General features: G+C 41.5%; 2 protein-coding genes across 5 annotated transcripts in view; both read left to right on the top strand.

Moving 5' to 3' along the window:
• The window catches only part of LOC311527843 (uncharacterized protein), a 13,063-nt gene extending 2,869 nt beyond the window's left edge, over window positions 1–10,194 (top strand). Inside the window, exons 2-7 of the mRNA XM_084642231.1 lie at window positions 663–1,016; window positions 3,497–3,919; window positions 7,106–7,210; window positions 7,297–7,321; window positions 7,430–7,464; window positions 8,587–10,194. Coding sequence (XP_084498357.1) covers window positions 663–1,016; window positions 3,497–3,919; window positions 7,106–7,210; window positions 7,297–7,321; window positions 7,430–7,464; window positions 8,587–8,765 — 1,121 coding nt within the window. The 3' untranslated portion in view covers window positions 8,766–10,194. The remainder of the gene's footprint in view (window positions 1–662; window positions 1,017–3,496; window positions 3,920–7,105; window positions 7,211–7,296; window positions 7,322–7,429; window positions 7,465–8,586) is intronic.
• A 30,456-nt stretch (window positions 10,195–40,650) lies between these two features.
• LOC311527952 (neuronal acetylcholine receptor subunit alpha-7) lies at window positions 40,651–138,950 on the top strand. 4 transcript variants are annotated; one of them, XM_084642453.1, is made up of 11 exons: window positions 40,651–40,722; window positions 41,282–41,422; window positions 45,743–45,882; window positions 94,913–94,957; window positions 102,994–103,103; window positions 127,891–127,970; window positions 130,389–130,556; window positions 131,182–131,376; window positions 132,959–133,045; window positions 134,410–134,519; window positions 136,926–138,950. In XM_084642453.1, the coding sequence occupies exons 2-11, from the start codon at window positions 41,368–41,370 to the stop codon at window positions 137,442–137,444; spliced, it is 1,509 nt and encodes a 502-aa protein (XP_084498579.1). In that variant the 5' UTR covers window positions 40,651–40,722; window positions 41,282–41,367; the 3' UTR covers window positions 137,445–138,950. The 4 variants fall into 4 exon arrangements, with proteins under 4 accessions (XP_084498579.1, XP_084498580.1, XP_084498578.1 ...); XM_084642454.1 differs by lacking the exon at window positions 40,651–40,722 and adding an exon at window positions 42,510–42,694 and having other exon boundaries at window positions 40,729–41,422; XM_084642452.1 differs by lacking the exon at window positions 40,651–40,722 and having other exon boundaries at window positions 40,729–41,422.
• Window positions 138,951–144,179: the final 5,229 nt, after the last annotated feature.

The following is a 144,179-nucleotide window of genomic DNA, read 5'->3' as shown; positions in this document are numbered from 1 at the left end:
CATGTGAGTAACTTTATGCATGCGAATAGTCCCATTGAATTTTGGAACTGTTCATGTGCACAAACGTTCTCAGGATCAGGGACTTAATCTTTATGTAGTTTACTAAAAATTAACTACCAAGGGCTGGATTTTCTAAGTTAAAACTGCAGTTTTGTGCCATGGCTGCTTGTGATTGGCCATTGGCCAAGGGAATTAATAAATATGGCAATCATTAGTACAAAAATACATATTTGTACACTCTTTTTTCTTCTTTTGAACTCTTTGGTGTCATTCTCATGGTCAGAAATGGCCAAAAAACATCCTTTAAAACAAAGCCAATGTCAAGTCTTAAACTATGTAATTTGATCTGCATTTACTATGATCTGTGCAATATTCTTCTCATTCCCCAAGGTCCAAGTATAAAATTCCAGATCTGTGTTCTTAGTGCTAGATCCTACAAAGTTCTGTGGGTGTCATAGGAAGTACTTAGAGCACTGAGCTTCTGCTAATGGCAAAGGGAGGATGTTGAGCATGACCCACGAGGAACACAGCAGCATCCCAGAAGCACACAAGCTCGCAGGATTGGGCCCTTAATAATGCTTATAATACTGTAAAGAAAGTGCTGCAGGTTATTTGTAAAATAATTTCTGAATCATTTTGCATCATTTACATATTTTTAACAGGTGAGACTTTCTTTCATCATTATGAAAACGGAAATTTCACACTTATATGCAATGAAACAGTGGCTAATGGGAAGAAGGAAACAGTTTGGTACAAAACTGGAGAAACTCTGGAACAATTCAAAGAAATCAACTGCAGTAATCAATGGGCAGAAGAAATGAACAGCCCAAAAAAAGGCTATGGTAACACAAAGTGTACAAACCAATTACCAAATTCTGCTTCCAAAGGTGGTGGGGTATTTGCATGTGAACAATTTACAAATACTGGCACATCACAGACTTGCCCACTTTTTACCAATGTGACTCACTGCAGACATTATAACTTTTTTATTGTGGTGATAATAAACATGACTGCAGGTGAGTGCATTTCTTGGGGGGATGGAGGAGGGAAGGGTTTATTTTTAATCTATACATTCTAGAGCTGAGAGGTCAGAAAGGGAGTTAATGAGTTTAAAAGGAGCTTATTTAGAGAATTCAGGACTGAGGACCAGATTCTGCCCCTTTTACTTAGAGTGAATAATACAATTCCCCACCAGTGTTCCCTTGACTTAAATAAGGAACACCTATGGAGGAGGTGTTATGAGTGAGGGTGACTGAATTTGGCTTTGAATGAATTAGGCATTTGAACTAGGCTGAGTAAAGTAGTGAACAAAAGTGGAAATTGTTAAAAAAGAAAATAAAACAAATATCTGGCGAGTGGTCATTGAAAATCCGCACTTTTTGCCATACTAAGTCTACTTACCCTGTTGTTTAGATGCATTCCAACTCAAAGGCCTACTCATGATGTCTTTATTCAGTTTTTGCTCAGCCCTTTTTTGGGTAAATCCCCACCGATTTTAGCGGAATAAGTTGCTCTTCACTTTCCCTTAGAAACACACTTTTTGTAGTGAATCTGGTACAGTTTATCTGCCACCTTTCTACTTTAAAGTTGGTAGGGGAAGGGATCCTTGTACATGGAAGGCCGTGGGACTACACTGATTCATGCAAGCTGAGGATCTGGCTCACAAATTATAAAACATTAATACCCAGGTTTCTGCCTTGCTCTTTGAATTTCTGCCCCTAGAGTGAGATTCTCAACTATGCTCTGGCTGGGTAAACTGGCTAAAGGGTCTCTAAAATGAGCATCTGGTCTGGGTAGAATTCCCCCTTGGCACAGAAACTGAGGAAGACAGCAGCAGACTGTCCTTTTTAGCAACACTCTTGCAACTCCTGACATAGCAGGTATGGGCTTGGGTGCAGGCTGCAGAATGCAGCACTGCTTAAATTCACGGCAGTTGTTCCTCAGGGCTGCCTAAATTGTACTGGGGGCTGTTTAAAGTCACCTTAGCCCCCCTCTGCCTGGGTTGTGAATTTTGTTCTGTGTGTCTAGAGGCACAGCACAGAATCTTACCTCTAGTGTTTTAAGCTTTCAATTGATTGTACTCACAAAATTGGTTTTGTTCCTATTTGTGCAGAGAAGGCACCTAAGAACCAAATTTGTGTATGCAAATATTTGTTGAGCACCCATAACAGGTATATGCTAAATATTGTGTCTGCAATTTGGAGCCTGGTCTGAGGATAATTGAAAATTTTACCTTGTAAACGCTGCAGAATCTCACTCTACAGGCCATTGTTGTTTTTAAATATGTTCATATTAAAAACCACTGTTCTCTGAATGTCCTGTTTAATATTTAATCTTTAATAGCTGTTTCACAATTTCACATTTTTTTCAGCTATTTGTCTAATAATGTATCTTGTGATACTATCAGCACTTAGGCCAGGGAAGACGCTGAACCAGGCAGCAGAAATGACAATGTATGTTTATTGCAGCTTGAGAATGTGGTTTCCCAGATGTTATCATAAAATTATAGATGTGTAGGACTGAAGGGCCCTCAATAGAGCATCTAGTTCAGTCCCCTGCTCTCAAGGCACGATTAAGTAATAACTAGACCATTCCTGACAGGTGTTTGTCTAGCCTGTTCTTAAAAACCTCCAATGATGGAGATACCACAACCTCCCTTGGCAATTTGTTCCAGTGCTGAACTACCCAGACAATTAAGAAGTTTTTCCTAATGTCCAACCTAAACCACCCTTGCTTTTTGTGTTATCCTCAGAGGTTAAGGAGAAAAACTTTTCAGCCTCCTCCTTGTAATAACCTTTTATGTACTTGAAAACAGTTATGTCCCCTCTTAGTCTTCTCTTCTTCAGAATAAACAAACCCAATTTTTTCAATCTTCCCTCACAGATCATGTTTTCTAGACCTTTAATCATTTTGTTGCTCTTCTCTGGACTTTCTCCAATTTGTCCATATCTTTCCTGAAATGTGGCACCCAGAACTGGACACAATATTTCAGTTGAGGCCTTATCAGTGCAGAGTAGAGTGGAAGAATTACTTCATGTGTTCCTAAGTCCCAGAGGTTTTCTCAGTGAAACTGGACATATATCTGTAGGAGGAGTAGCATAGTTAGTATCTCTAAGAAGGTGCCCCACTTTTTTGGTGCCAGTAGACAGCTGGTCCAGCCGATGAATTATTATTTTGATAACCACTGATGGACTGAACATGCTGATAACCTTCTGTGCGAAGCTGAGCACCTTCATCTTCAGTGGAATGGGCGGGTACTGGCAACTTTGCAGAAGGTACTCAGACCTCACAGGATTGGGCCCCAAATGGCTATTTAAAATAGCTGACTTCTAGCCATAGTACAGTAGGTATTTGCGCCTGGTAATGTAAAAATGCCCTGTAAAGTGTTCATTAAAATAAAATACCCTCCCCCCCCTTTTCAAAGACAAAGCATGTTATAACAGGTTGCAGTGCAGGTTTATCACATCTTTTGTGTTTGTTTCATTCTGTATTGCAGATAACGAGAGTTTTGAGAGCATTCATGCAAAATCACACAATAATCGTTCAGCAGAAGAAGAAGAAAGTAACATCACTCTGTCTTGTGAATTTAAAATGAAGCGCTCAGGAGAACCATTTGTTATATATTGGATCAAATATACAGAAACAAGCAAATGCCTGTCTTCTGTTCAGACAGAGCAAGTTACTTCTAATTTCTCGTATAATACACTTTGCTGTATTGATGAGATGATCAAAGGGCGACTATTGCACAATACAAGCTTAGATACAACCAAGTTACGTGTAGTCCATAATATTACCATCTTGAATGTTATTTACTCTGACAGTGGAACTTATTTATGTGTTGTAAATGCCTGGTCAAATGGTAAACATGTGTGGAAGATTGCAAATCTTTCTATAGAAGTGAGGACTCAAGCCATTCCTTGTAAGTTAGAAGTTTTATAGTTGGGGTTGGTACCAAAGTTGCTTATAATTTTGCCAAACTTTTGCTATTTGGGATAAAATTTTCCATGCTGGGAAAACTTCAGCGAAAATGGTTCAGCCATTTTGAGAACAACCCATGGAAAAATGTGCTATTTTGCCCAAGTTTAAAATTCTGGTGACATTTTCTTTGAACAGATCTTTGGAATAGGGACTTGACATTTGGCAGGAGAGCAGCCTTTGTGTTAGCAGTGTAACTTTTACCATTCCCATGAAAGTCTGCCTAAATTTGGCCAAGTTATAAGCCTCTAAAAATCGCAGTGCACAGATGCTCAGTAAAGACTTCTTAGATTTCAGCCACTAAATTCCCCAATGCTCCAGCCCAGTGCTGAGTGGGCTTTCCCTGCAATTGCAGGTCTGGGCTGCTGTGAGCTATGCAGTATCCAGTTCCAAGCAATTGAACTGAGACTGAACTTCTGTGCTGTCAGTGACATCCATGCTGGGCCCAGGCTTCAATGGAGGAGAAGGAATGAAGAGATGATAGAAGCTAAACAGCCAGTTGGGGGAGGGTGGAAAGATCAGAGTGTGAGAAGGAGCTTGGTGGGGGAGACTGAATGCATGAGGCTAGTGGATGGGGCAGCAGAAGAAGGAAACTGGGACTGGGAGCTGGGGTGCGGGAGACTGGGACTGAGAGCTGGAGACAGAAATGTGTGTGTGGTTGGGGGAGAAGGACACTAGAAGCCAGTAGGTGGGGGAGACTGAAATCAGATAAGGAACTGGGAAGAGACTGGGATTGGCTGGGCAAAGTGCCTGGGACTGAGAAACAGTGAGATGGAGGAGGAGGAAAGGGGAGGGGCAGAGATCTGATGAGCCAGGATGTGTGTGTGTGGCAGGGGGGAGAAGTCGGAATGGCTGAGCAAAAAATAGTGGGCTAAGGAGCCGGGATGGGGTGGGGAAAGTGCTGCGATTAGACAAGGAGCCCAGCGAGGGAGAATGGGACTGGGAACCAGTGGGGATGGAGAAGATGAGTGCAGGAGGGGGAGACTGGAGGGAAGCATTGGGAAGAGAGACAGGTTGGATGAGAAGCTGGAAGAGGGAGGAAAAGGGAATTGCTTGGCAAAAAGGCTGGACCTGGGAGTGAAGGGGAGATTGGGACTGGGATTGGAAGTTTGGAGGGGGTGAGACAAGGAGACTGGGACTGGGATGAGAAGCCTGAGGACTGGTGACTGCAATTAGGGTAGGCAAGGAGAACAGGACTGGGATGGGGAAGAGACAGGACTGGGACAAGGACAGGTTTGAGAGGATGGGGCAAAAGGGGTCATGCTGGGAGGGGATTGGTCAGAAGAGTCCATGCCTGCTAGAGCCACCCCCTCCAGAGCCTGGCATGGAAGTCAAGATTCCTGAGTCTCACCATTCCTCTGCTGTTAGCAAATATCTGTGAAACTCACAGGGAAAGTGTCATGTCCCCCTCTAGCGCTGATCCACATGACAACCTACTACTACTGCTATTGGTGACAAAGTTAGCTTACGTGGCATAGGTCTTTGTGGTGGATCTAAATGTCCCAACCTGCCGATGACTCAGTGGGTATCAATATGATGTCAAATAATAGAATTTCTGTTTTTTCAGTTTGCTTTCGTAAGAAAGCAGTAAATTACCCCCTGCCCCCAACACATTAAAAGAGCATTAAGGTTCAAAACCAAGCACTCCAAAGTTGGGAGATGCCAGTACTAAGGTTGCTGACTTGAGACCCTGGGATCTGATTTGCAGAAGTGCTGAGCACTAGCAGCTGCAGCTTCAGTCAGTGGGAGTGAACATATAAAGTGCCATAGAATGCTAAGTTCTATGAAATAGCAGATCCTAGGTATCTCAAATGGGGGATGGAAAATTAGTGGATTTTTAGACCCTAATCTCTCTGACCACAGTTCCCCATTTGTCCAAAGGAGTTTACAGTCTAGGTTTCATTTTTTTAAATAACTTGGTTTGAGGGATTAATCTGATTAACTGTAGGAACAAATGACAGTATTTCAAGGTCTTACCACCGGCTTGTGCCAGCATAACACATAGCCAGAGATCATGAAATCTTAGCCCCATTAAAGCTAAAGTTAATGGCAAACATCCCATTGACTTCAATGGAAACAGGATGTCACCCCTAATTGCTATAGGGCAAAATCAAGGTTAGGTTGTACAGCAGTAAAGAGATGTAAGGCATACCATGGATTGCAGTGTGGGGAAGACAGAAGGCTCTGTGGAGCATCTACACTCACCCCACCCCCGCCCCGGTCGCCTCTCCATAAGCAGGTGAATGAAAATGGGCAGGGAATGGAGAGATTCTTGGCTTTGCCTCCCCAACACGTTGGCTAGCTATACTAGACAGTGAACTGTAAGAAATACACTGCACCAGGTGTACACTAAGTGCAGGGGTGGGGGAAGACCTGGAGGCAGACTGTTTCTTTTTCAGGGCTCATGGCAAAACACAGTTGAGTCCAACATTTGTACCTGCAAATGCATGTGGACACAAAAATGGAGGACAGTTTTAAGCTCCTTTAAAAATGTGAACCTCAATATTTATGCTTTACAGTTGTGCTGCATTAACCCACTAAAATACTACAGTATTCTTCAGTAATGTCACAAGACACTGCAGTATTGCTACTGTAACATATTGTGTTGCATCATTACAGTAGAATATTGAAAAAGTTTCTCATAAGAAAACTTGATTTCTATAAGCTAATTTATCTGCTGTTTTTATTACCAATCATAGAATCATAGAATATCAGGGTTGGAAGGGACCCCAGAAGGTCATCTAGTCCAACCCCCTGCTCAAAGCAGGACCAATTCCCAGTTAAATCATCCCAGCCAGGGCTTTGTCAAGCCTCACCTTAAAAACCTCTAAGGAAGGAGATTCTACCACCTCCCTAGGTAACGCATTCCAGTGTTTCACCACCCTCTTAGTGAAAAAGTTTTTCCTAATATCCAATCTAAACCTCCCCCACTGCAACTTGCAATCCTAGCATGCTGTATCCTGGAACCGTGCACATTAATGGGTTGCTGAATGTGTATTATCCACATAGTAGTTAAACATTTTTTGATCACTTGAAAAGCACTATCCGTATAATGGAGGTGATGGTAAAGTGTGTTTCTGACTATCTAGTTAAATTTTTAAAGATTAACTAACCCTGGTCCTCTCTTTAGCCTTTGCTTCCGTGCCGTTGTATGCCACCACTGGATTGATCATAGGGATTATCATCATCAGTGGGATAGCATGGTTGATCTATAAAAAGAAAATCAAATCAAAAGGTAGGAAAAGTAAAATTAGTAAGTAAGATCTGCAGGAGTATTTTAACCGTTGAAACTTTACAGTGTGTTTTATTTATCTGTTACAGGAAAGCCATCTGCACAACTTCCCAGGTATGGCTTTGAATGGACATTAAAAATGATACTAATATTTCATTAGTTAAGTGTTTTTTTCCAACTGATAATGACTAAATAGATTCTTCCCTTATCTTCTTATTTTAGAGCTCAGGCTGCTCTTGAAATTCCAGGAGATGAATGTGAGCATTAAGTTTTTGATAAACCTTTTTGAAGTGATTGTCTACTTAGCATATTTTGAGAATTGTGTACTATAGATTTCTTAGAGCAGGGGTGGCCAACCTGAGCCTGAGAAGGAGCCAGAATTTACCAATGTACATTGCCAAAGAGCCACAGTATACGTCAGCAGCCCCCCATAAGCTCCCCCACCCTGCTCCCAGCGCCTCCCGCCCACCAGCAGCCCTGCTGATCAGCGCCTCCCACTGTCTCCCCGCACCACAATCAGCTGTTTCGTGGCATGCAGGAGGTTCGGGGGAGGGCAGGAGGAGCGAGGTCATGGCAGGCTCAGGGGTGGAGGGGGGGCAGGGCCTGTGGCAGAGCCAGGGGTTGAGCAGGGAGCACCCCCCGGCACACTGGAAAGTTGGCGCCTGTAGCTCCAGCCCTGGAGTCGGTGCCTGTACAGGGCGCCGCAGAGTAACTTCTGAAGAGCCGCATGGGGCTCCGGAGCCACAGTTTGGCCACCCCTGTCTTAGACTGTCTGGGCACAGTTTTACATTTTTAAACTTCAAATAATGCCAATGCTTTTTTGACAAGTAACTTTTTGTTAATCAAATTAGTTTTGGTTAAGTAGACAGTTGTTCTTTAGGGAGGATGGTCTTGCAGTTAAGGCACTGGAATAGGATATGGGTCATCTGAGTTAAATTCTTGGCTCTCTTACATACATCCTGTCCCTATGACTTTGGGCAAGTTACAGAATCTCTCTATGCCTCAGTTTCTCCTCAGTAAAATGAATATAACAATGCTTCTTGCTCTCTCTGGGGTGCAAAGATAGAGTCATGTGTTCTCAGTGTTTGTGTGTTCTGACAGAATAGTGCTGGGTCCATAGAAGAATCTAGCAGCTGGGTGATTCTGAATCGTTTTCCTAGCTACTAGAGGTGGGGTACAGTAGACAGTAACCAACACAGGTCTTAATTCTGGGCTGAATAGAATGGAGTCAAATTCCATTATTTGGAGGTAGGAGAGAAGAATTTATTTAACGTCCTTTTCAAAGGGAGATAGTTACTACTTTATTTAGTTGATGTTGATGTTGTATTTTAATTCTGTGAGATTCATAAACTCTTTGATGCAGAGTACTTGTTTTACAGGTTCCCCGTACGCAATAAGCAGCAGCAAAGACTTACAAAGTAATGAAGTGTTGTATTCACTTGCAACAAGCCCATATGAGGACCCAAATGCAGCCAATTGTACGGTGGATAACACTGCAGCATCTGGCAAGGGGTCAGGAGATGAAATACATACAGTCTATGCAGTGGTGCAACAATAGCTGTTCCTGTAAGTGACTTGTAAGAGGAAGTGTTATTTTTGATAAATGACATTGCAAATACTACCACCCAGATTAGTCACACTAGTATAACTAATAGGAGGCTATATGAGTACAGTAACTCCTCACTTAACATTGTAGTTATGTTCCTGAAAAATGTTACTTTAAGTGAAAAGATGTTAAGCGAATCCAATTTCTGCAGAAGAATTAATGTAAATGGGGGAGGGGATTAGGTTCCAGGGAATTTTTTTTCACCAGACAAGAGACACTCACTCACTCACTCACTCTCTTCCCCCCCCCAGTATAAGTTTTAAACAAACAATTTAATACTGTACACAGCAATGATGATTGTGAAGCTTGGTTGAGGTGGTGGAGTCAGAGGATAGAAGGGGGCAGGATATTTCCTAAGGAATGCCTTACTGCTAAATGATGAACTAGCACTTGGCTGAGCCCTCACACTCTACAAGGGAACACGAATGGAGGGAGGAGACACAGCATGGCAGAGAGAGACAGAGACACACACCGTGTGTGTGTGTGTGTGTGTGAGAGAGAGAGAGAGATGTGCACTGCCCCTTTAAGTATGCTGATCCCACTCTAAGTACACTGCCTTTTTAAGTAGATCAGCAAGTTGAGACAGTAGCTGCTGCCTGCAAGTTCCCTCCGTCCTGAGACTTGTTGTGTGTCCCCCCTGCTCTGTGGAGATGGGGTACAGGAGCAGGAAGCAGGAGCGGGGGAAGGGGGACACCCTGACATTAGCCCCCCTCTTCCCCCTCCCCTGCACAGCAAGCAGGAGGCTCCCAGGAGCAGCTCCAAGGCAGAGGGCTGGAGCAGCACATGGCAGTGTGGGGAGGGATACCTGAACTGCCCGGCAATTGATAGCCTGCTAGATGACTGCTGCACAGGGAACTTAGGGGAGCTAATAGGGAGGCTGCCAGCCCACCCTGGTTCCAAGCCCCGACTAGCTAGCTCCGACAGGCTGCTCTTTCTGCAAACAGTGGACAAAGCAGGCGGCTGCCAAATAACGTTATAAGGCAGCATTGCACATCTTTAAACGAGCATGTCATAAAAATAAAGGAAAGGGTAACCACCTTTCTGAATACAGTGCTGTAAAATCCCTCCTGGTCAGAGGCAAAATCCTTTCACTTGTAAAGGGTTAAGAAGCTAAGGTAACCTCGCTGGCACCTGACCCAAAATGACCAATGAGGGGACAAGATTCTTTCAAATCTGGAGGCGGGGGAACAAAGGGTTTGGTCTGTCTGTGTGATGCCTTTGCCGGGAACAGATCAGGATGCAAGTTTTCCAACTCCTGTAAAGTTAGTAAGTAATCTAGCTAGAAAATGCGTTAGGTTTTCTTTGTTTAATGGCTTGTAAAATTCACTGTGCTGAATGGAATGTATATTCCTGTTTTTGTGTCTTTTTGTAACTTAAGGTTTTGCCTAGAGGGATTCTCTATGTTTTGAATCTGATTACCCTGTAAGGTATTTACCATTCTGATTTTACAGAGGTGATTCTTTTACCTTTTCTTTAATTAAAATTCTTCTTTTAAGAACCTGATTGATTTTTTTCATTGTTCTTAAGATCCAAAGGTTTGGGTCTGTGTTCACCTGTACTAATTGGTGAGGATTATTATCAAGACTTCCCCAGGAAAGGGGGTGTAGGGCTTGGGGGGATATTTTGGGGGAAGACATCTCCAAGTGGTCTCTTTCCCTGTTCTTTGTTTAAAACGCTTGGTGGTGGCAGCATACTGTTCAAGGACAAGGCAAAGCTTGTACCTTGGGGAAGTTTTTAACCTAAGTTGGTAAGAATAAGCTTAGGGGATCTTTCATGCAGGTCCTCACATCTGTACCCTAGAGCTCAGAGTGGGGAAGGAACCTTGACAGAGCATGTTCTCTAATTGATCAGCAATGTAACAACGAAACAACATTTAACCAGGACAGTGTTAAGTAAGGAGCTACTGTATGCACTAATAATAGGAAATATGCTTCCAGTTGTATGAATCTGCTCAGGGGTCTGTTTCTCACTACAGCAGTATGGAACTTTAGTTATCTCCTGTATCTTCCCCTTTTTGCACTGTGTAAGCTGTAGATTCGGCATTTCAGATTTGTGTCAAAAGGAACAGGCTAATCAGGGAATTGTTCAGCTCGAGCTAACCTTAAATTGATCATATACACTGAACAGCTGTGACCTTTGAGCTAGTGCAAAACGTGCAGGAGGGAGAAGGCACAAGGAGCAGTACATTGGTTTGCCATAACTGCAATCTCTGTGCTCTCCTGAGTGCAGGAACTGCTTCCTGGGACACAAGCTGCCCAAAAAGTGGAATAGAAGGTACAGGGAGATGGTATGGTCATGGCCCAACCCGCTCCACCTTACACTTTCCTTTGGGGATGCACGGCATCTGTTCTTGCCCAGCAATGCAGAGTAGTTCCAGGAGATGGTGGGTAAATTGCTTTCCTGTCACATATGGCTTTGAATACACATAGAAAGGCCTTTTATGGTTCATTTAAGGTCAGAATGCTCAAAGTTGTATTCTTGAGTATTGGTACCATTGTTTGGGCCTGTATTTCTCTTGAGCACTAATTTGCCTTTGTAAAACAGCCACGAAATCCCCACTACTACTCCTTTTTTACAGTAAAATAAATAAATAAATAGAAATCACTTTGAGAGTAATGGGCCATAGTATCCTGTCACATGCAATTGCTTTGATATCAATGTAATTGCCACCTGAGAGGAAAATTAGTGAGAGATTGTTATTCAGAAGGTATAATGAATGCTGAAATATGACTTTCTCTAAAACCATATTTAAAAGTTCTCTACTGACCATGAAATTGTTTTTCTTTTAAAAGAGCTGGAGAATGGAAGTTGGTTTGAAAATGACTATCAACTTTTGGCTGATTTTCGGGGAAAAAACCCAGCATAGTAGCCTTGACTACCCAATTTTGACTATTCAGTGAGCTATCTTACAAAATATAATGGGGCAGATCCTCTGCTGATATAAATTCTCATAGCTCCGTTATGAAGCTATGACAGTTTGCACCAGATGATCATAAGAATTGTCACACTCAGACCATTGGTTCATTTAGTTCAGAATCCTGTCTCCAGCAGTGGCCTTCACCAGATGTGTCAGAAGTAGATGCAAGAATCCCCATAATGGACAGTTATGGCACAACTTGCTCACAGGGGAAGTTTCTTCTCAACACCTATCAGCTAGAGGTTGGCTATGCCCTGAAGCAAGAGTGTTTTATAGCCCTCATACATATTATGCTATCTAATGTAACGTTATCCTTCGTGTATCAAAACCTATATAAATGAATGATTGCTTTAGGAACAAAGATCTTTATTTTCCTCCAGTTTTACATTGGTGTAATTCTGTTGGCCCCACTGAAGATACTCCTGCTTTACATTGGTGTAAGTGAGCGGAGGATCAGGAGCTTTACTGGTAATCCACCTCCACGAATGGACTAGCTCCGAGTGTTGGGAGCAGCCTGTTTACACGAGGGCTTTAAAGTGCTCTGACTTGCTGCGTACACCCCTGAGCCAGCAAATTAGAGCGCTATAAAATGTAAGTGTAGCCAAGCCCTGAGACACTCAGGTGTGATTACTAGAGCAGGCAGAATCAATTAAGGACACTATTAGCCCCTACATAAGTTTTTCTTCTTTAAAACAGCCACATTGGCTGTAATGTTGCGAAGGGAGACTGGGGCCCTTTATGTAGTCTGAGAAAAGGTACAGGACAAACCATGTTCCAGGAACTAGCAGAGCCACTCTCCTAGTAACCTAACAAAAACAGCTGGCTTGTAGTTGGCTGCCTGATTGACTGCACTGCCTGATTGGTTTGAGCAGTGCAGCAGGCCAGCACTTAAGCCCAGCAGCAGTTCAGTGTCTCTTCAAAGCATTTACTCATGGCTGAGCTAGCTCCTATGTGTGCTTGTTCTAGCCCTGCCCCACTTCAGGTAACCTGTTTCTGACCCTTGGACCTGATTCCTAATTTCAGTTCTGGCACCTAGCCTCTGATTGTGGCTCTGACCCTGGGCTCTGGTGCCTGTGTCAACCGCTCGGCATGACTGCCCATGTCCTGGCCACTGACACCATGGCAGTGCCAGTGTCCTCACGTAAGCCTTTTTAGCCATCACAAAGGTGAGAGGAACCCTTGCTAGGATGAGAGAATAGTTGTATCTCTGTGCCTATTTAAATATTCAGTCCACTGGAATTTCCATATTCTCCATTTACTTTCCCCTGCCCACCTTACAAGCTTGACACTGAGTGAAGTGATCCTCTTTCAAGAGTCTGTTGGCTCCATTCTGGATGCTCAAGTGGGATCACTCCAAGGGGTTGAGTGTGATGTCTTTGTAGGGGCGCTGGAACAACTTATATAGTGGAGGTGCTGAGAGCCATTTAACCAAACTGTAAACCCTGCATATAACAGAAACTACTTCAAGCCAGGTGGTGTGGCAGCACCCCTAGTTCCAGTGTTCCAGGTCCAGGTAGGGGGACCAGATAGCAAGTGTGAAAAATTGGGACACTTTTATGGGGAGGGGGGCGTATAGTTGCCTGTATAAGAAAAATCCCATAATATCGGGATGTCTGGTCACCCTAGGTATAGGGAACTTGAGGCCTGAACTTGGACATGGTACATTGCATTGCTACAAGCTCACCCTGGTCCCAGGAGCAGCAGGATGGAGCAATGTTGGGGGGAGGGGCATGTGAATCTCTCCTGCCTGCTCTCCTCCCTTGGGCCGGCTGAAAGAACTTTTTAAAAGTTTCCGCGGGCCGCAGTGGGGAGGTTCTCGGGCCACAGATGATCCACAGGCCGGGACTTTGAGACCCCTGGTCTATAGCTCCAATCCTGCTTATACTTAAGCACATGCTTAACTTTAAGCATGTTAGCTTCATTGAAGGGAAAGGGACTATTTATAAGGTGTCAAATTCAGCATATTCTTAAGTGTTCACAGGATCAGGGTTTATGTAGGTGCATTTATTATAATATAAAATAAAAGGGAATGTAGGGACCTACAAGACCTCACAAGCAGCATAGCCCTACTAGTTACACTGCATCCTGGGCTGTCCATGTCCATGGAGGAGTGGGAGAGAATTTCAAAATGTGCTAATTTCAGTCATATATAGTAATGGACTTCCCCTCTCCTGTTGGCTGGGTGGCAGGTGGGTGTGGTTTGAGAAAGGGTGGGAGATTGGTAATTTAAACAAAGTAGTTTTTTGGGGAGGGAGGAGAGGCTGCCTCTTGTCAGCTCCAGGCAGGCAGTAGATGCAATGTAAGGGCTCTAGCTGCGTTAAAGTTTGGAGTTTTAGAAAGCATGATCCTACTTCATTCCTTCAGCTATTCCTGCTGCTACAGTGTTATGAGTCAGAATTTCTCAATAGACCAAAGGAACCAATTCTTCTCTCTCAAATATTTTTTAGAATTATGATTTTGATATGAATGAAAATTCAAAGTTAAGACTGAAGCATCATCCTTGAACTTCTCTGTGCTCACATATTGTGCAGCTGCCAGAGAGTGAATTCTTGGGTCAACTGAATTTACTTGTTTTGCCAAGGAAGTTTTTCCATCAGTGGAGCTAGGATTTCACCTACAGCTTTTGTAAAATTGCCCACTGGTACTTCAGATCTTTGAATACTTTGGTATAATAAGTGAAGGGCAAATTGACGTATTCTAGTCAAATGTCCTTGCTGTGTTTGGTTACAACATTAAGGTAATGTAACAATTTTTGTACTTAGTTATTAAAATAACTATGTACCCTGGCCTAATGGCACAAGATCCATTTTATAACCTCACTAATGTTGCCAAAACCACACTGTGCTTACAGCAGAGGACCATGTTCTACATCAATTGATGTGTTCAAGTCCAATAATCTGGATGAACCCTACTGGGTGACAGAATTTCATTTTGCATTTCCAAATAATTTGTGGTGATCTTCTGACAAAGTCCTAAAGCAAAAGCAACATCAAGTAATGTGAAATGCCTGGATTAAAACTACATTATGAACATATTCAACAAACAAAACTGATATCATCTATGTATGTAGTAGAACGGAACAAAGATAGGAGGATTTCCAGAGTACGCAGTAAAAATATCTAACTATTGGAACAGTCAAATAATTATTAGCTGTAGGCAAATTGTTGTGGTTATAATGCGCCGGATATAAGAACTGGGTATCTGGCCCTATTTCTTTCTCTTTACTCCAAGCTCTTACTAATGATGTGCCATCTGGAAGAGATTAAGAATTTTTTTGTTAAATATTTTTAACAACCCATGTTTCTTTGAAAGCCTAAAGTAGATTTATCTCATCACCAGAAAATATGTATCATGTTTACCAGTGGCTAGAGGTTATGGCAAAGTATGTTATACATGGTGTACTGAATTTTAAAATCATATAGTAATTGTAAGGAATATTATCTGTTCGGAAAATTAAAGCAAATTTGATTTAATGCCAATGAAAATGTCCTATATTTATAAAAGGAAAAAGCATAAAAACACAAAAGAAAAATCAAATGTTTAATTTGGCCTATAAAGTAAATCTTGTATGCAGTGGTGTTGTAGCTGTGATGGTCCTAGGATATTAGAGAGACAAGATGGGTGAAGTAATGTCTTTATCATTGGACCAACCTCTGGTCCAATGAGATATTACCTTACTTACTCACCTTGTCTCTCTAAAGTAAATCTTGGGTTTTTTTACAAGAAATATGGGCATAGCTCTGTGAAAATGAAGAATTATACCTGAATTAAATGACATACAAACAAGAAGAAATGTGTTGCCCATAATTCTGATCCTAATCCTGTAAAGTACTGAGTACCCTGAAGTTCTCTTGAAGTATATGAGCAAACTCTTATGACATTAGGTACGGTCACAATGCTCTGCAATATGGTGCTAGCAAACTAACGAGTTCATAGGCTCTTAAGAAGCATTGTGACAAACCACTGTGAGGCACTGTCACTCTTCACCTTAAAAAGTGAAATTAACTTCCCCTGTCCTGGTGTCACAATTACTTTCTTATTTTTACATTTCTTTCCTTTGGCTGGTGGACAGACCCACACAAACAGGATGATACTGGCTATGCCAGAGAAACAGTGAAATTGACTATCCACAAGTTCTCCTCAGTGCATGACCCCTATGCTCATGTCTTTCTCCCTGTTCGATCGCCCTTGAACAGTCCACATTGCATGATACTCCATAGTCTGTCTGGTTCTTGAATAAACACTGGCTTCCCCAGCATCATCTTGCTCTGCTGTTTTCTGGGGCCAATATATTTTGGGGTCTGCTAGCAGCAACTGGCCATGAGTTGGTGATGTGACAGCCTTGTTGCAACTTCTCCTGTGATGAGTATGTCTGGGTGGGCTGCCCAACCCGCCCCCTCTGAAATCCCAGGTCACCTCACAGATTAATGGATTCAGAGAAATGGAAGAATCAAAAGCAATGGGGTTGTGCAGAGGCCTGGGAGTCAGAACAACTGGGTTCTCCTTGTGGCTTTGCTGCTACTGCACAGTTTAGTTTTATAAATCAATTCCCTCCATGTCTTGCTTTTCCTGTCTGAACATGAAGCTAATGCTTGGCTTCCTGCATTAAACTGTTTTGAGCTCCAGTGATGGGCTGAGGTTCTAGAACATGCTGAAGTGTTAGTAACTGGCTGCTTTCTGCTGGCTTTGAAACAGTTCTCATTTTTTCAATATATCATCTGGGGTCTGACTCACTCCACAGAGATGAGAATAGGATGAAGCTTCTTTTCAACAGAATTTGAAGACTCTTTTGCATTGAACTGCACCTTATCTGGCTGGTCTACGTGTATGGGTGACTCACTGAACTGGGCCCAAACTTTCCTTTGCCCTTCCTTTGAAGCTACTTTTTAAGATCCATTGTTGGAAATGAATTCAGAATATGGTCTTTTTCTCTCTAGGTGGGGGCCCCTCGGTATTCCCCATCAAAATACCATTCCCTCCCCAGATGACTCCATTCTGGCTCCATCACAATCCATGGTATAACCCTCATGACAGCCATATCCCTTCCACAGATGTGCAGTGATTGATAGACTTGGCCATGCAAAAATGCAGTATTAATATCTTAAGAACATAAGAATGGCCATACTGGGTCAGACCAAACGTCCATCCAGCCCAGTATCCTGTCTACCGACAGTGGCTAATGCCTGGTGCCCCAGAGGGAGTGAACCTAACAGGTAATAATTTTGTGATCTCTCTCCTGCCATCCATCTCCACCCTCTGACAAACAGCGGCTAGGGACACCGTTCCATACCCACCCTGGCTAATAGTCATTAATGGACTTAACCTCCATGAATTTATCCAGTTCTCTTTTAAACCCTGTTATAGTCTGAGCCTTCACAACCTCCTCAGGAAAGGAGGTTGCATTGCACAGACCCCTTTCCCCCTCCATGGATGGGAATAGGGGGAGTGTTGCAGGACAATTGTCATAAGGGAGGCCATTCCCTTTACAGAGTTCAGTTATGCAGGCATCATATTAGGGATCTTTCATTATTCACCTCTCTTTGTTGTTGGGGCAGCATCTCCCTCTCTCTCCAGGGTAGAAAGGGCAGAATGTTCAGTCAGCAATGGTATCTACTTTATGATAGACATATGATTGAAAGGTGCCTTAAATTCAAATGACTAGAGCAGAGGTGGGCAAACTACAGCCTGCGGGCCACATCCGGCCCACGCGACCGTCCTGCCTGGTCCCTGAGCTCCCAGCCAGGGAGGCTAGCCCCCTCTCCTTCCCCTGCTCTCCCTCCTCCCCCACAGTTATGCTGCCATGCAGGCAGTGCAGCTTGTGCCAGCCCACCTCCCAGGATTTTTAATAAGCCTGTCCTGCCACTCTGAGTGGCCTGGTAAGGGGAAGGGGATTGGGGGGGGGGGTTTGGATAAGGGGCAGGAGATCTTGGGGGGCAGTCAGGGGACAGGGGGTGGTTAGATGGGGTGGAGGTTGGGAGAAGGCGGTCAGGAGATGGAGCGGTTGGATAGAGGGTGGGGTCCCGGGAGGGGGGGACAGGGAGCGGGGTTGGATGGGTCAGCTGTTCTAAGGGGGGCAGTCAGGGGGCGGGAAGTGGGAGGGGGCGGAGGCCTGGCTGTTTGCTGAGGCACAGCCTTCCCTACCCGGCCCTCCATACCGTTTTGCAACCCTGATATGGCCCTCGGGCCAAAAAGTTTGCCCACCCCTGGACTAGAGTTTGAAAGAGGAGAGGTATAGAAATACTGTACTAGTCCTGCTGAATGAAAGTGACCACCAGATGTCACTGTTGCCCTAGACGAACGAAAGAAAGTTAAATTACATATATGACATCTTCGCTAAGACAGAGTTGATACAACTCTGGAAATTGTTTAGGCCGGTAACACATGCTCAGGCAAATCATGGAAGTTATCTTACAAAATCAAATTATGATGTTCCAGAGACCAGTTATTAAATCAACAAGGGTCAAACTTGGAGATTCTCACTCAAGGAAAATTCTTCTTGTATCTGCATAAGGCCTGCTGGGTTTGGCCTACTCCTGCATAACCTCTGTGCATAGAACTGCCATTGAAGTAAATGGGAATTATGTGTATGCCTGACTCACTGAATTGGCACCAAACCTTCCTTTGCCCTCACCACCAGTGGAGACAGGGTTACTATAAAATATAACAAAACAAGGTAAAAACAGTAGAAATAGTAAAGTTAGCAAAGCAGCCTCCTAAATGACAAGTTCTAAAACAAAGCAAAGGTGTAAAGGAATAACATACAGCTGATTGCTAATGTCTTTAAATGCTTCCAGGAGCTGCTGCTGATGTACAGACCTTTCCCTCCCCACCATCACATCCCAATACAGACTGTGATTCAAATGTCCCAGCAAAATCCAAAATGTTTACCCCCTAATATGTCAACTGTATCCCTAGTTTTAGAAGGAAAGGCTGCTCTCAGGCCATATAGAGCCCTGATTAGGTGAAGCATTATAGTGGAATGGCATAAAACACTGGAATGTAAGCAGTAGGAACAAGTGTAATCCTCAGATGATGTAAATCAGTGAAGTTCCATTAACTTCAATAGAACTATGCTGATTTAGACTAGGTGAGAAGCTTGCCCTGAATCTTTTATATTAGTTGCAAAGATTGCTATTTACATTTCTTCTATTAATATCTAGGAAGCAGAGGTAACAAAGAAAAATATATGGATTAGGATGTATGTTTGATTACAGAAGTAAAGGACAAATTTTTGGCTATGCCAAAAATGCTGAAGATTGTGGATTTGACTAGGCTGTGAGAACCAAAGTCAGACACTGATCCATTGGGAGTGACCGGACACATGAAAATATATATACAGTGACAGAAGCCAAAACATACATACTTTCTACAGCTCTAAAATTCTTTGGCCTCTGCCCATTGATGAACACAGAACTGAGCTAATGCTGAGCTCTGGCTTTGCAAATGTGAAATAAAAGAAATAACTAAGACTGAAAAAGCAAGATAAATGTCACATACCGGAGAGCCTCTCAGCACATGCTGCAAGACTTAACTACTGGACACATGGCATAGAAAAAGTTCTTAGCAAGCTGATAAGTATCCACCGACGAATTAAAGACAGAATATAAACAGAGAACATGTGAATTAATCTATATTATATTAAGATAGTATGCTTTTATACAAATCTGTCAAGAATGATGGCGTATTAAGATGTCAAAGATGAAATTGCAGGATTTACTTCAAAAAAGTGTTTTAGGAGTTGAGATATAAGAGGGAAGATATAAAATGGCAAGATAGTATTCATTGACTGACTGATGAATAATATCACCAGGGAGAACCACAAACAATCGTGCCAATTTCCGTTGTTGTAGTGATCCTCAGAGCAGCTACTGAAAATGTTCCAAGGAATCAATGCAAAAGTCCTGGTTTGCAGGAGTCTTTGTGGCCAGACTCCCAGTGGTGGCAATGGTAAGCCTTGAAACGTCCCTATATTCTTCTTGTGTTTGGGTTTGATGCTTAAACCTGTGTGTGACACTCCTTTTTTTATGTGTGACGGGTTTGATTGCATGAGAGTATAAGTCACTGACCAAATAATTAGTGCCTGAAAGGTGTCAAGGCCTGTTCAGGGATTCATTCTCAGTTCATGTTGTAAGTCCCTGAATATCATCTGTAAAGGTAACCAGGTTCATAACAGGGAGATTTCTCTTTAAGACATCTATAGAGAGGTGGGAGGAATGAGTTGTCTGTATCATTGTTGCTAAGCAGATACAGATTTAGCATTCCACACCCAGAAGTTTCTGGAATTGGGTGTGGTAGTCTTGAGCATGCTCAGTAGGTTCCCTGTTGCTGGACTCAGACTCCATTGAGGGCAAGAGGTCAGGACAGCTGTTTTGCAAAAGGGTGTCTGCCTGGGTTAGGAGAAGATGAGTCCCAGGAACAGAAGGGAGGCTATTTCCCCCCCCTTACTCAGAAGCATTTACAGCAGGTTAGTGATATTGGCAATGTTAATTACAGAAAGGGGAAATTGGGAGAGAATAGTTATAAAAATGTGCTTAGTATTTAGGCTTTATTGAATGCTTGTAAGTTGCTGCCTGCATTAATCTCGTGTATAACATCTATAGCACATACAGTAAGGTAGTGTTTGAACATTTGCACTATAAGCCTCTGTAACTGTAAATCACTAGACAGGAAAGAAGCATTAACTGGTGGGAAACTGTAGTCTCCAACAGGTGTTATGTCCTGCCTGACAAGGCTAATCAATGCCAGACAAACTAGAATGGAACATCAGAAAACAAGACTTTGTTGATTGCTCTCTTCCTCCCACTGTGAAAAGATGTGCAACTGAATTCCTCTTTTTGACTAAGTTCGTACCTTGAAGCAGAAGGGTGGAAGAAATAAGAAGCCCTAACAAGAAAAAACTATCTATTATGCTGCTTAGACTCTGAGGGGCAAGGATTACGAAGTATAAAGAAAACATCCCCATTGTTTAGTCTGGGTTAGCCTTAATGGGCACACAGAGCTTTCTTATTATAGAAGCTTCTATTACTTTTTGAAACTTAAAACTGGAACTTGTGTGTGTGTGTGGCTTTAACCTTGTAAATAACTAATTTCCTTTTCTTATATAACAGATCTCTAGATATTTTATTATGGGATTGGCCAAAAGCATTCTTTGGTTTGAGATCTATGGTGCAATTGACTGGTCCTTTGGGACCAGAAGTACTCTGAATGTTACTGTGATCTTTGCTGTAAGAAAGGTTAGCTTACCTGGGTGGTAAGACTGACTGGAATAGCCAAGGGGGCTGTCTCTGACTCCATGTTCAGGCTGTTAGTGCCTAAGCAGTTTATACTTGATAATTGGTTGGTGAAAGAAATTTAACTTCTGAACTCTCAGCCAATTTGGGGTTTGTGCCCTGCTTACAGTCAGTCCTGAGGTTGGTACTCATGCTCTTGAGCCACTGTAGGACAACTTGACAACAAGTGTTAAATTCTACCATGTCAGGAGAATATCTTATTTATAGGGAATTCTCCTGCTAAAATATTTTTTATGAAAAAGTATTTCATTAGTTAATATTTAAATAACTGCTCCCTCAGAATATTGCCAAGTCTCATTGCAGATATTTATAAAGTATTTCCGGTGATTCATTTCAAGGATTTCTATAAAGGCCATGCATTTTCTCAGTTAAAAAACTGAGAAGAAAATCTTGTAGCTCCCAAAGGAAAGTGTTTTCCCTGAAGATAGTAATATTCTCTACCTCCAGGAATCGGTGGATCCTTTGGTTTCTTTTGTAAACAGCAACAGAGCATTCAGGAAGGGAAATGTCTGTTTCCTAAACCTTACAAAAGTCTTTATAAATGTCAGTGAAATGACGCTGTGCACAGGCAACTGTAGTTTGAAACAATGTAGAAAATTTGATCAATTTAAAAACAAAGAACAGAGTTTCTGACTCTCCATTATTACTAGAGGTGGGTCCAAGCTTCACAGTTCGGTTCTAGATCTGTTTGTGGATTTGGATTCACCCTAAAATTCAAAGCTGTGTGGATCTGGGTTTTTGGAGTGATTCATTGCAGAGCTATTGGACCAGATCCTCAGCTGGGTTATACCCACAGATGAGGAGCTGGCCTAAGGCCATGATATTCAGATCCAGGGCCTGGTTTGAATTCTGAATCTCCCACAAGGTTGTTTGGGGTGTATAAAAGTCCATTTCTAGTTACCATACATGGGGAAAGAAAAGGGCTTCTCTTATAGTCAGATGAGGTGCTTGAAACTGTATTCACAAAATGTCAACTACAGCTGAACTTGTATGGCGTTATTCTGTGGTTCTTTAAGGCCCTCAATCCTGCAGTACCCTTAAGCATGTGTGTAACTTCAAGCAAGTGAGTAGTCCCAGTGGCTTTCAATGGGACTACCTATGTGCTTAGAGTTAAACTCAAACATAAATGTTCGCATGATCAGGGCCTAACTGAGCCAAACTCTCACTGACAGTAGTGATAGTTTTGCTCCATGAGACATTCAGAATGTGGAAAACAGCCTCTTGCTATCTTAAAAATGTAAAGATCTTAATATTAGAAGATAAATAACTACAAACCTCCTATCTCCTACACCCATTGACTTGACAGGACTTTCTTGTAAGTATATACAGTACAAGGTTACACTGGAAAGGTGGGGTGGAGCTTACTTTGCAGCCTAGGAGACAGGATCTTCAGAAACAGTGTTCTGTGGAATATTTTATCGTATTTTCTTTTAAGCCTCCTTCATTTGAATTCAGCTGACTTTCCCCAAAGGCAAACTCTCCAGGAGCATCTGGCGTAAAAAAGATGCTCAAAGAGGAGAAAAATTAAAAATCTAGTTGGCTCTTTTTCCCCAACCTGATTTGGGACTCTATCTATCTTGGGTATTTATCTGACCCCCCCCTTACTGTCGCATTTGAGTGCCTCACAGTCTTTTTAATGTACTTATCTTCACAATATCCTTGTACCAAAAAGATTATTAGCAAGCTGGCTGATATTTGGGATTTCTGGTTCATGAGAAATTCAGACATTTTATAGTTTTTCATTCTGAATTGGAACAAACCATTTTTTTTTGACCCCCCAAGAATTTTTTGAAAATCTCAAATTTATTTTGGAAACATCAGCACATACTGTTTCTAAAATGGCTGTTTCTGAAATGCAATATGCTCATGGAACCTGCAGCTGCTGACTGAAATTGAAATTCTTGTCAGTTTCATCACTGCTCATACCCTCAGTCTAGGTGCCTAGCTGTGTCTACATGCCAAGCAGAAACCTGCAGCAGCATGTCTCAGAGCTTGGATATAAGATCTGGGCTTGTGCTATGGTGCTAGGAATAGCTATGTAGACATTCGGGCTCTGGCTCTGAACCCTAGTGTGGGGTGGGCTTCAGATCATGGCAGTGTGATACATAAATCATAACCAAACTGCTACAAACAAGAAAAGGAGTGAGAACAAACCTACAACAATTCAGAAGATGCTAGAGATACGGATGTCTCAACAGAATGGTTCAACTCCAAACCAGTTTGCCAGTGATCAAAATGTGCTACTGCACCACTGCTGTCCAGTGACCTATTTGAATGCAGCTAAAGCTGCCAAATTATGTGAGTTCCACATTTAACCCCCCCCCCCGCACACCCCCGCAATCCTAATGGAATTGGAACTAATTTAACATCCTTCTCGGCTAGTTAAGTCCAAAGCAGACTCTGCAGACTTACAATGGGATTTCACAAAACTGGGTGACTGGGCACCAAAATGGCAGATGAAATTCAGTGTTGATAAATGCAAAATAATGCACATTAGAAAACACAGTTCCCACTAGACATACAAAATGATGAGGTCCAAATTAGCTGTTACCACTCAAGAAAGATAGTTTGTGGACAGTTCTCTGAGCAGATATTTTCAGTGTGCAGCAACACTCAAAAAAGCTAACACGTTGTTAGGAACCATTAAGAAAGAGATAGATAGATATAGTTGCATTATTTTGTCCGTCTATGATATGCTCCTCCCTTGAACACTGCGTGTGATTCTGGTCACCCTGTCTCATAAGAAGATATATTAGAACTGGAAAAGATAAAGAGAAGGGCAACAAAAATGATTAAGGGTATGGAACAGCTCCCATATGAGGAGAGGACTTGGGACTGCTTGGGACTTTTCACTTAGAAAAAGAGACGCCTAAGGGGAGGGATATAATAGAGGTCTCTAAAATGAATGGTGTGGCAAAAGTGAATAGGAAAGTGTTATGTGGAGGGGGTAAATGACATAAGAACAGAGGTTACCCAATGAAATTAATAGGCATCAGGTTAAAAACAAACAAAGGAAGTTCTACATCATACAGTGCACGGGCAATCTGTGGAATTTGTTGCCAGGGGTATTTTGAAGGCAAAAACTATAACTGGGCTAAAAAAAATTAGATATGTTCATGAAGGACAGGTCTATCCGTGGCTATTAGCCAAGATGACCAGGGATGCAACCCCATGCTCTGGGGTTGTCATAAGCCTCTAACTGCCAGAAGCTGGGAGTGGATGATGGGATGGATCACTTTATAATTATTCTGTTTTGTTCGTTCCTCTAAAGCAGCTGGCATTGGCCATTGTTGAAAGACAGGATCCTGGGCTAGATGGACCACTGGTCTGACCCAGCATAGCCATTCTTATGTCTTAACTGAAGCCATATTTACAATGGACCTGCATATCAGAAAACTTGTGCTATCATTGCTTTATGACCTACTGTGGGTATGTCTACATTGCAGTCAAAGGCATGACTGCACCTGGGGTAGACTTACCTGTGCCAGCTTTAATCTAGCTCGTGTGGCTAAAAATAGCAGTGAAGCCATGGTAACATAGGCTTCAGCCGGGTCTAGGAATGTGAGTACATACCTAGGGGGACTGGGTGGGCTCATACAACCTGCACTGAAACTTGTGTGCTGTGGCTTCACTTCTATTTTTAGCTGTGCCTGCTAGATTAAAGCTAATGCAGGCATGTCTGTTTTGAGCTGCAATCACACCTTTTGATTGCAGGATAGATACAACCAGCCTCTTTGGTTTGAGGTCTCCAGATTCCAGGGCGCGCTCTCAAGTACACTTCACAAGTACTAAATCACTTTAAACACTAAAAATTAAGATAAATACACACATGATAAAGCCTTAGTGTAAAATTTTCAAAACCACCCAAATAACTTAAGAGCCTAAGTCCCATTTTAAAAACTAATTTAAACACGAAGGGGAAGATTTCAAAGGCACTAAAGTGTTCAAATTACTTCTGAAAATGGGACTTAGGCTCTTAAGTGTTTTGACTGCTTTTGAAAATTTTACCCTAACTCCCATTGAAAATCAATGGGAGTTTGGTGCCTCCTGCTTGCACCTTTGAAAAACATTCCCTTTAGGCACCTAAAACCCATAGACATTCAATAATACTTAGGATACTAAATGCCTAAGTCACGTTTGGCTCCTACGTTATTTTGATCTAGTCTCAACCTTAAACTTTAGGTCAACATAGGTATGTTTTTCACACCCCTGAGCAATGCAGCTATGCCGACCTAACCCCCAGTGTAGATGGAACTTGTTTGATGGAAGAAGCATTCTTCTGTTTACCTAGATACCATCACTTGGGGAAGTGTTGCTTCTGCAGCAACAGAAAAACTCCTTCCATCTCTGTAGGTTGTCTCTATGATGTAGGATTATGTTGGCATAGCTACAAGGCTATAGCTATTCGGGTATAGTCCCTGTACCATAGACAAGCCCTTAGTCACCTCTGAAATATTTACCTTTAGTAACTATATTTAATCTACTGTTCAACAAGTAAAAAATAAAATAAAATGCTATCAGTGTCAGTACCACAGAGGATGAATAAGGAAATTAATTGACTTAAATGTCCAAAGCCATCGGAGCTACTCACACACTACAATCATAGTCTGATATTAGAGATGTTACTGTTGCCATTGATCTGCCATATCATCTTCTTAATTAAATGGGAATTCAGAATAGGAGTTCTAAAAAGAATTTCCATCATAAAAAGATAGCTTAGCATTAAAACTATTAAAGAAGTCAATGGCATTTTTTATTTAGGCATTCCCAGAGGATTCATTAGGAACAATAGCTTCAATTATGAATTAAGATTTTATTTTTGTGAATCAGTAAATGTAGGAACATTATTTTAATAAGGTGACAGATTCTGTGTATTTTCCAGTTGCATATAAGGAGGTAGTGATAAACAAATCTCTGTAAGTTCAGCTTCATTCACATAAGCCTATGTATTCAAACTTTTATGGTTGAAAAATCAACCTTGGAACTCTTACGAGAACAGGCTTTCTAGTGAGTTGCTTTCTCTTGCTTTCAGCCAGTCTGGGAACATCATGATATTTCCCATGTTCTTTCAATATTTTTAATGAAACTCTATTGATATTGAATTACAAAATGGATAAATCTGGCTTGTTGTGTCTCTGCTGTCAAGAAATGCAGAGCAGACACAAATTCAAACAAACCGTGTGAATCAAGCTTCTCTCTGAATTCACAAGAGGTTGCAGGTTACACTGATCTGAGTTTGAGGCAAATGTTTTCATCAGTTTTTATTTTATTTTAACCAGATCATCTGTCCTTGATCTCATGTCTAGTAATTAAAATGGCAAGAGCTCTGAAATTCCTCCTGCTGAAGAAACTCTAAAATAAACAACCCATAAGCACCTTCAAGCCTGAAAATCTACACTGAATTAAATTTAAAACTCAGAGTAAAAATATGCTCTCCAGGATCCCTGCCTCTTTCCCTAATTCTCCCTTCCTTTCCCTGTTTCAATTAACTTCTCTCCCACAGAAAAAGGGAAGTTCTAGCATTAATCTGTCCATAGTAACTATACAAAGTTACCTTGTTTTTTTTGAATAAACCGTTTGAAGAAACTCTCCTTGAGGGACATAGGATTCAGTCATGAGTAACAAAATCTTTCAGTAGGAATTAAAAAAACAAGAGCACTTTTGCTAGGGTAGCCACCATTTTTTAAAGCAAAGCCCCATGTGTTGTTGAGCAGCCTTTCCTTTGGGAACACCTATGTAATTTCATTGCGCCCTACCAGATGGCCCATAAACGTACTTGCTCACATCCTTATGTTGGGATTATCATTATTGTTATATTTGTATTATTCTAGGTTCTAGGAGCCCCACTCATGGATCGGGCCCCATTGTGATAGATTCTGTATAAACACAGAACAAATCGCCAGTCCCTTCCTCAAGGAGCTTACACTCTTTGTATAAGACAAGAGACAACCGGGCAGGGGGAGTCGGGTAAGGGATTCAAAAGGAGGGGTGACATAGTCAGAATGGTGGGCTACATAAATGATCTTTGCAGCAGCGGTACTTTGAATGGATATAAGTAGGGCCTGGTTGCATATGTCAAGGCTGGAGACAAGGATGTTGCAGTATTTGAGTTGCAAGTTGATGAGCACCTTACTCCACTAGTGGTTCCATTGACTTCAATGGGACTACTTGTGCACTAAAATCCCAATTCAGTAAAGCATTTGTCCAGGGGCGGGCAAATTTTTTGGCCTGAAGGCCGCATCGGGTTTTGGAAATTGTATGGAAGGCTGGTTAGGGGAGGCTGTGCCTGTCGGTCCCCCGGAATCCCTGCCCACATTCAACCCCCCTGTTCCCCACCCCCTATCCATGCCCCCCGCTCCGCACCCTGCCCCCTGACCACCACCCCAAACCCTCCTGCCCCTTTACTGCCAGCCACACCACCATGCAGCACAGAGCACCGGGTCAGGCCGGGCTCTGCAGCTGCGCTGCTCCACGAGCTCGCAGCCCTGCCGCCTAGAGCACTGTGCTGGCGGTGCAGTGAGTTGAGGCTGCGGGGGGGCTGGGGGCTAGCCTCCTGGGCCAGGAGCTCAGGGGCTGGATAGGAGGGTCCCGCAGGCTGGATGTGGCCCAAGAGCCTTAGTTTGCCCACCTCTGATTTAGGCACATGCATAATTTTAAGTGTCTGCTTGCGTCCCATTAAAGTCAAAGGGACTTAAGAACATGCTTAAATGTTTTTAGGAAAAGGGATGCTTTGCTGAATTGGAACCTGAAGTATTACTCACTTTAAGTAAGAGGAATAGGATTGGGCCTATCTGTAAATTAGCCTTTTGCATATGGGAAAGAGAGAAGATAGTAGAACAGGGAAAAATGAAATATTGCTTAACTGTGCAGTAGACCTTTCCTCTTTCTTTCTTGGATTCTAAGATGGGGTAGGGGATGTGGGAGGAGCAAAAGAGTTCCAGTTTAAGATACACCTGAAGTTTACTGAACCAGCTCATCCAAGAACTAGTGACTACAAAGTACACTGTCATATTCTATACAAGCCTCTCACTAGCTCAGAAGGTATTAACTCTTGGTACTTACATTTAATCACTGTGCATACGCTACTACATATAATTATTTCTCAGGAATCAATACCTCTCAGAGCCTATCCTGATTTGGTTTTCCTCTGGCATGTTAATAAACAATATTTACTGCCTGTGAGTCAGAACCTCAGCAACACTTCCTGTAAAGGGAGCCACACATGGCTCTTCTCCCTAGGAAAAGAAATGATAAACTAAAAAATGAATAGTTTTATTGGAAGCGGAGACATGTTGCCATATATATATATATATTTGCTTTACCATAATTAGCAGAGCTACTTGCACTCTTCCGCTTCGTGATTCATGCAGTTGACACCTGCCACAGGCAACCCCCCACATGTTGCCTAGCTCAGTCAAGGTCAAAGACAGCCTGCCTATCTTTACTAAGAAGAATCAGGGTAAAATCAAATCCCTGTCACTTCAACACATGTAGCAATATCAGAAGTCGAGTTGGGAGAGGACCACCTCCTCCTAATGTGGTTGGACATTTCTGGATGGTGCTCGGAGACAGTCGATGCTTTCTATTGGCTACATTTGACATTGTTTTTCGAGTGTCAAAATAAAATCTCACTAATCTAATACATGTAGAGAAATCTATCCTTCCTTGCAAGAGTAAAAAGAGTGGGCCAAATCTTGCTCTTATTACTCCGACAACCAACAACAGAATTTGCCTGAATACATACACGATAGCTGCTTTTTATTTTACTATCAAACTAATTAACTACATGTGGTCAAAAAGATGCAGAGAAATGAATGAGCGGGGAGCAAAAATGAGAGAAAAGCTGAACCAACTAACTGAACAGGACAAGAGACAACTGCAGGTGTTGATATTCCTGTTTTTGGCTTTTTGATTAAAGCAAACTGCTTAAACACCAATTGTTTACCTCTAACATCAAAGGACCTTTTGAATATACTTTTAAAAATTAAAAATTCCAAATACAGAATGCATTATAAAATACTAGTGGGCCTAGACAGCTTTGATGTGAGTCACAGATCACCTGACAGTGTTGTTATGATTTAAAATTAAAGTACTTGAATTCATTTCCAACAACAGACTGGCCACAGTAGGTTAATTTTCTCTGCTGCATTTTGTCATATTGTAATGACTACTGAACCTGTATTTCATGTATGTATGTGACATTTTATTGCTACAGTAGCTTTGGGTTTGGTTTTCCAAGGCCAAAAACAGATGTGATTAACCACCAATTCCTGTTTTAATAGTAAACTAAATCTCTGTTTCAATTCAGTAGTTTCATTATGGCCGATTACTGACATGCTAAATTGCAGATACTATCCTACTGAAATGCTATGAGCTGTCAGGCCTGATCCTGTTTCCACTGAAGTCAAGGAGAATGTTGCTATATTAGTCAACGGAAACTGGATCAGGCCTGTGGTGTTTTACATCTTCACTTTTTACTGAGTATCATCTATCCCTGTAACTTTGGAGAAAATTTGCTTTAAAATATCATATTTTGCATATTAAGTTAATTAGGGGAGTTGTATTTCATTGTCCGTGACCCTAGTTTGAACATACCATGGAAAACACCTCTATCACAAACTTCTTATTTTTAGGAAAGAATTTTCAGACTGAAAACTTAAGGTGACAGGAGAAAACAGCTTGCGAGCTAGAATCCTTACAGGTATTTTGACAGCTAAAACGTTCTGACAGCTAGCTAAAATGAGTTAACTACTTTTATATTTCAAATGTTCCAAGAGACAGTCTGCTAGTCAAAACTTACTATAATCACTTTTGATACTTAAAAGGCTGTAATTGCTTAGATTCCCGTGGCTGCTTCGAGAAACGGAACATGCTGAGATATTTTACTAGCCACTTTCATAGCTGCAAGTCCATAAGTGTTTATCAAAGAGACAATCTCATAGTTCTCTGAGAGTTCCTTTAATGTGACATGCTATTGGGGAATCTCCTTTTCAAAGTTTTCCCTTCTCTGAAGGACCCATGGCCTTTGAAGATGATGCATTCCCACTACAAAAATGACTTAGTTTTGTTCTTCATTTCTCTAAAGAAATGCTCAAAGTTGGTGAGACATCCCTTGAAGAACTTATCGCCAACATGCTTGGAGACAATCAGCAAGAAAACCGTTGTTTCATTGAGACATGACTGGCATCTATTCTAAGATACTGATGGTGATGAATTTCTTATTCTATCTTCATAGTAACACCACCCCATTTGCTCTTTCTTGTAGTGAGAGCGATTCAGGATGGTGGTAGGAAGGAGATAATTATACACACATAATTTTAAAAGCAGCAGATGATACACAGTATTTGAGTTAGTTCCAAATGCTTGAAATACCCATCACTTCTGGATTAATTAAAAATATCACACGCAGACTTGCCTGACTTTCTGTCCTTTCATGATTGATGGAAGTTGGCAATGAGACTGAGAACATGGGAGTGAGAGGTTGGGAGGGGAGGCTGTACAGTGTAACAATGTGTTGCTTTCATGCAAGATAGAAAATATCCCTGTAAGTTTTCCAACGCCTGCATCTCAAGACCAAACAGAGACACCTTTAACATTTAAAACCCTTCTTTTTCATATCATCCTTATGGCAGATGTATTTAATTGAAGAAATTAAACAATCATAAAAATGCCACATGGACCAAAAATATGGTGCTGTTTAAGATGTGGAGATCAAAACCAAGGTGCTTTTGTGTTTGCCAAACTTCATTGCTCAAGGTTTGGCTTTGCAAAACTGGGATATTTCAAATCTGGGTCCTACTTTGTTTGGATTGCCAAAGTTTGAGTGAATTTGGACAAATGGTTTCCATTTTAACCCACCTTTATGAAGGGCTGCCAGTAAAAGATCAAATTTCAAACAATCCTTTCTTTGAAAGGATTAGAGTTAAGCTTCATTTTCAGAGGCCCTTATTAACATTAGCCTCCGTGCACAAAACTGTCATTTTGGACAGGAATTCATTTAGCTATTTAAAATGTAGGAGATGGTTAAAGAGGAGACTGTCTAGTGTTTTGCTCCAGCAGGAAAAAAAAATTGATTTTTCAGATTCTTATAGATCAGGATCTGTTAGAACTGCAGGCCTAATATGCAGATTTTGTGTAAAAATTAATGGTCTTCTAAGGCACTGAAATTTATGTTCAGTCATATAAAATTAACTGGGGTAAAGAAAAGAGTTTTGCCAAGTTTCTAGATTGATGCAGTGAGATGGCAAAGTGACAGTGTTATGATGTGATTGCAGTGTCAGTCAGAAGCGACGGCAGTGCCCTGCAACCACAAAATGCCTCACCAGGACTTGACAGAAGCTGAAATGACAGCACCAAGTAATTACTTCTCTAGAAGTCAAAATGGAAATGTGCCTGGTGTGATATGAATGAAAATTCAGGACAGCTCTCAACAGGGGAAAGCACCTGTGGGGTATTTGTTGGGAAATCTCTGATACTTACATGCGTGACACCCAGTGACTAGGCTCCAGCTGTCAGAAGCAGGGAAACCCACTTTTATTTAATTGGACCTACCGTTATAAGAGATACAAAAGTTCATCTCTGGCATAATTGGTGAAGACAATATATATAAAGGCCAAAAGGATGGAACTTTAAAAGATATAGTTATGTCGGGATTGACCAGATGGCACTGTTACCCATGATTTTACATGTTTTTATTCTTACCATGTGAGCACTGTTAAGTCTTAAGAAATACTGCATTGTTGTTTGATGATTATGGGTTCTTTTTTTAGAAAGTTGTTGCAAACAGCAAAAGAATTTACTCTCTGCCTTCATCTCTCTACCTAGAGTCAATTTTGGGGGGCAGAGTTGCTTTCTGGGATTTAGTTCTGGGTCTGGTGTTTAACATCTTTATTAACGACCTGGATGTAGGAATAGAGAGCATATTGAACAAATCTGCTTATGACTCAAAGCTGGGGGGGAGGGGGCAGAAGAGGTTGCCAACACTTTGGAAGATAGAGCCCTCTGAATTTTAGCTCTTGATAAATCGGAGATCTGGGCTACAGCCAACAAAATGAAATTCAACAAAGACAAATGTAAGGTGCTTGTGGGTGGGGGGAGAACAAACACACAAATACAGAATGTGGGATAACTGGCTTGGCAGCAGCACTGCCAAAAAGGATGTGGGAGTTGTGGTGCATCACAACCTCAACGTGATGCTGCTGCAAAAAAATCAAATGCAATTATAGATCACATTAACAGAGGCATAGCATGCAAGTCACAAGAGTTGATAGTACAGCTCTACTCTGGTTAGGCCTCAGCTGGAGTACTACGTCCAGTTTTGATCACTAGTATATAGAAAGGATGTAGAGAAGCGGGAAAAGACCCAGAAGCGAGTGACAAAGATGATCAAAGGGGTTGAATGCAATCTATATGAACAAAGGCTGAAGGAATTGGGTATTTTTGCTTAGAAAAGAGGAGATTAAGAGGGGACATGATATTGGTCTTCAAATACTTGAAAGGCTGCCATAAAAAAGGAGAAAAGTTGTTCTCTCTTGCCACAGAGGGCAGGACAAGAGGCAATGGGTTCAAACTACTGTATAGCAGATTTAGATTCAATCTCAGGAAAAACTTACTAACTGTAGAACAGTAGGACAATGGAACAGACTGCCTAGGGAGATTGTGGAAGCTCCTTCACTAAAGGTTTTCAAAAGGAGGCTGGAGGGCCATCTGTCTTGGATGGTTTAGACACAACAAATCCTGCATCTTGGCTGATGGTTAGACTAGATGACCCTTGTGATCCCTTGTACCCTATGATTCTCTGACATCGGTGTTGGAGCTGAGATTTCAAAAAAGGACAGACTGCCTGTGCAGTGTTTGTGTCCACCTCTGTTCAAGAACTGGTGTGTGTATATATATTATAGAATCATAGGACTGCAAGAGACTTCGAGAGGTCTTCTAGCACTCAAGGCAGACTGAATATTATCTAGACCTCCCCTGACAAGTGTTCTAAATATTGTAAATAAACCAGTTGCATTAAGGAAATAGCTAGACTCCAACTCACTGACGTTTTCTCCAGTTGGAACCTGACCTGTAAGACTCTAAGATCTGCAACCTCTTGATAAGGGGATGACAATACTTTTATAATGTCAGAGTAGCCCAGAAAGAAAAAGAAAGTCCAAGAAGTACAATACATGGTTACATTTTCAGAGGGCTGATGCCACTGTTTGAATAAATTAGACCACTGTAAATACAACACCAAGCGCTTGCTAGGACTCACCTTAAAATCTGAATGTATGGGAAGTAACTAAACAGTTACATAAAATATTATTTGAATAATTAGAAAATTTAAATATTCAGGAATGAGTTCTCTTTTGTAGGGCAAGCAACTAAACTGCTCACATATATTGTAATTTACTTTTTTTAACTGAAAGGCATATTCTTCTAGCCTATTCTACATCTATTGTATCTGCTCTACATGACTTGCAATATCAGATCTCTTATGACAAGGCAAGTCCTGGGTCACTGCAGTCATACAATAATTAGATCAAAGTCAGAAACCACTACAGTCCCTTTCTAGTTGCATCTAAATCACAGTCACTTTTGCAATGGTATAATCTCAGGACTGTTGTATCATTTTTCTGTCATGTTAATTGCTTTGCATGGCCTAGGTCTTTGCAGAGAGAAAAAGATCTTCACTCACACTCACAGATATGAACCAGTCACTGCACAATCCTAATAATTTTGCAGTCCACTAGCAAATCACTTTGAATTGTCTTCAGTCCTTGTCCCCTGTGCATTGACAACTATGCTAAGCTTCCTTATACTGTATATGAAACTAGAAGAGCTCTCAGGTATAAATGAGCTATGGTTTATGTAACAATGGGGGGGGGGGTTCACATAAGCTTTAATGCAGGATTTTGCAGCTTTTTCAACAGTAGTTTTCTGTGCTATTTGGGTGGAATATACCCCTGTGCAGAAGGCCAATAGAGACCCTTGCACCATTAAAATTTCATGTAAGCTCTCAAAATAGGGTTTAAGTGAGATCTATGCAATGCCTAGATGTGCTGCACAGGAATACATTTCTCTTTTTGCATAAGAGAGAGAGAAACAGGCCACATTTTCAAGTTAGACAAATAAATTTGTGCAGATATTTGCTTGCACCCAATCTTACTCTTCAAATGCACGGCTTTCCTAATTTTACTGAGTATGACTCAATCACAGATGTGTATGGATACAACTGTATTTTCTAATTTTGAAAAACTGGATCAATATGTTGGAAAAACAAAATAATTTATATTCAGTAGTGGTTTTTTGGTATGTTAATAGTTCTGCATTCTACATGCTACCCAGAAGTGGGTGCTCAAGATTTTCTGCAGATATTTGTTTGCATTTTTAAATGAGTTTGCTTTGACCGTTGTGACAAGATGAAGCAGCTCTCTGGGAAGGGCTAATGGATCCCTGCCTATCACATGGCTGGATGACATCTGTAAGAAAGAGGAAGCTGGACCTACAGGGTGGACTGGAACTGAGTGGATTTTTCTCCCTGAGTGTTGGAGGCAAGGGAAAAACCTTGGGGGACTGAGATAGCATTTGTCAGCAAATTTGTTTTCTTTTGTGTTATTTATGTCCTCTGTTTACAAATTATAAAGGGAGCCCTGAGTCAAGGGTATATGAGGTTTCTTATCTGCCCAGGCTGCTGAAACAGCCCAGGAATGTACAGCGATGCTTGCACCCTTTTCGGTTTGCTTCATATGTCTTTTCACTCTCTATGAATATTCATGATAATATTTTAAACTTGAGCCACTTCCTGTGAGCAGTCACACCAGAAATCTCATAAGAGTTAAACTCCAGTGAGGGAACAGAAATAATACCACAAGATTTATGTGCCCACTCCCAGCTAAGCATCAGAGTTCACATTATGGATTTTTAATTTAATAGCAAACTATGGAGTATATAAAATGGATTTAATAACTTCAAATAACAAATGTGAGCTATTCCACAAACAGAAAAATAAGATTTATCAAGGAAATTATTTGCTATGAATTATTCTCTCAGCTCTTCTATTACTGGAGGTTGGGCTTCCATACAATCCATGAAGAACAGACTTTTCTTTTTAACCTTTCCTAATAAACAATTAAGTCACTGATTTATTCTGAGTTTCTACAGGTAAGTGTTAATTAGTTTATTTTTACAGCAAGTTTATTCTTTATTAATGTTAATGAGCTCATCGTTGGTAACAGCAGAATTTTTATAACTGAGTTTGCTTTTAATTACTAAGAAGGAAAGATGTTGAGGACCCTAAATGGTTCTAAATAACAGGGTTGTGTTTGTCTTTAACTGGCATATGTTGAGGTGATAGAGCAATGCTCAAACATGGAAGCTCAGGCTAGAGCAGTGCTACTCAAAGTGGTGGTCCGTGGACCGGTGGCGGTCCGTGAGCCATTGGCTGCCAGTCTGCTCGCACATTGGAAAAAAAAACTGCTGGTTCCCCACATCAGATAGCTTGAGAAGCACTGGTGTAGACTGCATAGGGCAAAATTCACAAAGGGTCTTAGGTGTTGCAACACCTAAGGGTGCCCTGTCACCTAGTGGAATTCATAGCTCGGAGTTAGGTGTCCAGGCACCCCATCCATTGTAGGGCTTCACAGAAGCCAGCAAGCTGAGCAGGGAATTGCCTAAGCTACTCACTACTGAAGAAGCACTTAGGGCCTGTATCTACAAAGGGACATATGTGCCTCTTTGTTAAGGATTCATGGCTGTGAACCCTCTTCTGGAGTTAAGTGGCCTGAGCCCTTATAGCCAATAGCCCTGGGGGTAGGGCACTCACCGGGGATGCAGGCGATCTGCTTTTAAATTTCTTCTTTTTGATTTGCAATTTGGAGGTAAGTCTCCCAGATCCCAGGCGCTCACCCAAACGGGGGGGGGGGGGCTGCAATCCCGCACCTGGGTGGGGGTTAGACTCAAGGACCCGCGCGGTCCCTCTCGCTGCTCCTGGGATTCTATACAGGGCGCTGCGTGAGCCGCTCCTTTGCTGCTGGGGCAGCAATTGCGACAGTTACAAATGCAAACTTCAACATGGTGCTGACGCCGCGGGGGAAGGGGCCTTTGGGTGCACCCAGGCCTGGCTGGAACTGCCCTGCCCCCTCGTCAGGCTGCGGGGAACAGCAGGGGTCTCCCGCGCCCCACCCTCGCTTGCAGGGGCGGCCTGAGGCTATGGCCCCGGGTCAGCGCACCGCAGCTGGGCCCCAGGACCAGCTCTGGCCGGCCGGCTGCGCTGGCACGTGGAAACCTGCCCTGCAGCCTCTGCCGCGCGGGCTGCTGAGCCCCACCCGGCGCCGGCCGGCTGTGCGCAGCCGCAGCAGGTGGAGAGGCTGGGGCTGGGCTAGTGGGGGCCGGCTCCTCCAGCCTCCGCGCGGCAGGCAGAGCCGCGGGGGAGGGCCCGAGGAGTGGGGGGGGCAGGGCCGTTCGGCGGCCAAGTCGCGGGGGGGGGGGGGGGGCCAGAGCGGCGGGATCGCAGCCCGCCAGCAGAGGGCAGCGCTGAGCCGTGGACGCGGTCCCCGGGCGGTGGGTCGCGTGCGCAGGTGGCTCCCTCAGGCGGCCTGTGGCAGAACCAGAGCGGGCGCGGGCAGCCTCTGGAGCCGGGCGCTGCGAGCAGCTACGGCCCGCGGGGAGGGCTGGTTGCAAAGGGATGATGGCAGGGGGAGGAGAAATGCTACCGAGCGCTGGCTGGAGCGAAGCCGCGGGCAGCTGGGGGTTTGTCCCCGATTCCCAGCTCTTCAGTGCTGCCGAGGATCTGATTCCAGCCCAAAAATCAGTCACAGTCTCAGCCTCAGGCAGAGCATTTAAAAGGAAGCCACTGAGGCGTTACCCTGTCAGAAAAGTATATCCCCTGGGGGGAGAGTATCCTGTGGGGGCGGAGGGGATTGGTCTTGATGACTGGACACGCCTTGTGTATTGTGTGGTTTCAAATGAGCATGGCCTTTCCGTTGCCTCAGCTTGCACCTCATTGGCCAGTGTGCCAGAGAGGCTGCAGGAAATACACCACCTTATATGTGAAAAAGCAGAAATGTTCTGCTCTGCTCAGGCTGTGCACACTTAGCTGTTGCTTTTCCTTCTTGGGCCTGAGGGCAGGCACCTAGGTACCAAGTGACAGGCCCTTTAGAGATAACCAAACAGATGGTAGGTAACTTAGGTGAGTAAGTGGCTCTTCAGAGTTCAAAACTAACAGTGACTGATAAACTACAGTTTTCTCTATTATTCGATGAACGCTCACTGTCTTCTATCACAGATAAGCAAAACAATAGCAAATATCTGCTAAGATGCAGTTGTCCAGGACGTTGAACTATTGTAGCAAAAGCACAGAATCTGAGGTCAGGGATTTGAACCGAAAGTAATAACCCACTTATTGGCTTAAAATACTTTAAACATTGTAAATGGGAAACACAGTCAAATATTTTAAAATACATAATAAATGTTGCATTTATCACGATTATTTTCCAAATTTTGTACATTAGAACTGCATCAGGATCTTTTCTATTCAATCATGTGTTTGTCATGAAGTCATCCTTTATGTTTCTCAGAAATACAATGTGACAGCTATTTATGGGGTGGCTAAACTTACCAAAAGCCATTTTAACAACTAAAAGTAATCAGAAATTGATCCTACACGAGTCAGCTAGTCACCAGCTCAGTCCATTGACCCCCCCGCCCCCCCCGGGACTGCTATTAACTTTCCATCTGACATTGCACAGTATAACCCATGTCATGGAGCTCCTGACCACAGAAAGTCTGCATGGAGAAGGGTTGATTTGTACCAGTAAATCTTGCATTATGGTGTTGGAGAGGAGAGAACACAACAAGCCAGCACAACCTAAAATGTGGTCAGGGTTGGCTAGCGGGAGTGGTGAGCTCCATGCAATGCCTGCTGTTGGAGATCCAATGGAGTCTCAACTACAATCGATCTTCATCATCGTATCCACTCATTATACTCCACACCTGAACATAGCCATTATATGAACAATATACCCCCATATCTCAATGTCCGTACTTTGACCTGTTAAACTTTTACTCCCAATCGGGGAGATTGCAGATTATGTACTCCTTACGCCATCCGTTCCTAAACCGAATTTCGCACCCCTTGATAATATGTACCTTATTCCCTGATAACCAGAAACTTCTATGCTTAAACTCTACTGTTTTCTTTTTACTTCCACATCACGAGCAAGGGTAGTGCAAACATTGCCACCCTCCATGAGACTGAATCCTTGGTCTGAAATGCACTGATATCTGCTCATGCAGGGAGTTGCAGTTTGTACTTTGTTGCCCCAGCAGGATTCAGTCAATCCCTAAGAGTGAAATTCACTGGCTCCCTTAATGTGGCTACAGAAAGGCCCAAGTGCAACTGAAGCACCCTGGCTGTGCTGTGTGGAAGGAGGCTGGGAAGAGAGGCTATGCATGATGGACTCTGCATCTTTCTACGTACTGTGGGACTGAGGACTTGTCTACACACACATTGCACCGTGTATAGTTAGTGATACAGCCCCTCTACTGCACATGCAGTTAAATTAGTATAGTTTCTTCTTATAAGGTAAGGGGAATAAAGTCTAACAGTATAGCTACATCCACAGGAGGGATTAAATAATTTCAGTAGGAAAACAAGTCCCTAACTGAAATAATTGAATTGGTACAAAACAGTATGTAGACCAGACCTAAATATCATGGTGTCACTCCTCCACATCAGTATCTGTGTTTGTGTAGGGACTAGGGATGTGTGCTTAAGCTGAGAGAGAGCGTGAGGAGGTGGAGGCAGAATCAGTATATCCATGAACTGCAGGGATCCACTGTGTGTTCTGCTGTTAGGAGAAAAATTTCATCTACATATTCCCAAGCTTCTCCCCACCCATTTACTCAGGTTCTGCACATGGGCTATGGATTTCAGGCTAAGTGAAAGTTTCTGGCAAAATAGGTACATTAAAAAAACCCTCTTCATAAATTTGTATTTTGACTATTTCTAGCCAGTTCCAATCAAAAGTACAGAGTTGCGGCAAATTTTTTTCTCCTAAGCGCTGATTACTTAGGATTTATGGTTTTAAGGCAGTAGCCTAAGTGTTTGTTTCCCTGGAAATGTGCTTTTACTATAAGTTACGGTTTAGTGAACTGTAAATGCCACACAGATGCTGATCTACGAATTAGCAATTAGTAAACCTCTCCACCAAAATGGAGATGTCTCTTTGCAAATCTGTGCTTCACAGAAGGTTTAAGCAAGGGTGTGTATGATGGGGTGAGGTGAGGTGGGGTGGGGGAGAAGGGTGGCTGTTATGACTACATTTTACTGGTTGATGAAGTGATCCCTTTATGGGATTTGTGTATAAATTTAGGTTTGTTAAAGTGCTTCAGTATCCTTTGGTTGAAAGACAAGCAAATATAGAAACACTACTGGGTATAAAGTAATCCGATATTTTAATACACTCCTGAACAGCTTTAGAAGCCTGATCCTGATGAGTAGCTTCAATGCCCGTTGAAGTCCATGGATGTGAAGGATGCTGAACATCCAGCATTTGGCACCCAGGAGGACTGAAACCCTTAAGGAAGAACATAAAAATATTAATAGCATGTAAAGGCAATTTTTTTTGAAGGAAAGGAAACCAGACCTTGGAAAACTAAGATTTTTGTTGCTTCAGTGTAAGAGCAAATGGACCTGAATCTCATTGGGTGAGTAGCATGGCGAGGGTTTGAGGCTGTGGGCTCCGTACCAGATCTGGCTGAGTTTCTGGTGTCCTTTAAAAAAATGTGTTTAGTGTCATCAATAAATCAGGGGCCATGGATTTCTCCTGCAACTCTTTTTAAATTACATGGTATTCTAGACACTGGGGAAAAAAATAACCATCTCACACTTGAGCTCCCAGCTCTGTGCGGCAGCTGGGATCTAAAGGGCACAGAATGGTTCATGCATATACGACATTATCTGATTCCACTTGCCCCCCAAAACAAATGTGACTAGGGGTCAGATCCTTGGCTATGGCTGCACTGCACACAGTGCAAGTCAGGGTTGGGGTGGGGGGCAACAGTGACTTAAAGCTCTCCTCTGCAGTCCTTTATCCTGCTGCAGCTATGGATAGACCAGTACCCTTCTTTGTTAGAGCAGCAAGTTCATGCCAGGGCCAGTCTGCAATGGCACCTGAAGCTGAAGGCACTGCTGAGGAGCAGCATGGCATAGGGGGTCCCAGACATGCTCTTTTTCCTTGCTACCCCAGCAGCCTGGAGTGAGAGAGGCAGAAAGCCACCTCTGCACGAGCAGAGCATCTTACGTGGGGTTATCCTCCCCGGGGCCAGTTAAGACCAGTGTGCAAGGGGTTGAGCAAGGTAGGAGTGGGGGCTCTTATTTTTAGCTTTAAGTGCAATTAAAGGTCCAATCACTAGAAAACTGATCAGGTTCCAATAAGGTGCTCTCACTTAAAGGACCACCAGAATGTATATTCCTGTCTTATTAATAAATGCAAGTTTGGCACAAGTTTTGCTTTTCCCTTATTTGTCCCAGGAGAGGAGCCCCTATACTGCTGAGTCAGCTCCATTTACTAGGAATTGCTGGATTTGTGGCCGCCCCAGCGTCTGACGACTGTGCATAGAGAAGTGTCTCAGCAGGCAGGGATGAGCCAGAGCTCCTGCCCCCCCTGTGCTTCGTACCCTAAAGGAGAAGGCTGCAGCTCAGCTTGGTTGTTAAAATGTGAGCAAGAGTAGCTTGATCCTGCGGTAGCAAAGTGCCCCTCTTGGAGTGAACTGCAGAGACTGGCAGTGGGATGGGGCCAGAGGGGAGTTGTGCCTGAGTGACTGTCACAGGGCTGAGTAGCCATGGAGGGAGGGAAGGGTGGAGAGTGAGATCCGCTCTTAGCTCACACACACAGCCCTATAAAGCTAGGGCTGCTCCGTTGAACGGGCTGCATTTCTCCAGCTGCTGCAACGTCTCTGCCTCCCCTCTGCCCTTGCCTGAGGGTCTACAAGGATTAAGGAAAGTAGGGAAAGCCATTACGTGCAGGAGGAGGTGGAGGGAGGGGGGCAGTCATTAGCATTCCTGTGCTGTGCCTGAGCTGGCAGCATCTCAAGGAGAGATCCGGGGCCAGCCCAGGAAGGGAGCTGGGACCAGGAAGAGGAGCTGGAGCCCTGTTCCTGACACCCCGTCCCCCAGAACCTCTCAGCCCTGTGTGCCACCAAGCACTTGCCTTCTAGTTTCTGCTCTGCGTCTCTTTCCCTTTCTTTATCCTGCTCTGAGTGCCTGTTTTCGGCAGCTGCCTGGCTGATTTGGGGCTCAAGCTGAACTTTGCTTCTGGGTCTGGGGCTCTGCAGCTGCTGCACTTCCCTAGCGAGGCTGGGGATGGGACTCCGGGAGCTGACTGTCTGGCTGATCGTGGCTGTGGGGCTCGTACATGGTGAGTGGACTTTTGTGCTTCGCTTTCCCTTTCTGCCCCTTGTGGCTGTGTATCTGAGGGCTCTGCTTGCCCACACATCCTTTGCTTAGCCCCTTCTCTCCACAGGGTTCGGGCTGGAGTTTACTGTCCTGGTTCTTAGTCATCAGATGTAGCCTGGGTGATGAGGCCACTGTGCAGATGCTCTGCAAACTGCCCCTAGCCCAACAGGTAGCCATGAGCAGTGTTTGGCAAGCTGAGAGGAGGGGATGTGATCCCTAATGTGCTGGCATGTAAGGGATACCCATGTGGGTTAGGAAGAAAGACAATTGCCTTTAAATCCTTTTGGAGAGTCTTCTGCAGGACTCTTCTGCAGTGGTGGGTGGACTGATGCCCACCCCCAGATTGTTCCCTCTCCCCACATCCTGCTGTTGCATTGGTGCTCAGACCAGTGGCATGAAAACTGTTCCCTAGCCCAGATCACTGTCTGGGATCAGCCTCAATGGTTTTTACCCCCTTGGCAGGAGTAGGGGCTAAAAGATGAGCGGGAGGGGAAACATACTCCTGGCTTTTAAACAGTAAGCTCCTCAGGGTAGGGACCTGGGAGTCCTTTGTGTGGGGAACAAAAGGTTGGTGATCAGGAAATAAGCAGGGAGGTGGGGGACAGATGACAACATTGGTTTGGGCTGGGGACAGACACACAGGTCAAACACAAAAAGGACTGATTCCTACAGTGTTGTGGATTTCCATTTTCTCTAATTCTCTCCTGTATTGGCTCTTCCATACTTCCATCTCAGGGGTATGATTTCTCTCTCACCAAAAGTAAATGACAGAATCAGTGTCTTCTCTAGAATGATATGGAGCTTTGAGGTGCACAAAGATGATAAAATTTCCCCGGTGGTGTGATTTAGTATTTGTATTACTGTAAAGCCTTGGAATCCTAGTCATGGACCAGGACCCCAATGTCCTAGGCGCAGTTCAAGCACAGGGCAAGAAAACTGTCCCTGCCCCAGAGAGTTTACAGTCCAATGATATGGGTACTTTGATTGTCCTTGTAATCTCCTGGTTATTCCGTCATTTTCAGGTATATCACATTCTTCTGTTTTTCTAGTTACAGCAATGCTACAGCAAGTATCAAATTATGAGCAGTGTATTTCATCCATTAAAAACTGCTACATCTCACTAGTTCTCATCCCTGATCCAAAGGATGCAAATGTTGACACATTGATCTTAACGTTTGGAAATTGCTCTCCCTGGCTAAAGAGGGGAACTGGTCAGAGTGGCAGATTCTGAAAGGTGAGACACATCAACCAGAAGTTCTACCTACTGAGAGTCAGGGAAGAGAAGAGAAAAGGAGTACTTGTGGCACCTTAGAGACTAACCAATTTATTTGAGCATAAGCTTTCGTGAGCTACAGCTCACTTCATCGGATGCATACTGTGGAAAGTGTAGAAGATCTTTTTATATACACACAAAGCATGAAAAAATACCTCCTCCCACCCCACTCTCCTGCTCGTAATAGCTTATCTAAAGTGATCACTCTCCTTACAATGTGTATGATAATCAAGTTGGGCCATTTCCAGCACAAATCCAGGTTTTCTCACCCCCCCCAACCCCCCCACCACACACACAAACCCACTCTCCTGCTGGTAATAGCTTATCTAAAGTGACCACTCTCCTTACAATGTGTATGATAATCAAGGTGGGCCATTTCCAGCACAAATCCAGGGTTTAACGAGAATGTCTGGGGGGGTAGGAAAAAACAAGGGGAAATAGGTTACCTTGCATAATGACTTAGCCACTCCCAGTCTCTATTCAAGCCTAAGTTAATTGTATCAAATTTGCAAATGAATTCCAATTCAACAGTTTCTCGCTGGAGTCTGGATTTGAAGTTTTTTTGTTTTAATATCACAACTTTCATGTCTGTAATCGCGTGACCAGAGAGACTGAAGTGTTCTCTGACTGGTTTATGAATGTTATAATTCTTGACATCTGATTTGTGTCCATTTATTCTTTTACGTAGAGACTGTCCAGTTTGACCAATGTACATGGCAGAGGGGCATTGCTGGCACATATCACATTGGTGGATGTGCAGGTGAACGAGCCTCTGATAGTGTGGCTGATGTTATTAGGCCCTGTGATGGTGTCCCCTGAATAAATATGTGGGCACAGTTGGCAATGGGCTTTGTTGCAAGGATAGGTTCCTGGGTTAGTGGTTCTGTTGTGTGGTATGTGGTTGCTGGTGAGTATTTGCTTCAGGTTGGGGGGCTGTCTGTAGGCAAGGACCGGCCTGTCTCCCAAGATTTGTGAGAGTATTGGGTCATCCTTCAGGATAGGTTGTAGATCCTTAATAATGCGTTGGAGGGGTTTTAATTGGGGGCTGAAGGTGACGGCTAGTGGCGTTCTGTTATTTTCTTTGTTAGGCCTGTCCTGTAGTAGGTGACTTCTGGGAACTCTTCTGGCTCTATCAATCTGTTTCTTCACTTCCGCAGGTGGGTATTGTAGTTGTAAGAATGCTTGATAGAGATCTTGTAGGTGTTTGTCTCTGTCTGAGGGGTTGGAGCAAATGTGGTTGTATCGCAGAGCTTGGCGGTAGATGATGGATCGTGTGGTGTGGTCAGGGTGAAAGCTGGAGGCATGTAGGTAGGAATAGCGGTCAGTAGGTTTCCGGTATACGGTGATGTTTATGTGACCATCGTTTATTAGCATTGTAGTGTCCAGGAAGTGGATCTTTTGTGTGGACTGGACCAGGCTGAGATTGATGGTGGGATAGAAATTGTTGAAATCATGGTGGAATTCCTCAAAGGCTTCTTTTCCATGGGTCCAGATGATGAAGATGTCATCAATATAGTGCAAGTAGAGTAGGGGCATTAGGGGACGAGAGCTGAGGAAGCATTGTTCTAAGTCAGCCATAAAAATGTTGGCATACTGTGGGGCCATGCGGGTACCCATAGCAGTGCCGCTGATCTGAAGGTATACATTGTCCCCAAATGTAAAATAGTTATGGGTAAGGACAAAGTCACAAAGTTCAGCCACCAGGTTAGCCGTGACGTTATCGGGGATAGTGTTCTTGACGGCTTGTAGTCCATCTTTGTGTGGAATGTTGGTGTAGAGGGCTTCTACATCCATAGTGGCCAGGATGGTGTTATCAGGATGGATTGTAGTTTCCTTAGGAAGTCAGTGGTGTCTCGAAGGTGGCTGGGAGTGCTGGTAGCGTAGGGCCTGAGGAGGGAGTCTACATAGCCAGACAATCCTGCTGTCAGGGTGCCAATGTCTGAGATGATGGGGCGCCCAGGATTTCCAGGTTTATGGATCTTGGGTAGTAGGTAGAATATCCCAGGTCGGGGTTCCAGGGATGTGTCTGTGCGGATTTGATCTTGTGCTTTTTCAGGGAGTTTCTTGAGCAAATGCTGTAGTTTCTTTTGGTAACTCTCAGTGGGATCAGAGGGTAATGGCTTGTAGAAAGTGGTGTTGGAGAGCTGCCGAGCAGCCTCTTGTTTATATTCCGACCTATTCATGATGACAACAGCACCTCCTTTGTCAGCCTTTTTGATTATGATGTCAGAATTGTTTCTGAGGCTGTGGATGGCATTGTGTTCCGCACGGCTGAGGTTATGGGGTAAGTAATGCTGCTTTTCCACAATTTCAGCCCGTGCACGTCAGCGGAAGCACTCTATGTAGAAGTCCAGTCCAGTTCGATGTTCAGGAGGAGTCCACCTAGAATCCTTTTTTTTTGTAGTGTTGGTAGGGAGGTCTCTGTGGATTAGTATGTTGTTCAGAGGTATGTTGGAAATATTCCTTGAGTCGGAGACGTCGAAAATAGGATTCTAGGTCACCACAGAACTGTATCATGTTCGTGGGGGTGGAGGGGCAGAAGGAGAGGCCCCAAGATAGGACAGCTGCTTCTGCTGGGCTGAGAGTATAGTTGGATAGGTTAACAATATTGCTGGGTGGGTTGAGGGAACCATTGCGGTGGCCCCTTGTGGCATGTAGTAGTTTAGACAGTTTAGTGTCCTTTTTCTTTTGTAGAGAAGCAAAGTGTGTGTTGTAAATGGCTTGTCTAGTTTTAGTAAAGTCCAGCCATGAGGAAGTTTATGTGGAAGGTTTTGGGATAAGAGTTTGGTATGGTAATTAATGGAACAGATGTAATACATAGATTATGGTAGAATTTCTTGGAAGGAGGAAGTATAAACTAAAAGGTAACATAATGCCTGATTTGGCTAATGGGAGCAGATTCTGAGTGGAAAGCATCTCTGAATGCTGCATTCTTTTACATCATAATGCTGACAGTAGATTCCTAAGTATTTATCAGTTTACTTATTCAAATAATTTACTTGTTCAAAGTGTCCCTGCAAGGAGAGTTCCAGAGGAAGCTCTATAAGGAGTTGCTGAAGAATTACAATCCTCTGGAGAGGCCTGTGGCCAATGATTCCCAGCCGCTTACTGTCTACTTCACTCTTAGCCTCATGCAGATCATGGATGTGGTAAGTCTTTAATATTACAGGATGCTACTTCTTTAAGAGGCTAAGTATTACTGCACCCAATTGACTTAGCCATGGAAATATGGCGGTGATGAATGGATGGTGGAACTTCTTTGGGAAAGCACGGGTAACTCAGACAGTCCAAAGCCAAGTTTTGATGGATTCATTTTAAAAAAAATAAATCAAGATTTTAGCTATGTCAAATTTAAGTCTCTTTCTGAGATGTACTCAACCTCCTAGATAGTCACAAACCTACCAATTCTCAGAACAGATCGCTTTCAAAGAAAGAGTCAAGGTTTCTTCTTTGCTTTATTCTAATCCTTAATTATACTTTGATCCAGTGTGAAAGTGCTGTCTTTTGAAAGAGATGTAAAGCAAAGATCCTGATTACAGTGGCTGTTAAAGAACTCATGGCACTTTTTGCTGGTGGTGGGGTATCTGGCAAAATCTCATCTTGGGTAATTGCATTTTACATTGCTCCTGTATCTTAATTTAGATCAGCTATTCTTCATATCCTGTCCTAAACTTTTATGTAACTGTGTGCTGTTAATTAGCGGCTGTGTTCCATGCCACAACTGGTTGCATATCAATGGTGAATGAAGTGATTCCTGTGCAGAGTTTGTTATATTTGCATTTGTGAAATGACAAAACTGCTGGGAAAAATCCCATGAATAGCTAGAATGTACCACATGAGGTCACTGATATGTGATATCAAGGTGGTTATACTTTACTGTTCACCACATCATTCCTTTTTATTAGATTTAAAGTCATTTAGTAAAGAGATTAGTTATTTAAAAACTAATAGTTAACCTCTAAATGCCATAATGTCTCCAGCAGATGTTCAAAGTAAAAAACATTAGGAGCAGCAGAATTAAATAAACTGATGGGATTATATATGACAGATAGCTTGTTATTTTTTTATTTCCTTACAAGCTGCCGATTGGCAAAAGCTGGTCATTGTTGATTTACTATCAAAAGGTCAGTACACTGTGCAGGCTTAAATGTTCCTAGTCTCTAATAAATATAACTTTTAGGGTGTAAGTTTTAGATTTCCAAGACCTAAATGGGAATCATGGTAGGTATTTCCAGCGTGAGATTTATTATTCACTGACATGAGTGTAGCTAGTAATAGGCAACTGTTTGTGTCTGTGCAATTAAAGCCAACAAGTAAACCTGTCACTTATATTCTAGTTGTGGCTGTTTTAAATTTATTTATTTATTTATTTAAATTTATTTAAAAAAAAAAAAAGAGTTTTAATACATGGCACATGAGAACATAACAATGGCCATACTGGGTCAGACCAATGGTCCTTCTAGCTCAGTATCTGGTCTTCCAACAGTGGCTGGTGTCTGGTGCTTCAGAAGGAATGAACAGAATAGGGCAATTTATCCATTGATGCTTCCCCCCCTGTTCTCCAGTCCCAGCTTCTAGCAATCAAGTTTAGGGACAAAGTGTAGGGTTGCATCCCTGACCATCTTGGCTAATGGCCATTGATGGACCTATCCTCCATGAACTTATCTAATTCTTTTTTTAACCCATTTATACTTTTGGCCTTCACAGCATCCCCTGGCAATGAGTTCTGTGGGTTGATGATGCATCAACCTGTGGAACTGGTGGGACACTGGATAGGAGGACAGAAATTACAGACAGCGTGTCTCTAGGTGCATTAGGGAGGGAAGGATGGGTGTTTTATGTAGGCTGGAATAGGGAATTTGAAGAGGCACTGGCAGGTTAAATTTGATGCATAATTTAATCACAGACTGTGGCTGCACCTGCATGGGCACATACTATCGGGAGAGGTCAACTGTGATGTGGTTAGACGCACAGGCACAGCAGTAGACTAGTACTGTAGATGGTACTAGTTTCCCTTTTGGACAGTATACAGAGCGATGGTGGTAATTGTAATAACTGTTTGTTATGGTAGTGCCTAAGAACCGACCAAGAATGGGGCCCCATGGTGCTAGGTGCTCTACAAATCCAGAGTTACAGACTGCCCCTCCCCAAAGAGCTTACAATCTAAATGGACAAGACAAGCACTGGCTGGGGGAAGGAGTGTTAAACAGAAGCATAATGAACAATAGGATGACAGCAAACATGTTAGTTCCACATATTTTTGGGGAGTAGGGTGGGCTTAATTAGGAGGTGATCAGCTAAATGGAAAGAAAAACGAAGGGAGAGAGCACCCTGAAGGAAAGGGGGACAGGGCAGGGGACAAGAGAGTAATAGGGGCAGATGTAGATGGAAACTGAGTTGAAGGGAGTGGGAAGGAGAGGGTTGGAGCAAACAGCCAATCAGTGCAGGCAGAGGAAGTCCACTCAACTGTAGAAAGTTCCCTGAATGTCCGAAGGCCCCTGCTTTGGCTGCTTCTGCAGCCTTTCCTACCAGATGGAGTGTGTCATAAATATAAAGGGAAGGGTAAACCCCTTTGAAATCCCTCCTGGCCAGGGGAAAGCTCCTCTCACCTGTAAAGGGTTAAGAAGCTAAAGGTAACCTCGCTGGCACCTGACCAAAATGACCAATGAGGAGACAAGATACTTTCAAAAGCTGGGAGGAGGGAGAGAAACCAAGGGTTTGTGTGTCTGTCTGTAGTCGTCTTGGCCGGGGACAGAACAGGAATGGAGTCTTAGAACTTTTAGTAAGTAATCTAGCTAGGTATGTGTTAGATTATGATTTCTTTAAATGGCTGAGAAAAGAATTGTGCTGAATAGAATAACTATTTCTGTCTGTGTATCTTTTTTGTAACTTAAGGTTTTGCCTAGAGGGGTTCTCTATGTTTTTGAATCTAATTACCCTGTAAGATATCTACCATCCTGATTTTACAGGGGGGATTTCTTTATTTCTATTTACTTCTATTTTTTATTAAAAGTCTTCTTGTAAAACACTGAATGCTTTTTCATTGTTCTCAGATCCAAGGGTTTGGGTTTGTGGTCACCTATGCAAATTGGTGAGGCTTTTTATCCAACATTTCCCAGGAAAGGGGGGGTACAAGTGTTGGGAGGATTGTTCATTGTTCTTAAGATCCAAGGGTCTGGGTCTGTAGTCACCTAGGCAAATTGGTGAGGCTTTTTACCAAACCTTGTCCAGGAAGTGGGGTGCAGGGTTTTGGGAAGTATTTTGGGGGGAAGGACGCGTCCAAACAGCTCTTCCCCAGTAACCAGTATTAGTTTGGTGGTGGTAGCGGCCTGTCCAAGGGGTAATATTTTATACCTTGGGGAAGTTTTGACCTAAGCTGGTAAAGATAAGCTTAGGAGGTTTTTCATGCAGGTCCCCACATCTGTACCCTAGAGTTCAGAGTGGGGGAGGAACCTTGACAGAGTGTCTGGCTGGTTCCTCTCAGCAGTTCTTCTCTAAGGACACATAGGGGGGAGGAAGAAGAGGGGAAAGGAGGAGAGGCATCACTTGGGTCCTAGTGCCTCCAGATTAGAGGAGGTTTCAGGTTAGAGGAGGCTTCTCAGCTCAGTTCTGGGTCCAGAGAGGTGCTGGGGAGGAAGAGTGGCCCCGACTGGATTCTCTGGCTCTCCGTGTGTGCTTTCTGCACCTACTTACTTACTTTAGATTTTATCTTTTTGTGCCTTCCTGTCTTGATAGTGCCAGAATTATCAGAAGAGCTCAGCACTCCTTATTGGGGCCAGACTTTCAAAAGAGTTCAGCACTCTGGGTGATGAGCACTTGAAAATCTGGCTGCCACCTCTTCTGGTCTAATATGTAAGTATGTACAGTTACAAATGCAGACTTCAACATGGTGCAAAGTATCTTAGCTGAACTCCAAATAGACTTCAAAAAAGCTTTCTACACTATTGATCTCATTTCCAACCTGGCCTCCAGCTGCAGAGTTCCTGCTTGAGTATGTGCCTTCCCCTGCAGGAATTCTGACAGTGCAGTGTGATCGCCTCCATAGGCTGTGCCTCTTGTACAAATACGTTTAAAACCTAAGACCAATCAGAGTATTTCCATATTGATTTAATTCCAAAAGTAAGTTTCATTTAAAAAAAAAAAAGGCAAATCAGTGCTCCCTTTGCAGTGCATTTAACCCATTTCAGCATTATGAGAACCTGAAAGTGAAATTGACAGGGAACTGGTTAGCTAGACAATAAGAAAACTAATTAGTCTATATTTGTTTGAGCTGAAATATAGAAAGCAAACAAATAGCATGAAAAGATGAAAGACGTTTAAAATTATTTATTTTAATAATTAAAGGTGCTGTTTATAACAAAACTAATTACATTTAAGGGCTTTAAAAATATAGACATATGTGATGTAGCCTTACTGAAGTCAATGCAGTTATTCCTGGAATTAATTTGGACCATATATGTTAATCTGTGTCTACACCAGAAAGGGTTTGCCAGTATAGCTGTACTGGCAAATCCTCCTAATGGGGATGTAATTTATATCAACAAAAGAGTTCCTTTACTGCTATACTTATACCAGTTCTCTGAATGAAATAAACTATGCTGGGAGGCTTTGCCACTGATATAACTGCATATAGGCTGGAGCTTTTGCCAGCATAGCTATGATGATGAGGGGCAAGATTTTTTTCCCCCACACTCCTAACCAACAGCAATGCAGGCAAAACTGTTAAGTGTAGACCAAACCCAAATGAACATTAACCAGCGTGCAAATAGTTGGATACCCAAATGACTAAAGGCCAACAGCCAGTGAACTTTACAGAACTGTCATTTCTTCTGGAGTTATCGAGTATAATTAAAAATAATAGAGGAAAAGGCAAATATCCATTTATCATTAGCCTGAAAACTCCTTTCTGTACATTGTTTTTTTTTTTTAAATTCAAACAACAACAAGCCAGTGATACTGTAGTTGCTGTAAAATTGATTGCATCTCTGCCTCAAAGTGATGGGATTGACAGGCATGGGGAGAAACCAACCAGGCTTCACAGTATAAAATAAATGAGTATTGTGGATTTTCAACTAGAATCAAATACTGAAGGGGATGATGAGTACTTGTCACAACAATTACTTAATGAGCTAGTAACAAAATGTGCCACCAACATACTTCCTGGTGACTGATGCATTCTCTTTACTTGACTGATGCATTCTCTTTACTTGACTCATTTAATGGTGGATTAAGGGTGCATCTCTAGTGCACCAGACTGGACACCACCTCTGCAGGAGGCCCTTTAATTTCCCCTGGTGAATAGAATGTGCAAGCCCACAGCCCAGCTGCTGTTACTTGCTCATCTCTCTCCTGCACAGGAAAAGGGGCAGAAAGTACTTCCAGCACCTCTGCCACAGTGGGGGTTACCTCCTCACAGGTTTTAATGTTCCCTGAAAGACCCAATGAATGCTCCCCCCCGCAACCTCCTGAGGCTACTGAGTCCTCTTTACTGCTGTGCTTATTACTCTAGAGGCTGGCATCAGCATTAGATAGAGAGGGAGCTACTCCGGTCTCGTGGTGATGGTGGTGAATTGAGAGATGGCGTTAGCATCAGGCCTTACGGGAAGAGTGGTCACTGAGAGACTGCAAGAAGGGGGAGGGGAAACAAGGGAAGCATGCCAAGAGAGAAACTGGGGCATAGAAGGAAGAACAGGCGCTGGGAACTGGGAGGTCTGTTAAGAAGAGGAGAAACTGGGAAGACCTGGAGGGGATCAAGAGGAGAGACTGGGGAGGATTCTTCAGAGGAAAGATGGGATTTGGAATGGGAGGATGAGTGGGGGATGAGATGGGAAGAGTCAGTCCTGTGGTTGAGTGGAGGTGGGTGTGGAAGGAGATTTGTGACAATTTATTTCTAACAGTGTGGGTGGATTCTATGTACCATTTGGTCTTCATATCTGTGCTCGCCAATAGAAAATCATTGCGTGCACCTCTATGCACTGAAATCTTTATCCTGTGTGTCCAACTTATCTTTTTTTCCATATTGTACCATCCTCAAGTTTTAAGGGGAGGTGGTGACAGTCAACCGGAACTGGTTTTTAAGGGCAGTTTATTATGATGATCTAGATACAGATTAACATTTTCCCATAGTCTTTATTTTTGTTTCACCTTTTTTGAAATGAGAACTGCCAACCACTTTGATAAATGGAATGAAAAATAACCTGCTTTCTCTGTGACATGTCATTTGCTGAAACTTCTTGTGGCAAAGCAATTTAGGATGAGCAAATAGGCTGATATTCAAATTCAGGGGGCCTGTTGTTTAGAAAACATTTGGTAATTTTGGGATCAAGACAAACAAACTGGAAATAAAAGGAGTAAGAAATGAACCAAGACTTACAGGAATAGGGAGCAATGGGAACATTTCAAGAGCAGAGAGAGAGGAGAATTAACTCTCCCCTTTATTATTCTGGTATCTGTACCCTTTAGTGGCAGTAGTAGAGGAGGGATTCCTAGGTGGGTAGGATATAGCAGCATCAGCAATGAACATGTATAAAAGATGTGGAGCATGCCTCTAAAAACACAGTCCTTTATGTAGACTGTTCTTATTCTCCCTATCCCCAGTGATAGAAACATACTGCTGTCATAAACGGCTATACTTCTAGTCCCTCCATACTCCCTAGTACTACTCTGCAGTGTCAGCATTGGATGTGAACCCAGATAATCCTGTATAACATGAAAAAGCTGCCAGTGTATAAAATCTCACATAAGATATTTTATGAAATCTATTGAAAATATATATTTTCCCCATAGGATAAATCAGGGTGTTTTTTAAACATGACTTGGTTAAATTATTTTTTCCTAACTTCTCATACTTTTCACACTATTGTAAGTCTGAGCCTGGAGCCACGTAGGAATGTGATATGAAATTGCTGCCTAAGAATTTAGGGGCAGCAATTTCATATCACATTCCTTGCCCTTCCTCTTTAGTGTTCAATTAAAGCGGGTAGCAAAATGAATGCAGTTCCACGTCTATAAAGGACACTCAGAAAGGAAAGATGGTAGCTGAACAACATACAGTGATGATGGCAGGAGTTTTTTATTCCTTTTATGAAATTTCTCAATGGATATATTTAGGTTTCCTGTGAGATAACATGATCTAGAGAAGCTTTTCCAAAAGATCTCAGGGACACCACAAAATGTCATGAGACATAATGTGAAAACTCTAATCAATGAATGCAAAATCAGCGTAAGTCCCCACTGTAGACTTCTCAAGAGAGTCAGGGAGAAAGAGTCAGAACATCTGAGATGCTATACTGTTCAAGTACTGTCTTTTATATTTTGTTTTTTTTGCATTTGTAGAGGTTGCAGAAACAACATTTAAAAACCTTTGCCCTCTCCAACAGGACTGTCTGATACAAGAAAAAATACTTTAGATGAAGTTTAACAGAATTATTGGCTATTTGCTTCAAAGCATTTCCTCTTCCACGCTGTACTTGTCTCCTTTTTTCCAGCTCAAACAGAGTGAAGCGTTGAACTCATTTAACTGAATGTTTTTGCTTGTTCTGTTTTCTTTCAAAAATGACATTTTGTGTCTGGGAGCTTGTTGCTTCAAGGCATTAGCGGTCTCCTTCCTTGTTGGTGTAAATATATCCTAATGGCACCCATTGATGTACTTTTAGGTCCCAGATCAGCAGAGTATTTGGAGATATGCTTGTTGTCATCGGGACTTAATCTGGTACTTAAGTGCTTTTCTGAATTGGAGCTATAATAAGGTTTTGTCAATATTTTCATTTTAAACCGTGAAGTGGGAGCATTTGGAGTCTGAGTGTAAGCAGGCAAGATATCTTGTCTCTCTTATTTTACATTGGACTGGAATTTTGTATACAAGTTATCCTTGTTCATGCAGACTTTTTTTAACCAGGTGAGATGTTTGAAAGTTAGGAATAAAAGAATTGCTGTACTGTACCAGACCCTGGCTTTTAAAGCTAGGTATATGCTTTCTGGTAGGGTCCAGTAATAAGAGCTTCAGTAGAAACTCGGACGTTTTAGTTTGCAGATGTTTGTGTGTATACTTCATTCTCTTTTGAGATGCATGGGTTTAAACCCCTTACGTTTTGCTTTAAATCTAGAGTTTGTACACAGTATCTCAATGTAAAACTCAAGAGTTTCTCCTGATTTCACATAAAATTCATGTACCTCTTACAATTTCCAAGCAAAACCAAATTAACTCGGTTGGTCTCAAAACTGAGCCAGATTCATAACCTTGGAGAGTCTCTAGACAAAAATGGTCTCTCTTTTCGATTCTATAGCAAAACCTGCAACCAAGTGAGTTGTGTAGTTTGTGGTTTTAATTGCAACCATTTCACACAAACATAGTATTGCTGTTGGGCACAAACATCTATATTTTGGAAATTTGTTTGATTTTTCCCTTTTTTGGATGAATAAATTTATTTTCAAAATCTCGCTTCTTTCGATGTGAAACCAACTATTTTCTGTGGAATTTTTTCTCAACTATTAAATAGCTTGTTAACTAGGTACTGTTGAATTGTTCTAATTAATCTGAGAGATGACTCAAATTTTTGGCAATATTTGCGCTAAATTGAATTAAACCTCCCCATCTGCCAAATATTTCAGATAAATGCCTCACGCATTATTTTTCATTTTCTCCTGCTTCTGGTCTGTTTCGTTTTTTCTCAGCACAGAAAACAAAAATGCTGAGATATTGTTTGTGAATAGGATCTCATGCAAATGTGTTCTTATTGGCTTTTCAGTTCAGTTTTGCAGACAAAATATATAAAAGGATCCAGACTTCTGGCAGCTTATCTCAGATGAACTGCGGTTTGCTTATCATACTTTCACCTCTGGAAACCTGGCTATACAAAGCGAAGTCCCTGGTCATGTGAAGGTTTGCACATGCTAAATTTTACACACTGTGAGTAACGCCATTCATTTTAACAGGGATACACACCATGCTTAGTTACGCCTGCATATATGTCTTTGCAAGATCAAGGCCTAAGTTAGATAACAAATCATTTGGATCCAACAAACAAATACCAGTGTGAAATATTATGAAATGTTAAAAGAAAATCACACTCTTATTCAGAGAGAACAATGAATTCTATAAAACCAATCACCCATCGAAGAAAAGAGGGAAAAAAAATAAATCTGGAAGAAATTAATAAAATGGAGCTGAATCAACAGGCACATTGAAAAGGAGTGCTAAGGACATGGATAAGCTGCTTATCAAGTCTCAACAGCTTCTTTTGCAAACAGTAGCTCTGGGAGAAGCTCATCAAATCTGCATTGTTCTTCGTAATTGTTAGCATTCATTTGTGGACTTTAGAAAAAGTCTCTCTGAGTCTGTCTCTGCTCTCTTTCCCTGCTCTGTCTTCCTGTCTCCATTCTGCAGAGAAAATGTGCAACCCTTTAATCTCCATAGATTACGTTTTTTCCTTGGATTGTGGAAAAATGGAGCAGTGCTGGAATATATTTTCCAATAGTTTTAAATTAATTTGGTGCTCTTGAAAGTTACTGGATTGACAGAGGAAATGTATACACTGCAATTAAAAACCTGCAGCTGGCCCATGTCAGCTGACTTGGACTTGTGGGGCTCAGGCAAAGAGCTAAGGAGCTGTTGAATTATGGTGTAGACATGCAGGCTCAGTCTGGAGCCTGGGCTCTAGGACCCTGCGAGATGGGAGAGTCTGTATGTGCTTCTTAATGATTTTACTTTCTAACTTATGGCTTGGCTAATAATTTTGCCTCTGTTAGTTTCCTGTTCCCACCTATTCTTCTCAAGCTGTGCTGTCTCTTGAAAGAGACCTCAGATAAATTCAGTCTGCTATAGGATGCACACTGGTGAAGAACAAAAGACTATTTAAACTACTGGCCTAAAGAAAAATAAAGGTCATGATTTTTCTTCTTTTTAAAACTGTTTCTGTATTCATTGGACTTCGGATCAGGCCCTTGTCTATGAACATCAAGACTTGTGAACTCTCCTCTCAATGTCCAGGAGCGTGGCTATTTTGTAATGGATAATTTCTGTAGAGAATTGCCTCAGAATTACTGTACCAAGAAGAAAAATGTTTTCATTAGTTATCAGTAAAGCAATTCATACATCTAACATTTCTCTCATATCCTTTGTAAGGCCGTGCTGTTATTACGAATTGAGGGGCACACGACTTCCTATGTCTTAAAAAGATTTATTGAATACTTATTATTACAGTAGGGTAAATGGTCTGCTCTGTTCAGTAACTTGAGATCATTTGCAGAACTTCCTGTTAACAGGACAGTAGGTTCATGATTGGCATGAGCGTTCAGTTCTTAAAGAAACAGTACAAATGTATATATTAACTGTTTTACCTAGACCAATAAATCCTCACGAGATACAACATACAGATTTTGAGGGGCCTAGGGAACACCATTGTATTAAACCATAACGATATCACAATAACACATCAGCTCTTCGAAGCAAGGGCCATTTCTTTAAGTGTTTGTAAGTACAGTGGGGCCCTGCCCTCTAGCTACTACCACAACAGAAATAATAAATAATAATGAACACATTAAACAAGGAAATAAGAAGAGTTCCTAAGATTTTGTGCAGGACTTTAGTCATGTAATTAATAATAATGAGAGCTACCTAATTAAATCCCTTCATAGTACTTTGAAAATGTGGAGTTAATGCATTATGGGCCAGACTCTGCAACCCCCTTGCATTGAGCAACACTTACACCACCCAGTCCCATTGCCTTTATTGGGACTATTGGTGTCCGTTCAGCATGAGTAAGGGGTGCAGAATCTGGCCCTAAAAAGTTGGTAGTACCACAATGTTACATTGATGCAAGTCCACTGATGAGCTCCTTTTTCAAGATAAGTGCCTGCTTTTAAAATTCTTCAATGTTAATTATTTTGTTTTAATTTATTTTTTGGTGTCCAGTAAACAAAGGCAAGTATTAAAGACACTTTCTAGCTTCCTCTAGCCTTCTAAAGCAACAAAGTGAAAACTCACTTCCTGTATTCTCTAACCTAGGATCTCAGTATCTGAGGTTCCAAGGAAATCAGTCTATGATTAGGATTGATAGATGAGACTCTGAGGGCATTATAGTCTTTGGTATATTAAAAAATGAAACAGTGGTTTGCAACCTGTCATCTTTACATACTATAGCTCAAAATACATTATCAGTAAATTTAAGTCAAATAATTATATATATAACTATATAAATTATATAAAAGTGGATCAAATTTCTCCAGCACTCATCATAAAGCCATAAAACATTTTATGATGAATAATGGGGGTGGTGGAACTCTGTATTATTTTCCAGTAGTATAATTAAAATACTTAGTCTTATCTAATACTCTGTTCAACTCTGGTTGTTATATGTGGACAATATTCAGAGACATCATTAGCAAAAAAACTAGAAAAGTGGTCTCAAGGCTTTTTGATTATAATCACTTAATTCACCTGGTTGCCGATCTCTGGACAAATCACTCTGTCCAATTTTTCTAAATAATAGTTAACAATTTACTAGGAAAGCTTTGTTCTTGTCTAGAAAGGTTATTCCAGGCCCCTGCATTCTCTTACATTAATGTGGCAGTGCTGATAGAAATTTCACTCAAATCCGATTGTATAGATGTTCAGTGTATGAAAATTCAAAAGTTCAGAAATTTGAAAGTGCAGAAAGCTTCCTAGGATATATTTAAGAATGAAAGTGAGTTGGTCCATATTTGAAACATAAAAATCCCTGTCAGTTCCATATACACCTGTTAGCATGAAAATCTGTAAAGCCAACAGTATTCCATAATCTGTATTTAATTGTGGCTTATTCCTGCATCTCAGACTTGACACCTAGGTCAGCTAAATACTGTAAAATGTAAGCTCATTTGTGAAACATATTTTCTTAGAGAAACAAACTCTTTAAGCATTGAGAGAGCATTTTCTTGAACCATTAGAGGATCAATCATCCTCTCTGATTTTTAGTTTGGAGCTGGCCATGGGACAGTTGCTGTAGTATCATCCCCTAGCAAATTTTCTGGGATCAGCTTCAAGAACATTAAACTAAAATCAGCACAATGGTATCTTTTCCCGCAGTGATGCATTAGGAACTCTGCTGCTGTTATCAATGGTGTAGGTCCCAAGCCTGGATAAAAGAGGAAGATGCTGCAGTTGGGTTTGTGACTCACTCATGTAAAACCTTATTGTGAGGAAACATTTCAGTTAAATCCAAATTTGAGGATGGTAGGTGCAGTTGGAGCTCAAAACCCAAGCATGACAGATCTCAGTGAAAGTCAAAAGAAAGCTGAGATCTTGACTCATCGAATCCTGATGACCAAATCTGTAACAAGAATAGACATGTGGAATGGGCCTACTTTGTATAGTATTGGAAAACTGGCACAAGTTACATGAGAAATTAAAAAACACCCTTTGAATGTGCTTGGCATCAGTGAGACAAGATGGACAGGGAGTGGCAAGATGTTGTTTGATGGTCTACCGTCTTATACTGAGAAAGAGGAAAACACAAAAGAGGTGTAGGAGCTATGCTGGATAACATCATAGTGAAGACTGCTGGCTTGGGAGCCAGTGAATGACAGATTAATAACAGCCAGGCTACAAACAAGACATGTCAAGCGTACAATAATCCAAGTATATGCACTGACAGGTGCAGCAGGCAATGGTGAAAAGGATACGTTCCATGAACAGGTGGAGCAAGTATTGCCTAACAGTGATATCACATTGATTATAGGCAACTGCAACCCACAAATTGGCAACAACTTTATCGGCTGGGAAGAAGTCATCAGTGGGGCAATGGAAGGCATCCAAAGTGATAATGGCAGAAAGCTCTGTGGCACAAAGATAGGAGACAATCTCTTCCTGCACAAGAGGCTTCATTAGTTGACATGGAGATCACCAGACAATACAGCTGTCAACCAGATATCTCTTGTTTGTATATCTAAGAGATGAGTGTGACGAGTTCCCCCCGGGGTGCCACCTGGAACTGGGGTACCACAGAGCCCTCACTGAGTCAAGTTGCAGTGGGGGAGGTTTAGATTGGATATTAGGAAAAACTTTTTCACTAAGAGGGTGGTGAAACACTGGAATGCGTTACCTAGGGAGGTGGTGGAATCTCCTTCCTTAGAGGTTTTTAAGGTGAGGCTTGACAAAGCCCTGGCTGGGATGATTTAACTGGGAATTGGTCCTGCTTTGAGCAGGGGGTTGGACTAGATGACCTTCTGGGGTCCCTTCCAACCCTGATATTCTATGATTCTATAGCAGCCATTACTTACAGGCGGGGAGAAATGTTTACAGGAAGGCTGAGCTTTTCCACAGCCCATTGTCTTTATTGATGAGCTATTAGCACCATCTAGCTTCATCATTGTTATACCTGAAAGGCTAGCTGTGGGTGTTTTTCGAGAGTAAACACATTTGAAATACAGATCCATAGTCAATATTCATAACTTCAGATACAAAAATGATACATACATACAAATAGGATAATCATATTCAGCAAATCAGCTTTTCCAGTGACACCTTACATGACCCATCTTGTACAAAATGCATCATAATTATGCCATAATCCCCATGATGAATATCGGGTGTAATGTCACAATGAGCTTCTTCTTTGGGGGATGTCAGAGTCAGCACAGGAGCTGATGTTGGCTCAGATAATTATCTTTTAGCAGCCACATTAGAACTTAAACGCCAAAAGATCACAAAGGTGTACAAAAAGTGTGTTATAGCAATAGAGAAGTTCAGGTATAAAGAAATGCAGATCAGACTTCAGATTGCACTTAGGAACCGTTCCAGTGTTTTACAGGACCAGGCTGATGAAAGCCTGGAAGAAGGTGGTAGTTAAGACAGCAGAGGGAAGTATTGGGCTTCCAAAGAGGGTGGAAGAAAGATGTATGGATTACAGCTGGAACATGGGCAGTGATTGACAATTGGAAAGCTCTGAAGGCAAAAAAGGAACAGTGCAAGGCACAAGTAGAAGTCTTAGAGGCATATGAAAGATTCAGGAAAGATAGAAATGTCTGGAATCAAGAGAAGGCTACAGAAGCAGCAGCACAGAGAGGAGTCTTAAAGCAGCTCTGTAGAATGGTGAAAGACCTTTCAGGAAGAACCAGATAGTCACGCACACTTCCATTTTAAACTGTCCAGATCTGATGATCACGCATGGTTCGAGAGCAATGCTAACGCTAAGTTAGGATATGGCTACACTAGAGAGCTCTCCCGTCAGCTTAATTACTCTAGTCCCCACGAACTGCGGTAGCTATGTTGGTGGGAGGAGCTCTCCAGGCTGACATGGCGCTGTCCACACCGGTGCTTATTTACTCCTCTGAGCAACATAACTTATGTCAACTTTAAACTGTAATGTAGCCATAGGCTTAGCAATAAGAGAGAGAGACCAATAACACCTGATGTATTTAAAGCAGCTGTCAAATGGGAAATCTCCTGGGGTTGACAGAATTCAAGCAGAGGCACTAAAGGTGGGAAGTGAACATCTGATTGAGTACTTAACAAAATTCTAACAAAATACAGGTGAAAGAACAAGTGCCACAAGACTGGAAAGATGATATCATTGATGCGTTGCCAAAAAAGGGGTGATTTTATTTGGTGCATGTACTGGAGAGGTATTATACTGCTACCAATCCTGCGTAAAGTATTGTCTACCATTATGCTGAATAGCATGAAGAAGGCAGTGGATGAAATGTTATGAGAGGAACAGGTGCATCATGTGGTGAACTGATATTCACCCTTTGACAGATCATTGAAAAAGCTACTCTTTGGCAAAGACTTATCTTAATCCATTTTATTGACTTTAAGAAAGCATTCAGTAATGTCCACAGAGATCCGCTGTGGGATTCCAAACAAGCTGATCAATGTAAGCAGTAGATTGGGTGATGAAACAGACAACAGAAGGCATTGTGGATGGTATAAAATAGATTAGTGTAGATGAGTTACATGAGGTTGACTTTGCTGACAACATTCCTTTTCTAAGTACGATGAAGAATGGAATGACTGCCCCTACATCAGAGGTTAGAACAGGAAGCAGCAAAAATTAGATTGAAAGTAAATGCAGAGAAAACTAAGATTATAATAGTAGGAAACTGGACAACTGATGCAAAGGTGTACATGGATGGAAAAGAAATCTAACGGGTAGACGAATTCTCCTTCCTGGGGAGTGTGGTAACATTTGAAGGTGGCTGCAATAAAAATATTCATATGAGATAGGGAAAAGCAAACACAACTTTTGGAAAGATAAACATCTGGTCAAACAGAGGTCTCCATACCCAATTAAAGATTGCATTATACTGCGTGATTGTACTGAGCATGCTACTGTGTGGAGCATAGACTTGGCTGATGATAGGGACAAACAAAAAAGGAGGCTGCCCATCACATATGGCTGAGGAAGATATTCCAAATTTTATGGAAAGGCAAAATAACAAATGAGAGAGTAAGGGAGCTGACAGAGCAGGACATGTTAGAAAATATCCCAGAAAGAAGGCTTGTGGTTTGGACATGTACACCATATGGTAGATAGGAGACATGTTAAGTAAACACTGAATTGGGTATGTGAGGGAGAAAAGACAAAGTGAAGAAGGCCAAGAAAGAATTGGTAGGGGATGGTGACAGAGAGATTGAATGATCTGGCATCACCTGTGAAGAAGTACCACAACTGGAAAGTGATCATAATCAGTGCAGGAACTGGACTGCCCATTGTGTCAATGGCTCAGGAGAAACTAAGATCTAAGGATGATTGGGGATTTTTCAGGTGTACTGTAGGCAGTTTTTATTTTATTTATTTTTTCCTGGGAATTTATCAATGTTTATTACCACAACAACAAAAACAGGTGAAAATCAGTGCAAAACCCTATTAATTTTTATGGATAAATATTGGGGTTTATTTGAAAAGTAAATTAATGGTTTGAATGCTGTGCATCAATATGGTTTGCTGCGGAACTCCAAACCACAGTACCACCTCTGAGCTTAAGAAAACAATATATCTCTAATCCCCAAATAAAACTTTTCATTTCAATAAACAGTTTACTGTTGTAGATTTAGAACTATTAGCCTATAAATATTTACATTTAATAATTGGGCCACACCATTTGCAGCGCATCCACTCAACTTCATCCTTTTCTCCTGTTTTTGTTTTCTTAAAACTTTTGAATACCTGTACTTCCTTGTGTTCTGAAATGTATTCTGTTACAAATTTTAATTTTCTTCCCATTTTAGTGTATTCTATTTAAAGTGTTATCTGCTAACAGCGTGAAATGTGTATGTGGTGGGCATGAGAATCATCAGTACGTTCAGACACGCACGGACTTCAGAGCTTGCGTGCGTGTCTGTTTGTTTATTTTGCGTATCTTCTAGACTAATACATAGCCTTACTTCAACAGGCAGCTTTGCATATACACACAGATTAATGTATGATCGTAATACATATATCTCATGCAATGTATTGTATTTTCCTAATAAAACAAGTTATTTTTTATATATTTGAATGATACAAAACTAGGGTGAAAATCTGAAAAAAATGAATAATACTTTTTGTAAAGCCTGGGAATTTTTTGGTAAAAATCAGTTTAAACTGAAAACGAAGAGATTTAAGGATAGGACTCCATGAACCTGTGCAGAGCCCCCATTCTCTGTCAGGAGATGAGGCACAAAGGGTGAAATAGTGACTCTTGGTAGTACTAGGGTATTAGGGCTTGTCTGGGTTTCAAGCCCAATAAGTGTTAAGAAAGAATTTATACAGTGTCTTGGATATTACCCCAGTGTGGTGGAAATGACGCATTTTCAGAATTCCAGTTGAAATGTACATGCTCAGAAGGAAAGCACAGAGATGATTCTAATATGTACTATAAATAGCATAAATTGAATTGCTCATATAAACAGAGGCTAAAACTACAAAACTAGTTTTGTAGTTTATTCCTCATTAAACCCGTCAAAAGCCATCAATCTCATAAATAAGGTTTGCCATACTATAATAAATGCATGCAAAATATATGTGTAAATAAGATAAAGGCTGGGAGACACATCTGCAAAATCAAAGTCCTTTGCATTGGACATTGTTGGCTTTTGTTAATTCTTTCATTTTGGGTCTGTGTGTACCCCAAGGAATACTCGAGACCATAGTAAAGGTGGGTGAAAAGGAAAAACAGTGAAAATATATCCTGAATGTGGCAGCAAATCATTAGACTGAATGATTGTGTTAAATAAAAGTAAATAAACAAAATTCTATCATCAAATACTTTGCCTAAATGCTTCCTTTGGTCTTCAGAATTCCAGCACTATGGTTGGGGGAGGTGAGGCTAAGGTCAATAATTAAGCTAGGTTTTAACTGTGCTTTGGCATCAATTAAAGTAAGATGGAGTGAGCCAAGCACAGCTTTCATCTATCAAAAGTGTCTAGATGGTCTATCTGCTGGAACCTCAGGGAGTGCAATGCTTCCATTGAATAATTGTCATTTTCAAAAAGTGACAGGTGACTTTTTGGGTGCCTTATTTTTCAGTGTCCAACTTGAGGCACTTAAAGGGGCCTCATTTTTTCAGGGTCCCGTGCACAACACTTGCTAAAAATCAGACTTCTTAAGGTGCCTCTAGTTGGGTAAACAAAATGGAGCCACCCCAAATTACTAGTTAGCCTCTGAAAATTTAGACCATGGGGACTGGATAATGCAACATCAAATGTAGGATGTAAATTAGGGTAGAATTTGCCTAATATGGATAAATCTTACTTAACCAGAGAAATTAAAATATCATAGACATGTAGGGCTGGAAGGGACTTTGAGAAATCAACAAGTCCTGTGCTGAGGCAGGACCAAGCAAACCTAGACCAGCCCTGGGATCATCAGGAGCTTTTCTTGCTGCCATAGCCTCTTGTATGGTGATTGAGGGGGGAAGGCCAAAACAGCGGCCCCTCCTCTGGGTTGGGACCTGCCCTCCTCTGGAGCCAAAAACATGGGAAGAGCAGACAGCCAGTGTGAGTTACCCACCTTCACAGGGGCAGTGGGGCTCAGGCTTCTGGCCTTAGCCCTCATGTAGTGGGTGGCAGGCTCCGGCTGCATGGCAGCGGGCTCCTGCCATGGGCTCTGACCATTGGGCTCTGGGCTTTGGCTGCACAGCGGCAGGCTCCATCCCCTGGCTGCAGGACTCCATCTCCAGGCTCACCACCTCCTTCATGGTCCCTGCTGCCTCCCCACTCGCCTCCCCATTCAAGGCTTAATTTGTCCTCCAGCTTGCCAGGACTGAGTAATTCTGCTGTGAAAAGTGATATTTGTATATTTGTTAATATCACTTTTCATTGCCTCCCAGCTAGCTAAGGGGTCTGCTGCTGTGAAAAGTGGTATAAACAAACATGCAAGTGTCACTTTTCACAGCAGCAAACTAGTCTAAAAAATGCAACCAAAAAGCAAAAGAAACTATAAAAAAAAGACAAGAACATGCAAAGCACCTTATTTGTGTTTCTATTCTGTTTAGGTCCAGCAAAGAATGGAGACAACTGCACGTTATTTTTATTATTGAGTCTGCAAAAAAACCATACATAAATAAATTCCTATGATTTGGACATGTATATGTGCATATTTGTGTTTTTTCTAAAGTTAACTAAATACTTTAAGAAAAATTGTCTGAGTGGTCACCAGTAAGAGTTGATGGCTGCATTCTGAGGCCGCCAAAAAAATTGTCATGAGAACCACTGCCCTAGCCTCTGTTTGCCAGAAGCTGGGAATGCCCCAGAGGGAATGAACAGAACAGGTGACAGGGGCTGTATCACTTGATGATCACCTGTTCTGTTCATTCCCTCTGGGGCACCTGGAATTGACCACTGTTGGAAGACAGGATACTGGGCTACATGGACTTTTGGTCTGACCCAGCATGTCCGTTCTTATGTGTTTGTCCAACCTGTTCTTAAAAAACCCTCCAGTGATGGGGATTCCACAACATCCCTTGCAAGCATATTCCAGTGATGAACAACCTTTATATTTAGAATTTTTTCCCTAAAATCTAACTAAATCTCCCTTTTTGAAGATTAAGCCCATTACTTCTTGTCCTGCCATTGGTGGACATGGAGAACAATCCACTCATGTCTTCTTTATAAAAGCCCTCACTATACTTGAAGAGTGTTACAAGGTTCCCCCTTAGTCTTTTTTTCTCAAGACTACATTTGTGCAGTTTTGTTAACTTTTCCTCATGTCAGGTTTTCTAAAACCTGTTATAATTTTTGTTACTCTCCTCAGGACTGTGTCCCTTTTGTTCACATCTTTCCTAAATTGTGGCACCCAGAATTGGACTCGGTTCTCCAGTTGAGGCCTCACAATGCCGCTTAGAATGGGACAACTACCTGCCATGTTCTGCATATTACAACTCTTGTTAATACAACAATCATGTTAATACATGTCCCAGAAATCTCTCCGGTTAGTTAAGATTTATCCATATTAGGCAAATTCCACCATAATTTATACCTGTGTAATCTGATTTAGGGTAGAATTCGGTTATTGCTTTCAGAGAAAGAATCAGGTCATGACCTCTGTCTATCCTTTTATGAATGGAAAGCAGGAATTTCATGGTGAAACATGTCACATATTTTATGAGAGGAAGTGGGAATTTGGATCTGGGGTTTTGATTTGAGCCCATCTCTAATTTTGACCTAAAGATTTTAACTACTTCTTCGAGAGATGTCCCTGTCGGTGTTGGTGCATCCCTACACCTTCCCTCAGAGATTTTTACAGCAGTGCCTGCAAGGGCCGCGCATGTGCAGTGCCTGCCTTGCACGGCAACTGTGCCTCAATAGCTTACTTGCGTGGCCAGGCTCTCCAGTTCCTTCTCTACTGTCCCCAGTCTGAGACGGAACTCAGCAGACTCGCTCCATTTTTTTCCCCGCTTTAGCTAGTTTAGTTAGTTTTTAAATAGTTTTACCCAGTATTTAGTTTGAATTCTCCTTTCCCTGTTCTCTCCAACAAAAAGCAAACAAACAAAATTTTTCTCTTCCTGTTTTCCTGTCAGTTAGACAGTTCATACTATGCCTGGCTCACCAGGTTTTAAGAGATGCAGTATAGGCAGAGGTGCCATTCCCATCTCGGAGGGCCAGTCTCAATGTGTTAGCTGTTTGGGGGGTCCACATCCCCCCAAAATGTGCCCAGTGCAATAAGTTAAAGGCCAGGGCATGAAAGGACAGAGACCTGAGGCTCAAGTTAATCTTAATGGAGAAGTCCCTCAGACCTGCCTCTGACCCAGGTGCAGAGTCCTCCTCAAGACAACGACCACCTAGGTAAGTAAAAGATTAGAAAACGGCCACCTTCCTTGCCTCACCAAGACCAACCACTTTCCAAATGATCTCTGAGCAGGTCTGTCTCATTGGTGCTGACCGCTCTGAGGCTCAGTACATACGACGCTCCGGGTACCTCCGGCACTGCCCGTATCCCGGCTGCTGCCAATATGCATCGTTCTGGTGCCGAGGCTTTAAGCTTAAATTTGCCTGCCTCTTCTCATATGGCACCGCAAAAGACCTGGTGCTGACTCAACAGAGCCTGCCCATGCCACAGCCAAGTACGGTTGCTGCTGCGGCACTGACACCTCAACCTCCTATAGCTGCCCATACGACACAGCAGCCCTCGGCATCGGCTGACCCCATGACACCACCGTTGCTTCCAACGCGATATACTATGGCTGCAACTACCTTGGTACCACAATTTATTCATTCAAGAGATTTGCTAGGATCACTGATCCCAGAATCCCCGCTGCTCGGTACTGATCTCTCACCAGAACCGTCAGCATGGCTCCGACAGCTATCTACTATTCCCTCTCACTTCTCTAGTGATGAGTATGACGATGTTCAGGGAGTTTTTTTACCATACCATTCCTCCCCCCTTCACATTCCTACTAGCATGGGACCAAGGAGACCAAGGTCCTCATATTCCAAGGACCTACCACCATCGTATGGACATCCATGGATGGGACCACCCATGCCATTCCCCCGACAATGGCATTACTGGAGCTCATGGGGATTATACAGGAGACACCATAGTGACTGACACAGCCCCAGAAGAGGTGACAACAGATCTCCTCCTGAACCTGTGCATACTTCTGCGACTGAAGGACAGGAACAACCTCCAACCCTGCACACGGAAAAGGGGGCACCTGACACCTCTCTGACCAATAATAAATCATCCCCCTCACTGGACGAGGCTATTATGCCCCCACCTCCAACAACAGTGGATGATTTTACTCATTTTCAGGACCTCTTCCACACACCATCACCTAGAAGGAGACAATATAGGTATCAGCCTTATCAACGCCCACGATATCCGGCCTACACTCAACAACACTAGAGGCCATATGATCAACAAAATCAACAAAGCCAGAGACCTAGGCACCAACGACGACGCCTCCCACCGTCGCACCGTCCCAACCCCCTCCACCAAACAAGCAGATTTGAAGCCTTGGTCAAGGGTATAGAAGACCTCCCACACACTCCATTGCTCATACTACCTACCCAGATTTTTGCGCATCGTTTGCTTCCTTTCTACCACTACTGGCAGGCCATCACTATGAACAAATTGGCCCTAGAGGTCATCAGATTGGGCTACTCCATTCCTTTCCTGTCTATACACCCCCCACCCCTTCCCTCTTCAGGGACCCCTCTCATGACCACTTGCTACACTGAGAGGTCCATCAACTCCTTCCAATAGGAGCAGTGAAGACAGTGTCCAACCAACACAAAGGAAAGGGGTTTTACTTCCACTATTTTTTAACAGAAAAGAAAAACGGGGGATGGCAGCCCATTCTCGACCTTAGATGACTCAACAAGTTAGTCAAAAAGCAAAAATTCAAAATGGTTACCCTCACAACCATAATTCCAGTGCTGGAGCAAGGAGACTGGTACTACACCACCCCAACATAACCATGCTACACCTCAAAGCATGGCTCCTCAATGGTTCTTTAATGAGGAACTAGACTGCACTGAACAGGTACAAAGGGTACTATTACATAGAACAAAATCCACATGTACCACCTATCTTCATAAGTGGATGAGATTCACCCACTGGTGCGCTGCCAAACAAACGGCACCTCTTCTGCTAATACTTGACTGTCTCTTAAAGCTTAAACTATCGGGACTCTCCCTCAGCTCCATAAAAGTGCATCTAGCTGCAATTATGGCATTTCACCACAAGACCCGAGACAAAATGGTTCCTCAAGGGCCTCTAGTCCCTATACCCAGACATTAAACCACCCACTCCACAGTGAGACCTTCACTTCTCACATGCTTGATGCACCAACCATTTGAACCACTAGCAACATGCTCCCTCCTGCATCTTTCCATGAAAACTGTGTTTTTAGTTGTAATTACATCCGCCAGATGTGCAGGAGAAATTGGAGCGCTCATGGCTCTCCCACCATACATTATATTTTTTTAAGGACTGAGTCACCCTCCGAATGAACCCCAAATTTCTTCCCAAGATGCACTCGTCTTTTCAAATCAACGAACCTATCCATTTGCCTACCTTTTCCCCTAAACCGCATGCAAACACTTTTGAGTCAACAATACACACACTAGATATGCGCAGAGCATTATCCTTTTATTTGGGCAGGACTAAACTTTTTAGGACTTCGCCGAAACTCTTCGTTTCCATCGCAGAGCAATCCAGAGGTACATCCATCTCTAACCAGAGACTTTCCAATTGGATAGTGGGCTGCATCCACCTTTGTGATCAGCTGAAGAACATGACTTCTCCAACTTCTGTTAGGGCACATTCCACCAGATCTATGTTGACGTCTGTGGCTTTCCTACGTAACGGTTCCCTCACAGATATTTGCAAGGCTGACACTTGGGCTTCTGAGCATACATTTGCAAAACACTGTATTCTTACTCAAGGACCACTAACTGATACTCGTAAGGGCTGGGCTGTGTTATCCACAGCTTTCCTACCAGATCCAAAGTCTCTACCTCCTTAAGAGACACGGCTTTTCAGTCACCTTGATTGGAGCACCCACAAGGACATCTCTTGAAGAAGAAGAGGAGGTTACTCATCTGGGCAGTAACTGATCTTTGAGATGGGTGTCTTGTGGATGCTCCACTACCCACCCTCTTCCTCTCTACTTTGGAGTGGTCTCCGTTGTAGAGAAGGAACTGAGGAGCCCGGGCACGCAAATTGAGGCATGGTTGGCATGCAAGTCCTGTGTGGGTATTGCTTTAAAAATCTCTAAGCAAAGCCGCAGGGCCTCATCGACACCTGGAGTGGAGCACCCACAGGGACCCATCTCTAAGAACAACAGTTACTGCACAGGTGAGTAACCTCCTTCTCTTTCATTTTCCTTTTGAGGTACAATTGTAGGCAAATAATTTGCCGTGAATTAACTAATTAGCAGTATTCATAGAAGCAAACAACTTCACTTCTTTAAATTTCCCAGCTATGTAGGTATGGATTCTCCATTAATTCAGAAAGTATAGCAGTTAACACATCATCTTTATAAGTGGGCATTTAATAATATGCCACCTGTGATTGAGGAGGTTTGGAGCCTTACTGTGAAAATGATTAAGGTCCTAGAAAAGAGATTCTTTAATGATGGATTGCTGTAGAGTACAGGGATGAGAACGTAAAGCTTTCACATTTTACATAGTACCTTTTACTAAAATAACAGAATCGGCAAATTAAAATGTCTTACAGTAGTTACTAATAGTCACAATAAAGCAGCTAATAAAATAAAATTACAGCATTGGACGTAATTTCTGTGCACTGAGCCTGGGTAGCTCAAGTATCTTCTACATAAATGGTAAATCAAGAAAGTTTTGGGATTGAAATAAATACATTCTATGCAATTTTCACAATGGAAATGAAAGTTCAGAGTTATTGTTCTTCAGTTGTTTTTAAAAAAAGAAAACAGTGAAGACTAAGTACTGTTTTATGTTGCAGCCACTGAACAGTAAATTATATTATTACTTAATACACTCTGCATACTGAGAACAAAACCTTTTCTCTTTACATATATAGACCAAATTCTACAATGTTACATCCCTACGGAAGTTAATAGGAAATAGACGAGTATGTGAGGGCTGAATTTAGTCCATGTTTGATTTTACAACATTCTTGTCTTCAACTAGTGTAAGTCTGTTGGGGTGGAGCTACATTGGTTAACATCAGTTGTGGATCTGCCCCTACATATTACTATGTTCCAGAATAGTAAATAAAATGTTAGATAATCTCCTTTTAATTTAAATTTATATGAACTCTTGCAGAAAAGGATATACCATAATAAGTTATTACTGTGCAACATATTGATATAAAAAGTGATGATGGAATATGAACAAACTACTTTTAATATAATGTAAATAGAATGAAAGAAAACCCTTTTCCAAATTATAGACTACTTCTCAATATTTAAGAATTCAAATCTTAAATATTATAACCAAACATGGTACTTATTTGAATTAATATTGTGTCTTCTGAATAGAACTTCTTTGCCTGTCAGTCTTCAAACCAATCTGGATGCTCTTAGCTTAGATATGCTTGGAATGAGACAGTGATCATGTACATAAGAACGGCCCTACTGGATCAGACCAAGGGTCCATCTAGCCCAGTATCCTGTCTTCTGACAGTGGCCAGTGCCAGGTGCCCCAGAGGGAATGAACAGAACAGGTAATCACCAAGTGATCCATCCTCTGTCGCTCATTCCCAGCTTCTAGCAAACAGAGGTTAGGGACACCATTCCTGCCCATCTTGGCTAATAGCCATTGATGGACCTATCCTCCATGAATTTATCTAGTTCTTTTTTGAACCCTGTTATGGTCTTGGCCTTCACAACATCCTCTGGCAAGGAGTTCCACAGGTTGACTGTGTGTTATGTGAAGAAATATTCCTTTTGTTTGTTTTAAACCTGCTGCCTTTAATTTCATTTGGTGACCCCTAGTTCTTGTGTTATGAGGAGTAGTAAACAACACTTCCTTATCTACTTTCTCTACACTAGTCATGATTTTATAGACCTCAATCATATCTCCCCTTAGCCGTCTCTTTTCCAAGCTGAAAAGTCCCAGTCTTATTACTCTCTCCTTGAATGGAAGCTGTTACTAATAATTTTTGTTGCCCTTTTCTGAACCTTTTCCAGTTCCAATATATCTTTTTGAGATGTGGCGACTACATTTGCACACAGTATTCAAGATGTGGGCGTACCATGGATTTATATAGAGGCAACATGATATTTTCTGTCCTATTATCTATCCCTTTCTGAATTATTCTCAGCATTCTGTTTGCTTTTTTGACTGCTGCTGCACATTGAGTGGATGTTTTCAAAGAACTATCCATAATGACTCCAAGATCTCTTTCTTGAGTGGTAAGAGCTAATTTAGACCCCATCATTTTATATGTATAGTTGGGATTATGCTTTCCAATGTGCATTACTTTGGTTCTTTTACTGAGTTTTTTAATTTGGGGTATACATTTAAGTTGAGTCTCTATTATGGTGTCTTTAAAAAGTTTCCACGCAGCTTGCAGAGATTTCACTTTTGGCACTGTACCCTTTAATTTCTGTTTAACTAATCTCCTCATTTTTGTGTAGTTCCCCTTTCTGAAATCAAATGCTACAGTGTTGGGCCACTGTGGTGTTTTTCCTGCCATAGGGATATTAAATTTAATTATATTATGGTCACTATTACCAAGCGGTCCAGCTATATTCACCTCTTGGACCAGATCCTGTGCTCCACTTAGGACTAAATCAAGAATTGCCTCTCCTCTGGTGGATTCCAGGACCAGTTGCTCCAAGAAGCAGTCATTTAAGGTGTCAAGAAACTTTATCTATGCATCCCATCCTGAGGTGACATGTACCCAGTTAATAAGGGGATAATTGAAATCCCCCATTATTATTATTATTATCATTGAGTTTTTTATTTTAATAGCCTCTCTAATCTCCTTGAGGATTTCACAGTCACTATCACCATCCTGGTCAGGTGGTCAGTAATATATCCCTAGTGCTATTTTCTTCTTATTAGAGCATGGAATTTCTATCCAGAGAGATTCTGTGGTACAGTTTCATTCATTTATGATTTTTACTTCATTTGATTCTACGCTTTCTTTCACATGCAATGCCACTCCCCCACCAGCACGACCTGTTCTGTCCTTCGAATATGTTTTGACCCCTGGTATTACTGTATCCCATTGATTATCCTTATTCCATCAAGTTTCTGTGATTCCTATTATATCAATATTCTCATTTAATATGAGGCACTCTAGTTCACCCATTTTATTATTTAGACTTCTAGAATTGGTATATAAGCACTTTAAAAACTTGTCTCCTTTTAGCTGTCTGCCATTACATGATGTAATTGAATGGGACTCTTTTTTATTTGACTGTTTCTGATCAGACCCTGCCTCTATTGTATCGTTTTCCATCCTCTCATCCTCACTAGGACATAGAAATTCTCTATTAATAGATCCTCCCCTAAGGGATGCCTGAACCACGTGCTCCTCTGCACCTGTCAGTTTTCCCCCAGCCCTTAGTTTAAAAACTGTTCTATGACCTTTTTATTGTTAAGTGCCAGCAATCTGGTTCCATTTTGGTTTAGGTGGAACCCATTCTTTCTATATAGCCTCCCTCTTTCCCAAAAGTTTCCCCAGTTCCCAATAAATCTACTAAATAAATGTACGCTACATATAAAAGCACTTGCATATGGAGTAGCAAAAACCAATCTGTTTATGTTGTTGAAAATTAAACATGATTGCTCCCTAAGAATAACCAGAAAAAAGAAGAGTCAGACTCTCCCTTCACTTACATCTGTGTCATCCCATTGATTTACATACTATTAACTGAAGGCAAAATTTGGCCTAAAATGGGAGGCACCAAGAGCAAAGCACTTTATTTACAGAAATATAAGATTAGGGAACTGTAGACAGTTAATCTATCTGAAATGCTCAGGAAGTGGTATGAAGCCCATAACCGCATGTCTACTTACCACTTATTTAACCTTGTTAATGGAACCACCTGCAGGCAAATCAGCCAATAAACATCCTTAGTGCCCTGAACCAATGTACAGATTTACTTCTAAAACAGCTCCATGTGGTGTTTTAGTGGCTTTTTCTTTGTTCAGTTATAACTAAGGCTAAGATTTTGTCATGGATATTTTTAGTAAAAGTCAGAGACAGGTCATGGGTAATAAAGAAAAATTAATGGAAACCCTTGACTTGTCCCTGACTTTTACTAAAAATATCCATGATAAAATGGGAAGGGGCTGGGCAACTGCAGGATGGCTGGGATGTCCAAGGCCCCCACCACCCGGGGGGGGGGAGGCTCAGAGCTCCAGGGTCCCCTAACCCCTCTTCTGCAGCAGCCAGGGAGCTGCTGGGTATTCCCACTGCCCATGGTGGCTGGGGATACCTTACAGGTCCCTGCTGCTGCGGGAGGCGGCGGGACCCTGCAGCTCCCAGCCGCTGGGCTTAAGTCTCGGAGTTCTTTGGAAGTCACGGATTCCGTGACTTCTGCGACCTCCATAACAATATCGTAGCCTTCATTATAACAAGGGTGTTTCTGAGGTTGGCAGCCCTAGAAATGTTCCCTGAAGAATTCCAGAGTTACATTGTCTATTTCAGTGGGAGAAGCAGGCCTCTTAGTCAGGTTGATGACACTAAATGCTTGGGCTGTCAATTAATCGCAGTCAACTTATGCGATTAACTCAAACAAATTAATCGTGATTAATCACACTGTTAAACGATAGAATACCAATTGAAATTTATTAAATATTATTGGATGTTTTTCTACATTTCAAATATATTGATTTCTATAACAACACAGATTACAAAGTGTACAGAGCTCACTTGTTATTATTATTTTTGATGACAAATATTTGCACTTTAAAAATGATAAACAAAAGAAATAGTATTTTTCAATTCACCTCATACAAGTACTGTGGTGCAATCTTTTTATTGTGAAAATGTAACTTACAAATGTAGATTTTTTTGTTACATAACTGCACTCAAAAACAAAACAATGTAAAACTTTAGCGTCTACAAGTCCACTCAGTCCTACTTCTTGTTCTGCCAATCACTAAGACAAACAAGTTTGTTTACACTGACAGGAGATAATGCTGCTTGCTTCTTATTTACAATGTCACCTGAAAGTGAGTACAGGCATTCGTGTGGCACTTCTGTAGCTGGCTTTGCAAAGTATTTACGTGCCAGATATGCTGAACATTCGTATGCACCTTCATGCTTTGGCCACCAGAGGACATGCTTCCATGCTGATGATGCTCGTTAAAAAATAATGCGTTCATTAAATTCGTGACTGAACTCCTTGGGGGAGAACTGTATGTCTCCTGTTCTGTTTTACCTGCATTCTAGCATATATTTCATGTTATAGCAGTCTCGGCACCATTCCAAAGGACAGGCATCTATACTAATGACAGGTTTTGCTCAATAACGATCCAAAGCAGAGCGGACTAACCCATGTTCATTTTCATCATCTGACTCAGATGCCACCAGCAGAAGGCTGATTTTCTTTTTTTTTGGTGGTTTGGGTTCTGTACTTTCCCTATTGGAGTGTTGCTCTTTTAAGACTTCTGAAAACATGCTCCATACCTCATCCCTCTCAGATTTTAGGACGGCACTTCAGATTCTTAAACCTAATGTCACTGCAGATTTGACAAAACGCAAAGAAGGTACCAATGTGAGATTTCTAAAAATAGCTACAGCATTCAACATTAGGTTTAAGAATCTGAAGTGCCGTCCTAAAATCTGAGAGGGATGAGGTATGGAGCGTGTTTTCAGAAGTCTTAAAAGAGCAACACTCCAATAGGGAAAGTACAGAACCCAAACCACCAAAAAAAAAGAAAATCAGCCTTCTGCTGGTGGCATCTGAGTCAGATGATGAAAATGAACATGGGTTAGTCCGCTCTGCTTTGGATCGTTATTGAGCAAAACCTGTCATTAGTATAGATGCCTGTCCTTTGGAATGGTGGTTGAAGCATGAAGGGACGTATGAATCTTTAGCGGATCTGGCACATAAATATCTTGTGATGCCGGCTACAACAGTGCCATGCAAACACCTGTTCTCACTTTCAGGTGACGTTGTAAATAAGAAGCGGGCAGCATTATCTCCTGCAAATTGTAACTAAACTTGTTTGTCTGCGCGATTGGCTGAAGTAGGCCTGAGTGGACTTGTAGGTTTTACATTGTTTTATTTTTGAATGCAGTTTTTTTTGTACATAATTCTACATTTGTAAGTTCAACTTTCATGATAAAGAGATTGCACTACAGTACTTATATTAGGTGAACTGAAAAATACTATTTCTTGCTTTTTACAGTGCAAATATTTGAAATTAAAAATAAATATAAAGTGAGCACTGTACACTTTGTATTCTGTGTTGTAATTGAAATCAATACATTTGAAAATGTTGAAAACATCCAAAAATATTTAAATAAATGGTATCCTATTATTGTTTAATAGTGTGATTAACCACGATTAATTTTTTTAATTGCTTGACACCCTTACTAAATGCATTAATCAGTTACTGCTCAAGTGGATGGAAATATCAGATATTCAGTCAAAGCACCCACTGACCTAAGAAGAGTCAAATGAACATTTTTATTGGATGTTGGAGTTTGGACTCGTTCCCAGCCCTGCCAGTTCAGGAATGTTCTTTTGATAGGCTAGATTTTTTTTTTTTTTTTTTTTGGAAGTGCTGGCAGCAGCAGCCTGAAGATCTGTGGATATCTGTAACTACTGCTCAGAACACCCTGAGCTGATATCAACTGTGGGGGGCTGGGAGCTTAAGGAGTTCCCTGATATGTGGAAAGATCATGAACCTGCTGCTATTGTACTATACCATTTGCAGAAACTATATGGAGAGGAGCTTTAGAAATGTAGGTGCCAGCCTACTCTTTTGCCTTAACGTAGGACTGAATTGCAAAACAACAGATAACTAATGAATTTTGAAGAATTTGCAGCTTCTGTGTAACAGTTTACTAAAGCTCTGTTAATCATACGACGCTTGGTCAGAGTTATCTATAACATTTGTTTGCGTTTACTAGGGCATTCTGTGCACATAAACTTCATCATAATTTGTATTACTATGACTTCTAAACGAAAACTTCCCATTTATTATAAAGTAACAGCTGTACAATATTTGCTAAAAAATTAGGGATTTTTCCATTTTTGTGGAAGTGCTTGAACCATTACAACGTTTGTACTTTCCAGTTTGGATGGAGATAGATTTGAACTGAAACTAAATCATATTTACTTACATGCTGCTTAAATTGTACAAAATCAGAGCAAATTCTGTTGTGAAGGGTTAAATATAGAACTTCAGTATCTTGAGTTTTGTGAGCATTTATGTGCAGGTACAGTCTAAAGAGGAATTTTTCTTAACACAGATTTAGTACAGGCCACTGTAGTGCTATTGTCATCAGTAATGAATTAAATCAGATGTGGCTATACTAATATCCAGAGATTTTTTTTTGGAAATTCAGAGAATGGCTTGAAGTTAGCAAGAAATAAAACGCTCTCTCCTCCCCTACTCAAAATAGTGAGCTAATAATAATAATAGTGGTGCTAAGTAGCATTATTATAAGAGTTTTTAATTAATAGACCTCAAGGAACATTTTTAGATGTGGATAAGGGTCATTATCCCAATTTTAAAAGTGGGGAAACTGAGGCAAGAGAGGTTACATGACTTGGAACTCAAACCTCCTGACTCCCATGCTGAATGCATTATCTTGTAAAATACTTTGTTAATATTTTAATAAAATCTGTATAACTTTCTTTAATTGTACAAACATATGCAAATATTTTTACATTTGAACCCTTTTCTATCTATGGTATTTATCTTGCTTTTTATACTGGCACCCATCAACATAGTATCTAAGCACCTTACATGTGAAATCAATAGAAATAATGAAGTCTCTAGTGGTCTTCATGGAGTCTCTGGCACTTCTCCCTTCTGGGGTCAAATTCTGCTTGGGGTAGAGTTTTTTGGGGGGTGCTGGGCATGAGGAGAATGTTTGCATTGGGACAGCACCGCTTATTGTGGAAAAGGCTTTCTCAAGGAAGGGTTTATAGCATATCCTAAAGATGGCCAAGCTCTGACATTGTAGTAGTGGGGTGGTTGTATCTCTTGAGAATGAACTATACATTTGGGTGTCGTCAGCATACCATTGGCAGCAAGCCCCTAGTGTCTCACTGTGTTTCTGAGTCATCTCATGTAGATATTGAAGAAAAGAGGGGATAGTATTGATCACTGCGAGACCGTGCAGGTGAGGGCCTTTGGGAGGGAGGAGCAGTTACCCATCACTGCTCTGAATTCTGCTGGAGAGGAACTGTTGGAGCCGTTATAGTGCTGGACCATCTACTCTAGCTGTGTCACATTAGCAGTACCTTGTCCACTGTGTCAGAGGCTTCAAAGAGGTCCGGTAGTGTGAGCCTGGAATCTTATCTTTGTCCCTGGCCACGAGGAGGTCATCTTTTAGTGCTACCAGAGCCGTCTCTGTGCTGTGGCCTGGTGCAAACTTTGATTGTGAGGTATCCAGGTTGCTGGCTGATATCACTTGTTGTTGGAGCTTGGGGGTTACTCCTTTCACATTTATTTTGCCTACCAATGAGAAGTTGGAGATGGGACAGTAGTTGGAGAGAGCTTTGTGTCTGAGTGTTAGCTTTTAGAGGCTTGGGTGAACTACTTTCAAGGAGCCTGGTAGGTGTGTTTCTCTGAAAGAGTCATTAACCATTTCCCTTAGTAGAAGACATAGCTGCTCTTTACTGGCTTTTACCAATCAGGTGGGGCAAGGATCTGTTTCACAGGTTGTGGCTCTAATATGGCTTAGGTGTGTATGATAAGGCTAAACTCAGTTCGGGTGATGAGGTGGATAATAGTTTGGGAGTGGAATTTTCTTTCCCTGTCAGCTCCATACATATTTGGTTGATCTTATCAGTGAAGTATGTTGGCGGCTTTTCACAGGGGTTGATGCTTGGGTCTAGTGTATTTCTAGACCTCCAATCACCATAGGAAAGAAGGATTGTCTTCTGGTCGAGGCTTGGACTTGGAGCTAGGGTCAATTCCTGGCTTTGCCATGGGCTTTCTGTATGACCTTGGACAACTTGCCTGATCTTTCTTCCTCAGTTCTTCATTTGTTGATGGGGATAATATAGTGGTTCTCAAACTTTTTTACTGGTGACCCCTTTCACACAGCAAGCCTCTGAGTGTGACCCCTCCCCCTTATAAATTAAAAACACTTAAAAATATTTAACACTATTATAAATGCTGGAGGTGAAGCGTGGTTTGGGGTGGAGGATAACCGCTCGCGACCCCCCCCAATGTAATAACCTCATGACCCCCGAGGGGAGTTTGAGAACCCCTGGGATAATACTTCTGTACCTTATATGGGTATGGTGAGGATAAATACTTGAGTACTTAGATCTGATATATAAGTAGATAAATAAGTGTAAACATAGATTAAATCAAAAAGTAATACAATTCTAATTAGAAGCTTCCCAGGCCCTTTGATTTATACATTGTGCATTGGCTGGCTGTACAGGTTTTATATGGAAAGTTTAAAAAAAATCGTCAAACTAATAAACTAAAATATGAAGTGAGAGAGATGGATCCCTTCTTGTGCCTAATCTCTGCCCGGCATGGGAGGGTTGGGAGGCTGTAAGAGATCATTTACAGCTCCCTGATCCTGTGGGCCATTCTGTGCTACACCTGGTTCCAGCATGAGTCAGAGCAGCTCGTAGGTAGACTACTCTAACTTACACCAAGTGTGGTCTCCAAGGGAACACATACCAGCTGAGAACTGGTAAAGCCAACTTCCTCTCTCCTTGCTTTCTCTCCTCCCCCCCATCCCCTAATAGGTCTCCTGTGTGATTTGTGGTGTGTGGGGGGAAATTAGCACAGGAACACACTGCTAGCCTTCTGCCAATTAAGAGCTTCCCTACCCAAGGTGAGATTATAAATTTTCTGATCCCAGTTGGAGTCGAGCTCCTCTGTATTGTCTGAGTGTCAATGTGAATCTGGCCCTAAATCTAGTATTTAACTCTAATTCAGGGTTAAATCTGATCCGATTGAAGTCACTGGGAGTTTTGCGAGTGAATTCAATGGAATCGAGATTTATCCCTAAATAAATTTACAGAACACAGTTATTACAATGCATGCTTGCAATAAATGTAACTAGTTTTAAGTCTTGAGATTTATTTTATAATTGAACTGAATAGAAATGTGTGCAGTGAGTTGTGGGAATTCATAAATCAAGCAAATCAACTGTTGTCTCTCTCTCTCTGTCTCTGTCGTATCCTGTCCATGATAATATTGTGGAAAAACAAGGTGTGTTAAAAAAGTATTTGATTAGCTGAGGTTTATTTTGTTGACTTAATGAACATGTTTTTTATTCTTCCTTGAAAAGAAGTGTGGGTTCAGAGTTACACACCACTCTTTTTTTGTAATAAGTTAAAAAAAAATAAAAAAAAGCAGCTACTATTGCAGTGAAGTCTCCGTATGAGCTGGAGGGGTACCATGAAGTAGTTAATGTTTGTTATAACTGGAGCACCACAGCTAGTTGTAGTTGAGTGTATTTATAACATCCACTTCTTTGCTAGGAAGTTGGAAGAGAACATGTAGGGCCATATCCTGAGGATGAGGCCCTCACTCAGGCAAATTCCAATGAACGTCAGTGGTGAACAAGAAGGATAATGAGAGTTTGCGGAATAAGTATGGTGTAAAAACTAAGGCCCAGATGTTGCTGTTCTGATCTCAGCATCGAGGGAGCTCTCTCTTTGTGGATATCCCATCTCTACGCTGAATAGGGGTGGGGGTGTTTCCACCATGGCAATATTTTTCCATTCCTCCACCATAGGGCAAAGAATCTATGTGAAAAGAGGGACCAGGGATGGCGAACATAGCAGAAAAGTCAATACAGTAAGAGGCTATTGCAAGTTTCTTCAGGAGCCTTTTTGCACTAAGGAATCAGTGATGTTTTCTGAGAGCATGACAGAATTGCAGGGCCCAGAGCTGCTTCAGGTCCCAGTGCAGATAATTCTTTTTCCTTGGTGTGCCCAAGATCTGCATGATCCTAAAAGATCTTTGTATTTTGTGCTGCAATTTTGTGCTAAATCTCTTCCATGGGAGAAGGAGAGTGGCGGGGAGGAAGAGACAAAGCTTGCCCCTGAAATAGGGGTGATTAGTGTGTGTGTGGAGCCTTGTGGAGTTTCTGGGTGCCTAAGGTGGTGTTACCACATGAGCTGTCTCTGAAAAAGAGTGTAGAATATTATCTGTAATTAAGGAAGAATAAAGCAATCTGAGGCCTCTAACTCTTGCTCCAAACCCAAAGTGATCCTGAACCAAGCTTTGACATAACTTTGGTTAAGTTTTCCTCATTGTTTTGAAAAGATATTTTATATCTACAAAGAGGGAAAAAACAAACAAAAAAAGACCCTTCCTATCAGCCCCCCCCCAAAGAAGCAAAAACAGTGAATCCAAAAATGAGGATAGAAAATGATAGCTTTAGAACCTTTAAAGCTTTTCTGTTCCAACATATAAAGTGATTTCAGTATATCCTACATTGGATGCACATGCATAACTATCAGTGGTAGTGAGTGACACACACTAGCAGTGTAGTGGAACAGTTCAGATTCAGAGCTTTGGTGTTTGATGACTCTGTAGCTCATACACTAAAAAGATTTTGGTTTTCCATAGGCTGCTAAGGGCCCAGTCCACCAAACACTAAGAAGCATGGGGATTGCTACTTTGCATAGTTTGATAGCAAGCCTGCTATTAAGTAATTGCAGGATCAGACTTTTACACAGTGGCCTGCGGGGAAAGCTAAACCTTTCCGGTGGATGGACTGCACAGTAATTAAAAATTGAAGCCCTGGATCCAAACTGTCCCCAGGCTGCTTTTGTCTACCCACCATATTTTTTTATATTTGTGCCCTTTTGGGGTGACACTTTGTGTTACTTGGCTTTGTTTCCCAGCCTTTTTCTTCTCCTTCTCCCTATTAACACATGCAAACCTCTGGAATTGGTGAAAGCACATGTGGTACTCTCAGCTGCAGCAAGGTGAGCTATACCTGCAGTGCAAAAGATTACACTTGTGAACATGTTTACAGTAGTGCTGAGTATTGTGATTGGCTGTAGTAGCAGTTTTGCAAAACAAGCCTTTTGCTAGCACTTTAGCTCGTAGAGAAGATGGACACTTTTAATTTTTTTTTAGAGTACCCAAGATAAAACTCTTCACAGAAAGAATTAAAGATGTCATACCATGACTTCACACTGAGAATTGTGTAGGGTATTTTATGGGTTAAAGCACTCTTCTTCTTCTGCATGGCATAAAGGGCATCAGTAATAATAAGTATTCTTTCATGCATTTTTAACTGAAAACTGTCATTTTAAGACAACTTGGAAGTTATTTTGTGTGTGTGTGCACGTGTAAACCACACTTGCGCACCCACATACTATATATATGTATAATTTTATATATTATAATTTTTATGCATACATTAACAACTTTTATTCTCAGGAGCAAAATAACTGAGTTACATCATTTACTAGAGTAGTTGCTGCTCACACATGCTAATATCCTATTTTACAAAGATTGTGTATTGAGAATGAGCTGGAGGCAGCTGTGCACGCTGCCTATAGACTATAATTGAATTAAGCCCAAGGGCCTTCAGAGTTTAATGGAAAGGTTTTTCTTTTTAGACTTAGTTTTTTAAAAAGTTTCAATGTTTTTTAACATTTATTTTAATACTTCAATAAAATGTGCAACTAAATTGAACCACAGAACAACCACCAAGTATTGTTAACAATAATGGCTCAATCCTGAGGACTGGTGTAATATTTTATCTAGTATTAAATGGTCTGATTAAAGCCAGAGAGATTCAGAGTTGAAAGGATGTGAGAGTCACTGAGTCCAGTACAACCCTAGCAGAAAAGTTGCCCCATGCCTGAATTTGGCCTTGTATGTAGAATGTAGAAGAGGAAAAAAGGTGATGTCTTGGATGCCTTCAACTTCCACTTAGGGGTTAGAGTGGTTGGGTTTAGAGTGGCCAGCAGCTTTCAGGAGGCATTCAGCACTTCACAATCTGCTCCAGCACTGCCAGATGCATCAGGTATTCACTTGGCTTCAGAGGAAACTCCTTTTACACCAGAAGCCTAGGATGTCAGGGTTGGGGGAGCAACCATGAAAGAGGTGAAATATACAGCAGGTTGGGCTGTATAGTAGCTCACCTGCTTAATTTCCGTTTGTGAAAGGTTGTGTCTTTTGCTGTCATTTTTAGAGCTTAAGACAGTGATGGATTCTCAAAACTGTTGCTGTTGCAACATAGTTAAGGCTGTGTTACAGAGTTCCCTTTTAACAGAGTTTTAAACCTGCGTAGACTGTTGGTCCTTCATCAGTTGAAACTGAGTTGATCATAACACGTCTTCCAATCTTCTCTTGCTCTGGCCATCCTTTGCCATGCTTGTCCATATCTCCTTGTTAGGAAATCATCCCACCTCTTTGGAAGCCAACCGCGTGGCCGTTTCTGTTCTCGCGGATACCACTCGGATATAGCTGTGGTCCATCTGTTGTCGCTGAGTCAGGCCGCATGTCCCGCCCACCGCATTTTGCTGAGCCTGCTTTCAACAACAACGTCTCACACTCCAGACTGCTACCTAATTATTTTGTTGGGGATGTGATCACGGAGCAAAATGCCCCAAAATGTTCGTTCCATTGCCCTCTGTGTGACAGACAGTTGATGTTCTTCAATCTTTGTCAGTGACCATGTTTCACTGCTATATAACATCGCTGGAAGCACAGTCAAGTTAAAAAGATTTGCACAAGTTGTTTTGCTGATCTTTCCTTGTAGGATGTCCTTCATATTGTTGAATGTGCATCATCTAGCTTTTTTTCTGCACGACAGTTCGCCTTTCTGATCATGGTGCATGTTGACTTCCTGGCCCAAATGTATTTATCAACCTCTTGAATCTGCTCTCCTCCAAGAGTTATTTGGGTTCTTGGCAGAACATCTGATGTCATGTATTTCATTTTTGACCGGTTCATTTTGAATCCAACTTGACTACTTTTCGCATTTAGTTCTTTAAGCATTCCCTCAAGCTGGGCTGTATTTTTGGCTATCAGCACTAAATCATCTGCGAACCTGAGATGGTTTAGCCACTCGCCATTTATATTAATCCCGCCTTTCAAGTCTGCTCGTCGAAAAACCAATTCAAGACAGGCTGTGAATAATTTTGGTGAAACTGTATCTCCTTGTTTCACACCTTTCTCAATGGGGATTTGGAGGGGAGTATCGAACAACGATATGTCCGTGCTGCAGCCAGAGTTCTCTTCCTTTAGTAATGTGATGTATTTCGCACTGATGCCCTGTTCTGAAAGAACTTCAAGAATGGCGTTAGTCTCTATGCTGTCGAACGCTTTCTTGTAGTCCACGAAGGCAATGCACAAAGGGAACTTGTATTCCCTTGAACGCACTAGTAGTTGGTTTAGAGTGAGGATATGGTCTATCGTGCTGTAATTCCTTCGAAAGCTGGCCTTCTCTCTAGTTTGCTGTTCATCCAGGTTTCCCGACAGTTGATTTGTTATTATTTTAGTGAACAACTTACAGATATGTGAAAGCAGACAGATTGGGTGATAGTTCTTTAGATTTTTCTCGATCGCCTTTCTTATGCAGCAAGATGGTATTGGACTCTTTCCAACGGGATGGTATCTTCTGGATTTCCAGGTAGCGGCTGAATCTTTGGGTGAGAGCTTTCCAAAGTTCCTGTCCTTCCGCCTTAAGCACTTCTGCTGTCAGACCGTCCTTGCCTGGAGCCTTCCTCTCTTTCATTTGATGGACTGCGTGACGGACTTTGCTAATGAGAACCAGGAGTATGTGTTCATTGGTTTGTTGAAGTGATGGCATTGGGACGTCTATACGGGATGCAAACAGCTGATCGCCTCCATCTCTGTTCGATCAGTTACTGATTCTCCTTCCCTGTTCTTCAAAGCCGATAATGATGACCTGTACAACGCCAGTTCCCGATTGCATTTTTGGAGACTTTTACGATCTTTAGCAGCCTTTAGGAGCTTTTCGGTTCCAAATTTCTCGAAGTCTTCCTTCAACTTTATTTGTATGAGCTTGCAGAGAAGGGAGTACTCAAGCCTGTCGCTGCCATTTCTTTTAATTTCCTTCCTCTTCTCCAGTAAAGTCTTTGTATTCTCAGAGATTCTTCTGCTAGCTCTTCTTGGTCTTTCAGGCTCAGCTGATTTCATACACCGTTTCAGTCTCTTACTGAAGTTCTCATAATTGTCGTCGCAGTCTTCCAGGAGGCTCGAATCTTCCCTAGAAATGTTTCCCTTCAGGATTGCCTCATCGAAAGCTACCGGTTGGTGCCTTCTGTTTGCCATACACAGCTCCTTTTTCTCCACCTTCACAATGAACATGAGTTTGGCTCTCAGTAGGTGATGATCGCTACCGATACTGAATGATGGCACTACTGAAATATCCTGCACGATGCATCGTCTATTGATCAGAAAGTAATAGATTTCATTTTTTGTCTTTGCGTTTGGTGCAATCCAGGTCCATTTTCTGTTGGCCTTCTTTCGGAACCAGGTGTTACCAATGAACACTCTCCTCGTCTCTGCCAATATAGCTAGTCGTTCTCCTCGCGCGTTTCGTTCTCTGATACCGTACCTTCCTATGAACTTTTCGCCCTCTCTCCCTCTTCCAACCTTGGCATTAAAATCTCCCATCACAATCGCATATGTGGAACTCTGAGTGGGGGTTTTCTCCAGTTCCTGACAGAATCCTTCCACATCATCATCTTCGCATGCACTTGTGGGAGCATAGATCTGGATGATTTTGAGAGTACTATTTCGGTTCAATCAGAGGTAAAACACCCCGATATGCAATTACTTCAAATGGCATGAGACAATTTTCAAAGACCATTCCTTGTTTATGATGCATTCGACTCCTCCAACTGTACTTGTGCCTTCTCCTTTTCCTAGAATGACCGTGCTTCCGTCCCTCCAGCTGACCTCCATCTCCTTTTGTCGTGTTTCGCAAACACCCAGCTCATCGCAGGCTGTTTTTGCCTTTTCCTCCATGAGATGGTTTATTGATTCCTCCCTCATCAGTGTTCTGCAGTTATAAGTGCACACTGAGAGACTTGTCTGGTTTCCTTTTGGCAACCTGGCACCTGAGATTCTTTGCAGCCTCTCGTCATTTGAATGCCTCACTGCCTCTGGAGTGGGGATCGAGGAACATGCAGAGAACTGAGACTTGGTTTTCCATATTATTTTATCCATTATTTTCAGCCATCCACTGGCTGGGCTGTCAGTGGCGCATTTACCTCCTCAACTTAGCTAGCTTACAGCCTCAGAAAGAGGGATTATACGCCCCTCACAGAGGAAGCAACCCCCTTGCTGGGCTGACAGTCTGACACCTTGATAGCATGGTTAGACCTGCCGGAGAACGCACTCTGCTATCATTGCTGTCGAACAGCCAGGGTCACTGCTGCACCATGTTGACGCGTTGAGGTAGGATTTGCAGCAGTTTAAACCTATGTTATGCAAAAATATCTTACTGGAATTACAAACCCCAGAATATAGAATCTAAACTTTGAGTATGATTTGAATTTTTCTTGGTGATTTGATGAGAAATGAATCGATACAGAAAGAATAATAGTTTAAAAATCACCCCTTTTCACAGTTTTTTCACTAGATTGTCTCATATTTATTTGTACCCCTTTTGCAAGAAATCTGAAGTACTCTGGGACCTGTCCTTTGTCCATACCATTCCTCCTCACGCACTGTTTCTTAGTATATTAATTACATTGGTAGGGTTTGTCTACAGAAGATTTTAGACATAATGGTAAATATGTTCTCCAAACCGAACGCCCAGATTGACTGTTGACAACACATTAGTTGATTAGTGTTTTAGGTAGATATGCTGGAGGGTAGGGATAGGGTCCAGAGTGACCTAGACAAATTGGAGGATTGGGCCAAAAGAAATCTGATGAGGCTCAACAAGGACAAGTGCAGAGTCCTGCACTTAGGACAGAAGAATCCCATGCACCACTACAGGCTGGGGACCGACTGGCTAAGCAGCAGTTCTGCAGAAAAGGACCTGAGAATTACAGTGGATGAGAAGTTGGATATGAGTGGCATATTAGGCTGCATTAGTAGGAGCATAGCCAGCAGATCAAGGGAAATGATTATTCCCCTCTATTCGGCACTGGTGAGGCCACATCTGGAGTATTGCGTTCAGTTTTTGGGGCCCCCACTACAGAAAGGATGTGGACAAATTGGAGAGAGTCCAGTTGAGGGCAACGAAAATGATCTGTGGGCTGGGGCACATGACTTATGAGGAGAGGCTGAGGGAACTGGGCTTGTTTAGTCTTCAGAAGAGAAGAGTTAGGGGGGAATTTGATAGCAGCCTTCAACTACCTGAAGCGGGGTTCCAAAGAGGATGGAGCTAGGCTGTTCTCAGTGGTGGCAGATGGCAGAACAAGAAGCAATGGCTTTAAGTTGCAGTGGGGGAGGTCTAGGTTGGATATTAGAAAACACTATTTCATTAGGAGGGTGATGAAGCACTGGAATGGATTACCTAGGGAGATAGTGGAATCTCCATCCTTTAGAGATTTTTAAGGCTGAGCTTGACAAAGCCCTGGCTGGGATGATTTAGTTGATGTTGGTCCTGCTTTGAGCAGGGGGTTGGACTAGATGACCTCCTGAGGTCTCTTCCAACCCTAATCTTCTATGATTCTCTGATTCTATTTATTTATTGTTTATTTTTTGGTTTGTATGTATAACCAACATTCAATGACCCCTCTATCTAACCATGTTAGTTGGCTATGTCCTGTACTTTAGCAGTTGTCAGTCGGATTAGAAATAACATTCATTAAAACAAAGACTTTGGTAGGGTCTGTTTAATTAGTGAAGGGGGAGGTGGTAGTTGTTGGGGTGTGTGTGTGTGAGGTTAAACGTTCCCTATCTCTAAGTGATAGAGAAATTTCTAGCACTCAGCTCCATGTAGACTTCTAACAGGAGTAAAAAAGTTTCTTCCCGGGGGAGGAAAGAGACCAACCCTATCCAGTCCACTCACTCATCCGTCCACCACACTGTAGCCTAGGGAAAAGTTCCCTGGGCTGGGAAAGGGGAAACCAGAAATTCACATCTCACCTCTTCTAATCTTATCCACTGCATTCCTTTCCATTTTCATATTGCCTGCAGTGCTATCAGTTATACACTACATAAGGTGCTCACCTCCAGATAACAAAAAGTAAGCATTCCCTCACTTCATTAAACGTTGACTCAAATGCAAAACCTTAACAGCTACCTCAGCAGTGTTAATTTCCTAACTGCATGGAATGTACTGTTATAAAAGCATACGAGGTCACTGTTAGGTTTCGTGTTAGAATGCAAGTTTGATGAAGATGGGGTACATATTTCTTTTGAATATCTGTTGGAGATGGAGGTGCTGGAGTTCATTATTGATAGTGCAGAAAATGTGAAAGTAGAGAGGAATGCACAGTATTTTCCCTTAATCTCTTATTTCCATTTGGATGGATGGTGTTTGTCCTGCCACAGCATTAACTACCGTTATATCTATGGCTCCAATATAATCCCCATCACAGCACAATCTGAGCATCTGACCGTCTTTAATGGATTTATCCATACAATACACCTGTGAGGTAGGAAGTGCTATTCTCCCCATTTTACAGATGGGCAATTGAGGCACAGAGAACCTCACTGATTTGCCCAAGGTCACACAGGAAGTCTGTGGCAGATCAGGGTCTGGGCTAGTTCCCTGGCCACTGGACCTTTCTTCGTCTCCAAACAGGTTTTGTTTGCTAATTTTAAGAGGGGCTCCTATAAAAGTTGAAATGTTACGAATGAGTTAGCTTCACACATCCTCTGCGTACTGCTTTCAGGATCAGGGAAATCATCCCAACCTGTTTAGTTTTGTGGCAGAACTGCAGCAAGGGGCTTTTAGCAGCCACCTCCAGCACATCGCTACGAAAATAAATTTATCTGTTTGTCTCATATGGCCTGAAAGCTTCAGTGAACCTCAGCTTCCTCTTGACAATAGCTTGGTATGACCTTGTCACAAAACTATCAATTAGAAGCCAAGGAGCAGCACAGAGTGTAAATAGGATTTTTAGTGTCTTTTTGCCAATTGCAATTGATTTTTAGGTGGGTCTAAATCAGCCTCCAACCTTAATTATGAACAGTAAAGGCTGTGGAGGCTGAAGGGATCAGACATTAATTCTGTCTCTTTCACTCTGCTGAGGTATAGTACATAGGAGGAAAACCTCACTCTATTAAGTGGTAAATTCATTAACTAGAGAACATTGTTAGGGTTTCAAAAAAGAAGGAAAAAACGTCATTAGGTGCCAATTATTTAACCTAGTGGGTCAAAAGATGCTTCAAATATTTAATTAGGAAGTGCTCAGACAATGACATAAAAGAGAATGAAGTGAATAACCTACTTGACTATTACCCTGCTAAAACCTGTAAATAAGTGACAGTATAGAATAAGAAATTGATAGTTGTGGTATTGGTGGCCAGCAACTGGCTGAAACAGTCTTGTCTCATTATGATTTGCTGCTTGGGAGCTCAGCATTTTTCTATAATGAGGTATGGCTTACAGTGTTTTTAAAAAAATCCTTTACCATACGGTGCAATTGATCCAGTACAAGGAGGCCTTTCTTGGTGGAGTCTGGAAGCAAGCTGTGTCATTAAAAGAAGGGAGAAACCTTTTAGTGGATCATCCTTGCAACTTTTAATGACGTGAAAAATTAGCATTTAAGAGGCTTGATGTGGTCGGTCAGCAAACACTGAACAGGCTTCCTTCTCAAAATCATTGGCTGAAATCCTGGCCTTGTTGAAGTCACTGGGAGTTTTGCTATTGACTTCAGCATGGCCAGTATTTCACTCATTTACTTACATTAAAATAATGTGTGGAGTGCAAGTGAAAACTAGTATCCTAGGTAATTCACAGTTAAGGTTCCAATGTCCATTCGAACTTACTAGCCCTGTATATAAGCATTATAATGGTTGGTCTTTCCAATATGGGGTCCAAGAGTGCTGGGGCTAAGATTTTTCTAAGTGATTAGTGATCTTGGGTGCCAATTTTTGGATGTTCAACTTGAGCAACTTTAAAAGTGCTTCTGGGAATCAGGTTTCTTTATGGCGTGTCAAGTTAGAGACCCATAAACTGAGTTACTCCAAAATCATGAGTCACTTTTGAAAATCTTGGTCTGGGAGAATATGTTTCTGAAACAGGCATTCAGTGATTTTTGAAAAATTACGTTTTCACAAAACGTTACATTTTTCATCACAACTGAAACAGTCCAAAGAGTTAACACAAGTTTTTTTTTTTTTAATAGAGGAATTGTAAAAAGGATAACAAATGTATTGAGAAGAACTGGTTGGAAAGGCACCCAAGAAGTGTGATTGCACCTCAATAGCTTCACTTCTTAAAGTAAACTTAAAAGCTTACTGGTTCTATAAAATGTTTGAATTGTACTGCAGCACAGTTCAGGGGAGCATTCAGCCTTTTTAATTGTATGGCTTGCGGAATTGTAAATTATTGCTTGATTATGGTTTGTTCTACCATATATTCAAGCAGGGAATAAGAATCAGGCAGTAAATTATTATTCAGTAGTATTACTGGTCACTATTTGGATATTAGTGGAGCTGCAGTTTGGCTTACATAAGAGTTACATTTATTCATATATTTAGTGCATGTTTTCTGTAAGTAAGAAACACATTGTGAGGAATCAAGCTTGTGTTGGAGCTTTGTTATCACTAAACGTTGCATAAAGCCTTCATATTCTGATAGTTTTAATAGAGTTAGGGATACCATTCCAAAACAGCCCACCAGCAAGTGCTGAAAATGTTCTGAATGTCTGAATAGCTCCCTGTTCAAACCACTTGACATCACAGTGTACACATTTTCTTTGTGCAATTGCTAAGAAAAACAGATGGGAACTTTTATGACTAGATTGACATAAACCCAATGCAGGAGAAGAAGGCTCTCGCTCATCTTCTGTGCTGCTGCATTAGGATTACATGGATTATAGTAGGGGCTGCGCAGCCAGTGTTCTCCCGGGGCATAGGTGGAAGTGGGTGGAGCCATGCTGTGACTCTCTCTCCCCTCTCACCTGTACCTCATGCATTAGTCAGAAGAGTGAGCTGAGTGGAGTAAGCTGAACCCTGAAGAAGGATGAAGTAATTTACTTTCCTAGTAGACCAATAGGAGAGCTGGAGAGGAATTCTTTGTCTGTGAGCCACAGTGCCCTCTGCAGCCCCTCTGACAGTGGTGCAGCCGCATGCTGCCCCGTACTCATGGCTAAGTGAGAAAAGTCCGGGGCAGCATGCTAGCCCTTAATTATGCTAGCCCTTAATTCTGTTTTGGAGTGCATGGGCAGATGGATTGCCAGACACTGTCGTTAGGGAGAAAGTTATCCCGTTAGCATTTATCACAGAATTGCAGATGGGTTCACTGCTCATCCTTTGATGTGCTTAAAATCTGAGACATGAATACTAGCTGGGCTCGTGCCCATTTGAAAGCTGGCTGGGTTAAGGCCCCTTATAAGGATGTTTGTTACATTTCCCTGTATCTTCTCCAAGTGTGTTTTGTTGAAGGTGGAGGTTTTGGGAAGAGTAGAGCGAGGGTGTGATACTGGGTTTCCCAAAGAAAGTTAGCCTGAGAGATTGTTGAATGTTAAGAACAACAACAACAGAGGGAAGGGGGAGAGAAGGCAGTTCTATTACTGTTAGAAGTGTACATGGAGAAATTTCCAGCTTTCAGTTCCATCCCCATCCACTTAGGAACAGAGAATGTATAACCTCCCCAGCCTCACTGATCACAGTTACCTCCCTTTCATTACTTCCATAGGCCCAGCCTACTGTCATAATTAGCTTGACAACAATTTACCCTGTACAGTATTGAATCATTACTATTGCTATGAGTTTGGTAGCCAAAGGCTGCCACTAAATGAATAAAGTAACACTCTTTAGTGAGCTGAGCTGTTTGACCAATACTTTCTCCATAGTCACCACTCATCACACTATTATTCTTGTGCAGTGTTTCTCAGACTTTTGTATTGGTGACCCCTTTCACACAGCAAGCCTCTGAGTGCAACCCCCCCCCCTATATATTAAAACCACTTTTTTATATTTAGCACTATTATAAATGCTGGAGGCAAAGTGGGGTTTGGGGTTGGAGGCTGACAGCTCTCAACCCCCCATGTAATAACCCCACGACTCCCAGTTTGAGAACCCCTGTTCTTGTGTGATTTAAGGCCTGCATTAACTAAAGTAGCTAACATAGTAACCCCCCCGCCCAAGTGAGTCATTTTGTTCCTGGCCTTGTTTTCTGTGTTGTTGTTTATGACACCTCCAGGTGCAATGTGAAGTCCTCTTTCCTTTTCATGTTAAAAACAATATTTGTAAGAGAAGCTCTAGAAATGGTTTGCCTCACTGCGTGCAACACTTTTCCCCCCAAGTAGTTGCTGCTAAAATACTGCAAAATGATGACAAATTTGAAATGTGATGGAGTTTGAGCAAAATTTCATGATCCATTTTAGTGTCAAAACATTTTGTTAAGAGGTTGTGCACAGCTGTGATGGAAAACAATGTAAATGTATTTTGCTGAGAAGCTGTTTTTTCAGAATTCATCCATCATATTCAAACGCATTGTTCAGCATGAGACACACACACAAAAACCCTGAAGAATGTCCCCTCCCACGCCAATTGAAGCTGTTCGTGAGATTGCAGAGTAAAATGCAAAGCTTCTGAAACCGGAGAACTGCCAGTCTCCCCCTCTTTTTGATGAAAATCAGCCAAACCAATTTTAACTAAATTGTGTGAAATAATTTTCTCTAGGATAGGAATATTATAAACCAAGCTTCAGCCTGCAGTGAAGTTTTTACAGCTGAGTTACAATGCCTTGGAAGTTGGGGATTTATGATTAAACCACTGATGGGACCTTTAATATTGTGATACAAATGGGCACCGTTATGTTCAAATCCCCTCTTTCAGGTTCTGAACTTTTAAAATAACAAAATACACAATAGGCGGTCAGTGTGTTGCTTAGTGGTGCACATTCACTAGGCTAACAGTTCTGCAACAAGATTTCAACCAGCTACCTGCTTCTCTACTGCCTTGCACCTTGTGCAGCCATTTACACAGAGGAAAGTGCATGTAAAATGCTCCCAGTTCGAATTCACACACTGGTAGTGTCCTGCATATGGTTTTGCATGGCTGTTACAGACTAGACAAGGTGTAATTGGAATTTGTCTGCCCACCTGTGTTTAAAACGCATAGCCTTAAGAAAAGTGCTATGAGATCTTTAATTTATTTAGTGTGTGCATAGCTGTCTAGCCAAGCAATGGCATCTTCAGTGGCATGATGCAGTTCTTCTAGGCCACCGCTGAACCTAGTCAGCAGGCATTCATCGACAATGCGCGTCATCATCTGTGTTGCTGCACAAAGGGCTGTCACGAAGGGCTGCACAGCTGCACAAAGGGCTGTCACGAAGGCCCCAGCAATACTGGTTGGCTGCACAGAAACCGTTGCCCGGTCCGGAACCTGTTCAACAGGGACCATTGGCAACGGGACAGGTCAAAACCAGGTGGGCAAATTGTAGGGTTGGCAACAAGGGACTGGTTGGGGATTATAACAGATATCCATTCCTCTCGCCAGAGTGTTTCCGTCCTAACATCCTGGCGTGGCGGATGAAATCATAATGGACGACTTGATGGAAAACGTGCAGCTTGTGGTTTAAAAAGGTCATTGTGCCCCGGCAGGCTTGAGTTGGCGCATACTTTCCTCAGTAACTTGCTAGTGGCAACCTCTCGTCTGATATGAGGAGGAGCAATATTGCTCAGAACTGGGAGCCTCGGGTGTGGAGTCAGACACAGGGTGCTGGAGATGATACTGATCACAAGTTGTCAGAATCTTGATTTTACACCTCACCCAAAAGGTGGATAACACCAGTGAATAGAAAAGTATTTAAACTTTTTGATTGCAATATTGTGAATGATCCAGTGGACATAATTTCTTCATTAATTAATGAGTTAATGTCCACTGGAAGCTAGCCCTGTTATGCTACTGAGACTGGCAAACTCTCTGATAACACGGATAGGTGCTTGAGTGATGCATCACACAAATGTTACAGAGTAATAGCTGTTAATATCAATCAAGGACTGTTGTGAATCTCTACAGAAAAAGCAACATCTTTACTCAACCATCAGCTATATTTTTGGCAACCATAATAGCTGTTTTACTCTCATAAGACATAACTTTAGCCTGCAGCAAGTACTGTACTTCTAGTATTGAAGGGTAGATGAGACAATTTCCTTCCCCCCTGCCCCAAAGACTCATAAATGACATAAATGTTTGCCTGTTGGAGGGAGTCTTGGATGAAAGGCAGGATTCACTGAATGAACGAGACAGAATATAAAGAGAAAGTTTTAAATTCTGCCACTGGCTGGGGCACAGATCCTATTGACTTTTATGGGGGCTAAGTACACTCATCTAGGGGGAGAATGGAGCCAGGCAGAATACTAATTAGGGGGTATTTTTATCTGAATTCTTTCATTTGCTTTTATGTTGTACATTCAGTTGTTGGGATCCCATGCGATTCAGTAACAGTTTCACACCTTTACTGATGTTCCTCTTTACACGTCTCCATTTGCTATTAAAATGTCATCTTCTCTGGCAGCTATAGCTAGTTTTACATGCTGTATAACTATTAATGCACTGCCCTGATACCGCTACAGTTAAAGGTCTTTCAGTCCTTCCATTCATTCAAAAGTCTGCAGACCAATGGATTACAGATTAAATTGCATATATACATTTTCAGTTTAAGAAGACTCTTGTATGTAAAAATTTGAATACGGTTGTCTTTGGACATTTATTATTTGGTGAAGAATAAAACATAGATTACTTTTGCTTTTAAAATTGTAGAGGTTGTAGATGTATCATCTGGTTTGAGAGCCCTTTCACACTGTACAAGTGACTCTGGGATATGCTGTGGAATCTCCAAAGAGTGAATTCCCATGTAATTTGTTTGGTAGAGCTCAGGGGTGGGGGTGGGGGTAAAACTTATGGAGAGGGAGCTTCAGTTTGATTTAAGACAGAAAAGGCTGGGTGTTTTACATTCAGCTTAGAAAACAAATTCTAGTGATGGGAATTGGAGCTCAGTGTATCCCATTACCTTGATAGAATCCCACTGAGGCAGAAATACCCTGAGGAAGGTATGGTTGAGGGCTGAGTAATTGCTGATAGGTGCAGGGTATTGAGGTTACAAATATTTATCCATGTCTGAGAACTGAGGAAATTATCTTTTTAGTTATCTCTAAAGTTAAGGCATTAGTTCTGCCACCCGTACTTGCATTGAGTAATAACTTTTTCTTGACTTGTTATGTTGTGTGTGCCCATTTAGGTAAGTTAGGGGCTATGCAGAGCTGCTACTCCCCATCCCAAACTGGTGGGTGGCCAGCCAAGTAACAGCTCCACCCCGTAGTACGTGAGGGAACTTTTCTGTGCCAGTATATTGAGGACCTATGCTGCTTCAGCGATAGGGCTGGTGCAAAGTACATTCACCTGCAGTGTGTTTGTGTAGACCTCTGCGACAAACTGAGATTTTTTTGAGTCTGTCTGGTTTCCAGGATGCTCTTGGGGCATTGTAGCAATGCACTTCCCCATACACAGGGTTTTGGTAAAACCATGATACATTGAAATCAACAGGACTCTGTACAGTAAGATACTACTTAGCATGGGTAAGAGTAGCAGAAACAGGCCCTAACCTTGCATAAATACCTATTTGCAATTATCCAGTTTTATTTGTTCATATTGTTTCTATAATTTGTGCATCCTGGTGTAACTCCATTTCCGATGTGTTAGGTTAACTAGTAGATGAGCAGCTTGTAAGCGAAGTTGAAATGGGCAACCTCTAATGCAGTTCGTTTTGCCTTTGCTCAGGGACAAACCAAGAAGAAACACTTCGGAGATGCCAGCAGTAGTAGCTTAAAAAGAAACACTCAAAAACTGTTACAGTGGGGTACAGAGAGTCATAACTGGTTTCACATAGCCTAGCAGGACATACTACTCAGGATCACTTTTATTGAAAGATACATTAACATAACTGCCTGACTATTTGATTTCACTAAAACTTCTCGAACAATGTTACCATAGTCCTTTCCTTGAACAAATGTTGAGTTGTTCATTTTTTTTTCTCTTCTCCCCAGGATGAAAAGAATCAAGTTTTAACAACCAACATTTGGTTACAAATGGTAAGTTGTGAAACATAAAATATCTCTTCAAATGCAGCTTTAAATGTGCTTTTCATTTTCCAACAAATATAAAACCCACATTCATGTTGCTTGCAAGTTGTTGTTTGTTCTGAGGCATACAGGACAGCTTTGAGGTGATACATCCTGTAGAATAGAGGATTCTGGGTTTAAGGTTTTAGACTGTCAGGAGAAGGACTTCACATCGTCTCATAGATACTTATAAAATTGTATGAGTTGTATTGTTGTACCATATCTGAAGGATTTATAAACTCAATACATTGCATTTGTTTCAGTCACTCTAAACACTGGATTACTGCAAGATATTGCAGTCCTAAGGGGTTCCAGGTAGTGATACTTACAGTATCGTAGAAAATGCACCCACTGCAACAAATCTGGCATCTTTTCTTAAATCATATTTGATAGTGAAAGAGAACATGAAATACAATTTCACACATTTACATAAATATTTTGCCAACCTTGTCGATATAGTGAGTATTCTGAGACTCTCTAGACATTTCTTCTTATCCCAAAGGAGTTATTTATTCCTGTGGTCTGTTGCCATTCTCCTAAGGATATCAGTCTTTCCATGTTTGCTACTTTTACTGTCTTGTCTCTTTTTAGAAACTGCAAGAGGATTTTAATCAAATGCCTATGATTGCAAGTGATACCTAAAATAAATACTTTATACATAGTACTGTGTCAAAAGTAACTGTGAAAAGAAAGGAATTATTTAGGTTAAATGTCCATAATGCCAAGACTTAGTTGCATGCAGAACATGGGTAATGGCACACACTGTCTCCAGTTGCGTAATGTTCAATTATGGGCACATTCATGCATTTTCCTTGTGCTCCTATTTGTTTTGTGAATGTATGGTAGGGTGCACATTTTCCAAAATTTAGCCCTATCTTTAACTATGCTGCAGTGACAAATTCTTGACACAGAACCCTTACCCTGCAGTTACCATTGAATACCAAATTCTCTACTGATGTAAATTGGTGGATGTTAAATGATCGTAGTAAAGCTATGCTAATTTACACCATCAGAAAATCTAGCCCTATACAATTTAATTCTTGACATTATGCGAACAGATGGCAAATGGGCTTCACTCATGTTTTGACAATTGGAAGATACAGTGGAATTTTAAAAGGCATAACCTTGCGAGGGTTTTTTTTTCCCTTTTTTAATTTCACTAATGCCCATTCATATTTACTTTGATTTGACTTGTAATATTTTCCCATAAGCTTGGCATTAATGTAGGCTTTGGACTGACTCATTCCAAGTTGGAGCCATTGCCGTTTAATGGGCCCGGGCTGACACTGAAAGAGCAAAAGTAGGAGGATGAATGAAAGCAAGGAGAATTATTCACATGCTTTGGCGCTTTCCTTTGGGTTTACATCACATCTCTGACATTTACAATTTTATATGGAAACAACAACACATAATTCCTTTCTGCTTCTACCACAAAGCTTGTGGGAACCACCTCCACTCACAATGTACTATAACTGTTTGCTCAGTCCTTATTTGGACAAAAGAAGGTCAGATAGGAGAGGGAGATTGCAGTGTCTGGTTTTTAGCAGGGGAGGCTATGAGCACAGATAGTGTGCTTTGCTTCTTCTCACACATGCAGAACAGGATGCTCACCTCCCTGGGCAGTACCTCCAGTGAGAGAGAGCCCTCAGGATTATTGTTTCTTGCTCTCCTGCCTGATGAGGCAGGGACTTCATACCACTAGATGGAGAGACTGCCATAGGTTGTCAGTGCTTCCTGAGACTGGGTTGGGGGAGGAGATGCGGAGCTCTCCCTCCACTTTCTGTAGAGGGGATAGGAACTTTCCTTTCCTTTAACTGCTGCTTGTAACAGAGAACCTGAACTCAAGTGGTAGTTTACAGAACAGTTTTATTGTTCAAAACAACTCTGTTGTGTTGGCAGAAATTTGATCTCTCTTGCTTTACTCAAAATGATAAACTCACTCAGTTTAATTCTTTCTCTGAGAGTCCATCTTTTTCCTTTTGCTATAATTTTTATAGAGTGCCTCTCTCATTCTGGCAGATCTTAGGATACAAATGAAAGACAATTTTGGAAAGCTACTGAGGATAGTGTGATTGTTACATCTGTTCACAAAGAGAGGCTGATGTGGAGGAAGCAGTCAGTTCATGCTATTTACACAGTAGTTTTACAATAAGATCAAAATTGTCAAATATAATCTGTTTCCCGCTCTGAGTTGCAGTGACATCAGTCACTGTGATTTCTAAACACAGGATAAGAAACAATAGTTCATTTTCCAAAGACTATAATTTACTTTTATGTTTCTCTTCTTCCTGTTTCCTTATTTTTTTGTTTTTTTTCCTAAGGGAATTCTTAATTCTTTTACACTGTCAGATTAAGTTTCTTTTCATTTATTTGTTCTTGTATTCTATATGGTGCAGGGAAGACACTAGTTCCCAGATCAGCTGTTTACTATCAATACTGTAACTGCTGCTTGTGGCCAATGTGTAGACTAAGTTTATATGAACAGTAAAAGAATCAATGTTGTAAGTGATTTTGTATGGCTAGTCTGATAACAAATAACAATACAATTCATAGATCGGCCTGATTCAAAACCCATTGAATTCAGTGGCCATCTTTCTATTATGTTATCTTGTGTGGATTAAGAAGAATGACTTTCACTGCATTTGTGTGATTCGACAATAAACGGTGCTTATATTTCTGATTATAATTACTGATACCAGCAGTATCTGATATATGTTTATCTGTCCATCATCCAAGTGCCTAAATGCTAAGTGTTTATCTCTTGAGGTAAAAAATATAAACCTGATGTTTGCACATTAAACTCTTGCTCCTGCTTCCTACATGGAGATAGTCAAGAGTAACCCTGAATATCCTCTAGGTTACAGCAGGACCCAGGAGGGACTTCAGCTGGTCCCAGAGCTGCTCCCTATTCTCAGGTGCACCAAGTATATCTTGGAGAATCTAGCCTCAAATTTTAAAAAGTGTGCACAATTTGGGTGTGCAAATGCCATAGTGCACATGCCTAAGGCGAATGCTCACAAAAGAGCACATGTTAGTGTGAAGATTTGACCCAGTTAGACTAAGTAAGAGGTTTCCAAACTCTCTTCCTAGTGTGGACCACATTTTAATGAATAGATTTTCTTTCATGGACCATCTCCTGCCCATTCACCATCACATCATGTCCATATGGCAACTACAGAAATTGCTTACTTGGAAAGTAGTAATAGGAAAATATTTAATGTCTAACTATCGTTTAATGCAATTTAGTAGCTGGAAATGAGAAGGAGAGCCAGCACCATGTAACCAGCCAGTTGCCTGGACAGCCACCAAGTGCTCTGTGTACCATAGTCTGGGAACCTCTGATCAAAATGAAATACAGAATGGATAGTACTTCCTATCAAAACAGCTTAAAATTAATTCCCTGAAGCCAGCAAGTACACATTGTGAAAGGAATGTGGCAGCCACAAGGGCCGGGTTCAGTAGCTAGGTGCTCCTTTTCAACAATTCAACACAAAACTGGCTCAAGCCCCCACCCAGTGACCGGGGACAATTATACACCATGCCCTGGGTGCCTCTAAGAGGCACTACTTCCCCTCTCGCAAGCACAGAGTCTGAGCCCTGCTGGCTGCTTGCCACGCCTCTCCACCAGCTGCCCACACCTCTCCACCAGCTGCTGACTCATCAAGATGTCTTCAGGGCCCACCACTTAACACAGCTCTCACTGATTTCAGCTGTTAGTGGGGGAGCCTCACTGCTGGTGCACAGTGGGCAATGTCTTGCAATAGAGACACTATCCCAAAGTAGGTCTAATGCTTAGACTTAGATATCAGTGATTTCAGCTCTGCAGGGTGTAATAAGACTCTCAATTAGCTCTTTCATTATACCTGGAGAGAGGAAGGGTCAAGTGGTGTCTAGGTCCCTTACAGAGGGCCCACACCACCAGGTACAAATACCTAGCCACACCTTTTCTCAACTGATTGGGCTTTGGAACCCATGTCCCCTGCCTAGTGAGTGCCGTTCAGTTGATGATGAGTCCCTCCATTGGCGTATGCCAGGTACAGTTCTGCTGCCCTCGGTTCACACAACAAGGATAACAACACTTTATTACGCCTGTCCCAATGACAAGGAGACTGGGGATCCAGCACCAGCCACAAGTGATCCTTTGGGCAAGAAATCCCATCATGCTGAGCACCTAGGCAAGGTGGGTGTGTCCATACAAATACGATCAGCTCCTGAAGTCCTTTTCGACAGCTCACCACTAGATGTCAGGGGAGAGTTCATTCATACTCTGCTTACACATGTAAAATATTTGTCCATGCTAGTAGACTCAATCAAAAATCCAGATGCAGGAATAGACTCAACATTGCTACACACTGCAAGAAGGGGAGGGACCAAAAAAAAAATCATATTTATTTTCACAAGGATCCGGAAGTTGACAAGTTAAAAATGACAAAAAGGTTTCAGGCATAATGCAGTTATTATAAAAACTGGCATAGGTAAGGTGCTTTAGCAGAAATTGGAAGACAGGAAATAATTGTTTAGCTTATAGAAAATGTGGAACTTGAGCAATTCAGTCAGTTTAATTAAAAAGAATTGTTAGTGGAATAAGCAGGGCAGGGGAGGCCCCAAAGGTACTTAGATATCCTGGTTTAAGTCTACATCGAGCAACTGACATCTGTAGAGCTAAAGGAGCAAACAACATACTGCTTGGATCATTCGTCAGGCTGACAGTGTTGTAAACAAATTAGCCAAAGGGTGAAAAGCACATATTTCAGCAAACTCTATAGCGATGACTATAGAAAAGTCAAAAGTGTCCAGTACATGGTGTCACATGTACAGCATGCAGCAAAACTAATCACTTTGAAACAGTGCTACTCTAACAACACAATTTTGTTAAGCCAAAATGTTTAAAAAAATAAAATAAAACTTGAATGTGAGTAACAGGAGTCTGATTGGGGCAGCAGAATGATGAGGGAGGTAAACCCAAGTAGAATTTGTCTATCCCCTAAAGATTTAAACACAGCAATTGGTTGTGATCCCATGAGAATGATAGATAATGTTTCCAGAATGCCCGAGGTAAAAATTTTTCTGTTCTAAATGCCTGTCAAAGGTTTTTGGCAAGTGCCATTGGATGATTAAAATTCCATATTGTGTGCATTTAATGTCCTGTTTAGAAAGTCTATGTTTAAAAGCCTGCCATTTGGCTTTGGAGCAGCCCTGCAAGTACTGAAGTATTATATGGGAGATATCTGATGGCTAGTTTGGGTGGAAGTTAATGCAGGGGAATGGGGGATGCATAATGAAAGGTATGTAAAATGTCACAGAAACTATGAGAGAAATCAAATCAAGTTAAAGCAAATTGCCAATATGAGCTAAAAAGGAAATTGTCCACATGTTCAGTGAACACAATGTTAAACCTTACCAAAAAAATGTGGAAGCTCTTTGTGAGATAGAACTGCCACAAGGGAAAGATGCACTTCAAAGATTCATAGTATGCGCATGTATCATACTATAATCACCCCTTCCCACTGCGTACATGTGTACTGCCTCTGCTTCCTGACAAAAATGCCAGTTGATATGGGGTGAAGTGCAAGCTCAGTGTCAAGAAAATAAAACACTTCAAAAGCTATTTGCATGCCTTACTTTGATTTAATCAACCTGTAAAGCTCTGAGTATGCAATTTCATGTGGCTTGGCAGCAGCGCTATTGGGAACAGGCCACCCCTAAGCCATTGCTGCCTTCTTGTAATGATAGTCTTTGATGTTAAATGGTAACCAGGAAAATAACTTCTGTTGAGGCACCAATTCAGCAATAACTCTAAGCACGTGCTTAGGTGACTTAGGGCTACAAGGACCTACTAAGCCTAAAAGGTCTTCTGTACTGAATAATATTGATGAAGACTTTGAGGTTACTGTGACACACGTCATAATTCTGGCCACAAAAGCATATGACAGGCTAAAGCCTGAACCCCATTCAAATATAGCTTTGCAGAAGCTGAAGGAGACAATTGTACAAGAGTGGGCAGAAGAGAAGTCATTACCTTTTTGGGTTTATCATGATGAGCTAAGTGTATGAGAGGTCATTACACAGGAAATGCTAGAAAGGCTTGATAGTGAACATACTCATTTAAAAACCAAGGAAAGAGCCAGATCCGCATTCTAGATTCTTGTCTACAGCTAAGAAGCATACAGCCCAACTTGAAGCCACCTTTCTGCTCCCCCCAAATTTAGGTTGTCAGTGTGCCAGACTAGTCTCCCATTGTAAATTAGAGGAGCCCAAGGACCTCTCTAAATTACAATGGCTGCAAAGAGGATTTTTCCAAAGGGACTGTTATAGCAACTAAGAAATGCTAGATAACAGGAAAGCCGCTGGTCATGTCCCTCGTTTTCTGTGCTGTCTAGAAGGAGCTATTAGGAACTGCTGTGCCAGTTGTGCCACTGGAAGATTCCCCTACATTGGGGTGATCCGCTGGTGGCTGGCTAGGCCAGCTTTAGGGCTTCTTTGTGCTGGCAGTGTGGTGCAACGTGGCTACAGTGCAGGCGATAACGTGGCCCATCCTTTTGTTGGATAAGCATGTTGGTATCACAGATGTAGTCTCAAAATTTGATGTATGTAAAAAATATAAATTGTAGTATTCCCAAGAGCTGTTATTGCCACGCAGTTCAAGACTGAGGTGGTCTTTTCCCTCTCAAAGTTGTTGACCAGTTGGTGTGCAGCTATTCTTAGAATAATAGTCAAACATGAGCCAAACACATCGTGGGTTTGAGTCTGCCACACTTATTCATGCTGCGCAGGACGTAACGGAGCGCGGTTTCAATATTAAGACGCACGTTTATGGAAAAGCACAGTTTAAATCTGATTTTAAGCTGTTTACTCCCCTCCCCCCCCAAATGTCCTGTCTGCTGATTACCACAAATTGTGAGCGAGCTGCTTGCAGCTTGGTGGTCAAAGGGATTGTCTTGTTTATGGAGAGCAGTAGCGGGTCTTGAAACCCTGACCTATTTATTGGAATTTTTCTGAATTTTCGTCTGGATGTTTCCATGTGATGTGTCTGGGCCAAATATAGTGAGAACAACCTTGCTCGTGGCACAAAACCAGGACAGCAGCCGTGCATGCACAGTTTTTAAAAACCAAGTGAATTGAACTTTTGCAAACCTCTGGAAAGATTTGTGTGATGTTTCTGGCCAGTTATTTTATCCAGTTTTGACTCATTTCCTAAAAAATGGTCACTAAAATTATTGCAGTCAAAGTGTGATACAGTTGATGATGGGAGATGAGATCCCTGACATTAATGCATTTTACATTCATTGCTTAAAGAGTGACAGATCCAGACCTTCTAACAACACAGGATTAACTAACCCTGAACTAAAAGCCTCGTCTTGACCATTGTTGCTTGCACTGGGCTGAGCAGCTATCTATGGGAGTTGTGTTCAGCATGTCTCAGGATAGGGCCCATAGTTTGCAAAACCACAGCAATTAACATTCTTTTTTGAATGTGGAAAACATGGACTGAAACTCTTTCATAGCAGACATTCTTTTCTGTAGTAGATTTGCATTGTTTCATTTAGAGGCTGGAAATTCAGTAGTGTAACCCTTATCAGAAGAGACTCTTGGCTGCTATACCCAAAGTGCCTCTAAATGGTTACATAATCCAGTCATTTTTAACAAAAGGAACTATCCAAGTTATGTCTCAGAAGAGAAATGTGATTGGAATTAGTATTAGTATTAAAAAAAATCTGTTCTATTCTAATTTTGTGCTCAAGACAGCACGAACAATAGAATACAAGCATATTGAACCTGCTTTTGTAGGCTGTTGCATGCGATCGCAATAGCTAAACTAAAAATGGGATTTTTGTTCTTTGCATGTTATTTTCAAGGTGGCTAAAATCATTGTTTCTAAACAACATTGTCTGAAGCTAAATAATACTTTTAAAATAAAAATAAACTTTGATTGGTTGGAGCTAGATAATCCCGAGAGAAAGGCAGCGAGTGGAAAAAAGTGACACTAACACATTTCTTTGTGTCAGTATTGGACAGATTACTATTTACAATGGAACATGTCGGACTACCCCGGAGTGAAGAATGTTCGTTTTCCTGATGGTCAGATTTGGAAGCCAGATATTCTTCTGTACAACAGGTAGGCACATCTTCATGAAAAGAAAGCATAATTATTCCTTTAGAATGTCTAGGTGTTGGGTACTAACATTCAGTGTATGGAAAGCAACCATTATGGTATTTACAACAAGAAAGATGATGATGCAAGTGCTTACCAAAAAACATAGTTTAAGTTTCAGATAAAGTGTGATTATTAGAAAACTAAACTTTACTTGCACTGTTGATGATGTAAGGACAATTTCCCCCTGCTCCTGGCTGAAATGTCACTCTTTTTGAGGTAGAAGAGCTTGATTGCCTATAGGCCAGCTCTTACTCTTTGTCCGGCTATGCAGGAAGAAGGCCAGGAGACACTGGATGTGCTTTAATGAGTCTGCAGCTTTATTCCTAAATGTCTGGGACTACCTGGCAGATAAAAGTGTGCAATGCAGGTATGCCACAGTCATTTACATATACCTGCCCCTTTACCCATCCTGGTCCCCAGCCAACCTGCTACTGGGACCCCGCCAGGCCCCCCTAAATGAGGTCTAAGGGGGGGCTATGGAGGGTGGGAGGGGTTTGGCTCCCTCCCGTACCACTCATAGGAGCCCCAATCTCCTCCTGTTTCCACTCCTTTAAAGAATACTTCTTCTAAATCCCTTACCAGTCCATTTCACCTGATTGTTGTGTTCCTTCGCTACGGAGTACCTGCACTTGACATCCTCTCCATGCCTACATAATGAGTTGCAACATCACAGCCTACCCCCGCCCCATTTCATGTTCACCCAAACTGAGCTTCCAACCTGCTGTGGGAAGAAAAAAAGCCCCCACGTCACTTTGGCCAATCTGGCATTGAGGAAAAAAGTCCTTCCCAGCCACTGAGAGAGGACCAACTAGCATAATTCACACAGCAAATCATGGCAGACCCCGGTATTTAACTAGTCCCAGGGGTGGGAAGGTGAGTGCTGTTCCACTTGATCCTGGTAAAAGAGGGCTTTTCCTGCCCCAGTGTGGACCTAAATAGACCCCCCTCTTCTGGTCATCTGGTGGGGAGAGATCTCAGTGTCCCCACTCTGACCTGGGCTGAAGTTGCCACAGCAAATCACTGGCTTTCTAGCCCTCAAAGAGGCCACACACCTTTTCCTTATTCTCCTGTCCAATGCTGCTGTCTGTGCTCCCCCAAGCTATAGGAAATGTTAGCATACCATTTAAGGAACTGCTGCTGTCTTCTCTAAACAATTGACTCTAATTCTTTCAGGGCAGGCAGGTAGATAGCAGCAGAAATTCCAATTGCTCAATGAAGGGAGTCTGGGCGGCACTGATAAATCCTCGTCTTGCATCTTTATCTGCCAGCTTCATTTGTGGAATTTGGTTAATAGCAAAGATGGTACATTACTACTCAGTTTGTGTGTTTTAAAGTATATTCTGTGCTGAAGAAATGGGCTGAAAAATGATGCAGCAGCAAAATTAGTACAAGGGTAATTTTGTATGAACTCTTGTGAAAACTATGAAACATAAAAAAAATTACATCAAATATTTCCAGCGAATCACTTACTCAGTTAATTTTTAGATGGGTTCACCCTAAGGCCATAATGAAACTTTCAAAGCAGCCTTAACTATGGAATCCCTTTATTTTATGGTGTTCCGGGAGTAAGTCTGAGTTGAGTACACGTGCTAGTACATTCAGGACTTCATACCAGGAGTGTCACCTATTGATAAATACACTGCAAAACCAAAAGCCATCTAAACTTCTTTAATAATAAAGATGCCATATCCTATTCTCATTCATCCATCAAGTAGAAGTCTCATTAACTTTAATAGGAGTTTTGTGTGAAAATTGGGTGTAGAATAACGTCTTTAATCTTCAATATTTTGTTAAGACAAGATTCATAGTCCATTGATAAATACTTGGTGCTGCCACTTTGATTACTAAAAATACTTGATGGAGTAGGAGATGAAATGTGGGTTTGTTTTGCGCATGAAATATAATTTGGTGAGTAGGCATCACCACAGTGTAACAAACCCCAAAGTATTCTATTAGCATTTGTTCTGACAGTGCTGAGTGTATCTTGCCTTTGGCAGCATGTAGTCAGTTTTTCTGCAGGTTTCAGAATCAGTGAGAACTGCCTGTTAAAGCATGTCATTTATTTGAATGGCAAGACTTTTCTTCACCATAAGACATTAGTCTGAGATACTCTTTCAGTAATGTATATATTATGCATGGATTCATGATGTACATCTAAGAGAAGCTTTGAGAAATATAAAGACTATTTGGTATTGCAGAAGTAAATCTATTTGGATATATTCTGTCCTGATTATACCCTCTGCAACCTCAATGTAATCCACAGGATTGCATGGGTTACTCACAGGGCAGAATTTAGCCCTGTGGGGCCCAATGCTACTCTTTCGAATTCAAATTTCTCTTCAGTGTTATGAAAATAAATTATTTCACTTCACTAATATTAACACCTTTCAGAATTACCTTGATTACACTAATTGCCTCATACAGTCCAAGGTTCTACAATACTGTAAAAATGAGACCATCTGTCTTTACATTGCAGTTGCCCAATAGCTTTTCTTCTGTTGTCTTCAGACAACATAGTGTGCAGTCTTCCTGGAGGAGCAGGATTGATTACCAATAAGCCCTGTGGCTGAGGGTCACAATGGTACTGAACAGATGTATGTGAACTGATTCATTGTGCTTCTAGTTCCAGTTTTACATAGCATTTTAAAAAATATGTATTTAGCTAATTTATTCTTAAGAAAAGCCAGGTGTGGGGGAATGGGTCTCACGCCAGAGCTGGAGACAGGAGAGGATATGTGTGTGAGGAGATAGATGAATGGGGATATGAACCATATCAGGAGAAGTGAGAGCAGATTCCAACAGTAATTTCAGTGCTACTGTCACCAAAGTTCCATCAGGAGCTCAGATATGTTACTTTTACAGCAAAGTTGACTGAGTTTTAAACAGATTTTTTTAAAGCTTCTACTCAAAATGTATAAAGTGGAAAAGAGAGCCTTCAGCTAGCAAAATCTACTTTGTTGTGTATTTGTATTGTCACGGATCTTGATGGCTTTTGGATTTAGTAGAATTTGCTATTTGAGCACCTTTCATGTAATGTTGGATTGACATCATATATGATATATTGTAGGTTTCTGTTATGAAACAAAAGGAGCTTTATTGTAGTTCCTTTGTGAGATAAGTGTGCTCTCCATCCTTTTGTCTAAATCCAACAAGTCAGATTCTGCCCTTACTTATACTCATACAGCAGCTTCTTTGTACAGCTTTTATCTCACTCCTTTTTAAGAAAAAAATCCATAAACAAGCTGGGAGCAGACTTTGGCACCAAATTGAGTCTGTAATACATTCATATGTGCACCCCAACTACAATCATCACAAATACCTGTTTGTATACGGACACTTATTTTGTATGTGCAGATTTTGTGTGCGCAACTCAGATGGCCATATTTGAAAATTTATCTCCAAAAATTTAATTTGATACTCAGAGTAACTATTCTATAGCAGAATTACAATTTCCAATAATGGTGTGTTTGTTTGTGTCTGTGTGTGTCTGTGTAATATAATCAGTACCATATGTTATCAGCTAGTTCTCTTATACCAATACAGACATAAATGTCACATGACCATAAAATCATAAATAGGTATAATACACAGTTTTTTAAATAAAAACGAGGAGTCCGATGGGACCTTAAAGACTAACAGATTTATTTGGGCTTAAGCTTTTGTGAGTAAAAAACCCACTTCTTCAAATGCAACTTCATGGCACTTCTTCAGATGTGCCATGTTACAAAGCACCCATCCATACTGATTTCTGTGTTAAACATTTCTTTGCTGGATCAGTTTGCCTCCCTGTTGAAATGAATAGGATAAAAAGTTTTCATGGAAGTTGCAGGACTGATATTTGCCATAAAGGATGGGTGAGAGCATGAGGAAAAACAGCTTCAATTATTTAAAAACCTCCATCTGTAGACACTGAACATCTTTAATTTAGTGCCTCTGACCAGAGCATTCCTCTTTGTGTCAAAATCTGCTGAATGCTAACAAAAATGACCAATGCATTGTCAATATTGTTTTCTGCAGGGCAAAATAATTAAAGAACCTATCAAACAAAACTTACCTTAAAACCTCTCTTCTCCTGTTTTGGTGATGAATAACTATAGCATTTTCAGTCTATATATTCATTTCACTTGTGCTGATGATGAAATTGCATATATGTGCATGTGCATCTCCATGTGTCTTGTAGAATCAGATACATCACCTGCATATTCAAGGACCGTAACTGATTGTACAGCAGTGTTTGCCAGCATACAGTATCTGAGAGCAGGATTAAGCCAAAGGCTTGCTTAAATATTGCCAGGTTGTTGACATTTGTTTTCACTCCTCTGGTTACCAATGTTGCTCATCTGAAGTAACACTGTTCTCATTTCACTCTCAGCTGTGGTCTTTGCACACTTTGCAAATACATTCTGCAACTTATAATGGGAAAATAACAAGTATTCAGATTAAATATGTATGCTGTATACTCATATTTTTTTCTGCATGGTACCTCAGAACAAAGGACATGCGGCAAGAGTTTCAAAATTTTTGCCTTGAATAGCACAAAAACTAGAAATGGAATGAGGAAAGCACTCAAGCATGTACTTAAGTGCATCTCTGTTCAGAACAGCTTGCGTCACTGTAAGCCTATGCTTAAGTGTTGAACTGACTAGGATTGCCTCCCTGAATTGGAGCCTAACTGATGAGTTTGAAAGAGTGAAATGAAATCAAATGAAACATAAAAATGCTTGACAATGTGGGACCGATTGCAGGCACAAGCATTCTCCCCTCCCTCCACCCCGCTTTGCAACAAGAATCAGCAACTGGGAAGCGGGAGGCAGGGGGCTCTGTGTCATTAGAGCCGCAACCATGTGTATTGGATGCTGAAAGTGTGGAATAAGAGCAAGGTCATAGCCAAGTCCTTCTCTTCAGCGGCTAGCAGAGCAGAGTAGATAGCATGCTGCACCTCTCCAAGGATAGTATAGTTCCTGCACTTTTGTGAACTGCCTGGGAGACCACACAAAGGATACAGCCTGGGGATTTTGGCTACAGAGTGTCCATCTGTCACAACAAGGGACACCACTGGTCTCTACAATAGGTTAGCACATTTGTATTTGACATGATATAGTATCTCTGTGTGTTGGGTGATTATAATTTTTATCTTTTAGTGGCTACAGAATTATCCCTTTCAATTGATTTTGTTTTTCAGTCTAGAGACTGTTCAGGACCCATGTGTACATTGTGCCATAAGGTTGAGAAATGTCTCCACTTTGTTTTGAAATGCAGCTTGGCAGTACTTTGATCGAAGATGGCAGATAGCACAAAATTCTTCTGGGGTTGTCACAGTCTCCTTACAAGTGAAACAAGCAGAACTTCTCATTAACTGAGGCCCAACAATGGACAATGTTACGAACACCTATTGCAAACCAATGTTTAGTAGCAACTCCAGAGTGTGTACTGTTACCAGCAGCAGTAGTTGTATTGTCAGGTTTTTTCCTCTGCTAGCAGTGGCAATGACTGAATGGGAGGTGATAGTTTATTACAGCTGTTTTTCCCATATCCTTGCTCTGTGTCTGTATTTGAGAGAGCACATTTCTGACAGCCCCAAGTTGAACAGGAATGGTATGTGCAGGGTAGATTTGATTTAAATCACTAGTCAGGAAGACTCGATTTAATCATGGATTTCTACATAAAAGTGCATTCTTGTTGGTTGTTATAACCTTAATACATATTCTTCACAACTCAGAGATAGATGTAGGTTTCATTTTTAGAAGGTACACACTATACATTTTTAAAGCGATTTATTTTGAAAAAGTTTCAGATCAGTTTTACAGCTGTATCAGAAAATGAATGATTGTTTAGTTATTTCATTTACCAGAGGTAATTGAAGCAGATATTTATGAAGTCATTGGGAGGTGAACTATCTCCAATTCAACAGGTTAATCATTAATATTTGGAGGATTTTCTTGCCATGCTGTATTAGGAGGAGAACATCACCAGACAGACATTTAAATTGTTTTATTTAACTAAAACAACAATGTTATGGATTCTGGATTTTTTTCTTCAACAGCAAACCTAGAATATTTTAACAAAATAAGCATATGAATTTTTGAATTTAGTTAAATACTCAAGTTTTTTAAAATCAGGTTTGTTTTTGTTAAAATTGTTTTTAACTAAAATAGTTATATAAAATTGTTTTTAACTATAAATATATTATAAATATATAAACCCCAAAATTTAAACCGACTATGTCAGCCAGGTCAATGTGAGAAAATTATAATACTGGCTTCTGGAGCTAACTCAGTCATCTTCACCTTCATTTTCCTGTTTGTTCATAATCTGGAAAATAAAAACCAGCTTTCCTGCTTTTTCAGGTCCCAAACGATTTCTCAATTTGGAATGAATTAGTCCAAAGGAAGAAAATATTCTTTCTACACCAGCAGAAGAAGCTACTGCTGTTAAAAGTGAGATTATCACTTCAACAGTCTCTGAATCCAAGTGCTTAAGTGACTTCCACCAGTTCACTGGTGTGACTTTCTTTAAAACATCATCAGCAAACATATATTTCTTGAATGGTTCACCATTAGCTCTGAAGTTTATTATAGTTGGCATTATGGAGGGAAGATTGCTGGATGTCCATGTCATAGCCAACTCCTCTTCTTCAGCCATTAAGGTTTGACCCTGGTACTGAGAATATTTGCAAGAAAATGAGCTGGAGATAGTGCTTGCCCCATTTGTTTTTTTAATGCTTGTAACTGAACTCTGTCATTGCATATTTCTCACTCAGTTCCTTCCAAATTTCAACAGCATCAGCAATAAAACAGCTATTTCCCTGCATTTTGTTCAAGGCTACAGAAATAGGTGTCAGGGTACTCAGCATGTGTTCAACCTTTCTCTTAAGCCCAGTGTTGAGAACTTTGGCTGTGACAATGCCATCTATTTTTTCATGATTTGGTTCACAAACTGTCATCAGATTAGGCCAGTTCTTGATACAGTGCTCAAAACAGTCCACTACTGAGTTCCATCACACGTCTTGTGGGAGAGTTCGCTTAGTTCCTCCCACTTTTTTCAGAGCAGCTGCTGCAAAGTGGTTGTTATGGAAATATTTTGCAATTTCAACATTAACCTTTATTTCTGGAACACTGAAGTCTTTGTGGAGTCTAGGAGGCGCATCAAATGAGCACTGCAACTGTATGTTATTAGCTTGGGACTCTCTTCTAAAAAATTTCTTCTCATCTTGGATACATTTGCAGCATTGTCTGTGACCAAGCTGCATGCTAGACATTTGAATTTTTTTTCACAGTTTGTTATAGCTTTTACTGCTACTTCTTGTAAGTATTCTGCTGTGTGTGTATTTCCTGATGTACCAATTGTTTCTGTAAGGAAGACATTCCTTTCTTTTGTTGTCACGCAAGCACATACAACAGGATCGTTGTGGACATTGCTCCACCCATCAAGACTCAGGTTAACAGTTTTACCCTCTAGACCTTTTGCACACTGCTCAATTTCTCTTTCATACACTTTATCCGGCAATTTGCCTGCGACATCTGCTCTGTTGGGTGGACTGTATCCTGGTCTTAATGACTGAAGAGCATTAATGAAGTGTGGGTTCTCAATCATACGGAAAGGAGAGTTTGTTGCATAAACAAACTGGGCAATTTTTTCATCAATTACTTCTTTTTCTAATTTGCTGGTTCTTATCACAAATTTATCTGTGGTTGTTTCTGGATGATGGAGTTTTTTTTTTCTTTTTGCTACAGGTGATATACTGTGGCTATGTGACATACATGATGTGACTGAAATGCTATCATTGGCAGATAACTCTGAAACTATAGAAAATGACGGTGATCTTCAAGGTGGATAGTCTTCAGAATCCTGTATATTGAGGATGGAGTCTCAAAATAAGTCAATGCAGTTATTTAATTATTATTACCATACTGCTCATTTAGTATTACTCATTGCATTCATTGACACTCAGTACTACTTTAAAGATGAAATTGTAAAAGGAAGATCTGCCTATTTCAGCTCTTTATTTTTTTTATCACAACTGCATCTAAAATGATAGTACCATAGAGTAACAACTATATTTTTTTCAAACATGAAAATTCAAGAATAGTCCAGAAGGAAGACAGGCAGTCCTTAAGAGAGAAGTATGAAATAAAAAAGTTTACCAACCTGAAGATCCTGCATGTTCAGACGTGTTCCTTTCATCATCTTCAATGCAGCTTCCTCCTGAGAAGGGACACTTCTCATGATGTTGTTTCATTCGGGCAACCAGGCCTTGCATTTCTTTGTTGCACTGTTTGCATTTTGCACGCATGCCTGTCTTACCCACAGGTAGAGGAATGTCATTAAAATATTCCCAAACTGGGTCTTTTTTTACAGCCTGCTGCCATTATAGGTTTTCCCTTCTAGTGAGAGAATGGTATGGTAGATCTCAAATCAATGAAGGCTACACGCAGAAAGACCTCAAGACTTCCGGAATATGCTGCTCAGTTTCACTTTTGTTTCCACTACCTGTCCCTCCCTTCTCACATTTATTTCCAGACTTCTTCTCCTTGTGCAGATCTATTCCACCCCCAAAAATCTTCTATTCATTGAATTTTTTGAAACTTTGCACTTTTAGAGAGAGGTAAGGAATTGACTCTGTGTACACAAATTTGCAGAGGAACAATAGGGTTGAGGTCTGTTATTTCTCACTTCTGTTATTTATTTATTTATTTTATTTAAAAACATTTTTGCTGTTAACAAGCATGTTATCTCTGGAGACACAAATCCACAGGATGATATCATCTAGACTGAGCACTGAGTCCCATTGGGTAGATAGAAAGATTAATCTAAATAATCTATACAGAAGCCCCTGGAACCGCATAAGATTGGGTCCCTAATCCATGAACTATTGGAACTCATTTACAAAACTTCTCTTAAACATTATATGAATATGTTGTCTCATACAATAGAATTAGAATTATAACCCCTGTTCCATGATGAGATATCTTTGAGCTATAATGTATCTTAATTAAAGCTATCTTTAGATGGTTTTTTTTCTTCAAAAAACATTTTATCAAAAAAATCCGAATTAAATAAAAAAAATCATTGACTTTAAGGAACCCTGGGTGTGTGTATTATAGTTGAGTTGTGTCATAACATCTGTTTAAAGGTTGACCTTTTAAAATCCTCTAACATTGACATGATTAGTCATATTCCTTTAAAATATGGTTTGTCTCAGTGGGGTGCAGGATAGGATTGGTGATCCAAATTTGGGGTCATTTGAGCTAGGTGTTACAGAGATCCAAGACCCCCCCACCATTTTCTCCAAAACCGTCATTTTCCAAAAAGTTTTTAGGTGTTTTTTTTGTTGCTGTTGTTTTTTTTGCGAAGTCCTAGCGATCACCATTGAATCAATGTGGTCAAAATGGTCTTAATCTGTTGACTTTTACCCAAGGGAGTGCATGGCACCCACTAAATCAGGGTGGCCAAACTTTTTGGCCTGAGGGCCATATTGGGGTTCCAAAACTGTATGAAGGGCCAGGTAGGGAAGGCTATGTCTCCCCAAACAGCCTGGCCCCCACCCCTTATCTGCCCCCTCACACTGCCACTTCCTGCCCCGCATGCCCCCCTCAGAACCCCCACCCATCCAACCCCCCTGCTCCTTGTCCCCTGACTGCTCCCTCCCAGGAACCCTTGCCCCTAACTGTCCCCCCAGGACCCCCCTTAACCTCCCCCCCCGGTCCCTGATTGCCCCAACCCCTATCCACCCCCCACCCTGCTACTTGATAGGTACCCCGGGACTCCCATGCCTGTCCAACCCCCCGTTTTCTGTCCCCTGACCACCTCCGCCCCCAGATCCTCCGCCCCATCCAACCGCCCCCTGCTTCCTGTCCCCTGACTGCCCCCCTGGAAACCCCTGCTCCTTATCCAACCCCCCCCCGCTCCCCACCCCCTTACCATGCTGCTCAGAGCAGCAGGACGGGCGGCTACACCGCCCGGCTGGAGGCAGCCATGCTGCTGCGCTGCCCGGCAGGAGCTCGCAGACCCACCGCTCAGAGCGCTGGCGGCATGGCGAGCTGCAGCTGTGGGGCAGGGGGCGGGGGGCTTGCCTCCCCAGCCAGGAGCTCAAGGGCTGGGCAGGATGGTCCCGTAGGCCAGATGTGGCCCGCGGGCCGTAGTTTGCCCACCTCTGTACTAAATCTTTGATGGAGCCAACCTGAGAACAGTATTTAAGAACATGTTCTTTGTTTGCATAGATATGTAGTGTGGAATTATTACATTCCATATGCACCAACAAAGAAAAAACGTGAGAGGGTTTCTATGCAGTCACTTTTTGCTTAGCTGGGCAGTTAGAGGAAATATACTGACACCATTGTCCCAGTGAACACACAAACCCTGATATTTGTAGTTCAAACCTGTGTGCTCCTGTGCAATAACAATTTAATAACTCATGTTTCTTTCTGCAGGTTGTCTCGTTATAATGTGTGTTTAATTTACAAGGAGGTTTACAGTGAACACAGCAGAATAGTCACCAACCGCTCTAACCAACATTTTTGTTCTATTGGGGGCAGAGGAGTTGGAGACAGCGATCTGTGTGTGTTGGAGGGTGGGAATGGGGAAACAGGGATAGTGTTGCGGTGATGGAGGTAGTGGGAAATGAGAACAGGTGGTAAGCAGGCCTTTGATTGGTTGTTTGAGAAAATCTGTATTTTGGCTACTACTTAATCTGGGAGCAGATTAACGTGGTTTTTCCAAAGAGAGACAGCATGGAGATTTGGAACTGACAGCACAGGTCCTTGACCCGGAGGGAAAAGAAATATGGGTACTCTCAGGGTTGCCAGTGTGTGGATTCTGGACAACTCCGGGACCACAAGGTTGTAGAAGCAAGCAAGGAGTACACCATGACATGGGGATTGTTGACTACAGGCTGACTGGTTGAAAAGAAGTGGGCTGCATTGGCCATAGTTGTTTTGCCTAGTTGGTAGCATCTAACTTGTGCCTTAAGAGGTTGTGGTATACTGGACATTGTGGTGATTCACTTGGGAGGAAATGATCTGGGCCTTATTCCTGATGTGCTCCTTATACAATATATGAGAGCAGATTTGGACTACATCAGGACTGTGTCCAGGTGCTGTGAGAGTTTTTGCTGATTTGGCTGAATAATTGCTACAGTGACCACATGAATACTATTAATTACTGTTAGAAAAACATTAATTGGGAAAATGGAAGGTTAATGGCTGACCAAAAATGTGTATTGTATGCCATAGAAACATTACAAGCTCTGACACCACACTGGTTTTCAGAGATGGGGAATGTCTGTTGGACAGAGGCCAGAGATCTTTCTTTCAAATATAAGACTGTTAGGATTTTGGAACAGAAACACTGTCTGTGATTTCTCTCACTGGCTGTGCCACGAACTACACCCTCCAACCGTTGTGAAACATGACCAGGAGCACCCATCTATTGTAACGTGATTGTCCTTTGCTCCAGGCTCTGCCTGTCAGTTAGGTTATATGGTGGGGGAAATAACAGCAAATAACAGGGGACGGAGAACAAGGGGGTTGGATAGGCATGGGAGTCCTGGGGTACCTATCAGGGAGCGGGGTGGGGGTTGGGGTGGATATTGCCGTTTCTATACCAGGGAGGGAGGACTTCAGGGAGATGTGATCCCTGCTAACAGTGGGGGGTGCTGGGTAAAGTATTGGGGAGGGGGCCAGGTTGAATGGGTGAACACATTGAATGGATCAGAGGTGCGGCTAGGAAAGTGTGCCAAAGCAGGGCTGATGGGGTCCAGCTGACGTGTGTGGGTGGGAAGGTCTGGTTGTCTCGGTATGCAAATTGAGAGACATGATATGTACAGCTGCCTAAATTACTACTAACTCCTAGCAACAATAGAGCTTTTCCTGTTAAAAAAAAAAACTAGGAAATTCAATGGCAAAAAAATACAGTGACACAGAGTTGAGGTTGCTTGGTGGCCTGTCATCCCCATGCAGAACTTTGAGTTGAGCAAAACTCAAACTTCCGAAAAACCAGGAAATGCACAGTTAAGGGTTGCCCAAGGAGTTCAGTTGCTGAAATGAACAAGCTCTTCACCCTCTTTTACAATCTATTTAGTGCTCCAAGGTGAGAGTTTGGATGCACCAGTGGAAGCTGGGGATGAGGCTGTTCTAAAAATTAGGTCCATATTTCTATTTCTTTCAATGAAGTTTTATGCTGATCTCTCTTCTTACTTAACAGACGGAAACCTATATATCTTGTGTGACTCACAGTCCAAGGAACATTTCATATTAAAAAAAACCAAACCACAATAGAAATAACAGTTATAGGAAGGCAGATAAATACTCAGCTACTGCAAATAGTTCATATAGTGACTTGAACTGTTAGTTACAGAAGATTCAGCAAACACTCTGTCTCATAACACAAGAACATGTTCCACTAAATTAAAAAGAAGCAATTTCAGAACTGATTAAGAAGGAAATACTTTTTCTTATAACACATAATTAGGATTCTCGGCCACAGGAAATTAAGACCAAGAATGTAGTGTGATTTAGAAAGGGATTAGACATTATATGGATAACAAGAATATCCAGCATTATTAAGATAAATAACATTTTTGGAAGGATGTTAAGACTCCTGCTTCAGGGTTTAAGCCAGTATCTCAGTATTAGGGATCAGGATGGGAACTATGTGAGGAGGCAGATTATCCCATATCTGCCATCGGGGGTGGGGTGCGGGCCAGGGGGGCAGGAGGGAGTGTATTTTACACCAATACATCTGGTGTTGGCCACAATCAGAGACAGGATTCTGGACTAGCTGGACCTGGGGGCTGATCTGGGCTGGCAATTCCTATGTTCCTGAATATTTTTATTAAAAGTGTTTTAATGAATAGCAGAATCTCACTTTAGTTTAAAGGCATCTTCTGGCCTCTTTAGCCCTCTTCCCATCCCACAGATACATCAAAAATTGCTGGAGCAAATTGGCAGCATGGGCTAGGCCATAAGACTAGATGTTGATCTTGGATACACCATTGTAACTATGGAGGAACCTTGAGGAAGTCAATGGCATTGCTTAGTTATACCAATGTAAATACCAAAACCTGCCCCATTGACTACATACTTTTTTTTTTAAACAGAGGAGATGCCCAATCAGATCAATTGTAGTGTGGCTATCCTGGGCCAAAGTCTAGCCTTAGTAGTGTTCCTGCAGTCCCACTGAAATCAGTAGATCATAGGAGGTGTAACAAAGAGCAGAATTTAGCCTGTCATATCTTTTAAAATTATGGTTAATGCAGTCACACCTGAGATTATTGCTAAATTGCCTGTAGGGCCAAATTATGGCTCTGGAGGGCCAAGGGGGTGTACAACAGGTGATATGGGGGGACAGTGTCTGCTGGATGCTCAGTAGAGCAGCAGTTCAGCAACGTATGGCTTCCTCTGGCACTGGCTGGCTTTGCCTTCAGTGGGCTTTTGGGCTGGGCATAAGTGATACACAGGTTGGGAAGGCCATAGCCAATTCCGTTCCTAGTCCCCAGGTATACGCCCTCTAGGATATGCAATGCCATTTGGCACCACTAGCTAGCCACCCTTTCTACCAAAGCAGCCATGTTAAAGCTTTGACAGATGGCTGCTCTTTAATCACGAACTTCCTGTCTTTTTCTGCAGTGTATAATTCCCCAGCTCAGGGAAAGACAATATATCTGCTTTGTACATCTATTTTCCTGGTTCTTATGTGCTAGATAAGAGGTTTTTCTATCATTCTTTGTCCATGGAGATGATATGACCCTTTTGTTTTTCTGATGGCTTCTAGTGATTTTGTTTCCTGTCTTCACCATATGTTTTCTGATTAAACACACCCCTGCTGTGTGTAACAACCAGATTTCCCTTCTCCCTTTCAGAAGCTGCATTGTTTGTTTCATTAGTTTTGTATACAGTAGTTGCATCCAGTATGTCAGTTGCAGTTACATTGCCCTCCTGTCTACTTGATAATCATCTAGATGATTAATGTCATTGTCACAGGTGTTGTTGAATCACAATATTGTTATAGCAGCACATAGTGACAAGGCTTTACTGTCAACCACTTGAGTGCATCTCTCTAGGGCCCACATTGCTGCCCTGCTTACAGCATGCTTGAGTGCATTTGCATTCAGTGTTAAATGAGTGAGGAAACTGAGGATGAATTCTGCTAAAGAGTTCTCCATACCTAGCGTAATTGCTATCAGGATTAGGTGGCTGTTTCTAATTTAAGCAGTGTAATTAGTACTGCACTTGTCCACACATCAGCCTAAAACAAAAATCCTTGAAATGTTCCATTCACAAGATGGAGCATCATGTGACCTGAACAGGTGTTTTCACAACATTGATTTTGCTTAATATATCTTTTGCTGCAAATTAGTTTTTTCTTGAGTGTCTTTTCCAGTCCCTGATCCTCATTACATTTTCTCTCATGCATGACTAGCAGTGAAATGGCAACTCAAAAAGTGGACAATTTGTTCATTCATGTCCAGACTACTAGTGACTAACATGTTTAAATGCATGCCTTAAAATCTGTACTTTTGGAAGAGGGTGTACTGATGTATACAATGAGGTATGACAATTATATCTAACATACTAATATATAGCTTTTTTTCTCTATTCAGTGATGCAAACGAAAGTTATTTTAAGTCTGATTTTGAAATGTTGGGCATAATTTTTGATACCTCTACTTCGTTGTCCCATGCTGGGCATGGAAAATGGTTATTTACAGAGATGCTGAGCTCTCTCAAAACCAACAACACTCAATAGGCAAGGAGGGTGCTAGCAACTCCTGAAAATCAGTACCTAGGTATCTGGGCACCCAAAATTAGAGGCCACTTTTGAAAAATGTTGATATACTTGATAGTACGGGTAAATACTTGCACTGTTTATGATAACAATATGTACCACTAATTCATATAACTGGAAGTTTAATGTGATGTCTGCATTACTTCTGAATGTCATGCTTAATTCATGTTGTTTTTATAATCCTGGTACATTAACTTTTACACCACTTTTACTGAAAACTAATACTATTTTGTACATATATTTATTACAAAAAATCCTACAGGCAGAAATTTAATTACCTGACTGAATTGACTATATTTTAAAAATAATCCTTATTCTTGTGTAATTTTTCCATTGTGGACAGTGTAGCATAATTGTCTTCTCACAACTGTCTCATATAATTGCATGGTATTTTGAAACAGGTACTTTCATTTCCTGTTGACTTACATATGGACTTATAGCTGTAACTGCAAATTTAAAGCCATAGATATTAGACTGCTTCTTCACTTTGATTTATGCTTATATTTAACCATTTCCCCAAGCCTTACTTATGTTCACTGGTAGCTGTATCCTAATGGAGGGAAACTCACTGCAGCTACAGTAAACTTTACTATCAGCCCACTGTGCCTGTGTATATAATCTTTGCCAGTTTATTATTAACAGTAGCTGCAAGCCTTCATTTCTCTTTAAAACTTCTACAGTAGAAGCCCAGAGTTACGAATACCTTGGGAATGGAGGGTGTTCATAACTCTGAAATGTTCGTAAGTCTGAACAAAAACGGTATAGCTGTTCTTTCACAAGTATACAACTGAATTTGGGGGGGAGGGATAGCTCAGTGTTTTGAGCATTGGCCTGCTAAACCCAGGGTTGTGAGTTCAATCCTTGAGGGGGCCATTTGGGATCTGGGGCAAAAATTGGGGATTGGCCCTGAGCAGGGGGTTGGATATTCTATGAATAGTGACCTAATACAGCTTTTAAACTTTACTATGCAGGAGAAAAATGCTACTCTCCTTTAATTTTTTAGTAGTTTTACATTTAACGCAGTACTGTATTTGCCCTTTTTTGAGTCTCTGCTGTGTGATTGTGTACTTCTGGTTCCAAATGAGGTGTATGGTTGACAGAAGTTATGTTAAAATGATTTACCTGCTGTATGAAGTACAGTTTATTTCAGCTGCTATATAGTACCTTAACTATTGATAGGTTTCAGAGTAGCCGCCGTGTTAGGCTGTATCCGCAAAAAGAAAAGGAGTACTTGTGGCACCTTAGAGACTAACAAATTTATTAGAGCATAAGCTTTTGTGGGAGTGGCTGGGTCATTACACATATTGAATCTATTTCCCCATGTTAATATTCTCATACCCTCTTGTCAACTGTCTAAATGGGCCATCTTGATTATCACTACAAAAGTTTTTTTTCTCCTGCTGATAATATCTCATCTTAATTAATTAGCCTCTTACAGTTTGTATGGCAACTTCCACCTTCTGGAATGGAATGTATGTGTATGTGTGTGTATATATATATATTCTTACTATATGTTCCATTCTATGCGTCTGATGAAGTGGGCTGTAGCCCACAAAAGCTTATGCTCTAATAAATTCGTTAGTCTCTAAGTAGTAGTCTCTAAGTAATAAATTTGTTAGTCTCTAACAAGTACTCCTGTTCTTTTAACTATTGATGGTCTCTAGGTTGTAAGTAGATACATGAACTCTGGCCAGTCCTGAAGATGGTACCTAAACACCTAGAGCCCATTTCAGTAGTTCCCTTTCAGCACAATGTTCATTGCCATCAGTGAGAATTTTGCCTGGACTGATGCAGTGGAGGTTAGAGTAGAATGTTTTGTTGCCTTGCCCTATTGTGCCATCCCCCAGGGTACAATCTGGACTGTTGAACAGCTGTGCCCCCTTAATTTTTTAGCCTGGGGTGCTTTATACACTGCTTTTCTGTCAGAACATCCACTCCTGATTAAATACATGCACACCCTGACCAGGCACTCATGAATTATGTACAGGGCAACACCAGCAACTTCTTAGTCCCAGCCTTGTTCCCCCAGAAATGTGCATCTTGTACTATCCAGCTCACTACTGAACACACACACACCCTGCTGGAGTGCAGGCAACAAGCAGTTGCTTGTGGATGTGCACTTTGGACCATATCTGTGATGAAATGTAAATTTCTTGTTTACCTCTTCCCCCTGCTGGAGACTGGACACTTAAGCAGCTGATAGTTTTTTTAACTCCTGGTTCGGGCCAGTGTGTCTTTGTCTGCGAAGAACTGGTTTGTGGGCATTACCCAGAGTCACAACCTATTTCAGTAATGATCATATAGAAGGAGCTTTTAAATTCACACATAGTGTTGCTACACGTTTCACCAGGCTAATTATATTCAGCAGATTATGACATTTCAAATGATACCTCCCAAGGCAGACTTTGTGCAAATTTATCATAGTACTGTATTGCAAAAATGGTGAACATGATGGTATAGACTATCACACCCATATTAGTGAGGTGTGCTTATTATTTTCCAGCTACAATGTTCTGACTTCATTGTTTTCATCATTGCACGTTAATTAAGTCTCATAACAGAATTTAGCTTTTTTTTACTCTGTGATAATTTTTTTTCTGTAGAATTTCATCATCTGCTTTCAGGGTACAAAAGACATTTTAATATGTAGTCAACTATGTGAGGGGCTAGGGGGAGAGAAAATCCAAATCACCTCAGTGGCACACTATTGGCAGCTTCACCATGATTGCTACTGCAGACCTTGGTTTATGCACGTCTCCTTCATGGGTTTGAGTACAGCCCCATCTCCTCTTTTAGGAAACTACCAACTTCCCCTCCTCCCCCAGTCTCTTTGGCAGAGCTGGTATGGAGTCAAGTTCCCTTGCATGCACCAAAAGATTTGCTCCTTCACCCTTACTCCAAGGATGGCCATCTGTGGGGCAGGCCTATCGTGTGGAGTATGTGTTGCAGTTCCAATATGGAGGGGGTGAATGTAGTAATTACATTTGCATACTTACTTCCTTTTGCAATGATAAATAGCATAAAGTCCAACTCTGTGTCTGCTGTACAAATAGGAGACCTGTGTTTGAGCCATGGTAAATCTTGATTCCTGGTGTTCTAGTTTAGCTGCACATACATGCAAACTAAAGCCACTTCGGAAAGTTCTCTTTAGTGGCTGCCAGTGAATGCAGATGATAATTTACATAGCACCTTAAAAGTCAGTGACATGTGGGTGTGCTCTTTAGCCATTTGCCTGCTGCCTAGGAGCCCATCACTGGAATGTGCACCACAGGTTTACCCTGCATTAAATGTATTAATTTTCTGAGTAGATGCCTCTGTGTCAGAACTGCCCTTGTGTTTAAGTCCAGAACACTTTCATCCTCAATTTATACCAATCAGTATCTGCACCTCTTAAAAAACTGTCAGATTCTTCTGCACCCCCCTATGTGAACATATCATTATGTCCGTATCATGATGATACCCTGTTATGAAGTTCTGAAGTTTCATTAGGAAAAACATGTTTTTAGGTAGCTAACGTATCTCAGTTTGAAGCGTTGCACTTCAAAAAGCAATTAAAAAATCTTGACTATGGGTAGAATTTTCAAATGTGCCTTAGTTCCATTTCTAAAGAGCAATAAGAGGTCTATATCCCACTGATGATTTTCAGTCAGAATTCTGCACCCAAGTTGTTCTTGAAAATGCGACTAAGCACCTAAGTCACTTTGATGCTTTGGAAAATTTTACCCTATGCAAAATTCCCAGAAATTGTGGGGAGAGGGGCAGGCTAAGATCCTCAGGAATAACTGTAAAAAGAAAAGGAGTACTTGTGGCACAAGTACTCCTTTTCTTTTTGCGAATACAGACTAACATGGCTGCTACTCTGAAACCTGGGAATAACTGTGTGGTGCATGGCTCAGCTTCTGGGTCAGAAGAGGACTAGAATCTGTTCCAGTAAGTTAATATTCCTTTATGTACCTCAGTGTCTCCACTCATGTTACACAGTGTTATGTTTGTTTTTAACTCTAATTAGTTTGGGCCTTAGCCTGCACCCCTTACTGATGTCAGTGCATTTACTTGCATGAGTAAGTATTTAATGTCAGTAGTGTTATACCAGTAAAATAAAAACCAGCAGGATCTTATTTAAGGGGAAAAGGCAAAATACCATATTTATTGTGAATACAGAAAGAATCATAGTAAGCAGTTAGTTATAGCTATAACATTCCATTCAATTTCATATTTATTCATTCATACACACACAGGTTCTGCAAGGTTGTTATCATAGTTACCAGCCTTAGAGTTGTTCATGCCAAGCCACTGGCCAGGTGGCCTGGACATGAGGAGGGAGCAGGGCCTTGTCAGCTGCTCATCTGATGTTCCTGGAAGTTGGTTTGCAGAATCAGACCCCAAAGTTCTCACTTTCTAGAGTCCATTTTTATAGGAATTTCTTCCTATGCCAGTCTATGGGAATTGCTTCATCATGCTGTTGCTGAACCAATCAGCAGATGGCACGTTCCTGACGGCTCCGTGCTGCCAGATGTTATCTTGTTCTTTGGTTCTCCCATCCTTGAGGCTGTTGGGTGGATTCCAGTCTGCCCTGTGTCCTCTCGTTGTTTCCACTTGAAGCCTTCTTCGGCCGATGGACACTGGATTCTTAGGCTGGCACCTCCTGGTCATTCAGTTATTATCCACACCAAGCATCCATCCACATACATCCTCTATCTCTATTTTAGTCATGATTGTTAACAAAGCGAAATAAATACAACAAAAGGGCGGGGAGTCTCTGTGTGCTGTTTCTGTTGTTACAAAGTATTGCTTTGAGAACAGACTCTGTCTTACCATGTACTAACACAATTAGCAGCTTGCATGTTTCACACAGAGAGGGAGAGAAACAGTACCAAAACCGAAGAGACCTCTTAATTAGTAATATCTTGGAATTTAAACTCTGGGGAATCAAACTCATTTGTGATTTTAATACAGAATTTCTTTAATATGATCGAACAGTAGGGGGTGCAGAACTGGGCCTTTTTTCTTTTAAAGTGAATGAGTTGCATCTGCTGTTTTCATTTCTCTGGAAACACATTCTCTAACCAATATCCATGCACATCACAGTTGCAAAATTTAGCTCTGTCGCTGTCTTCAGCCTTCACATTAATTTGTTTCAAAGACACTGACAAATACATTGTTTAATATGGTAAACTTTCTGTTCAGAACTTGAAACAATGTAACTACAGTTAATTAAATTACTCTTGCAGACCTCTTTTCTCTGTTTTGCAAATTATTCAGAATTAGTTTCTTTTAATATATTAATTACCGGCACTAAACAGTGGTTAGAGAATATCTACCTAGTAATCAAACACTTCTTGCCTTGTTCCATGACCACACTGAGTTACAGTATTCAAAAATATATCAATGCAATCATAGGCACCGACTTCTTCAACCCCCCCACTCCCTCCCTCCCCCATTCCAACCCCTTCCCCAGAGTCCCTGCCCCAACTCCACCCCATCCCTGCCCTTATTCGACTCCTTCCACAAATCCCAGCCCCCCCTCCCTCCCAGAGCTTGCTACAACTGTTCGGCAGCACAAGTACTAGGAGGAGGCAGGGGGAGGAGGTGATGGGGCTGGGGGTGGGTGGGACCTTGGCTGCCAGTGAATGCAGACCACCCACTAATTTTTCCCCGTGGGTGCTCCAGCCCCGGAGCACCCATGGAGTTGGTGCCTCTGAATGCAATGGCCAATCCTCATTGGAATATCTCACCTAAATTGCAATACTGTACAAAATCAATGCTTCGATCTATGGTATATACAAAATAATTCTGTTTTGCCTTTTAAAAACAATGCATGCAATAAAGATAGCTTCTTAGTATTGCTTGGTGGGTCTGTTCTAGAAGGGCACACGGCTTCCTCTCATCCTCAGTTTCAATTATGGAGCATTTGCTGTTTTAGGCCATGTTTGCACTACCTGCCGGATTGGCGGGTAGTGATCTATCTATCAGGAATCGATTTATCGTGTCTAGTGTAGATGTGATAAATCAATCCCCAATTGCTCTGCCGTCGACTCCAGCACTCCACCACGGTAAGAGGCGGAAGCAGAGTTGATGGGGTTGTGGTGGCTGTCGATCCTGTGCCGCGAGGACGCGAACTAAGTGATTCTAAGTCGATCTAAGATACGTCGACTTCAGCTACACTATTCTCGTAGCTGAAGTTGCATATCTTAGATCGATCCCCCCCACAGTGTAGACCAGGCCTTAGAATCCTTTAGACTCAAACCCTTTCCTTATGCACCCTTATCCCTTGTCCTTCTTAATACCCCTCAATCCACAGCCCTCCCTAATTCTGCATCTGCACTCACTGACAATACCTCTTACGTTTCCAACTGTGTCCTTGGTCCTTCCTGCTTCAATCATCAATAGTTGGATACATTTTTAAAAGCGTTAAGATAATGTTAATAGTAAAGAGTCAAAGGAAACTTAGAGGGGGAAAAAATTGAAGTACAAAGTAACCAATTCTAAAATGATGAATGCTTTACTTTTAGTTTTTCAAACACAGAAATATGCAGCAAAGTAGGCCAAATATTTGGGGCCTCTTTCTTTAGAGTACTCTGGAATTGTTTACTCGGGGTTAAAGGTACAATCCTGTGAGGTGCTGAATGTCCTTAAGTACCATTAAAGTAAAGGCATTCAGATACTATGGTGTTGAGCGCTATGTCGTAATTAGGTAGACAGTGGGAGTTGAATGCACAAGGGGCCAGATTTTCAAAGGCATTTAGGTGCCTAAAGATGTAGCTAGTAACTAAGCAATTTAGGTGCCTAACTTCAATTTAAGCCAATGGCCATTAAGCACCTAACCTGCTTAGGCTCTTTTGAGAATTCCATTACATGCCACTCTGTATCTTTAGGTGCCTAAACACTTTTGAAAATCTGGTCCTCAGGCTGAAACCCTATATTGGGATGTTGTAGATGGAAGAAATGTAGCCAAACTTGGGTACCTAAAATTAAGCACCTAAATAATTGGTTGGATTTTGAAAAGTGATGAGTGCTTATAACTCTCAGTTGCTTTAAGTGGACCTACAGTAAGTGCTGAACTACACAAAAAATGAAAAATCCATTTTACACAGACATGATTGATATGTCACAATACTGAAAACACGATGAAAAACTAGGCTTGGGAATAGAATGGACTGGTAGAAATTAATGGGAAAAGAGGATTTAAAATAGGGATACACGTTCTTTTGCTGCTAGTGCTGCTTCCTAATTCATTTTTCTCACAATTTTTCATTCAGCATTCCAGTTCTTTCCCTTTTTTGCTGAAGTTTGGGTGTTCTTTCCTCTCTACTTTCTCTTAATTTAGCTTTATTAATTGGTTTCAGTTCCTTTCATGTAGTTTTTCTTCAGTGCAATTTATTTTCCACCAGACTCATGAATATTGTACCTTCACCCTACCTCAGATCCAAAGCCTACTTTGCTGATGCTGTTTTTGAAGTTGAGAAGAACCTAAACTGCTAAGAGGCAGGGAGATCAGAGCCTGGTCAATTTCAAACCATCCTGTAGATAACTTGGGTGTCTTGATCAGCTAAAAGCACAGACTGTGTCTTGGAGACAGATGACTGAGGGTGCTGTCACCTATTTTCAGTGTCTCAAGAGGGGCTGGCAGCATTTCCTCATGGCCCAGGCTAATTTCACCTGTATTTTCTGGGATTTTCTCATGTGCAGGTCCACAGCTAGGAGACCCTATACCCAAGCTGTCTACACCAAGCTTCTGGTTTGTTTTTGATAGTGCCAAAAATTCTTACCCAAATGGGATGATTTTAGTTTAAACGAGTGGTGAATGTTACTTAGGGTTAGGATTACTTACCAGCAGAGTACTATGGTACTGCACATATATAGAACAAAAGAACACCTTGTGGGACACTGGCAATAGGAAAGTCTCATCCCAAACCCTTGTGAGATGTTCCATTCAGGTGGTACTTTTACAGACCATATCACTGTAGCATCCCAAACATCTGGAAATATCATGAGTTGAGAGCTGCCTCAGAATTGGGATTGTACAGTAGTTCCTCACTTCACGATTTTTAAAATATATCAGTTACACACACATACATGCTTTACAAACAAAAAGACATGGCACAAACCAAATACCCATCAGTCCAATCACCCCAAATTCATTTAAGATGCTGAAAAAAGGAGGAGGCCCGAAACCAGCCCAAACAGTAAACAATACGTAGCTATTTGCTGTTATGACAAGTTTAAAAATCTCTGTTGATAACAAATAGAATTAAGGCAGTTAATCCATTAAACTTTTGTCTCAGGAACAGAAAGTGAGTTTTTTGGGTTGGTTTGGTTTTGGTTCATTTTAATATATGTTACATATAGCAGCTTCTAGCATGTGTATCACCTAAGAAAATCATTAATGACAGAATCCAAGGCCAAAAGGGAACACTGTGACCATCTAGATCGACCTCCTGTATATACAAGCTATAGAACTTCCTCATACCAGGCCAAATGTATTTGAGATATCACTTGGCAATAATTGATTTTTTTTTGTACACACACAAATATGCAATTAAGCAACATTTTAAAACAAATGAAAGAAGCTAATTCATTCCTAGTCTTAATAATAGTTGCATCTATACTGATAATATAAGGCAGTGGACTCCCACCTTTTTATGCACAAGATCACTTTTTGAATTTAAGTGCAACCTAGGATCTACTCTGCCCCTTCCCTGACCCCCCCCCGCCCTCACTCACTTTCACTGGGCTGGGGACAGGGGTTGAGGGGTTTGGAGTATGGGAGGGGGTTGGGGTACAGGAGGGGGTATGGGGTGCTGGCTCTGGGAGGGGGCTCAGGCCTGGAGGTTGGGGTGCGGGCTCCTGCTGGGAGGCACTTTCCTCATCGGGCAGCTCCTGGTCAGCGGCGCAGCAGGGCTAAGGCAGGCTCCCTGCCTGCCCTGGCCCTACAATGTACCTGGGAGCGGCCATCACACCCCCTGCAGCCCGTGGCACTGCATGCTGCCCCTCTCTGCAGGCACTGCCCCTAGCCCCCCAGCTCCCATTGGCCACAGTTCCCTATTCCAGGCAGGAGCAGCATGCAGAGGGAAACCACTGCCTCCCCACTCCCCCGGGGCCTCAGGGGTGGGTTGGCTGCTTTTGGGAGTTGTGCATGGCCAAGGCAGGCAGGGAGCCTGCCTTAGCCCCACTGCACACCAGACTTTTAGCAGCTGGAGGTCGACTGTCAGAGGCTCCAGGATGGACCACTTGAGCACAATTGACCGGTTGATGGCCTCTGATCTAAGGCATTACAAACAGCACTAACAGTAATTATTTCACAGCACTATTAGATTAAAAGATGAAACAATAATAAGGTCTGATTTTAGTTTACCAGCCTCCTGGTTTGTCGATTCTGAGTTAAATACTCAGAGTTTGATCTGGTGACCACAGAGTGAATGGAAGACGCCTGTTGATGTCAGTGGGGATTGACCAGACTTTAAGATATACTAAATAGTCTTTTCACTGACGAAAAGTAATCTGTAATTGTATTGGGGGCAGGCAAGGGGGAGAAATTGGTCATAAATCCTCTCAATGTTCATTAACTCCTCTTAATGCTAATGAAAGTTATATGCTGCTGGCAACAAGAGGAGACCAGATCTCCTTGTACAGTTCCGCTAGGATTTTGGGGAAGGACTGGTTTCAATTTGGGAAATAAATCACACGATGCCATGGTAATTAATCTAGACTTACACCAGTTGATCAGCGAGTGAGCAAATGAGACGATTAACTGCTGATTTGCAGCTGTGTTTATTGGGAGTAACTTCACTGAAGTCAGGTACATGACATTGGGACAAAGTGGGAGTTAGAGGAGAATACAATCAAGAGGTTTTTGGTTTGGGAGGGTAGGGGAAATCCACATTTTGTAAGAATACTGCAATTCTTTAAGACCTCATTGATTCCATCAAAGAGTATAATTCAGGTCTTCTTCCCTCCCATTCTAGTGCTGATGAGCGATTTGATGCGACATTTCATACCAATGTTTTGGTCAATTCTTCAGGACACTGCCAATACCTGCCCCCAGGTAAGTAGTAGCTTGTTTTCATGTAATAGCTCTTGCCTACTCATATATGAAGTCATCTCATAGTTTGGATATAAACTCTTTCATACGCCATATAAATCTAGATAGTACCTGTTTGCTACATTTAAAACTATATAAATTACACATATGTACCTGTAATTATGTATGTATTTGTATTTAAGAACACAATCTTGCATGGATACCACCATACAAAAAAAAAAGTATCAATTGCAATGATATAAATCCTCTGTCCTATCACTGGTTTAGCCCCATTTCCTATTACAGTAACGCTTCACTCAAAATCGTCTTGGTTAACATTGTTACGTTGCTGATCAATTAGGGAACATGCTCGTTTAAACTTGCGCAATGCTCCCTTACAACGTTGTTTAGCAGCCGCCTGCTTTACCTTAGCCCATTGGAGCTAGCTGGTGGGGGCTTGCAACCAGGGTGGACCAGCAGCCCCCTAGCAACTCCCCGCTCCCCTAAGTTCCCTGTGCAGCAGCCGCCCAGCAAGCTACCAATTGCTGGCAGTTCAGCTGTCCCTCCCCCCACTGCCGGGTGCTGCTCCTGCCCTCTGCCTTGGAGCTGCTCCCAGGAGCTTTCTGCTTGCTGTGCAGAGGTGGGGGGAAGAAGGGTGCTAATGTCAGGATATCCCCCTCCCCCTGCTCCTGCACCTTATCTCCACAGAGCAGGGGGATGACGACAGGGTTTAGGACGGAGGGAGCTTGCTGGCAGCAGCTGCTGTCTCAACTTGGTGATCTACTTAAAAAGGCAATGTACTCAGAGTAGGGTCAGCAAACTTAAAGGGGCAATGCGTGCCTCTCTCTCTCTCTCTCTCTCACACATGTGTGTCTGTCTCTCTCTGCCATGCTGTCTTCCTCTCTTTCCATTCGTGCTGCCTTGTAGAGTGTGAGGTACATTAACAACAATATGTTAACCTTGGAGAGCTTAGCCAAGTGCTAGTTCATCATTTAATAGTAAGGCATTCCCTGGGTATCCCACCCTCTTCCGTCCTCTGACTTAGCCACCTCAACCAAACTTCACACTCTTCATTGCTGTGTACAAACAATTGTTTGTTTAAAACTTATACTGTGTGTGTGTGTGGGGGGGTCTTTTGTCTGGCAAAAATGTTTTCCCTGGAACCTAATCCCCCCTATTTACATTTATTCTTGTGGGGAAATTGGATTCACTTAACATCGTTTTGCTTAAAGTAGCATTTTTCAGGAACATATCTACAACGTTAAGCGAGGAGTTACTGTATCAATTTATGGTTTCAGAAGTATGGAAGTATGAATAGAAATAAAAATCACATCACCCTTTGACATACAAAAATATTGTCTCCTGAGGCTGAGGGAATAATTAAACATGATTAATTTATTCCATGAATTTGGCGCTTCTGTTCATGAATTCATTCTTATAGTAAATAGTTTACTAATTTCTTGGATGGATTTGCTATTTGAAATGATGCACCAAACACGTTCTCAGAACAGCTTTTGGTCTGTAGCTCATTCCTGAGAATGCTTTTATTTCATATTTGAAATTTTGAAACATAGTGATCCGTGTTTGATTGGACACCTGGAGCTATTTCTGTTCCCTGGAATATAATTATTAGAATCAGGTTTCTTCTGTCTAACTTAGGGTCTTACAGAGTGCCCATCCCTGTAGGATCCAAGTGCTTCCCAGGGAAATTAAATCTACTGCGGCCCTAGGTATGGTCCCTGGGGTCTCCTACCCTTCCGCTCACAGGAAGCTCCAATTGGTGTTTGTGGACTTGATCTTTCAAGGTGCTGAGTGATGGGTCCTTGATCTGTCATGTTTAACTTTGTCCATCGTTTCATACAATAAATGCAACAAATAGAGGTTAGCCTTCTTGAAAGGAATGAGCCAATGTTATGTAAATCTGAAAAGACAGTAAATCATCTTGCAGGGCCTCTCGCTATATTTAGTAACAGAAATCCCATCCCAGCCACATCATGAAGAGAATAGTAACACCAGGAAAAGAGAATTAGAGAAGTGACCTATGCAATTCAGTGAAAGGAGGTATATAGATTCTGCAAATCTATTACTATAGTAAGTTTGAATTGTCTTCCTTTTCACTTCTTGAGGTATATTAAGTGTACTTTTACTACACAGCAAAGAAAAACCTGCTGCTGGACCATGGCAGCTGATTCAGGCTCACGTGGCTCGGACTACGGGGCTGTTTCATTGCTGTGTATGCTTCTGGGCTTGGGCTGCAGCCCTGTGAACCCAAGTCAGCTGGCACAGGCCAACTGCGGGATTTCTTTGCTGTGTAGACTAGCCTCAGAGTAAGTGCTGGACAGCTGCAGTGTGTAACAGGGATCATTTACAAAAGCAGATGAAATAGTATGTGAAACAAGCATTTCTATAGATTTTTTTTTTTTGGTTCTATTTAAACTCTAGGCATATTCAAGAGCTCATGCTACATAGATGTGCGCTGGTTTCCATTTGATGTTCAGAAGTGTAATCTGAAGTTTGGATCCTGGACCTATGGTGGATGGTCCTTGGACTTACAAATGCAAGAAGCAGATATATCTGGATACATTTCAAATGGAGAGTGGGATCTAGTAGGTAAGCCCTTGGACCTGATTTTCATTTACACTCTGTACTTTGGGAATGTAAAGGGGCTTTAAAGTGGATGGAAAGGTAGATCAGTATAAAAGGACCTTTGTGTAAATGATGATCAGGCCCCTTGTCTTTTTTTTTCAGATCGTAAAAATGTACACAGCTCAGGTAGCAAGTACCAGTACAAATGCATGCTGATCCATCAGTCCATTTACTAACAGATCCTTGACAGACACATGAACCAGCATTCTTTGTAGATATATTAAAAAAAGAAAAAGCTACGTTAGGGTTACCAAGCAGTGGATTGGTACACGCTATGAAGGTCTGAGACAGTGGCATTTTAAATGTGGTGGAAAAAAAGATAAAAGGTGAAGAACATATGAAGACGGTGGAGGCACTGAGAGAACTCTGATCATTGCAAGTTCATTGAAAACCTTTTTGACTCAGATTCTTTATTACCTAATTTTGGTCATGTAACAGAGAGGAGAATTGGAATTGAAGAGGAACATTTTACTTGCTGTGGGACTTCACAGAAGATACTTGGAGGCGTTTGTCTAAATGTAGCTTCTACATTAACATAGGTTATATGCAGATTAGTTTCTGCTTTTCTCCGTTTTTTTTTCCTGTGCAGGAGTTCCTGGGAAGAGGAGTGAGAGTTTTTATGAATGTTGTAAAGAACCTTACCCAGATGTGACATTCACAGTGACTATGAGACGTAGGACTCTGTATTATGGACTCAATCTTCTCATTCCTTGCGTGCTGATATCTGCACTTGCCCTATTAGTTTTTCTGCTTCCGGCTGACTCAGGAGAGAAGATCTCACTAGGTAAACACATTACCAAGTATTTTAAAAGTTGGCTCTATAAGAGTCTTCTGATTTCAATGTAGCTAGATAGCCTCAGCATGCTCAGGGAAAAAGTTTGTCTGTCTTGCTGCATTTCTATCTAATAAAAAGTATGTAGGTGTTTTTAAAGCATCTCTTACGGTGGTATCTTAGCAAAGATATGAAAGAATAGGTCATACTACTAGTTAGGGTGGAGCTAGGAGTTACATAAACAACAAAAACATACAAGTAGCATTACAATGTTTAACTGTGTAATCCTGTATTACAAATAGAGCTACTGTTTGACACTTATGTGCTGGAGGGAAAAATAATTTCACTGAATAAAGGTTATGTTGGAAAGAACATGTATTTTGGCATTTTAGTTTGGCATTATTTTCAGTCTATATTCCTCTTACTAGTAAGTGATACATTAAGAGCCAGGAGTCACCCTTTGCATCCTTTTGAAAAAGTTGGGCTCCTTCCATTTAAATATTTTAGTGGTGAGGCCATCTTCTTTTTGTAAATGTATGGCTAAATGTTGGATTGTGAGGAGTGGATAAACTGGAATCTTTTTGATACACGATAGTTAAGGTAGCTGCTAAATATTTTATGAAATTTTACACCACCAATTTGGACATAACAAATGTATTAATTTCTATTTAATGAAAATGGTTGTTCAAAAGACAGAATGTAAACTGGGCATCTCTGCACAAGTGCCGTTTTAATGTTTAGTGTATGTTTCTCTTGGATTTCAGAACCAGCTTCCCTAGCCCTTGATTTCTGACTACCCTCTGAATTTTTAGGATGCGCTATCCTGTCCTTCAGTCCCTTTCCAGCTGACAGTGGTTCCCTTTGTGCAAACCTAATCCTGAGATCCTATCAGGACAACAGCTGAGTCATATTCAGAGGGGCAAATCAGTGAGCAACAAAAATCAAAATCCAGAAATCAGTATCAGAACTGCTTAGAGCAAGCAACTCTCAGAGATCAACTGCTAATTTCAGAGAGAACATCGGTCTCTCTCCCAGGACAATTTCTGTTTTCTGGGATTAACTACTGTACTTTTTAGCTTCATGTCTTCCAAACCTATTGATCAGCACATCACATACTGTATCAAGTTATTGAAAGCTCAAAACAAAAGACTCTCTTGTGAACTTTTCAAAAGGGGTGATGGAACATAAAACAAGAAGTACTTTAATTTGTCATATTTTATCAAATCCCTTGGACAGTGATGCGAAGTGAAGATTAGTCTAGCAAGGTTTAACAAGGCCAAAAAGAAATTATTAGGTCCAGCTTCTACATTTGTACAAGTGCACAAAAACTGGGACCTAATCACGAAGGCTTTTGTATTAGATATATCAAAAACACAGATTTAGAAAAAATTAAACTAGTTTGGCAAGATTTCTACCCACTAAAATGGGAGTTTTTAAAGTAGTATCAAAAGAGAACAGGATTGAGTACAATCTGTGTAAGGGTATGATTGTGAGAATAAATTTCACACAGCACTTCTTCAAATCTGTTCTTTAGTGGATAGCAATTACCTGACAAGCTGCTGTCCTAATTCTGTACTTCATGTTTATCTTTCAGGTATAACAGTTTTATTGTCTCTTACTGTCTTTATGCTACTTGTGGCAGAAATTATGCCTGCAACATCAGATTCTGTGCCATTAATAGGTAACTTCAATCTATTCTCTCTCTCTTTCTTTCTCTCTTTTTTTTTAAATCAGACAAGTTGTAATTAAATCACTTGAAGACCAAAAATAAGGCACATTTAGAAAGTGTATGATTTGTGTGCAGTTGAATCAGAGATGTTTAGGACTGATCCTGCATGGTGCAGAGCAATGATTTCAGTGGGAATCGAGGCTGCTTACCACTCCTTCTGGGGGAACGTGTATTGGGAGGAAGATAGGGAGCACACTAGGGGGACAATGAGAATGGTTATGGAACATGTGCTGGGGGAGCACAAAGGCGCAGTGGTGGTAACATAGGGACATTTGGGTGAGAAAAAACTCACTTGGGGGTAGGAGACACTGCAGAGTGGGCAGGGTGCTCACGGGCTCGCTGAAGGGTTTGATCACTGCAGGCCTCCTATCCACTCATAGTAGTTCCCTCTCTTACTACCTTGGCATCCAGTGAAGTTTGTCATAAGCAGGGTCCTCTTGTGGGGGGGTTTCTCTGCTTTCTTACATATTTTTTGAGTCCTCTGGTCTGCTGGAAGATCTGGATCAAAATAAAGAAAACAAATGGGACGTCACTGGGGATAATGCCAAAGATTTTCTTTGGAGTATGCAGTTGTTGCGTCTTGGAACACAGTAAGCGAGGGCTCTATAAAACAGCAGATTGAAATATACTCTGGAAGGGGGAGAGGAAATTTTTCATTACAGTTCCTCCACATGGCAATTGATATATAAGCAGAAAACCCCAACCACTCTCTCTGATATTAACCAACTAACTAATAATGATGATAACAATAACAAAAGGGGAGATTTTCAAAGGCACTAAAAAGAGTCTGGTGCTTGTGTTTTATTAAAAACAGTGTTAAAATTACACATTATCACTTTAAATATGTAAGGGGTTTCCTGGTCTTGCTTGCAGGATATATGGCTCTCTAAGGAGGAGTCTGATATGTCTCTTATGCTTTCAGTGGACTAAGCTCTGCCTTGCTTTAGGGATGTTTTGTCACTCTCTGGGTTTGGTTCATGGGTGTTAAGGTTCTGGATGCTAAGGAATAAAGCAGTGTTATGCCGCAACTTTACAGGAAGAATATTTAATTCTTTTATCTATTTTCCCTATGTATATACTATGAACATAACAGTTGCCAACTCCCATTGAAAAATCAGTGAGAGACTGGAGCCTGACTACTCTTTCTGCTTTTGAAAAATCTCTCCCAAATGCATTAAAAAGTAGCTTGTGTAGAATCAGGTTTGTTTTCCATTTTAACTGTGTTCCTTTAGATTAGTACCTGTTTATGTAGGTGTATGAAGCACCTGTATATCACTATAATTTTACATATCTTGATTATGTGTTTATTTTTGCAGCTCAGTATTTTGCCAGCACCATGATTATTGTTGGCCTTTCTGTTGTTGTCACTGTTATTGTTCTGCAATATCATCATCATGACCCAGATGGGGGGAAAATGCCGAAGTGGGTAAGGTCTGATTCCAGTTCATTTATATCTACTTATTCACTATATAAATTTTCAGATTAGAGATGTGTCATAGTGGCAGGTGACCTATCATTACTTCTTGATACCCTCCCCCACTGAAGCTTCACAGCTGAGCAAAAATGTCCGCATACGTTTCCTTTTGTGGGCCTCTCATTTTTCAGAAAGAGGGAAACACTTGCAAGAACTAAGACTGTCATCTTGTTTCTATCTTAAAAATTTCCTGCAATACAACTAAAACCACCTAGAACATGAAGTACTCTGTCCAATAAGAACACATTAATTTCATTACAGCCGCTGCTATAGATTTAAGTGTTATTTACTTGTGAACAGCTGCAGCTATGACTATATGTTAGAGAGGTATGTTAAGGTGGAAGCGAGAATTTTTGAGCTTTCTGTGAGTTATATACTGACTTTACCATCAAGCCAGGGACTATGTCAACTACAAATGAAAAGTTAGTATCTCTGTCTGTCATATTCCACTGTCGCTGAAGTATAATGCCATCTTCATGAGCTAGTACCATGAATTATTGTTTTTATGTAAAGCACTATCATAGCATGGCTGAGAACTAGAATCTTGCATAGTAACTGAATATTGATGAGATAATGCTAAGGGTATGTCTAAACCCCAGAGCCTGGGGTCTAGCTCAAGCCAGAATGTCTACACCCCAATTTTACAAGCCCCAGTCAGCTGACTCGGGTCAGCTGTGGGTGTTTAATTGCTGTGTGGACATACCCTATGAATCCTGCATAGCTTGATATTGCAAAGGGTAAGGTGCATTCTCAATTCCCATATATTTTACCTTGCATCCTGCAGCATCAGGTCAATAGTGAAGGTGGAATGTACTCTCCTTAGATTTTAGGCAGGAACGAGTGATCACTACTTCATACAGTCCCATACCTACAATCCCATGCCCCAGTGCCTTACAAACATTAGATATTCCCTGCCCCGAAGAGCTTACATTATAGGCAGTTAGGTGGTGGCATTGGAAATTAAAATTGAAAGAGAACTGATTAAGTAGCAACCAATGCAGTAATAGAACTGATTATGTATAGACCAATGCAGTGTGAGATAGAAAACCAAATATTGATGACTGTATTTGCATAAATATTCCTGCTGGAATTAGTTGGAATACTCATGTAAAATAAGCAAGACTTAGCACTGAAGACCTGATCAAAAGCCCATTTAAACTCAGTAGGAGTCAACAGGCTTTTGGATCAGGCCTTGGATTAATAAAGGTGGTCTATTTTTTTAGCTGAATTACATTAGTGCGGGGGTGGGGGAGAAATATGAAGACAAGAGCATGTGAAATCTGTCTTTAGCAAAAACATTTACCCTCAAAACGGCATCAGGAGTATATCTATCTACTATAAGTGGCATTCTAAAATCATAACAAATGGACTAAACCTAATATAAATTACATTGCAAGAGTGACATGTGGTTTGAGATAATGAAATGACATTATGACTAGGAAAAAGAAACACTGGAATTACTTTTTGAAATCCTGATAGAGCTGAATTTTGGAAGCCTGAATTTGAACTGGAGCATTCTTTGAACAGCAGTGCAAAACCCAATAAAATGAAACCTAGTGATTTGATTTGCCACTGGAACGAAACTAATCGTTTTTACCAAGGACTTTTCTGTTCCATCTGCACCCTGTGGTATATGCAGGTCTGTTTTATACAGTTTGCAATCAGCTGTCATAAAAGGATTGAGTGCGAGTATAGTAAAAACACTGTAAAATATAGCAATTCAATCCAATTAGTATGGCATATTTTTAGCAACTGCCTCCAAAAAGCACTGAAGTATTAGACTGCAATTCTTTCACTCTTATTTCTGTTTGTAACACTTATTTTATTTATTACCTCAAGTATAAAGCAAAACTATTTCGAGTCTCATTGAAAATAATTGTTTTCTAATCAAAGGAAAGTCCATAGTTTCAATTTAAAAACAGCAAAGTTTGTCATGTCACTGCTCTGACATGAATGTGATAAAAAAAATCTACCTGTCAGACCAGCCCACAGCAATCATAATTTGACAGTTGCATAGGGCCATTAGCAGCCTGCTGGGAGTGGGACAATGGCCTCAATGGCTGAGAGTGACTGTAGGACAATTATGACATCACCACTAGGCTACAGGGCAAGATCAGCAAATAGAGACCAGGGAGCACAGGAGTGCTGGAACAATTTTTATAGTGGAGGTCCTGAGAGCTATTTAGCCAAATTGTAATAAACCCTGTATAGAATGGAAACCACTTCAAGCCAGGGCATGTGGCAGTGTCCACCACACCTATGGGGAGCAGAGAGTATTAGAGCTCTAAAATACAAATAGCTATTGATGATGATCAGTTTCTGTTTACAAAGATGTCTTACTTCTCAATTTTCTTCCAGACAAGAATCATCCTTCTGAACTGGTGTGCCTGGTTCCTGAGGATGAAGAGACCAGGGGAGGATAAAGTACGCCCTGCCTGTCAACATAAGCAGCGTCGATGTAGCTTGTCAAGTGTAGATATGAACACTGTGAGTGGACAACAAGCCAGTAATGGGAATATGCTCTATATTGGGTTCCGGGGGCTGGAAGGGGTCCATTGCACTCCAACCACTGATTCTGGGGTAATTTGTGGGAGGATGACCTGTTCACCAACAGAAGAAGAGACTCTCCTGCACAGTGGACACCCCTCTGAAGGTGACCCAGATTTGGCTAAGATCTTGGAGGAAGTCCGATATATTGCAAACCGATTCAGGGACCAGGATGAGGAGGAAGCCATTTGCAATGAATGGAAGTTTGCAGCCTCTGTGGTAGACCGTCTCTGCTTGATGGCCTTTTCTGTCTTCACAATCATTTGTACAATCGGCATTTTAATGTCGGCACCAAACTTTGTAGAGGCTGTGTCTAAAGATTTTGCTTAATTCTGCAAAGTGTCTGTGATCCTTCAAGGTATGCTATGTAGCATATAGATGAGTACATGGTCTTTTTTTAAAAAAAAACATGCCATATCATGAATATACTCTTACTCAGTGACACATTTAAAAACAGTAAAATGTCTATAGGGCTCACTCCAACCTGTGAAATGCTGAGGGACCTTAACTCCCACTGAAGTGTGTAAATAGGACATTCAGTTTGTAGGGTTGAGTCCACAGTTTGTGAGCTATTGCTAAAGTATCTGATGGACCAATCGAAGGCCACTGGCATTAATGGAAAGATTTCCATTCACTGCAATGAGCTTTGGATCAGGTCCTTAGCCAATAAATGACACAAGCGCTATAATGGGGGAACACTCCCACCGGCTTATGTTGTCAGAAGCAACTAGTGAATGGGGGTAGGAGGGGGCCCAAGCTGACCCTCCTGATTTTCAGAGGGTAGGTACTCAGCAATACAGTAACTCCTCACTTAAAGTCGTCCCAATTAACATTGTTTCGTTATTAGGTTGCTGATCTATTAGAGAAAATACTCATTTAAAGTTGCGCAACGTTCCGTTATAAAGTTGTTTGGCTCGTCCCGCTCCACCTGCCTGCCCAGCGCTCCTGCTGGGGAGCGGGGTCAGGGCGTTGGGGCTTGCCCCAATCCGCCCACCCGGTGCTCCTGCTGGGGAGCGGGGTCAGGGCGTTGGGGCTTGCCCCAATCCGCCCACCCGGTGCTCCTGCTGGGGAGCGGGGTCAGGGCGTTGGGGCTTGCCCCAATCCGCCCACCCGGTGCTCCTGCTGGGGAGCGGGGTCAGGGCGTTGGGGCTCGCCCCAATCCGCCCACCCGGTGCTCCTGCTGGGGAGCAGGGTTGGGGCATGGGGGTTTATCCCACTCCGCCTGCCTGGTATTCTAGGTGGGGAGTGGGCAAGCCCCCAACCCCACTCCCAGGCAGGAGCGCCAGACAGATAAGCGCCCTTATGCCTTATCCCTACTACGCCCCACCCCAACCAAGCTTCACAGTATCTTTGGTGAATACAGTATTAGTTTGTTTAAAATTATTTAAAACTTATACTGTATATGTATATAATGTCTTTTGTCTGGCGAAAAAAATTTCCCTGCAACCTAACCCCTCCCACCCTGTTTACATTAATTCTTATGGGGAAACTGGATTCGCTTAACATAGTTTCGCTTAAAGTAGCATTTTTCAGGAATATAACTACAACGTTAAGCGAGGAGTTACTGTACTGAAAATCAGGCCCCAGAAAAGTGTGTCAAGTTGGGCTCCTAAAAACTGAGGCTGCCAAAATGGATACTACCAACTTTAATGGGAGCCGGCTCTGAAGCATAGATCCTAATTTTAACAGCACTAAAAGTGGGGGCTGAATTTTTAAAACACACTTGAAATGATTTGTCAAGGAATTTAATTTTGGGGCTTATACCCACTGCCTTCTCCAGCAAAGACATTCTTTGAACTGCCAAGTTTTGTTGAACCTATTTTGCTATATTAATGTCTGTCTTTTTTTAAAAGGAAAATGCAGGATTCAAGATCTCTACATCTTCATTTGTTAAAGAGAGACTCGTGTCTTTTTACTGATTGCTTTCCAATGTGGCAAAAATAACTCTCTCTATACAAACTCAAAAATAAATGACAAATCTAAAGCAAAGTGAGCCATTTAAGTGTTCAAAATTAATGTTTTGTCTGATGCATGCACAGTCTTTTAGATATAGCATCATCTTTCTTTGACTTACCAATCTGTATTATGGAAAGAAAACTGGTTAGCTTTTTTGCTCAGTGCATTGTTTAATGCTGAAAACTCTTCTTGCTGTGCATAAGCTGTAAATATTCACCAGGAAACTTTAAATAGGAATTCCTTTTTAGAAAATCATTCTGTGGGCAAAGTTTTAAGTGCACAAATAAGTAATTAGGTGCTTAACATTAACCATTTGTACCTTTAAAATTCTCCCCATGGAATGTTAAACTTTTCAAGTGAATGTGGTGCTCAAGGAAGGTGCTGAGCGGACAGTGCTGGAGACTGAAGTCATGTGTCTACAAAGCAGGTGCTGAAAAGTATCCCTACTCTGTCCTGCCAATGTGCCTGAACTATGATCTCAGAGGACGGGGCTCTTTTTAGGGAACAGCAGAAGCTAGTTCAGTTCTGAGATTGCCAAGAAGGCTGCAAATTGATGCCAGTTGTGGGAGGTTTTTATTGAAGTGGATATTAGGTTGAGAATCCAACTAACTTCTCAGACAGCTGTAAGAGCAATGGGATAGGAGCCTCTTTTGGTTATTACTGATTTTAGCTGGTTTTGAATTACAAACAGTTGAAAGGCTTTGGGTGAGAGCTTCATCCCCACTTTGGTCCCTTACTGCCAAATAAAAAGCCTAGAGTGGTGAAAGGGGGTCCCTAAAAAGTCCTCTATATAGCTGGGGGAGTATTCTTCTGGCATAGGGGGCATGCTGGCAGTGGGAGGGATGTTGAGCCACAATACACAGCACTGTGGAGATTCCTGGCACTGCTGCTTCCCATAGGGCAGGCCAGGGAGGTTGCTGTAATCTAGACAGGCCTGGGCATGTTGCACCAGGGTTTGTGCAGCCCAGGATCAGGAGGCGCCAGGGGAGGCTTAAAGCTGTGTTAGCTCCCCTCCCCTGGTGCTGTGCCTCTTGAAGTGCAGCACAGAATCCCACCTATAATATCTAGAGCTGAGCAAATAATTTACACTGATTAGTTAATTTAGTCTCTTTGGTTTTGATTTGTCCATGAGGAAATCAGTTTCTTAGATGTATTTATTCAAAATTATTCACTGAATAATTCTTGGTTTGTAGATTGCTCATCAGCAGTTCACTATTTGTTAGTCTCTAGGGTGCTACAAGTCCTCCTTTTCTTTTTGCGGATACAGACTAACACAGCTGCTACTCTGAAACCTGAGTTTGAGTGGAGTCACATGGTATGATTCCCTGATTCTAGGAGTTATGCTCTGCCAAATGGCTTTCTTGTGCAAATACTTGTGTTCAAGTTGAAAACGTCTATAGAGAGATTTATTAAACAATCGCTTAAAATGTGCTGAGTCAGCAAAAATTCCTGCTAGCCAATTCACCTGTTAGCATATTCACAGAAAGTGAGTGCAAGTACAGGATGAATCAAATTCAATTGTTTAGTCGAGTGAATATAAATGGAATATATTCTTGAGATTTGCTCACCTGCTTGTAGTTCTCAAAGATCTCTACCAATACTTTGAGCTATCCACTCCCTCGAAAAAAGATTTCTAAAAATGTTGGCTTAGAAATCATTGTTATTGTGACCATCTGGCTGGATATGGATATAATTTCTGGTACAATGTACGATGGTGGTAGAAATGTTTTGTCAGACTACACTGCTCCCCATCAAATGGAATTTAGTGTTAAACAAAATGTTTCGTTTTTACACTCTAAAGTTCATTGTTGAAGTAGTTGTGTAGCCCAATGGAAAGTGGATTACAATCTGACATTGAGCTCCTATGTTACCATTCTGTGTCTACACTTGGAAAAGTGGGACCTATAGTTTTCTATGGGGCAGCTCTGCCAGAGGTAGCAACGGTGGAGGCCATAGTATATCTAAATCTCAGGTGTTTTACCACTGATATTTCACACTATTAAGCATTGGGCTTGACAACTTGGTGGTTAAGACACCAGCCTCATGTCTACACTACAGCCTCCATCACTGCCAACACAGAAATGCACCAATGATAAATTATGAGTCCTAATTTTCTTAGAGTGGAGACAGCCTGTTAGACAAATAGCAAGATGACAGTTGCCAGCAATTACAACAGTGAATTTTTATTTTGTTACGTGAAGATACTGCTTAAAGTTGTAAATTTTCAGACCGCTGGCCTGAGCAAAATAGGTAAAATTTTCTTTCCAAACTGTAGGTATTATATGTGCTAAAAGATAATCTGATCTAAATGCTGGGGGAAGTACACTTAAAACCCTATGCATCAAGTTGGGAATTAAATACTATATACTCTATGTGTACATAATATATAGAAGATACATGTTGATAGTGATCTGTTATGATCTTACACTGTGGTGAGTGAGTTCTCTCAAGTGACTTGTCTGGCAAACACACTAAAAAGCTCACTCTAGAGCGTTGGTATCATGTACAATATTATTGGACAATAGACATTACTTTGTCTGTTTTTATATTGAATATGAAGCTTTTTAATATTTAAAAAATAAATTGTCATTATGCCAAAAATCAATTCCAACCATAAATTAAAAAGTTAATAGTTTTAAAGATAGATAAAATATTTAAACAATATTTAAAATAGTAAATTATTTTATATGGGATTTAACAATATTGTGTAAAAGTTTTTTTTTAAAAGGATTCTTGAAATTTATGTTAACTATAGCTGTGGGGTTTAATCTCAGATCACTTGTGACTGCTCCACTTTTTACTTTGTATTGAAAAAAAAAAGTAAACCAAAGCCCTGAGTTAGTTTCCTTTTGCTACATTATTTTGAATAAGAAACAAAGGACAGCTTGCATTAGAAAGAGATGATACATCCATTAAATATTGTTTGTTATACAAGTAATGCGACACCTTTTTGGTCCAGTACAAATAAATATTTTAGATCAAAAGTTCTTTGATCTGTTTCTTCCTTGTATTTTGTTGATCAATACATTTACAAACCCCAAATAACTGAAATAAAGTTTTTCAGGATGATTGAAGAAGTTCAGTGGAAATTTCCTGATCTCTGTATAGTCATACTCTGCCTAGCAAACCACTTAAGTGATGCATGAACTTTGTGCTGGCCTTCTGCATGGGAGTAAATATCACCATATGTTTCTTATAAGTCCCTCAAAGGAAGGTGAAGTGGCACATATGCCTTGGGCTGGGGCACTTTGTAACTATGGTGAAGTTAATCTTTTGTGTGTTCTACATGTTAACAGGAGAAAAAGCTATCAACTGAATACATAAACAGCCACATTCTGGCAGTTGTAAGGTTTCTGTGTGGGCTACACAGGAAGAATATTGTACTGAGCAGATCAAGGAGCATGTAATTTACATAGAAAATTGAATCAGTGGCACATCCATAGGGAAAAAGTCTACTGAGAGCTACAGCATAGAAGAGGTTCTGTTTATATCATTCCCTTCTTCCCTGGTTCTTACTATCTGGCATTAGGCTGAGACTTTCGATATCATTTCAAAAGGGGATGCACTAATTTTATATTTTTCTTATGTGGTCATTAATGGCAAGTCATGAAAAATTCATGCTTCTGTAGAATGCAGGTACCAGAAGGTTACAGATTCCAAAACTCAAGTGCATTCAACTATGTGTGGCAATAAGTATTCAACCAAAAGAAGGTGACAGTTTCACAAACAAACACTTGCACAGGTATTACATTCCATACAGTGGAAACCCAGACTCATACCAGTTTATTATGTACTATAGATGAGAGGAGTGAATCATGATAGAAAGTATATTGACCCTAACAGGAGCAGGGAATCTGAGGGAGGTCAAGAAGGCCTGGGCAACACTTGAAAACGTTCTCCAGACCCATACCAATCAATTACTTGTTCTTTAATTATGATGATCAACATAGCTCAGTGGTTTGAGCATGGGCCTGCTAAACCCAGGGTTGTGAGTTCAATCCTTGAGGGGGCCATTTAGGGATCTGGGGTAAACATTGGGGATTGCTCCTGCTCTGAGCAGGGGGTTGGACTAGATGATCTCCTGAGGTCCTTTCCAACCTTGATATTCTATGATAGTGTAACAAGGCTCTGAACAGATCCAGTACTTGATATTCCACTAGATCTACATTCACAAGAGAATACCTTCTGCTGTTACTTCACTTTTAACATTGCTGCTGCTATTTAAAACCAAACAGTACATATTAAAAACACCTTGAAAGGAATTAGGAATCCATCCCTTATTTGCATAAGATGCCATACACTGAGAATAAATCTCACATGAGCTCACACCATCTCTTTTCTGACCTAGAAAAGCACATACTTCCTTTCTAAGGGTACAGCAACACTGCAAAAGTCTCAGAGCCGAGACTCAGGGCTTAAAATAGCAGCGTGGCTGTTCCTGCTGAGGCTGGGGCCCAGGTTCTCGAAACCCAGTGAGGAGGGTGGGCCGAGGAGCCGGGGCTCCAGCCGCAATGTCTGCACTGCTATTTTTAGCCCTATTAGCCAAATGTAGCTATTTGTAAGACGGGTCAGTTGATACAGGTGCTGAAACCCGTTGCTGTGGGTTTTATTTTTCTCCAGTGTAGACATACCCTCAAGGGCAACCTTTTATTAATAGAATTGCAGTCATCAATGCCACTAGAGTTAAATGCAACAAAAACTGAATTCTCTCATAACTTTCATTTAGACCATCAAAGGGAAAAAGTACAAGGCTTTTCAATCAACTTCTGGTCATGTTAACTCAGGGGTGGGCAAACTTTTTGGCCCGAGGGCCACATCAGGGTGCGAAACTGTATGGAGGGCCGGATAGGGAAGGCTGTGCCTCCCCAAACGGCCTGGCCCCCTCCCCCTATCCAACCCCTTTAAATTCCCGCCCCCTGACTGCCCTCCTCAGAACCCCCCCAGCTCCTTGTCCCCACCTCTGTCCCTAACTGCCCCCCAAGACCCCACCCCCCCAGAACCTCTGCCCTATCCAACTGCTCCCTGTCCCCTGACTGCCCCCCGGGACCCCCTGCCCCTTATCCAACCCCCAGCCCCCTTACCATGCCACTCAGAGCAGCATGTTTGGCA

Source organism: Lepidochelys olivacea (genome assembly GCF_965140295.1).
Source record: "Lepidochelys olivacea isolate rLepOli2 genome assembly, chromosome: 10".
NCBI lineage: Eukaryota > Metazoa > Chordata > Testudines > Cheloniidae > Lepidochelys > Lepidochelys olivacea.
This window is presented reverse-complemented; position numbering and strand designations above follow the sequence as displayed.

What these genes read in the sequence shown, in the direction of transcription:
- LOC311527952 (XM_084642453.1), top strand. Translation starts at nt 41,368, where the DNA reads ATGGGACTCCGGGAGCTGACTGTCTGGCTGATCGTGGCTGTGGGGCTC. An exon ending in CCAACATTTGGTTACAAATG is followed by an intron (nt 94,958 to 102,993) that starts GTAAGTTGTGAA and finishes TCTTTGTGTCAG; the next exon opens with TATTGGACAGATTACTATTT. An exon ending in GGGGGAAAATGCCGAAGTGG is followed by an intron (nt 134,520 to 136,925) that starts GTAAGGTCTGAT and finishes ATTTTCTTCCAG; the next exon opens with ACAAGAATCATCCTTCTGAA.